We start from the raw sequence: 140,615 nt of genomic DNA, 5'->3' as shown, positions 1-140,615 counted from the left end.
ATATAGCTTTCGCTGGCCGGGTGATTCCTCCTCGTAGGATTAATCTAGGGGTGTAACGTGGTACACGATGTATGGTAGTACGGGACGGTTCATCTAGGTGTTATTATGTAGGATAGAGGATCAAATTAATGATGCATGTCACAACAAATCAATATTATACAACGTCTCAGAATGTGACGACTCTATTCTCTACACTGTTCCATCGGATCAAATTGATACAGGGAAGATAACGTAAACTTATAGAAGGGTCTGAAAAATTCCCAACGATGTTAGAACTGTCAAATTTGCGAAGCAAATTTTTGTCGTTCTCTCCGCGGGACTCGAACTCGTACCGCTGTTACATCTATGGCAACACCACCTGCAACAAGTCCAGCGCCCTAGACCACCCACGTTAAAAGTAACTAGTATTATCAAACGGAAGTTCGCTAAGCATACTTAAAATAAATGATGTTGGAGATGAAGCTCATCATGTTAAGATTTACAATTTCTATGATTCGTTGTTAAAAAATTGCTGACAAGTATATTGGATGAACGTACAGATACCATTACAACATAATTTACGTACCAATGAAAGCAGGGAGATCAAGCATTTAAAGCAACTACTCTGGGTTGCAATGAAATGTATAATAAAGTTTCTCGGAACTGGAACAAAGAAGTAGTGCTGTAGTAGTGTGGTTTTAAAGATAATTTGATCTTTTGTAAATCATTGCTTGAAGTACGTTTACAAACAAGTATATATATATATATATGAATTTGCAGTTTCTGAATTTTGTAATTTGTTTGTTCTAACGTATACATACAATGACCCATATTCCCCTTAATCCCTTGACATAACTGTTCGATGTGCAGAATTCAACATTGTATTTGTCCATACGACCTTACTTTATTGACGGATTCCCGCTTGTCAATATTCATATACTCTTTCCCAATTAATAGTTTCCCCAATCAGTGGTAATACAATACCAGACATTTATCATATTATATTTTGTTCAAAAATAATGTATTTTTGATATGTTAAAAATCAATCAAAGGAAGCAAGAAACCAGCGGAAATCGAAAGAACGCAATCAAGGGAAAAGGCCAGACAGGGAAAACAGACACATACAGCAAAAAACATAAAATAACCAAAATAATACGTCCAAAGAAACAAATTTAAAGTAAACGAGATGAAAAGTAAATGAAAGACGAGGATTCTACTAAAGATTAGGAGCATGGACAAGGTGAACCGATAGGATAATCCTCCTCAGTTTTCTTAGAAATACCCGATGAATTGCCTACCAAATATAAAGTCTGGGGTGGACAAAAAAGGAAAAAAAACTGTGAGACTTGAACAAATCGGTTCTCATGGTGCAAATGGATATACTGTAACGATCTACGAGTTCATGATGACGACTATACATCTTCTGAAGTGATAACTTCAATTTAATAGCAACATACCCCTGTTCCAAAAGCCTAATAGTAAGAAGGCTAGCGGTACAAGAAAGTCTGCGTAGTTACAACAAACTCTGGCATAACGTAAGAGTTGTGATATAAATATTCTTATATACGCAGGTGCTGAAGGGATGTTATCACATATGAAAGGAAAGCTGACAATACGGAATGAATGGTGTGTCTTCATATTCTTTTACAATGATAAATAGCTGATGGGTAATTTCAAGAGCTTATCCCGACAAAGAGAAACAAAACAAACAAACAAACAAAGGAAAAGGTTATAGAGGTAATCAAAAGAATATAATCCAGGGACAAAGACCAGACATGGAAAACAGACATACACTACAAAGAACATAAAGTAACTAAAATCATACATACAAAGTAACAAAAGCAAATGAGCAACTCGGACTCCATTAAAAACTTGGAGCATGCACCAGGTGCACCGGTAGGGTAAGCGTCCTCTGCCTTTCTAGAAACACCCGCCGATTTGCTCATAAAATGTCAAGTCCGGGGTAGACAAACGAGGAAAGGAAAACTATGACCCGTTGCAGATGGATACACCAGAACGATCCACGAGTTCGTGATGACTTCAATCTTGTAGTAACATAACCCTGTTCCAGAAGCCTATTTGTTAGAGTTCTAGCGCGATACAAAAAGTCTGCGTAGTTTCGGCAAGTTCTGGCATAACGTATGAGTTGTGATATGAACACTCCATACGCAGGTGCTGAAGGGATGTTGGAACAGTTGAAAGGAAAGTTGACAATTCTAAATAAAAAGTTACCACGTTTGTCGTAAAGTTTGGTCAAAACGTGGAATAAAGTCTTATATTCGCATGAACACTTTTTATTCTTTTTTTTTTATAAAAGAAACAAAGCTTTCAGAAAATTAACATTGATAATATTGTCAAGTGTCATTACTAAATGGCGGATGTCGATCTTTCAAAAATGCATACAATGTGTTGTAAAATTATAAATTCTATAAATGTTACAGGAATGCCAAAATATTCAAGTGAATCGCCATATCGTCTCCCATGATACAAGGAACGGATTCTAATCGCAATATCGTCTCCCATGATACAAGAAACTGATTCTAATGATGTTTTGATCAATGTCACTCATGTGTTCATTTTTACTTTTTTAAATTTCTAATTACCACGTGTAAAAATAGAATATGTTTGAAGCCAATATGTATGAAAAAAAAAAGCACAGTGAAGCATTCCGTATTTTTATTTCCGATTCCTTATTTTCAAAAACCTCAGAATTTAAGAATGGTATGCACGTTTTTTCATTAACATCAACTACATATTATAGGGTAAATACGGTTCTACTGACAATAAATTGTTTAAAAGAAAACTATATCCGCATATTTGTGTTGTCTGTCTGAGTTGAAAATATACTACGATGATAAAGCCACTTCTGTGTCCTGGAAGATTACCAAGCACAAAAACCAACACGACGTTTGTCGTAAAGTTTGATCAATAGTTTTCCCTTACCATCGATTTCTATATACATGTAATGTGACGACTCCTTTCACTACACTATTATTGATAAAAACTATATTTTTATATAGCCCGGCTGGCCGAGTGGTCTAGGGCACTGGACCTTGTGAAGGCGGTATTGCTATAGAGTCCCTCGTATGGGAAGACTAACAAAAATTTGTTTCTGAAATTTGACAGACTTAATATCTTTGGGAATTTTTCAGACTCTTTTATGCTTACGTAATCTTCCCTATATCAATTTGATCCAATGTAGCAGTGTAGCGCATAGAGCCGCCACATTCTGAGACGTTTGTATACATATATAATAGTCTGCAAATGTTGTTTTATATGAATATTTTATGTATTGTGTAATAAAATATTTTTTGACTTGTATGAATGTATATCATGTTTTACTATTTGACCGATTGACAGACGAACTTTCGGGAACTGATGATTGTATTGCAATCTAGTCGTAATCTATCTTCTATATTCTTTTTCATGCTTGATTAGTACGCACTTCTTTTCTCGTCATCTTTTGGTTTGGTAATTGTCGCGGGATAATTCCTTTTTCATTTGAATGCTCTTACCTAAATATCTGATCGGACACGTTGGTTTTTATGTTCAGCAACCTATATTCTCAACTTATATACGCATCTGATTTCGACTTAACTATTACTAAGGTTAGTTTCTTTAACATTTCTAGATTAATTGTGCATGTTAATGGTCTAGAATTTAATATTTTTACCTCGCATGAAAAGTCCGGTATGAATGATTGATTGATTGTGTAACTTTCATAATAATTTGCCTAAACACATAAATCTGTAATGATATTTTACTATGCTTGAATAACAGTGATTAATGATTGATTCAATTAACAGTTCGAATGGACCGCTCGAAAGTAAATGTGTAAGTCTTTAAATCGATCACACACTGTGGTCATGAAGTAATTGTTTTAAACATAAATACAATACGTGATTTTTGATACTTCAGGTATCACTACGGAGCACCAGGTGTTTCCGAAAACAGATCCGTCATTTATTAACTTCCGGTCAATATTCAGGAGGTTGGACAACTACTAGGAAATTTCGATGGATGTGTGATCCAAACTAGTGAAATTTAGTGTTATTCTATTGTAATAGTAAGTTGATTGATGCTTAATTATATCTATTATACATTATTATAATCTAGAATACCTGGTTACAGGGAATATTTTATAAAATTGACATAGAAATTCTTGATTTTCGAGTTTGAAAAGTTTGGCTAAAATTTATTTTGGTCAAATTTAGGTTTGAATAAGAAACATATTATTTTGAAGTAATATTTTAATTATTCAGCTCTATTACCCGGTCATTGGTGTTTAAAAATGATAGTTTTGGCACTTGTGATTGTTTAAAGATATTTTTGGACTTTTGAAATTATTTATCATTCACCTAAAATTTTACTGATACTTGACCCCTTTTCTTCCTGAATAGGGACACAAGGTCAAGGTCAACAAAAAGTAAATATTTAAAAAAAAGAATAACATACACAATATGTGTTGTTGTGCTTAGAATAGGGTGACAACTAGTTGAAACTTGTATTTATTTTGAATTTCACACATTTTATTGTGTTTGAAATAGGTTGTCACATGGAGGTGTGCTTTGTATATTCACTTATAAGCACATGCATTTTGGTAGGCCATATATGGTCTGACTTCTGTTATTTTGTATACAAGCATACATCTTTAGGGTTCATAATCATTATTTATATTCACATAGATTTTATTTGTGATATTTATATTTGTATATGTATGGTTTGTGTGTATATTTTGTTTGTGTTTTGGATGGTATGTCGTGTACATGTGAATGTATTACATTTTGATTTTAGTTGTTTGTATGTTGTGATGTTACCGTGTGATCTGTGAACATAGTTTTGTGTGTATGTTTTGAATCTTGAATATAAATAGAGTTTGAAACATTTGATTAAACTTACAAAAAAACTTTCATCATTTACGTGTAGGTTAAATTTAAAAGTTAAATCTACCTTTAAATTTAAAAAAAATAGATAAAGTTTAAACCATTTAAATAAACTTGAAGTAAACTTTGTTTAAACAGTTGTGACGTGATCGAGTGTAGTGTGCATGATACCAATATTCTGATTTAACAAATAATTACGAACTTTTGCTTGTTAATACCATTTTACTAGCTACTCCTTTCACTTTGAACTTTTTGACTATTCTTTTCATTTGATAGTGTCCTTCTTAGGTTTGGAGTTTGTGTTACAAGGTGAGTTTGGGCTTTGACATAGATAGACTTGATATTTATCCCATAGGTAACTGACTTAAGAATCACAGACACACTAGTTGTGAATCTCACTCGAAATTCCTGTGTCCTTTATTGAGTTAGTGAACATAAAAGCTTCACATGACTCTTTCCCATCCCATATTTCAGGGAGAGGCTGTCGCTGATTGTGATTGTGAATTTTGTATATTTTGTGTATTGTTTTATTGCTTGTGCATTGTAGAAAATTTTTTTCTTCCCCTCCTACATTGTTACGTACACCATGGCAGAAGGGAAGGCTGATGGGAAGGTTATTGTGGATCAACCAACCAGCCCATTAACAGAGATACCAAAAGAAGTTAAAGGAAGGATGGAAAAATTGGGAGTAACACCAAAAGCTAATACAGCTCATGACTTTACTAACTGGAGGCAAGACTATCTCAGGTCAACAGGTGTCTTACCACCCACAATGCCAACTATGTCTCAACTACCAGATGTTAAATCAAAAAGGATGATAAACCAACCAAGGTAATGATGAGCCATCCACCCAGAATCACATGGTTTTCAGGTCATGAGAAGCAACCCGGCAGGATATGTTGCCATGCGTCTTGACTCCGACACTCCAGTAGAGGAAATTATACGAAAGCTGGACTCTATATATGAGAATGTTGATGAGAAGGAAGAACAATTAGCAGAATTCTATGAGGCTACTCAGAGGGAAGACGAATCAGTCACCAGGCTGGAGGGAATAGTTGGAAAAGCAGTAGAGAGAGGACTTGTTAGAAGAGCAGATGTGGATGCAATGCTACATACTAAAATGTGGACTGGATTGAAGCCATCACTTAAAGATGTATCAGGGCACAAATATGACACCATAAAGGATTTCGATGGGTTGAGAATAGCCCTAAGGCAGATTGAGAAGGACAGATTACAACGAGCTGCACGTATCACAACCAAACCGCACACCAATAAAGCTGTGACAGAATCATCAGATGTGGAGGAGATCAAAGGAATGATTCAACAGATGACCACTAGAATGGAAGAATATGAGAAGAAGTTGGAGCAACTACCATGGCTATAAATGCAACAGTGACAGCAACAGCCAACACCATGGCAACAGCAACAGTAACCACTAACATGGCAACAACAACCTCAACCATGGCAACAACAACCAACTTGGCAACAATGATATCAGTCTAATTGGAGAGAGGTAGGAATAGAGGTAGAGGTAGAGGCCAACACTTGTTAGATCAGACAATACCAATGAGGAACCGCAATGTTGGAGATGTGGTGAAGTTGGTCATTATAAAATTAGATGTGCCAAGAAACTAAAGCCAGGTAAAGAAGATTTAAACTCCAACAGGTCACCGTGTCAACCATGAGTGAATCATTTTACCAACAGAATATCTCATTACCTTTACACAGTATTGAAACTTTGTTGAACATTGAGTGTGCTGATGACCAACCATTTCCATACTTGGGATATACTGAAATCAACATACAGATACCAGGACAACAGAGCATGCACCCTTGCATCATGCTGATTGTGCCAGACAGTTCTTATAATAGCCATGTACCTCTTCTTTTAGAAACGAACATCACCTTCAGCCTATGATGAGGTATGCAGTCACCTTCGACAGCTCTTGGACGCCAAGATCATCAGACCATCTAAAAGACCTTTTGCATACAAAGTAGTCTTGGCCAGGAAGAAGGACAATACCTTGTGTCTCTGTGTTGATTACCGCCAGCTGAATTACCAGACAATACGGGACAGCTATGCTTTACCAAGGATAGAAGACTTGTCGGATTGTATGGCAGGCAGCAGGTTCTTCAGCTGCGTGGATATGAAATCAGGGTACCATCAGGTCGAGATACTGGAAGCACACAAAGAGCGGACAGCCTTCACAGTAGGACCACTTGGTTTCTATGAGTACAATATTTTGCCGTTTGGACTGACCAACAGCCCGGCTACGTACCAGAGGCTAATGGAGGAATGTCTTGCTGACTACCATCTTAAGATATGCTGTGTGTTCATCGACGATATCATCATCTTGGGTAAGACATTTGAAGAGCATTTACACAACTTGAACCTAGTGATGGAACGAATACGCTAAGCCCACTTGAAGCTACCGCCAAAGAAGTGTTCCTTGTTCCAACGCAAGGTGAAATTTCTAGGACATGTTGTCTCGGAGGATGGAGTTGAGGTGGATCCCGATAAGACAGAGAGTCACCACCTGACTTAAGCCAACATCACCAGAAGAGGTCCGTCGCTGTCGTGGACTCGCTGGAAACTATCGTCGCTTCATTCGTAACTTCAGCCAGATCAATCAGACTTGATGCCCAGACCAACAGGCAAGAAGGGTAATAGAAAGAAGAAACCACCTAGCGACTGGCATTCGGGAGATAGAGAGGAGGCAGCATTCAATAAGTTGAAGGAGCTCTTAACGTCAGCACCAGTACTTAGCTACCAGCAACCTGAATGCCCATTTGAGGTTTATACAGATGCCAGTGGTATTAGACTTGGGTCAATCTTGAATCAGATTCAGGATGGACAAAAGAAAGTAATATGTTACGCCAGTAGAGGATTGACTAAAGCGGAGAAGAACTACCCAGTCCACAAACTGGAATGCTTGGCTTTGAAGTGGGTGGTCACGGACAAATTCAATGATTACCTCTATGGACAGCACTTCACCATTTCACTGATAACAACCCTCTGACATATGTTCTAACTACCGCCAAACTGGATGCTAAAGGTCAGCGATGTTTTGTGGACCTTGCGATCTTCAACTTTGACATCAAGTACCGGCTAGGGAAGACCAACACTGCGGCTGATGTTTTAAGCAGATGTCTGCAACAAGAGGAAGTCAACATCAGCTGCGACTCAGTTAAAGTCATATGTAATTCAACTTCTACCGCATCCTTGCTGAATGTTTAGCTGTGGCACCAGGTATACTCAGGGATGATGATGATGAACAGAATGGAACACTCACATCTGATATCATTGACTGGAAGAAAGCACAAAGACAGGATACAACGATACAACACTGGATAGAAATCATGAAAAATAACCTAGTACCAGAAAAGGGAGACAGTACACTGAAGCGAGAGTACAATCACCTCAGAATTGACGACGGAATACTATATAGGTTACAATCAACGATGAAGTTAAGCAGCAGCGCGTACTACCAGCAGCTCACGTCAAAACTATTTTGGAAGCGCTACACAACGACATGGGACATCCAGGAAAGGACCATACCTTGTCGTTGCTTAGAGACAGGTTCTATTGGTATGGTATGGCCAAGAATGCTGCTGATTGGATAGCCAGTTGTGGAAGATGTATTCGCAGAAAGACCCGCACTAACCAGGTGGCGCCACTAGATTACCTGACTTTAGACAAAATGGACAGCAACATGTGTTCGTCATTACAGACCATTTTGACAGGTATGCACAGGCCATTCTCAACAATAACCAGACAGCAAGGACAACAGCTGAGGCCTTCTACCAACATTGCATTGTTCACTACGGAATTCCTGACCACATTCACTCCGATCAAGGTGCAAACTTCGAGTCGAAGATTATCAAGGAACCTTGTGGTATGACAGGAATGACCAAGTCTCGCACTACTAAAGTATGCTCATCAACTTGCAGCAGAAGCGTCAAAGAAGTCTCAACAACATCAAAAGAAGCAGTACGACACCAAGATCAAGGAAGCATCCGTCACTACTGGAGACAAGGTACTAGTTAGGATTTTTGCATTCGAGGGAAAACATAAGCTGGCGGAAAAATGGGAACAGGACCCTTACATCGTCCTAGATCAGCCAAACCCATACACCCCAGTTTTCATAGTTCAGACGAAGAATTGAGAAGGTCGAAAGAGAAGACCGCACATGAATCAGCTGCTACCATTGGGACACTTGATTGAGCCTACTCGACTCAAGATATGTCAAGAAGCCAAAACCAAAACCTGCACCAAGGGCGACTAGATCGACAGAGCACCAAAAATCGTCTGATGAAGACTTAGTTGAAGTCGTGGTATTGGAACCAACATATGAGGATGACAGTGACTCAACACTTACTGCAGAAACAACTCAGCTGAAGGATACACCAAACCAGATTGTGAGACGGTGCTGATGGAACTGGACCGCAACCTGAAGGGGACGCCCGTTTTCAGAAGGATGAGGTTCTTGGGACAGAGTCGGATGTCAGTGATCACAGAAGTAGAGGGAGGCTTTCACAAGAGACAGACAGTGAACAACAGGAGGAACTTTCTGATGAATCTTTGAAAAATCTCTGGAAAATAATAACTTTCTAAGTTTACAGGAAGTACGGAATGGTACGAGAAAATCCAGTGTTTAACATCTTTGGCTGATACAGATTTGTATCAAGGTATGCAGGTTGAAACCGCACGTACCATCTTGAATATCATAAAGACATCGGCAGCACAGAAGAAATGACGGGTCGTCATTTCACAGCTTGGGGGGGGGGGGGAGTTTGTAATAGTCTGCAATGTTGTTTCATATGAATATTTTATGTATTGTGAAATAAAATATTATTTGACTTGTATGAATGTGTATAATGTTTTACTATTTGACTTGGACCGATTGACAGACAAGCTTTCGGGAACTGGTGATTGTATTGCAATCTAATCGTAATCTTCTATTTTCTTTTTTTATGCTTGATTAGTACGCACTTCTCTTCTCGTCATCTATTGGTTTGGTAAATGTCGCGGGTTAATTCCTTTTTCATTTGAACACTCTTACCTAAGTATCTGAACGGAACGGACATGTTGGTTTTTATATTCATCCGAATCTAGCAACCTATATTCGTATCAACTCAACTTATATACGCATCTGATTTCAACTTAACTATTACTAAGGTTAGTTTCTTTAACATTCCTAGATTAATTGTTCATGTTAATGGTCTATTACTAATATTTGTACCTCGTATAAATGTCCGGTATGAATGATTGTGTCACAACCTCTGTTTCTAGGAGGTTGATACAATTAAAACTCTAATTTCTAGGGTTCTATGCTTTATTGCCAATAAATGTTAATGCCCTGTACGATACAGTTATATTCAATACACAGCACAAGTTAAAAATAGCATCTTGCACATAAAGATAATATTAAAAATTAACCATGTTTGTGAATGTATATTTTAGTACATATACATATCATAGGAAAAATATAACATTTCAGTAAATTTAATTTACGGCTTCATCAATCTGCTTGTGAAGCATAAACCAACTAGCTACAGTTGCGATCACTTCTAACCTCTCTTCCATCCTGTCAGGATTCGCTGTCATAGAACAGTTCTTAACTGTCAGAAACTGTTCTGACCCGCGACACACCTTGTTAAGGCCTGTCAGGGCTTTGGACAAGCTCTGTCATAATCCGTCGTAGGTCCTGACACTCTCCTGTCAGGAACTGTTCTAGGTAGAACAGATACGTAGATTAGAAGAGTTCCTGACAGATTCAGGCAGTCATTAGCTCGAGAATACTTCTCTGACTGAATTACATACGGTACATATACGTGATTCCGAAAGTTCGTCTGTCAATTGGTCCAAGTCAAATAGTAAAACATGATATACATTCATACAAGTCAAATAATATTGTATTACACAATACATAAAATATTCTATTACATACACATATATATAATCAAGGAATGTTAAATCCCTGATACATGTATAGGCTAGTAATTGCCTTTACAAAAATAACTTACCAGTTGGGTTATATGTAATTTTTTGTGTTTAAATTCCGCTTTTCGCTTAAGCATTTTAATTTTAAACGCCGAAAATTGGTACGTTGTTGTGCATACTTGCGTATGTTACATTCTTTCGAGCTCCCTGCAGGTCCGGGTGTTAAAAGAATAGGCCTGCAGCAGCGCTAAGCTTGTCGTAAAAGGCGACAAAATAGTGCCCAGAAACCTAGCCGGGGTCTAGGGCGCTCTGCCCACAGAGCAACTGGGATGTGTGCCCCAGGTGGTGGAATGGGGTACCCCTGGCGTGTTACATACTGGGGTTGTCAGGCTATAATACGGAAAACCTGACCGCAAACCATAGTGGTGTACCGTGTTGGGACAGATGCCACGTTCCTCGCACGTTAAAGAACCCTACTTGGTATTCTCCCGGAGTAGGAACCATAGGGCTCCGCCACAGGAGGCTAAATTGCCCGACCCTACCCACCTCTCCCTATTTCCTGTGGCAATCAAAATTTGTCGACCCCATTGTCCTTGTGTCCCATCCGTTTTTCATTTCATCATTATTTCATGTTCATTTTATCATCAATTTCATGTTCATCGTCTGAATATAGCTGAAATATTGCTGCTCGGACGTTAAATCCCAACAAACAAACAAACAAACTTTCGAGCTTGATTGTTTACTCTGTGGGAAAATGTTCAATAAAAAAGCCGTTTTCATTTCCCTAGAAAAAGCTTTAGATACAGTACCTGAATCGATCCGTGCAACAAGAATTCTGCTCGGTCATCCATCACTGATCAGTTTTCGGTCAGTCATCGATCCGTCAAACCGATCCATTTAACTGGTGATCGCATAACGTGATCACAGAGGGATCAATGTTTTTTACGGCTTTTTGTTGTTTTCCTTGTCAATTTTACACATATTTACATAATGTTATATATTTAAACACCAGTTTATACATTCATTTTACGTTATTTTTCATTTAAAACAGATCTTACGTCATTTTACATAACAAAAATGTTAACTGCGATCAGATCGGTCACCGTTCATCGGTCATCGATCAGTCAGCGATCAATCAGTCAATGGTCATCGATCCGTCAAATCGTGGCGTGGATCGGTTCAAGGACTGTATCATTTAACCATTTCTATGATTAATTGAAACAACCACTAACTGATGAGTTGTATGTGTTTATGTAATCAAATATTTCTTTTTCGTATCTCTTTTGACTGCAGACAGTATGCAGCTGTATTAGGTGCATGCGATAGAGATCTATATAAAACTCTCTACACTATCCGCTTTCTGCCCATTGCACCGAACAATATGGTCTTAATGGTTAACTGATCTACAAAGTCATACGTCATTCAAGCATAACTCGACAGTGGAATGTATTTTCAGTAATTCTTTTTCGAGCAGCCTTAATGTTATTGGTGGTGTATTGATAAATCGAACAAAGGCCTTAACTTTCTTTAGTCTATTCACTGAGATGTTTGGAAAGTTCTCTCATTTTATGTCATTGTTGATTCGTTAAAGGTTATCTACACTTTGTACAACAGTTTGCGTCACAACAATGATTAAAGTAAAACAATGTTTTAATATGTGGGAAAGAACCGCTTTAGAAATGAATAATCCGTAAAACAAGGACGTACTGGTAGGTAGTATTTTTATGCTTAATTTTCGTTATGTTCGAAACAAAAACGAGAGCAGTTAAGTCAATTGTTACGAAAGGAAATAACAAAATTACTGAACTGATAAATCTTCCCAGTAGCCAAAAGGATAGTCTGTATAACAAAGTGATCAATTGGAAAAGACGAGAAAGATGAAAACTGATTTATTCAACGGGTCATAGTTTCCTTTCCTTGCAAATTTTCTTTAATGAAAATTTTCTTGTTCTTCTCATCCGACGTCCATTTACAAGAGCGAAAATGGTTAACGGAAGGTTCTATATCTCTCGGTACCCTTACTTTTATATCGCTTCCTTGTTCAACAATAGCGAATTCCTCTTGCTGTTTTTTTCTCTTTCAACTTCAACAAAATCAGAGGAAATGTCCTCTTCATTATTGAATTCCTTTGTGATGACAATGTCATCATCGTTTTCAAAGCTTTCGCCAGAATATGTATATATCTCTTTGTTTTCAATTTCTACAAATTCATTTAACCTCTGGCCGGGTTCTTCCTCAGGTTTATCCCTGCATACATATATATCTGCTTATTTAGAGAATGATTACCATAATCTTCAAATAATTTTTATTTTCTGCATAATGAAAACCGACTTGTTCAATGTGTCTAATTTTCCTTTCCTCTTTCGTCTACCCCGGATTTGACGTTTTATGAGCAACTCGGCGGGTGTTTCTAGAAAAGCAATAGATGTTTACCCTACCGGTGCACCTGGTCCATGCTCCCAGGTTTTTAGTGGAGTCCGAGTTGCTCATTTGCTTTTGTTACTTTTTATGTGTGATTTTAGTTACTTTATATTCTTTGTTGTGTATGTCTGTTTTCCATGTCTGGTCTTTGTCCCTGAATTTCATTCTTTTAATTACCGCTGTAACCTTGGTTCCCTTGATTATTCCTGCAAACAGTCGCAATGATCCTGACTTGTTTGAGGCATACAAAATGTAAGATGAGTTTTAATGAAAACATAACCTCCCGCTTCTATCGTAGAAATGTTGAAAATCCATCATTTTAATCAGTTTGTCAGAAACGGAATATGTTTCAAGGAGACATGGATATTGGATATTAATGTTTTAAGGCAGCGTATGAGACGTGGTTTCTAACACATTGGTCCTTAATATCAACATTTCTGCAAACTCCTGAAGGTAGTCGATATATCATATCTTTAAATAAATCTTGGGGTCAGGGTACTGGAAACTTTAAGGAATTAAGTACTGCAGCAAATCTAGTTAATATCTATAAATATAGAAACTCATATTAGATGCAAAATTTAAAAAAAAAATATGTCTACTGGTAAATAGTTAATATATTACACCATCTAAAATTTTACCTGGAAATCTAATGAAAGAAAACACTGCATAAAATTTAGTTGTTTCACATATATGCTCACTTCATTAAATTTACATAAGCGATGTTTTCATTCGGTTTGTCATTTGCGGTTTCGTTGAAGAAGGTTTAAAAACTTGACTTAGGTTTGTTAAACATCTTGGAAGTCGTGGTGTTTCATTAGGTTTGTACATAAAATCTAAATCAAACTCAGCCCTTGTCAAAGAACCTCTCGTCTGGTTGTCGGCAGAAAATTCGATGATGGCCGCAATTGAGCCACCCATTCTTCTGCTTATTTCCACAGTGAACTCGCATACATTCTCTTTAGTTGCATACATAAAGAACAAGAAGTAATTCAATCTTAAGCCGGATGGGCCTCCTATGCACCCAACTGGATGAATGCGTACTCTCTGCTGTGGAGGTAGCAAAATATCTTCGGATTCAAATATCAGACGTCGTCCATTCCTCGTGAAATTGTTCACTACTATTTCTCTATTACTTTTCAAGCAGCACACAGAAACAAAATGTACGATGTTTCCTTCTCTTTTTACATAAAATAACATAATTATACACAATTTTCTGTGCCCGAAAAATAAGTCCAATTCATTTTTTAAAGTTGTTTTGAAGTTGTCATAATCTGTATCTTTTCGAAGAGCAGCAATGAGTATTCTAGAAAATAAAACTGACATTACAATAGTTGATATATCATTTAATCTAATGTGGATCATGACAGATCATCTGGAAAACCTCAACTCAAAATTATTATCAGAATACAATAGCATTAAAATCTTAAAATCTATGATTAATCAACTCTTTATACTTCCTTTATCCATACTTAGTTAAAATCTAGACTCAAAAACATTATACATTATATCGTTGTTACTAGAGAAAAGACGGTACACCAAGATTCGGATACAATGTATGAAGTACTTCGTAGTGGTTATACATACATGTACTTTGTAAAAACCGATTCCAGATTGTCTTCCAAATTTACCGCAGAAAATGTGCTATAAATGCTGGCAATTTTGGACCCAGTGTGGTGGACGCGGTTTTCAAAAAGGTTCGGCGTTACAATGGGTACACACTTATGGGCTAATGTGATAGCTGATCTGATCCCAAGAAGGACCATCGTTTAGCCAGATCATTTTATCTTAGTTTTCCTCTATATAAATGACGTATTATCGTTAAACAATGCCAGTTTCGGGGATTTTATACATCGCATCCACCCTAAAGAAATTAAGATAAAGGAAAATACAGACACTGTGGAGTCAGCCTCATACCTGACTTCCACCTAGAGACCGTTAGTAAAAGAAAGCTATTGACCAAACTATACGACGAACATTTTCATTCCATTTGTCGACTTTCCTTTCATCTGTGGCAACATCCATCAACACTCGCGCATGGAGTTTTTATATCACAAATCTTACGTTATGCCAGAGCTTGTCGAAACTATTCAGACATTTTTGTACCGCTCTAGACTTTTTGCAATTCGGTTTCTAGAACACGGTTATGTCGCCACAAGATTGAAGTCATCACTATAGAAGTTCTATGGTCGTCATCATGATTTCATGAATCGTTATGGGGTATTCGTCTACACCATGAGAACCGATCTGTTCAACGTGTCATAGTGATCCTTTTCTCCTTCGTCAACCCCGGACTTCACTTTTTATACTGAGTTCGGGGTTGTGTCTAGAAAACAAAACAGAGGACGATATTCCAACTGGTGCATCTGGTCTATTGGTCCAGTTTTATTGGAGTCTGCGCTGCTCATTTACTTTTTTGCTTTGTACGTATTGTTTTGGGTATTTTATGTTATTTGCTGTGAGCATCTGTTTTTCATGCCTGGTCTTTGTCACATTGAGTATAAATAGCAAAAGAAACGACAATGTTAATATGCAAGGCGGTAAACAAAGGTCTAATAGAAATGACATTTTATTTTGTTATGTGGCTTACTAATCGTGTATGTGAAAAAAAAAATCACATTTACAGATTTTCAAGCGGTTTTGGCATGAGCACATGAGAAATTATATTTTAATTATTCACGGTTATCAAACGGTTATCCTATTTAACATATACATGTTCATCATTAATTATGAACGGTGGATTGATTTTCTATTCTTGTTGTAACGTTTTGACGGGAGGAAATCCGAGAGTGAAATTACATAATTTACTTTACAATGTGAATTTACGAAATTTACTACACTTGATAATCATCCAAACAAAAAATATGGTATGAAAATTATATACATTGTATTTTAACATTCATTACAAACGAGCAAGCAGTCCAAAGAAAACGGATTATACACAGGTATAGCGAAATAGTTACCCAATATACTCCAGCAGCATAAAAGTACACTGAAAGTGAAAACGAAACAATGCATGCAGAGGCCTGAAATTTTCCTTTGTAAAAATCCGAAACATTGTAATGAATACGAGCAAATCAAATCAATGTAAACACTATATGATGATGAAAAAGGAACATCATCTAAAAACGGACAGTTAAAGAGTAGTCTAGGGAACCAAGGTTATAGCAGTAATCAAAAGAATGTAATCCAGAGACAAAGACCAGACATGGAAAACAGACATACACAACAAAGAACATACAGTAACTAAAATCATACATACAAAGTAACAAAGGCAAATGAGCAACTCGGACTCCACTAAAAACTGGGAACATGGATCAAGCGCACCGTAAAGGTAAGCGTCCTCTGCTTTTCTAGAAGCACCCGCCGAGTTGCTCATAAAAGTCAAGTCGGGAGTAGACATACGAGGGAAGAAAAACTATGACCCGTTGAATAAATCAGTTTTCATGGAGCAGATGGATACACCATAACGATCCACGAGTTCATGATGACGACCATAAAACTTCTGCAGTGATGACTTCAATCTTGGAGCAACATAACCCTGTTCCAGAAGCCTATTTGTTAAGAGTTCCAGCGCGATACAAAAAGTCTGCGTATTCTGGGCAAGCTCTGGTAGTACGTTTGAGTTGTGGTATGAACACTGCATACGCAGGTGCTGAAGGGATGTAGCCACAGATGAAAGGAAAGTTGACTATTCTGAATGAAAAGTCATCATGCTTGTCGTAAAGTTTGGTCAAAATTTTTCCCTTACCATCGGTTTCTAAGTGTAAGATATGAGGCTGACTTCACAGTGTTTGTAGCATCCTTTATCTCAAGTTATATGGGGTAGATGCGAAATTAGGATTGTTTAAAGATAATATGTCATCTATATAGCGGAAACTGAGATTAAAGGATGTAGTCAAACGATAGTCTTTCTTTCTTTCGGATCAGATCAGCTTTAAAGTCTGCCTCATAAGAGTGAAGAAATAAGTAAGCAAGTACAGGAGCACGATTTGTTCCCATTGCAATGCCGACGTATTTTGAAAAATCACGTCCACCACACTTGACAAATATGCTGTCGATTCAAAATTCCAGCATTTTGTGAACATCTTCCTCTGTGTATTTGGAAGACGATTTGGAATTATTTCTTGCAAAGTATGAGGAATCTCTACCAAGAACTATATATTTTTACCTAGGTGTACCATCTTATTTGGAAAAACAACGATGTATAATGTTTTTAAGTCGGGACTTTAACTTAGTATGAGGAAGTATACAGTGTTGAAAAATCACAGGTTTTAATGCCATTATATTCAGATAATAGTTTTGAACTGATAGTCTCCAAAAGATCTTTCGAATTTTTCAGGATACACATTGAACTAATACCACTACGAGAGAAACAAGTGTTGTGGTAGGACTGCAGACCCTCTTTGACAGTTGTGAGTATAGAAGTTAAAAGTTTTGAAAGAGGTTTGGTGGTACATTTTGCAGATCCAGCTATGAAACGTTGTTTGTATGGATTCTTGTGGAGTTGTTTAGGAATCCAGTACTTAGACGGTAAATCACAATCATCGTCCTTGATAGAGGGACCAAAAGAGGTTAGCACAGATTTATGGTTTACCACAGTCTCTTCTTCGGAGATTGTGGTGGCAGTATAGGTCTTTTCACTGCCATTATTTAGAAATGAAAAAATCACCCGTTTTATTGTAAATTTTAGTATTACAACTCAGATACATGTCCTTTTCCACAAAGACGTCCGATTTCGCAAGCAGATCCTATCATATTATGACCTCAATTTTTGTCATACATATTGTAAAACATCTTACATGTATATTGTACTATGAAGCGGTCATGTTCGTAAATGTGAATTCGATTGCACAAACATGTTTGATTAACAAATATCAATAACACCATTTATTTTCGTTTGATGTTTTTTTGTAACTTAGAGAGATGATATTTTCTTGACAGTGTGTGACCACTAAAATGCAATAATCCCTTCTTTCGAAATAACCCTGCTGTGTTCATATTAATAAGGGTATCGTAACACCCTCGAATGGGCTCGTAATGAGATGCATTTTAGAATCTTCCCTATCAAGAAGGCAGTTAACAAAGTGAACAGTGGAATACCTTTGACATGTATAGAAAATATTGATTTGCATATAGTTTCGAATAAAAGAATACTTGATGTTATGATGATTTGATGCAAAATACAATGGAACGCTTTCACATGGAAATTCATGCTTTTTTCATAGTCTCGGATATGTTAAAATCGTTCACCAAAGTGATCAATCAGCTAGACAAACACAAATCAACAATTAAATCTATATTGTACATCATCTTAGGATAGAAATTGACCTATCCACGTTTGAAATAAATTAGATGCTTATCTGGACAAATACCTAGAGGTTTTATTAATAACCATTTTATATCGTTGGTCATCAGAGCTCTCGACGGTTGCATTTATAACAACTGGCTTTTCGTCTCTGTAAACAACAACCTTGACTTCAAATTCTTCAAAATCAGATCCTCTTTCTTCATTGTTACTAAGGCATGCCAACATCGATATTGGCTTTCTAAATTGGGACTCATCAAACTGAAGATATAGTTTGTCACTTACTGCCGCAACAAGGACTTCGGGTTTCTTTTTTTCTTTTACATATTCAGGATCAGGTCGTTGAATCTGGATTGAACGAATAATCTTTTGAGTGTTAGTTTTTTGTAAGAATCAGGCAAACATGTGCAAAATATATTAACATGCGTGTCAACACCACACCGATCTAACAAAACAATTTCACTCAAGGATGCTTTCTCTATTTAAAGTGACCATTATTTGATCCCTTTTTTTAGTTGTCAGAATTTCCAGGACTTCACCACCCGACCAACTGACTATGGTGTACAGGGAGTCTTTATTGACATAATTATCACTGACATACAAACATTTTTTAGATACATATAGCATATTTACAAAATACCATGAACAGTAAACACATTCTATTTCCATTCTCAGATCATTCACCTACCACTCATTCAATGTGATGTATACGTTTGGACTGCAATGTATTTAAAGTACAGAAGTTGGAATGAAAATCAAGAAAGAAAAAAAAAGAAAAACTGATAAATAAAAAAAAAATTCTTGTGAAGTAAAATTATGATTGAAACCTTAATAGTACTTAAAATATTGCTTGGATTTAGCTTGATCCTGTATAAGAAAACTTTGTAGGAATATTATGACAACAATACATCTCTCACAAAAAGGATTGTGTATAGAACGAACTCTGTCGAAGTTTTTTCTTTTGCAGAGGAAAAAAAAAGATTATTTGATCTTTGCATTACTGGATTTGTTCGGAACATATTCAATTGAATGTTAGTCAAATGAGGTTTTTGACAAAGTTATCTTCTCTTGAAATGTTCATTGTCAATGCATTTGAATGAGGTAATAACTCAATTTACCGATGTAATATGGGATTTCTTGCATTTGTTGTCTTGATTCTAATGGTGCAGAAAGTCAAGTTCAGCTTTTGAAATGGTTAATTATTTCATGCCATGTTGTACCCACTGCCTGATTGTTACAAAGACTGACACTAAAGTGGATAGAATGGTCCAGATTTATGTTATTATAAATTATTCAAAGACGGAGCAGGTTACTGTATAGGACCACATCACTATTCATCAATACCATGATGCAGGAAACAAATCTGCATTTTATAATTTAAAACGTACGTTCATATCTGTAGAAATGGAGACTGTTTGCACCTGAAGTACCAGAGTACGCCCTAGGGTGTAGCCGAGTGATATACATGGGATTTAAGAAGTTGGAAAACAAACTTACATATTTGCGGATATGGACATATGTAACGGATTTATCCCTAAGTTTTGTGCAATATTTTATATTATACAGTATAAAACCAGGTATAAGTAAAGTTTTTTTCGGCATTTGTTTGATCACTTTAACCCTACAGGTCATACCAATACAAGGTCAGACGAGAAGAGAATTATTTCTTTGAAAAAAAATTCTTTTTCTTTTTTGCTTCATTTCTCATTTTATACCGTCATAACTATATGTTAAAGTTTATTTGCATAAAGCGGGGAAAACATACAAACATTTCGGGAACAAAAACAGAACAACCACATCCTGTAACAGCACATATGAAAAGTTCTTTTATTCTTGGGGAACCAATTTTCGTCAATTTCGTGGTTGACTCGAACCACGAAATTAAATTCTCGACGAAATTCATATTTCCTAGTATTTTTATTGCGGGAAATGCCAATCACGAATTTGGGAACCCACGTACCAACGATTTGTCGGCAATCCACGAAAATTGAAATCCACGAATCGAATAAAACTATGTTCACTGTATTTGTTTTTGTTCAAACCAACCACTACAATAACCTGACGACGATAGTGCACTAATACAATAGTATTTTTAAAGTTTATTTTCCAAATTTAATTCAACATGCTGATGTGATAAGACATATAGTATGAAACCATTTGTGTAGAACAAGTGTTACTTTGTCTTGCCTCGACTTCATACAAACAAACCAAAGATAAAAGGATGCTTACTGCACGAAATAGTATATGTTATAAACATGCCTTTAGCACCTGTGTGTGGAGTTTTCATATCATACTCGGAGAGCTACATTCGGAGAAGCTAGAAAAGTAATGATATTTGTTTATTCACTGGAAAAAAAAGCAGTCCGTATCTGATTCTGCACCATTAGCATCGATCCGTTCACGGTGGTATTGCTCTTCCACCTCGGACTTGACATTTTGTAAGCAAATCACCGGGTGTTCATAGAAAAAGCAGATTACACTTACCCTACAGTTTTTCATTTACTTTTGTTTCTTTATACTTGTTGTTTTAGTTATTTCGTGCTCTTTCTTGTGTGTGTCAGTTTTCCATGTCTGGTCTTAAACCTTGGTTTGTATTCTTTTGAATTCTGCTCGAAATTATTACTCTTTCGTTAAGGGAACATATATTTGACATGTTAGTTTTTTCATCAGCTTGTTTAATGGTAATTTTGTTGTTATGTTTAGTCTGATTATACCGTTTTTTTTCTCTTATTATCGTGGTTACTTATCAAATTTAAGATCGAAGTAATCTGCTTACCGAATATTTGTATTTTTGACTTGATTCCACACATCCCTTTTCAAATTGTATATTCAATCTGCCATTTCCCGTAGAAACAGATTTCCCGAAACTGTCAACAACACCATATTGGTCCTTTGGACAAGAGACTAACCCAAAACTGTTCAGTCTGGTACATTTGAACTCAATGTATCCTTCCTGTAAGATCAAAAGAACACAAAAAATACCATTCGCGTAAAAAACAGTTTTGTTTTCTATAAATTTCGGTATTCTGCAATGATAGGCCACTCATCGGCAGCGTTTTAAGCAATACATAGGTGGACCTGAATCCTGAAATAAATAATAAGCAAGAAGTACTCAAAATTAAACAAATCGAAATACATAGCCCGTTTCAAGATCGAGAAAATCTGGTGTGTGTGACAAGGAATGTTGCTTCGATGTATTGATGGTTCGTCAATGCATTAGTCATATTTTTCCCAACATTTAGTTTATGTATTTAATGCAGTGATACTTTTACAAAATGAAACGTGTTACAAATTCTACTTAGTTTGTTAAAGGGACTGTTTGTGGGATGAAATTGCTGTTGGAAGCAAGAAACGAAGGGCAAAACAAACTTTCACCATACGAGCATTGAAATGTTTTATAGTACAAAATCAAGTCACTTTATTGTAGTCTAACCTTCAACGTAGCTGGTATGGTCTTCCATTGATTTCCACCAACTTCAATCACAGCTTGGTAACTCGTTACATCCTTATTTTGATATTGAGCAAATTTATCTTCCACCGGAACTTTGAATGATATTTTGTCTTTGAATTCATCTTGTAAAGAAAGGGCACATTGCTTTGATAAAGGTAATTTCCTTTCATTTGTATTCACAATTCCTTGTAAAGTAGAAACACATTTTTGGGTCTCACTTTTATTTGAAAGTTTGTATACGTCAGTAACAAATTTAAAGTTCTGCAATTGTTTTTCAATGAACAATTTCTTGTTCTTCTCATCCGACGTCCATTTACAAGAGCAAAAATGTTTAAAGAAAGATTCTATATCTTTCGGCACTCTTACTTTTATATCGCTTCCTAGTTCAACGATAGCGAATTCCTCTTGCTGTTTTTCTTTTTCAACTTCAACAAAATCAGTGGAATTTTCCTCTTCATTATTAAATTCCTTTGTGATGTCAAAATCATCATCGTCGTTGTCAAAGCTTTCGTCAGAATATGTATATATCTCGTTGTTGCATTCAGATATATTTTCAATTTCTACAAATTCGTTTAACGTCTGTCCGGGTTCTTCCTCAGGTTTGTCCCTATAAATATATATATATATATATATTATAGAACAATTACCTAATTTTCAAATATTTTCAATTTTCGGCATCATGAAAACCGACATGGTCAATGTATCTAGTTTTCCTTTCTACTACCCTGAACTTGCCTTATCATGAGCAACTCGGCAGGTTTTTTTAGAAAAGCAGAGGACGCTCACCCTAATGGTGCATCTGGTTCATGCTCCCATGTTTTAGTGGAGTACGAGCCTCTCGTTTACTTACTTGGTTATTAGTAGTATAAATGTGGGAAACGATTATTATTTTTCAGAGGGAGCACCCCAATGCGCATGTGGAGGACGTCACATCCGGTGGCCCTGGACTGAAAGTGACCAGTAGAGGGAGGGGACCGGAAATGGACTTATATGGGGGACGAATAAAGGGAATAATGGGACCTTTTGATGTAGGAAGGGGGTCTTAAAGGTTGGGAGGGGGAAACGACCTCCATAAGTATCCTCATTAAGTGTCCTAATTAGTGTCTTTTTCCTGCTATAGTATGTTTTCAAGTTACTTACACTTTGACCCGTGTTATGAGGCTCTGATAGTAAATATGTTTGTTATGCTGTCGCTTACAGGTGTTATCGGTTTTGAGCTACCCTGTCTTGTAAGGAGGTCTTCCTTTAGTCTAGTTTTATTATACAACATTTGTTTTGTCTTTTACATTTTTATTTACAATTCATATTCATATATTTGTCGGGTGTCGTCAAATCCGGGTCCTGTTCTCTTCCATCAAGTGTTTTTCTTCCCCTTTAAGTAATTTCACGAACCGATCATCTTATGATTCTGCTTTACTGAGTCTTCTTGCCGTCCCTGTATCGTTGACATCAAGGCTGTTTTTTTTCACTCTATTTAACCTTTACTTCTTTTTTTTTACATGACTTCTAGTGGTGTACGTTGTATTTCCTATATAGATCATCCATTTTCTTGATAAACTATCGTCTCAGATTCTGGCATCGTAGATCAATATGGTTCATCTTGTTTAACTTTAGCAACTTTCCTGATTTCTTAAGGTCGTTGTTTCTTATACAAGGATGCACGATACTACGCTCTGGTTTCCATTAGTATTTGATATTCTGATGTTGTACGTTTTACGTTCCTAATACATCTACGCGATCTTTGTCCTCTCTATACAGTTGCGTTTATAGGCGTGACATCTGTTTTATTGGCTTGCTTCTTTCCTCCATCTGGTCTACAACGATTTCTGTTTGGGGATCACTTTCTTTTGTCAGTTCATTCCTTGGTTTGCATTGTGCACGTTCTGTCGTCCATTGCACGTGTATGGCATCACGACTGGTAATCTCTTCTTAATGAATCCCTCGACAAGGGAGTATCTTGTAAACCTTTATTGCTCCAGGTGCGTCCATCTCCTTCGCCGGTCATTCAAGAACACATCCTGAATTTCCCATGGGAAAATGTTACTTCTCAATTTCAAGTTGTCGGGAGTGCCCTGTTTCATGTCGATCAATAAATATCCGTGGTGTTTGGCAGTGGCATTCTCGTACGATTTCATAGGGTAGTTTATCTTTTTGGGAATTATTTGTTGGGCCATGGTCATGCCCCGTGATACGTCTCTGGAATTTTTAAACAGAACCAAGTAATTGGCATTTAGACTGATGATCCTGTGATTTTGTTGAAAAGGTTCTGAGCCAGCAACATGACACCATTTTTATGGTGAAAATATTTCGTGAAGAGATGCGAGATAGATGCAGTGACCGAATTCATCGTATTGTCTAGAATAAGCAAGTGTTACTCTCTGGTATCCAAGGTGTGAAGGATGGGGAGTCCTTGTACAAAGTCGACATCCTCCATGGCTCCATAAATGGTCTGGTACACGTCGTAGCACCACGTTACTCGATCGGGTTTCGGCATTATCATGTGCTTCACGTTTTGAACGAATTGGCGTACAGACATCGTTGTTCCACTTCCGGTGTGTCCTGTTATGACGCTGGTGAAATTATGGACCCACGGCATGAAATGGTCGTTCAAATATCCTTTTGGTACTTTGAAAGCAAGGGGGTCGTCTGTCGGATGTATGGAAATGTTTTCGACAGTTGTGTCCTTTGACAAGCTTTCTTGAGTTTCATCCATGATCGATTGGCGTAGCCCTTTCATCGAAGTATAAGGGTCTTGGCGTAGTCCATTCATCAAAGTATCTTCGTTTTCTTTCCTCAAAGACTACTGGTTAAGTGAAGAATCATAGCCCGATACATCGGCTTGACTGCATCTTATCTGCGAGTAGGGTCTGTACCTTGTCGTATCTGAATTTTTACGGTGAACTAATCTCATATATCTGTTAAAACTATCCATTCTACTCAAAAACTTTGAACAGATGGAACAAGGGAACATGTATACTCTACGACAGTCCAAGTACAATTGTCACTTTTTCCGGGTTAAACTCGTTTTATAAGGTTTCTAGAACATTGTTTGTTTGTGTGTGTTTGTACGTGTGTTTGTACATATGTGTGTTTTTGTATGTACGTGTTTGTATGCACGTGTGTGTGTCTGTATGTTTGTTTGAACGACGTGTGATTGAGGTCAGATACAACCTAACATTAACCCTTTCCCTGACTCTTAACCTAACCTTAATCCTTTTCTGTATGTTATTCTGTTGTTTTAACACTAACTCTATCCTTAGCCATTTCCTTTCAACTAACTCTATTCGACCTCAAAGTGCATCTCCTTCTAGAACTGTAACCTAATGGATAAACAATTTCTCAAATTTATTGGCCACAGCCCTGACTCTAACCCTAGGCAAATAACATGACTTGACCCCAACCCTTAACATAAACCTAAACCTAACCTTTTGCTTAATCATACCCCTAACCCCAACCCGAACCTAGATTTAACGTTTAACTCTAACTTTCTTGGCACTGGACCTTATCTGAAACTCTAACCCTAACCCTAGTTCTTTGCCCCGTATGTTAACTTTTTAACTGGTTTCTAACACTGAACCCTGAACCTAAACAAGTAATAAGACCTTACCCTAACCCACATAACAAATTCTAGGTCTGACTTTCATAAAGTCTAAGACCTAACACAGACCTAGCTCTAGACTTAACCATAACCATAGACAAACAACAACATCTGACCTCAACCTTAAACACAACCCAAGGCCTAACTCTACGCATAACCATAAACGTAACCCATACCATACACCTGACCGAAGATCTAACGGTTGACTCGAACAACGTTCTTCACACTGGACCTTATCTGAAATTCAGAACCTAACCCTACCTCTAACTTTATCATGACAGTATCTTTCACCTTAATACAAACTCTTTAACTCTATTCCAAACACTAACCCTAAACATAACCCAGAACCGAAACAAGTACATGTATCTTACCCTTACCCCATAAGTAACTCTAGATATAACTTAAATCAAAAGCCTCAAGCTAGACAATCAAGACCAACACCATACACAAGTCCTAAGTCTAGATCTAACTTTAACCGAAACCTAACCTAGACCTATCTCTAGACCTAATCCTAACCCTAACCCTAACCCTGACTTAACCATAACCATAACCATAGACAAAAATCAACATCTGATCTCAACCTTAAGCATAACCGTAAGCCTAACCCAGAACTTAACCATAAACTTAACCCTTGTCATAGACCTGAGCCTATAGCCCTAATAATTGTCTTGACACTAGACCTTATCTGAATCTCTAACCATAACCTGACCTTAACACTACACATAACACTATGCGTAACCCTTTACTTAATCAAACACTTTACCATACACTTAATCCTAACCCTTAACCTAACCTAACCCTAACCCTTATCACTAATGCTAACCCCTAACCCTTACCCGAACTTAATCCTAACCTTGGACAAACAGCAACATCTTATCCCAACCTTAAACATAACCCTAAGTCTAACCCAACACTTTACCATAAACTAAACCCTTGCCATAGACCTAAGTATAGATCTAACTTTAACCAAGACCTATCTCTAGACCTAATCCTAACCCTGGACATAACCTTATCCCTAGACAAATGCTAAGACCTGGCCCCATTCCTACACTTAATCATAAACATAGACATAACGCTATACCGAACTATAGATTTAAATATAACCAAGTGAAGACCTAACCCTAGATCTAACCGTATTCAAGGAAAAGAATTTACCCGAGATCTAACACTAAATCTTACCCTAACCCGTCACTTACAGGGGCTGCTCTGGCTTCCAAAATTCTGTCGCCAGAAAAAGGGCGAACTGCCATTTTTTGTCGCCAGTTTTCAGAAATAAGAGCCAAAGGGTTCCAAAAAATATACTTTAAAAGTCACATGGCAAAATAGTAAACAAATGTCATCCATTTTCTGTTATCAATTATTTCATTTCGAAGTATTTTGACACTTTCTGATGGGATAATCATTGTTAATTGGATTTAATTTATTCTGTTATTACGTAATTCTGTTTCTAAATGTATTACATTGTTAAATAGGTCTCTGAAACTTGTGTGTAGCCACGTGCACATGGCCTTAATTGTGTTTACTTTTGACCAGATGATGAGAGTTTTGATTGGCTCAATAATATATTTACATTTGATTGACACCTCCCATGAGGCTATTGTCAGATAGTCAATTAACTCTGACCAGGTGTCAACATAAGTCACAATTGTTTAATTAGAGAGAATATTCGTTCTTGATAAACTTCCTGTCAATTTTAATATACAAAACCTAGGCGCCAAGACAATCGCTAACTGGCTATTTTTGTCGCCAGATAAAATTAATTTTTTTAAGTCTAGTCTTTACTTTTGTTCAGACAATTGTTTTATTGCAAACCCTGATCTTCATTAGTTATTTCTGTTCTATGTAAACACTCCTCAACCTTAACCCTAAATCATGTGATTATGTATAATGTGTTCTTTAGGTCTATTCCGTATCATTGTACTCACTGTTTTCTTTTGTGTAAATAACTCTTACCCCACGGCTTACCTTAACCCTATTCCCGACTCTTATCCTAACCTTAATCCTTTTCTCTGTTTGTTTTTCTATTATCTAATTCTAACCCTTGACCCTAACTCTAACCCTAATCTTTGCTGTGGTAATTTTTCTATTTTTTTAACACTTACCTTAACCCTGAATCTTACCCTAACTTTAACCATTGTTCTGATTGTTTTTTATTGTTCAAACACTCATTCTAACCTTTGACCTTACCTCTAACCCTAGTCCTTGTTCTGTTCGTTTCTGTATTTTGCAAGCACTTATCCTAACCCTGACCATAACCCTTGACCCTAATATTTGCTGTGGTATTTTTTCTATTATCTAATCACTATCTCTGATGCCAAGTCTCTTGTGTTTTGTTTTCGTATTGTTCTGATTTATTTTTTTATTATTCTCACCCTAACCATAACCCTGACTTTAACCCTAACCCTAACACTCTGTTCTGGTATTTTTTTTCTATTGTGTTAACACTAACCCTAATCCCAAGTCTCGGGTGTTCTGTAATTCCAATTCGTATTGATATGATTCATTTTCTATTTTTCTAACCCTAACTTAACTCTAACCTTAACCCTAATCCAAACCCTACCTCTTTCTTTCATGAATTTTTTATTCGATATTTTATCGATGCGTAACTAATACCTTTTTATCAAATGTTTATGAGAAGTAAGATAAATAACGCAGTGTACTAGATGTACCAAAAACCAAAAACAATAAAGAATAAAAGGAAAGAAATCCATGAAAGAACAAGACAGGGTAGCTCAAAACCGATAACACTTGTTAGCCACAGCATAACAAACATATTTACCATCAGAGCCTCATAACACGGGTCAAAGTGTTAGTAACTTGAAACCATACTATAGCAGGAAAAAGTTCCTTATAAAAAACCATCATACAATACTTAAAAAGGGGGGGCGATGGAAACAAACCACGAATGATATTATAGAGAAAGGTATCAAAGAAAGGATAATAAACCCCCATAACGGGTCAAATCTAGTACACGCGACATGTAAATATTGAAAGTATGAAAAAAGGAATTTATCCGATAGAGCCTCATAACACGTTCAAAGGGTGTACACGACATGCAATTATCGAAAATACTATTGCAGTAAAAAAAATCAATCTCCTTGTAATAATAAAAGAAAAAAATTAAACGAGCACACAAGTCTCAAACTTTAACAATAAAGGGCGTTAGAAACAAAGTATGAATGAAAATATGGAGAGAAAAAAATCAACAAATCAATGGTTTACCCAAATAACGGGTCAAATCAAGTACATGCGACATGTAAACATTAAAAATTTGAAAAAGAAATCGATTTAACCGTTAGAGCCCCATAACACGGATAAAATGGATGAAAAGGTTGAGTGTGTCTGTAATAGGCGATGAAATGGTCGACTATAAAAATCTGAAATGAAAGGCAATACACCATTCAAAAGCTATGAACGTTTCAAATGTAAATCGTACAATTGTCAGGATAATAATTAGTGGTTAGTCAAAATTTCAAACTGAATACAAAAAATATTGAAAAAAAATATCAAAACAATGATAAAAATTGATTTCTTTGTCGTAAACATTGCCCAACATGTCCTTACACCTGTAGTGTATTCATAAAGCAGAATAAAAACGGTTAAAAATCAATACATGGGCTATTGAAATCAGCTGTAAATTACAGAATCCATTGAACAAAAAGAAATCCAAATCAAAATTTAAAATCTATTTAAGTGCCCATTCAATTATTACACAAACACGATGAAATTACAACTTATTTGCAAAAATAATTAGAAAAAAAGAGCATTGATGAAAAAAAACATGCAAATAAAAAACAATATAAACAAGAAAGACAAGTAATAAGACACTCCCCTTTTTTAAACTTACCTGTTTATAATAATTAATGGCACTAATTAGGACACTTAATGAGGATACCTATGCAGGTCGTTTGACCCTCCCAACCTTTAATACCCCCTTCCTACATCAAAAGGTCCCCATGTTCCCTTTATTGGTCCCTTATATAAGTCCACTTCCGGTCATACATAAGGTCCACCTTCGGTCCCCTACCTCTACTGGACACTTCCGGTCAACGATCATCGGTTGTGACGTCATGCGCATGCGCATTAGGGTGCTCCCCCAAAAATAATCGTTTTAAATTGACAGATTTTGAGGCGATAATCACTGCAATTAACATCAATTTCACGTTTTAAATATAAAATATACGTTTAAGTCCTCTATAATGTTGATTAATTTCAAACTACAAAAGAAACTTTACAAAATGGAACTTATTTCAAGAAATGAATTTCCATTTATCATTGCATTTTTATCATTACAAAATTATTGATTTGAATGTAGGATTTTATAAGGAATGTTAATGGAACAACGGTTTGTCGTTTTTATAATGAAGCAGGTATATTTAACTTTCACTTTAAAATTTAAGTAGTTTTACATATTTTTTTGAGCTCAATGGATTATAGCGGTTTTGAGGAACATTATGGAAAGGTGTTACCATCCTTTTAAGTACTGTTGACATGCAACTCTTTGTGTAGTTTATAATGGTAAAATTAAATTGGATCAGTAGATTACAGTATCATCATTTTTCAGTACAGATTCCAGAAAAGCTGATGCACTTTCCTAATAAAAAATAGTATGGACACTCGTTACAAATAAATAACAATAAGATTGCAATAAAATAGCATCACGGTAACTCTGTTTTCGTAAACTGTTATGGAGTATTGTAAATGCTATTGGGAACCAAATAGTCTCGAGAGAATAAATTACAAATCAAATGATAGCTTTTTCCAAGATAGGGATGGCCAACAGTCACTATTTTTGTAATCAAATGTTTACGAAAGTAACGTTATCAGTCTAACTTTACAGATGCCGGCCAATACATTCCGGACAATGACAAATGGCATAAATTTATTCATGTTTCTTCGGGAGTGTTTCAGATTTCAATTGTCTTATATTATTTTTGTAAAGTTACATTATACAATTGTTTCATTCATATTCAAGTTCAAGATTAAGTTCATAAAATAACTTTCCGCTTGAAATAGGGAAATCAAGGGAATCAGGATTCGAGTGGTAATCAAAAAGATAAGATCCAGGCAAGGAGAGTAGACATACAATAACATGAACATATCACATGCAAAAAGTCAAAGAGAATAAACAAACGAGTCTTCACTACACCGGGAGCATGGACCAGATGCACTGTTAGAAAAAGCGTACTCTGCTTGATGTATTGGTTGTTACAACTTAATATTTATAAATGTTTGAAAGAACTTAAGATGAAGAACAATGAACGGTTTTGGTCTTGGTTGAAAGTTTATACAGTGCAAGATATGTAGCATCAGATTTCAGTGAGTGTATAGGCTATCATTTCTATAAGTACTCACGGTTTGGCGGCGTATGGTTTATCCGGCGTTAGCAGATCCAGTTCCTTTTTAATTTGGTTTTTGACCTGCCTTGTTGATTGAATACGTCTACTTGTCTCACTACCGTCCATTTTGTTGAAGCTATTTATACGAATTTATTTTTGTATGTATGTATTTCTACTTCCTTTTAAAAAATCAATAACAAAATAAATCATTTCAACTCTGCTATTCTACATGAAATTGAAAATGTAAATGACTTATTTTTTGTTTTTATATAAATCGGGTATTTTTTATCACTTTATTGTGTGTCCGGAAGCCATTTTGGTTTAAGTCGCAACATAAATCGTCTCATTATGTATTACGAAACATACCGAACAAACTTGCTTTTTTATAGTCTCAATAATGTGTATATTTATCTTCTAAAATACACAAAACACGCAATACTGTAGTCAATAAACTTATCTTTCGAATATAGGATACTTACAGGACGTTTTCATTATTCCATGTTTTAACAGTAGATATTACGTAACACATTCAACATTGAAATCAGTTGATGCATAAGATTTTATATGTTTATTTATAATTTCCTTTTATAATATTATCGGTAAAATTGTAGTTAATGTTATAACATTCATCGTTGAAAAGAAATTCTTAATATACATGATATTGAACATGAGCGCCTAGCCATTATAAACACACCCTATTTATTTTGTGTGATAATTATGTTTATCAGTTGCGTATCATGTGTAAATTTATAGCTCGAAGTAAACTTCATCAATATTCTTCTGTAAATTGTTATGATATAAAAAAAAATCCTTTACGTTTGGCTAAAATTATCATTGTATTCTTCTATAGATATAGACTAAACTGATAAAATTGATCGAATATGTAGTCACCAGACCACTCTTTTCTTTCAGGCATGAAATTTATGCACTTAGTATGCATTAGGTCACTGTATCGTATTAATTTTCCTATATACTTCCATTTATGTAGCATTTCTAAAGATATGTGAAAAAAATCCCGCAAAAAACGTAGGGTGTGTCCATAAAGATCGGACAGAAAAGTTGTCGTGAACTATAAAAAGCCATTTTCTCTACTTTCACTTTCGTTTTGCACTCATCATAACCTTTTCAGAGGAACATTTTTATATTATTATGTTAGATTTTTTCTTAAAGTTTCTCATCTTAAAGTGAATGTGATGTTTGCTCTATTCATTGTTCATATCCTTTGACAAAACTTTAGTTTGTACAGAGGCAAAAAGAAAATGCACTATATGTTTATAGCCTCCATGTTTTGACGTACAATCAGGGGAATGCAATGCCATACTGGTACCATTAGGGACTCACATGATAACGTTTGAGCTGTGGAACTTCACTTATGATACCATTTATATTCTTCATATGGTTTTATCGTTAATTTCACTTAAAAAGTGGTAAAAAAGAGTACTAGATTAACTACTTAATACATAACATTATTTTCTATCAATCCCATAAATGTTCTATGATGTTCCCGTTTACATTGTGAAATATAAGAACCCGCATGAAAACTAAACCTATTGAATGAAAAACGCGGTTACACTACGTGATCAATTTGTACAGGCATGGGCTGCAAGAGTTCAAAATTGTGCTAAGGAATTGAACTAACGCATTTACAAAAATACTTTTAACTTTTTGGGATATATTAATATTTAAAGGAAAGAGTCGCAATCACATTATGTAAGTTCAAAGTGGTCCACTACAAACTCTCAGTAGAAAATGGAAGATGAAAACGTATGGAGAGGGAAAACAGACTTTGCACCTTATGTACGGCTAATAATATGGATAATGAATATCATTTCGTCTTTGGTGTATTTTTTTGCAAACAGGAAAAGAAAACTCCTTAATGCCAAGTTTTCACGAAATTATAATATTTTGAAACTCAGTTAAACAATGAACTTGACTGAATATTTGAAAAAATAACAAAGTATGCACTTTCATTCGAGTTATTAACAGCGTAGCGGATTCTCTCTGGTGAATAAATATATACCAAACTGTCCATTGTATTAGGGATGTTTTTTTATGTTTCTGAATTAGGTTATAAAGTGAAACATTGCTTATACTTTTATGTTCTAGCGAATTTAAAATATGATATGATAGATTCATTCGAAATAGAACGCGTCTTCGTTGGAGTAAATGAATCGCAATTTCATATTATATGGGGGTGGGGGGTGGGGGTTCCAAAGGTTTTTCCATACCAGGTGTGTATGGCATCACAGTACCAAACAAGGTTTTAAAACATAATCTTATTTGCTCAAAGAGAACCATTGAACGCGAAACCTTTACTTTTGAAACCTAAAATTGTTTTGTGATATAAATTGCAGACAAAATATTATTATATGTGTTCATCTTTTCCGTTCTACATAAATCATAGTTAAGAAGATACATCAGAATAATTCATCTGTTGTTGTACTATCGAATAAGTTTTACTGGTCATCATACAATCAATTTGTGACATATACTATCAATGAGTGGCATATATTTGTGTCAGTGTTACCAATTTCAAGTATATTTGATTTTTTCATAAGTGTAGTATTTGGATCATTGGGACCTTTAGTGTCAGTCCCTGTAATAATCAGTCAATAGGTCAAACATACTATGAAAAACCCATCATTTTGCAATTTGGCTATTTGCAACATCAGAATGAGGGAAAACAGACAAGATTTTTCATACTGGACCATTGAGTTACAATTACATTGAAATGCACTGCAAATGAACATTTAAAGGGAAGATAACTGTCAATACCTCATTTTTCTACGATTCTATTGAAAAATTCAAGGCCAGTGATGCAGAAATAAAAAAACTGGTCTTTTCAAATAGAGAAAGTGATATTACATTATCATATTGGTGGGTTTTTGACATGCATATTTCTGATTTTTCCCATTTTGCCTGATTCTTACAAACACTTACACTTGAATCTTAAACCACACGTTTTTACCGGTGTAAAAAAGGTTCAAACACGTTTGAAGCACTTAAAATTGTTTATATTGAAGTTAAAGTATGTTAGCTACATTTAGGACGATATCATGTGTGCATAAAACAAAATATTTGGTCATATCAAGGTTTATTTCTATATGAATTAAAATAAAAAATGCGCACATCATAATCGTGTATGCTGGAAAAATGAATAAGGTGTTTGAACGCCGTTGTTTTATTGTTTGCTAATAATATGGTTATACGTACTTATAAAGATACAGAAAATTCCTGAAAGTATCATTTGTGTGTTCAAATAAGCAGTGTTGTGTTTTGCTTTTTCTGTGGTTCTATCAGAGTTCCGTATATGTTTCTTCGAGTCTACAATTATTTTATTTTGTTCAAAAACTTTAACATTCTCTTAAACAGTGACTTTTCTTCAATGATACTCTTGTTATTAATCTGCTGAACCATACAAAGAGTAATCAAGGGAACCAAGGTTATAGCGGTAATAAAAAAAATGTAATCCAGGGACAAAGACCAGACATGGAAAACAGACATACACAACAAAGAACATAAAGTAACTAAAATCATACATACAAAGTAACAAAAGTAAATGAGCAACTCGGACTCCACTAAAAACTGGGAGCATGGACCAGGTGCACCGGTAGGATAAGCGTCCTCTGCTTTTTTAGAAACAAGAATTGACAAAGCTATTTGAGTATTTAAACTCATAAGTTGCTATTGAAAACGTTGATAAATACACAACCATGAATCTTTTGTATAGACAGCTCCTGGTTATATAAGTAGCAGTCTTTATAAAAGACAGGAGGTCAAAAACCCAACAAAATTTCTTTCAATAGAAACAGTAACAGATCACGTTTCTTATTTTTCTTTTGATGCAATTATCATTTTTGGAAGAATTATCGTTCATGATTTACTTTGATACAGTTTATTTTGTGTGAGATGAATATATGATGTTCTCAAAAGTGCAGATCTGAATACAGAATGACAAATATTACTTAAATGTACAGCATCTGAACACCGAAAAAAACATATTTGTTCGATTGGTTTTTCTAAAACCATGAATCACCTGTACAATATGCAGTGTATGAATTGTATTTGGACTGGTACTTAAATCTAAATCAGCTACCTGGTTTATTCATTATTCGTTAGTGAGGGGAGTTCATGGTCAATTCAATTTTTTTTGTATCATGTAGACAACATGATTTATAACAGTATAACAAGATGATAAATTTTATCTTAATCCAATCAATAGAAGTCTTATATATAATATAAAAATAAGACCTCAATCAATATTTACTTCCTCATTCATAAAGCTGGAATGGTCCTACTTAAGTGCCCTTTTAATTCCTGCTATAGTTAAGTAACAAGTGTTATACAAAATGCAAACAGTTTCATGTTTGTAAGAATTACAGTTATTGAGATAATGCTATGAGTTTATTAAGTGAGTAAATGTGAAGGATTTTATTTGGAATTATATTGTTCTGGATTATTGCACTGGTTTTCAAAGTTTGGGATTAAGTGCAATTATAATAATAATAATAATAATAATAATATTCACTCATGTTATTGTTTTGGATTAAGGTCATAGGGTTCGATTGAAATCATAATTTAAGATGATACGTGCAATGATTGTCAATGCAATTTTAGATTTTTTAAGTGTAATTTACATTGAAACTTCTTTGGATAAAGTGCAATTAATTTGTAATTAGCAATTTGCATGGTGTGCCATGGTTTTCACTGAATTTATAGATTTGGATTTAAACACTGTTTCCATGAATCTTGAATTGATTGTTAAAGTGCAATGATATTCATTAACATAATAAGTAGTTGGAATGTAGTGCTATTTCTATTGGAATTGAAGTTTGTGATAAAGTGCTATGATTTTTATTTAAATGTTATGGTTTTGGATTCACTGCATTATTAAAGCCCAGTGATTTTCGTTTACATAAAATGTGGCTTTGAGGTAGTGCAATGTTTTTTTAAATACAAGATTTGGATTAAATTGTATTTTTATTGAAGTTAAATTCGGAATCGGATTAAGTGCAATGATAAAACTTGAATGATAAATAAAATATTTCATTGTTAAATTTCATTGTAATTGTGGTTCAGGAATAAGTGCTATGATTAACAGCTCTGATTTGATTGTGTTTGTTAACGATTTTCATTGGAATTATACTTTTGGTTTAAAGGTGCATTAAATCTTATCAGAACTATATACACGTGTATATTTTAATGAAAACATGTGGAAGAAATTTATACGAATCGGAACTTGTTAAAGTAGACACCTTGAAAGAGTATATTTCAATGTGTATATTTTGAAATAAAAAAGCCAATATTCAATGCATTTGAATTAAGATTTCAGATAGGACGATTAAAATAAATAGTAGCATATCAGCATTAAGTAGTTGTTCATGTGATGGTTGTGTTTCTATAAGAGGTTTATTGTAATATTTCATTTTTGCTATCCACTTTGAGACCCATGGGTTTAAAGCTTTGTTTTTCAAATCGTACAATAGCAAGTAGTCAGTTTCATTAATATACTAGTAGCTTTGTCAGTCCTTTGTAATGAAGATTGGTAACAGAAGAGTGTCATAGTTGTAGGAAAGTCACTGTAATGTGTGATTTTGCCTGAATTTAAAGCTTAATATTTAATTTGTACAAAACAGACTATTTCTTGCCCATTGACTGCTCAAGCTTTCAAACATCTGTCGTCAGCTTTCAGCTCTTGTCGAAAATCGGAGCCAACAGTGTCATTTTTCATATGCAAAATTCTGAAGTACTTCTCCGGAAATAGGTGTTTTATTTTATCAACGACTTGTTATAAGAATATTTATATCACATAGTCCCTGATTTTATACATTTTGCCTTTTTACTAATGTGATCTTATTTTGCTTAAAATTTGACTTTGATTTTCTATATATGAATTTTAAATTCTCTTTATTCTCATGTGTCAAAAGATGATATTTCTAGCAAACAACAATATTCTATTAATTGTGTCTCCTTTGTTTTCCTTCTCTCTTGTTTCCTTATACTCGTGCATCATATCAGGGTATAAAGACTTAATTTTGGTCATGTATGCTTTCAGTATTATCTTAACAAATAGCGTGCTTATTTTAAGACGGAATCCTTGTCTATTATATTACTTATTTGTCTGCCACAAGGTCTAATGACAGTTGTCATTCATTTATTTTTTATCTTATTTTCTTGATAGAACACTTGATTTAATTTATTAATTTAGAAAAAATACGTTTTTTTTTAATGTATCACTTGTTTTTACATGATTGTCAATTTGCATAAATTAACGTGCATATTGACAAGGTTGTTTATCTTTGAAAAATTGATGTGACTAAAAATTATATCAGTATCTGTATGACATTTATATAAGGGGTGTCTAATTACAAGAAATTTGAATCATTGTCAACTTACCTTAGAATAGATTTCAATTGTTAATTGGTTATAGTGAATTAGATTTTCTATTACCTCTGCACAGGTGTTATCACCACATTTCAAAATATAAACTTGTTCGATTACTCGGAATGCCCATTGAGGACAAAATTACTGTCAAATTCAAGATACAAAACAAAGGCGCAAATAAATCGACAACTATACTCGGCGTCACATAAATAACATACGGTTAAAATTTGAATAAAACTATTTTCTACGACTTTATTGACACCTACCTCGTTTAAATTGTCTTAAATGACTTGCTCATTCGTTTAGCCAAACGGCTTCTCCCTAAACAAGTCGCTTATTAGCTTAATCATGCGTAACAAATCCTTACGGGGAAATCTCATACTAATATCCGCCATGTTGGTTTCTATGAGACGAATTGTTTACAACGGAAGTTCGTAAGTTCCCGTAGATCTCCGGTGACAATCGTATTAATTCCCGCCATTTTGTATGTAAACAAAAGCTGATATGCTGGAAACTTTTACACAATGCTGTTCTGGTTTTAAGTAGTTAGACATGTCAGTTTACATTGTTTCTGTGCATCATTTTCGATTTAAGGCAATTTTAAACTGGATTTAAAGTAAGACAGCCAGGACTCCTGGGTTCAGACATTTTTCTTTTGTTACCAACTCACATACAACGTATTTTTGTCGGATTTAAAACATTGTGATCGAGTTATTACTCGATCATTAAGCACGAGAGCCGGAGAGGTTACAGTTTACAGTGCGGAATTTGTATATGACACATGGCATTCCTTGCAAAAGCTTCCACGATAGAAAAAAAAATATATAAAAACATGTTTACATGTGACAGGGACAATAAATGTATATACAATGTGCATGTACATACATGTACAATACTAATAGCAATATAGAGTCCCTGAATACTTCATAACAATCCTTATCAGGGCACTTTGAATTTGTAGAGACACAGGCACTTTGAGGGATGCTTTTCCATTTTAATCTTAAGGAGACGTTGAGTAATCTCTCGCATTATTGTCATTATCACTGTATTGTATTGTGTAATGAATTGACAACTGAAAAGATCATGAAAATGTAAATTTATTACACAGTAATCTTCCTTGGATTGGACTATATAGAAGTACAAAATGTACACCATCTCGGTACACAGGTGTGTTCCCAACAGCAACTCTATTCAAGTTAGTTAATATGTGTTTGATTCAATATAGAACTGTCGAGATATACCAAAACTCACTGCAACAGTCTGTCCATATTTTCTTTTCACTGGTGTACTTTTTAACCAAGTTTCTAACTATATTGTGATAAATCAGAATGCTTTTAAGTACTTTGATAATTCGGTAAATAGAACTTTTTGTGTTGTAAGAAACCAGATCTTGGACTTGTATGTAATTACTTCTGTCAGTATGAATTCTAAATTCACTACTCTGTGCTGTAGAGAATTGATGTGTATTAAATGGTACATTGTTAATGCATACATGTATAATTTTGCAACTCCATTAAACACAATATTGACAAATATTTGACTCCACATTTTCTACAAGTACATATAATAGTAAAATATGGCCACATTATTCTGTCAGCTTAAGTCTATTATGTATGTTACATATGTATAATGAAGATATTTGGTGGTGAAATTTGACTGTTAGTGAGAAATTCAAACATGTTTATGACGTTGCAAGACATTTATATTTAGACTTTTGTATTTCTGTGGATTGTTGCTTTACAAATTAACCATGGTTGATCAAGAAAAATGGTGTATGTTGGCTGACCTGGGGTGGGAGTCGAGTGATTTTCACCATTTTTAGTTAACATGACTTTTCTAGTATAAGGGGTCTGACATTTAAGAATTAGAATTAAAATTGAAACTAGGTACAGTTTATATTAATATCCATTGGAAATTTTATTATGCAAAGAAGAAACATAAAATGAGTGGCTACACTATCATTACGGGAGTATGTAAAGTTATAATAACTAATATAAGAACTCATATTCCAAACAAAAAGAAAGAAAGTGCCTGGCTCAATATTTGACATGAGCAGCATTTATGATATAGGGCATGCTTATCAGATTCTCTTTTAAACCTATGCTTGCTCTTAATTTATTATCTATCTGATGATTGGACAAAACATAAAGGTTAGTTATTAGAATGATATTTGCAAGCTAAGATTCAATCACTGCATAGCATTATGAGTTACAGGTATGTATCAATACTTACTTAATGGGTTATGGGGTGATCATTTGCTTCTGAGGGCGCTTGCGAATTTTGTGGACACAGAATATTTATTCTTGAAATTTTGCAGGTCATTTTCTGCCATATTGTGCAATGAATTATTTAATACCTTTTCGGTATATGAACTACCTTGACTGAGGTCATAAAATATATTTATTTTCAGCATAGGAGGTTTTAGGCCAGAATATTTATTTCCATCTAAGGGCCATAATTTTCATTTCCAAAAACTGCACCCCCCCAACTCAGAATAAAATAAAAAACTGCACACCCCCCCAACTCAGAATAAAATAGTTTTCTCCTTACTGTACTAGCTGTACTAGAAGTTGTACTTTATAGATTTAGTGACATGATACATACATGATAATGAAATATCATTTTCAGGCTATGCAATGTGTTGTAACTTGTTTGAAAAGATTTCATACAGGTCTGTCTTTTAAAATATGACAAGTTCTGCAATGTGTGTACTTGTATTGTCAATATTTAACAGTCTTATTTAAAAAGGGGGGAATTTGCATATTGATTTGATATTAATGCCTGTGATTCTTAAGACCAAGTTGTCTGATAAGGATCTCTGTTTTGATTCATTGACATTGTTTTGATTTGTGCTTGATTTGGAAACGCTGTATTGCCAGTCACTCTGTTACCGGAATAACATCAATATTGTATTAATTTGGAGATTCTCTACCTCAAAATTTCTCCTCCTATTAACCATTTTCTCACACTATGATATTCTTCTCAGTTTGGATAATCAAAACTGGAGTTCGTCTGCTTGATCAATTTCTCGGCATTGTACGTTGTTTGCGTAGACTAAATCCGAAATTTCCGAACTAACGCCGAAATGTATTCTGGGTTCTTCGGTTTTTGGACAAATCATTTAAACGTAAACAACATCTCCTAGCAATCCGATCACTGTAAACATGGCCAACTTTTTACAATGTAAATATTGGCACCGAAAATTAAAATCGGACATGAATTTAACGATTCAATGTTTAGGGAGAAGCCGTTTGGCTAAACGAATGAGCAAGTCATTTAAGACAATTTAAACGACGGTAGGTGTCAATAAAGTCGTTGAAAATATTTTTATTCAAATTTTAACCGTATGTTATTTATGTGACGCCGAGTATAGTTATTTTTATCGCAAGAAAAACGAAAATCACAAATGCGACATTTGCGCAGTAATGCGCGATCCCTGGCATACCTCTTATATATCGAATCACTTTCCAAGATAAAAAAAAAATATTGTAGGCACAAAACTCATATTACTCGACAAATCGCGCCATTAGTGTGTTGAGGTTAGAAGTACAATCTCATTTATTTATCACATAAACGAGAGGTTTAAGTTAAGAGGGATTGAGTTGAGTGATTGAAAATGATAGATATTACATTGTGTTGTACCAAACAACCCATCTTACATCAAAACACGTTAAGTAATAGTTTTTATTAATTATTAATTTTAATTTTCACAATCACAACATTAGATAATTGAAAACAATTTGTATTATTTCAAGACGAGTAACGAGCAAACCTCATAAGAGCAGACAATTTGAAAAAAATAATTGTACTAGAAAGTAGTCGAAACTGGTTATAACTTTCATTGTATACAGACCCTCGAAGAGGGTGGAAAACTGAAAGTATAAAATAAACAATCATAAATCAAATGTTCAAATTAAAGTTCACGAATACAAAGAAGTCATATGAATTCGAAACTGACATTCTAAAAAATATTATAAATCAAGCATGTTTTCTCATGTATACTACCAAACTTTATGTGAAAATACTCCAAGTGCGATAATGCATCAATAATTTAGAAATACAAACTTAACGATGGTCGGTGAAAATGTAAAATTACACGTTGCCGGTACTGTATTTTTGGAGCCGTCCGCGTAGGGGACGTAACAGTGACAATATATTACACGAGGTCGGTACTGTAGGTTTTACAAAATATTTGGAATCGACTAAGAAATCAACTTAAATTACGCATAAGGTAAAATTGGAATGAAAGGTAAGTATAAAACGACATACGTAAGGACAATTAAGGACATGAGCATATAAAGCGTTTGTTTACCTTTTCATGTGCGTACATAAAGATATGCTTTGGAACAGAAAAAAACGCAAATAACAAATAAATACTTTGTAAAAATCTATATAAACATTATGACTGAGTGTTCATAAAAGGAATATAACTTACTCCTGTGGGGGAACAAAACTCCATAACATGACATGTGACTGAACATTCGTCTCATGGAGAATATCTTAACCTGGAGAGTGAAACAAAGCAAAACAAACATGACGTTTATAGCTAAATACCAAAACGGCACACTCCCCCTATGATTTCTTAAGGAAATCACAACATTAAACACCAAACATATTGCCATGAGTTGTCAAATAAACAAGTGTTTTCTTAACACAACTGATTTATTCAACCGGTCATAGTTTTCCTTTCCTCGTTTGTCTACCCCGGACTTGACTTTTTATGAGCAACTCAGCAGGTGTTTCTAGAAAAGCAGAGGACGTTTACCCTACCGGTGCACCTGCTCCATGCTCCCAGTTTTTAGTGGAGTCCGAGTTGCTCATTTACTTTTGTTACTTTGTATGTATGATTTTAGTTACTTTATGTTCTTTGTTGTGTATGTCTGTTTTCCATGTCTGGTCTTTGTCCCTGGATTGTATTCCTTTGATTACCCTAAAACCTTGGTTCCCTTGATTACTCTATAAAACAAAAAAAAAAAAAAAACAAAAAACAAAAATAGTGACTAAATGTAATTGTCCGTTTATAAGTAATATCGAATACGCCGTAATGCAATAACATAAACAAGTCATTCAACCTCTAAAAGGGTAACTAAATTGGTAATTGGTCTGGTGAAAGTCGTTCACTTCCCATCTGTGACAACTGCTAATTCTACTTTGCGTATTCTACCATCAGAGCTCGGAAACACCTTGTTAATAAGTCCGATCGGCCGTGAATTTCGTGGCGCATCCTGATCATGCATTTGAACTAAGTCACCAGTTTGTAGATTTCTACGGTTACCTTGCCACTTTGATCGTATCTGTAGTTCATGAAGATACTCGGTTCTTCATCTCCGCCAGAATTCTTCAGCAAATCCCTGAATAAGCTTCCAATGGGATTTTAACGTATCCTTTGCACCGTACAAAGGAAAGGGTTTCACATCTGATGAGGTTTTCAAAAAATTTCTCTCCTGTTCAAGATCTGTTTTCTTACAATGAACCAACGGACGCACTTCTTTGTCATTGTCTGGATCTATCAAAGAATGGAGCTCATCATTGCGAAATTCATTTGAGGTAAGTATTTTTGGTCCTTGAATCCAAATACTATATGGTAGATCTGAGGCATCGATTGACCTGGTAGCTAGATCTGCAGGGTTCTGTACAGATGGTATGTAAAACCATTGTGATGGGGAGCTTGAGGTCCGTTTGTTTGTTTGTTGGGGTTTAACGTCCGAGCAGCAATATTTCAGCTATATTCAGACAATGAACATGAAATGGATGATAAAATGAACATGAAATGAAAAAAAAAGGATGGGTCACAAGGATAATAGGGTCGACAAATTTTGATTGCCACTGGAAAAAGGGGGATGGGTATGGTCGGGCAATTTAGCCTCCTGTGGCGGAGCGCAAAGGTTCCTACTCCTATCGAATACCACAGCAGGGTTCTTTAACGTGCGAGGAACGTGGCATCTTTCCCAACACGGTGCACCACTATGGTTTGCGGTCAGGTTTTCCGTATTATAGCCTGACAACCCCAGTATGTAACACGCCAGGGGTACCCCATTCCACCTCCTGCGGCACACATCCCAGTTGCTCTGTGGGCAGAACGCCTAGCCCCCGGTTAGGTTTCTGAGCACTATTTAGTCGCCTTTTACGACAAGCTTAGCGCTACTGCAGGCCTATTCTTTTAACACCCGGACCTGCACGGGGTGCTTGAAGTCCGAATACGACTTATACGGTTGCAGACATACACATAAAATCGACGAGTTTCATTTGTCAGATATTCAAGAACTACACTACTGTCTCTGTAATAGAAAAAGTTTTCTGGTTTGAGATTAAGTTGGTCTCGTATGATGTCTGATAACTCAACAGCTAGTACTGCGGCACAAGATCAAGCCTTGGGATTGTGTGCCCATGTGATGGTGCCACTTTCGCTTTTCACTACAGAAAGCGTATATTGTTTTAGTCAATGTCAAATAACTTTAGGTACGCCACCGAACCTTTCGCATCTGAGAAGATATGGACTTCATGCTTCAGACTATTGGAGAAAGAAATTCCATTGTATGACCTTGGTAACTTAAAACATTTGAGTTGTTCCAGTGACTGAGGGATTCTGGAAGCGGATCGTCCCAGTCAATGTTTGAGGTAGAAATCATGTCACGCATGACTAATTTGCCTTTGGTTACCACGGGTGCTGCAATTCCTAGTGGGTCATACAAACGATTTATCGTGTACAATACACCACGGTGGGTGTATTGTTTCAAGTCTGAGGATACTCGAAATGTAAATTCATCTGTCTCAGTGTCCCACGACAAGCCTTAGCTTCTCTGCATATGTAGATAAAAAATCAAGGTCTGTAAGGTTCTTGGCAAGACCCTCTGTGGTAAATACTTGTAGTACAGTTCTACTATTAGAAGTTATTGAATACAAAGTTTTGTACATCTGATTCTGCACACACTTGCGTAGCCCATAGATTGCTACGGCAGGACTAGGACTACTTTCAAAAATTGTCGACAGTCATTTGATATTCGACAAGAGGTTCATCAAAGTCGTAGTTTCTGTGCCATAGAAAACGTTAGTATCTTCGGTGTTCGTCCAAAACTTTGAAGTTATGAAACATCTGTTCAGTGTCTACGGTTTCTGCATAAGCTTCCTTCCGAAAACGCATCAGAATGCCAAGTAAACTATTATAAATGTCTGGTCCTTTCAATAGAACATCATTAAGTGAAAAGCCTTGGTGCTTTGCGGAAGAATCGAAGACCACTCGAACGCTTTCAGGTTTTCTAGGATGATAAACAGAGAACATTGGCAAGTACCAACACTGCTTATCTGGTGGTAGCTGTGGTGCATCTTCTGTGTGCCCATTTTCAAATAGTTTCTGCATAAAGTCCATACCATGCTTATGCTTTCCAACATTGTTCTGTAAGTTCCTATCGAATGATTTAGAGCGACGTTCAGCAAGGTTCTTGTTGTAAGGAAAAGCCGGTCGATTGGGCTTGAATGGCAATGGATCAATCCACTGTCCATTATTAAGTTTCTGATAGCCTGAGGCCATAATATCCAGGAAAACCCGTCTTCTACAGACAAACCTTGTTTTTCGTCCATATGAGATTTCTTGAACGCAGGATCAAGATGAATGGATATTTCATTTTCACATGGATCCAAAGAAGTTGTTCGTCCACCTCTAAGAATTACTGATTTGTTGACATTAACTATGTCCTGTTCATGAAACTTTCCAAGACAAACATTGCCGATGATAACCCATCCAAGGGGTAAACTTTGTGCATATGGTAATTCACGAGGAGCAACACGGTGCTCTAGGACGTGGTGGGCACTGATTAAGTCTCTGCCAATCAGCAATTCGATTTCGGAGTCATTGTCAATTTCAGGAATTTGAGCTGCGATATTCTTGATGTAAACGAAGCTAGCTGCTACAATTAGTGAAGGAATTTCATTGCCAATTGTCAGGAATTTCTTTCCACTCAATTACATTTGGAAGAGTTATTTGTACTGTACCATCTACCGACGAAACCACATATTCAGAAGCTCTGCTTCTACTAGTTACAAACTTTCCAGCGCAAGTTGAAAGCACATATTATGTCTCAGATTTGTTTTCTCCAAGTTGAAGACTTTTGAAACAGCCAATGTTCGGTTGCTTTGGTCGTCGATCAAACAATACACTTTTCTGAAATAATCAGGTCTGATGATACATCTTTACCAAAACGGTTTTTGCACAAGATTTACTAGTGTTACTTGTAGATTCATATATTCTGGTACAACTGTTCTTCACTTCTTCGTTGACTTTCTCCCCCTCGTTCTCCTTCGGGGTTTGAACTGAGTCCTTGTGTAAAGCGGAGGGGTGATCATTTCGACACATTACATTCGACCTTTTCATGGTACTTGTCACGGAAATGGTTCTTAGGCCGGCAACACTTAAAACAAAATCCTTTCTCTTTAAAAAATTCTAGTCTTTCTGAAATTGGCTTTGCACGGAACACACGACTGGAGTTAAGCTTGTGATTCGTACCATGATGAGGACAAACATCTTCGGGTGTCTTTTCATTGTCCTTGCTACTGTCAGAACTCCTTTGTGCAACCCCAGTTTTTAAAGACGACACTATCTGATTTTCTCGGGGTTTCGGCTTTATCTGCTTCTGTGCAACATGTTTTGATTCTTGATTCTCATACATGAATCCTGGATCATTACGAACCTTTGCTATGTTCTGCAGAAAGGTCACAAAATATGAAAATGGCGGATATGCAACATTGTTGGTTTGCTTGTAAGAATTAGCCGCAGTAGTCCACTTTTCTTGGATGTTGTATGGTAATGTATTGACCAAATGATTCACTCCAAGAGATGAGTCGAAGTATGCAAATGTTATCCCACACTATTCATCCCTTTATTGCTTTTATGTCTGCGGCTAGATCTGTGAGATCATAAAGTTCTTTTCTTTGCTGATTTGAGAGTTTTGGAAAACTGTTAACACGTGAATGTATTGATGCTTCCAGCATTTCTGGGGTACCGTATCTGTTATCTAGCCGGTCCCAAATTAAGCGCACTGTGGTTGCCGGAGAGTTGGCATTCGCAGATCTAATGTTCAAGTCTTGAGTTTTAGAAGCAGGTCCTTAGTATTTGATCGGCAAGTCGAGTTGCTCAAGCGGTGTTGTTTCCTGTTCAATCAATTTACAGGACAAATAATGTGAAGGTTGATCATCAAAAGGAATAAGTTAGGATGTTAAAAGATCCCTCTTGACCATGAATTTGGCTATTTCCTTTACTTCACTCTTTAAAGCTAGAGTAAATGGCATAGCAGATGGATTTAAGCTAGGGATTTTTATCTTATTACCTTCACTTTCGCTTGGTAAAATATTACATTGGTTTCTTATATAATCAAAAGTTCTTTGTTCTGAATTTGAGAAACAGTAGACTTACGACTAATCATGAACTTGAATATGTAAGATCATGACTTCCTGACCTGTTTTGATAACTATGAGGTTCATAACTTTCGCCTAAATTGTTACTGTCAAATTTTAGCGTTTTTCTTACTGCGGCGATAACGAATTCAGCTTCAGCAACCTCTTTTTTTTATGTCTAACAAATATCGTTGCAATTTTAAAGCAGCTTCCTTTTGTATCAGCTCTGCTTCTTCTTGGGCATATATAAGTTTAGCCTTAGCCGTCTCTAATTTTACAGTCTATCTGAGAAGTTCTGATTTGGAGCGATCACTCGCTCTTGATTTACTTCTTATGGAAACAGTTTCGAATTTTTCATCTGGCAACAAAGTGTTCAAGTGCTTCAACGCAACAGATATTCTGGTTGTGACAACGGAAACAAGTTGGAACGATGCCCGCGCACTCTCGCTCTCACTTGTGCGATGAGCTTGTAAAAAAATAATATAGTCCTCTGCTATCTGATTGAAATCTTTATTCAATTTTAGCAATTCTTGTCTATAGCGGGAAGCGGTCCCCAAGTCCAATATGGAATTCCATCTAGGTTGAAAAGTAAGTTGTTAATTTCTTTCTGGTTTCTGAGTAATTTGCGAAAGTGGCGGTCCACTGACTGATTGAAATGTTCTCCTCTAAGATATGTTAATGATCTCGACTGCCCCACAACAATCTCTCTGAATATGCCATGATGACGGAGTTGTCCAAGAACAAGGTTTTTCCACTGTAAAAGAAAGTAGTCGAAACTGGTTTTAACTTTTAGTGTATAGTGTATACAGACCCCTGGAGAGGGTGGAAAACTGAAAGTACAAAATAAACAATCATAAATCAAATGTTCAAATTAAAGTTCACGAATACAAAGTAGTCATATGAATTGAAAACTGTTATTCTACAAAAATATTATAAATCAAGCATGTTTTCTCATGTATACCACCAAACTATATGTGAAAATACTCTTAGTGCGATAATGCATCAATAATTGTTAAATTTAAGCAATATAAATACAAATACAAACTTAACGATGGTCGGTGAAAATGTAAAATTACACGTTGCCGGTACTGTATTTTTGGAGCCATCAGCGTAGGGGGACGTTACAGTGACAATATATTACACGAGGTCGGTACTGTAGGTTTTACAAAAGTATTGGCACTGGCTAAAAAGCAATTTAAATAACGCATAAGGTAAATTGGAACGAAGGGTAAGTATAAAACGACATACGTAAGGAAAATTAAGGACATATGAGCATATAAAGCGTTTGTTTACCTTTTCATGTGCGTACATAAAAATATGCTTTGGAACAGAAAAAAAACGCAAATAACAGGTTAATCATTGTAAAAACCTATATAAACATTATGACTGAGTGTTCATAAAAGGAATATAACTTACTCCTGTGGGGGAACAAAACTCCAAAACATGACATGTGACTGAACATTCGTCTCATGGAGAATATCTTAACCTGGGGAATGAAACAAAGCAAAAAATTAACATGACGTTAATAGCTAAATACTAAAACTGCACAATAATTATATATTTAATGTAAACTAATAAAGCAACTTACTAACAGAATTATAAGTGTATAGCCTTTTTTGGGGTGTATCACATATTACAGAATTTGCTCGATTCTTACAAAGACTACTACCTAAATAACATACGCACGTGTAAACACCAGAATCAGAATGGAAAAATATCAGAAAAAAGGCACAGAGCAATTAATGGTCCTTTAAATAAAAAAAAGACAAGGGCAAAACTACTAATGAGTAAAGTCTTAAAATTATGCATTTAAATAGGTCAGGAAGTGATTTTATATCTGGATGATCGTAAAAATAGAAACATGAAATGAAGAAAAAAACGAACTGTCTTTTGACAAAATGAGACTATTTGATTATTAAAACGGAGGAATCATCAAAATAACAGTTCAAACAAAAACACAAAAAGTAAAAATTCTAACTCTGAACTACTGAAAGGTACAACTGTACAGTCAGTTGGGCTATGAACACTTTACGAAAATACTTTTGTAATAAGCTATTTAAAGTTTCATATTTATATGTTTTATTTTTTCATCGAATCGCTTTCGCTTAAAAGCACATTACCAACCTTCTTTGACTTATAGACTCTGTATTTGTCTTTAATTACACAGATTTTTCTACAGATTTAAATAAAAAGTCCGGATATTTGAACAATATTTGAAATGACCATACTTGTGTTCAGACTCCTGGAGAAACTGGTCAATGTTCTTTTATTATATGGTAAAGGATAATAAGGGTTTTTAAGGTTAGCCTTTTTGAAAAAGTTTCCATAACTTTATTGGCTTTGAACGTCCAAAACATTTATCAGTTGTCTTGAAATGAAAAATAAATATCAGTGTTTGTACATTTTGCTAAATACAAATACTCAAAGGAAATGGTTGAAATAATTTTACTGTAGGTTTCTGTACTTTAGTCAAAAATAATTGTTGTATCACACTTTACCTCCTGATCTAAATTTGTCTGATATTGTTGGATATTCCTTGGAAAACTTGAATAAAAGTTTTTAAACAGCTTTTGCAGTGATCAAATCTACATTGGGAAACTAATAAGAAGTCATGCAGATTATCCATGGCACGTCTTTTTAAATACCATGAATTTTGATATTGACATAATGACATTAAACAAAATTTTTATCCTTACTTTAGTAACTATGACATAAGCACTATATAAAGAGTACAAAGAATAATATTCAATTATTTGAAGTAGTAGTAATAAAACGGTTTAATCTAATTAAGTAGTACTCCAGCTAGGAATCATGCAAAATGTGATTCATGGGTATAAAGCCTACAAATTTTTATTTTTAATATTTTGTTTGAAATGTCGTAGTAAACAGAAATAAACATGTGGGTTTTCTTATATTCCGTGCTCTTAGGAGATGAAATTATATAGAATGCACTGTAGATTTCAAAATTAAGGGAGATAACTCTGTAAAAGGCGCTCAAATATAATGGAATCTACTGTATTTTTGTATGTCGATTATTTTCTAAGAGCAGGCAGATTTGAATGAATAATTACACTTTTCATAGTATAGACCCTCAAAACAACTTAATTACAAAAATAAAAATATGTAGCCTTTTTGTGGGTGCATCACATTTGTCAGATTTTGCATGATTCTTACAAAGACAGCTACCTAAAACCTTAAAGGTTTTTGCATTGGCATTAAAAGACATTTTGTTTTAATGAAGCATGCATTGAAAATTTACAAAGGTTAGTATTCAAATGAATGTTAAGTATACGTTTTTGTAAGAATCAATCAAAACGGAAAAAAATCAGTAACAATGTCAAAAACTCGTCGACCTGAAAATAAAGCTGCTATCAAGGATGCTTTCCCTATTCAAAAGACTAGTATTTGATCTCTGCATCACTTGATTTGCTCCGAAATTTTAAAGTAAAATGAGGTTTAGACTGAATCATCTGCCTTTGAAATGTTTTCAATGTATTTCAATGATATTTTAACAAACCATATTTACCCTATGTAAATTCCTACATTTACTGACACTTAAGTCACAATTTCATGTAAAGTTATTAGAAATTTGATAAAAGTATCAAATCATACGAAAACGGTGTCGCCCAAACAAAGTTGGGTCTCATCGTTCTTTTCTGTTTGAATTATAATATTTCGCTTGGTAAATCGTTTGACTCATGTTGTACGAAAATTTGTGTCACAATTATAAACATTTATTAAACTTTAAGGCTATTCCTTTTGACTACTGCCCAGATTTTGTTAATTTGGTAATTTTGTTATGACCCTTAACAAAACGTTAATAACAATATTGAAACATGAATTAAGTTTAACAAAAATAATTTTCAAGTGACCTTGGTGGTACTTCTTTTGACACATGAAATTTATAATACATAAAGATTTATTGCGTATCTTAAACCGCCCATTCGTACAAACTCAATTTGCAAAATATTTAGATTTTTCTATTCTTCCATTCTTCATTTTTTTGTCCAAGCTTTCCGCTTCATGATGTCTTGTGTAACACACAAATACAGTTATTTTCCTAAAAATAATACCTTTTGGTTCATACTTGGTTAGACAGGATACTTTGATTTTTCCTCTAGTCTTAATGTTAAGAAATATCACACAAGAGTATGGATTGTCCAATTCCAAACGATGAACAGTCAATGCTCTAACATAGCTTATGTAGTTTATAACAGTGCGAGAGTAAAATTACCGATTTACAGATCTAGAATCTATTTAATTTGTCGAAAATATACATAGGGTGTTTTATAATCCACTGCTATCGAAATACTAAATCTACTAATCTCATTCGAAGACCATTCGAAACGCAAGGTTCTTTCTTTTGATGCATATCACATATTTATAGGAAAAAGAAAAACCTCGAAATTATAAATGAGTACATTTTCATTGTGGAGATTGCCACACTGAAACAATCAAAGATTTCATTATGTCGACTGTTTTGCAATATTCCAAATTTAAAAATAAGTAAAACACCGAGGCTTCATTCTTTGCATAGCATTTGGTAAAACCTCTCGGTGATGGATTTGGCTTCCTCTTTCGATATATTTGGTTATGAGTACTTATTGTATGCAACTAATATTTTGATTATGATCTTCCTACATATTTGATTTTAATGCTGCTGATGAGAGGTTACTCCTTGAAACACTTGTACAACATATCTAAACTTACAATATATAAAACTGTTATTATTTTGCATTTAACAATTTAGTGCTTACTGAGTCTCGTGGCAAAATAATTTGTTTGGATTGGCAAGAAAATATGCGCGGTGCACACATTCTTCTTGATTTGGAATGCACTATCATAGTGTATGAGCTTTTACACAAAGGCTTAGGAAATGGTATCATAGGTAGTAGAAATCATCGAATTTCTCGTATATTTAAGATAGTATTTTTGTTATTAAAACTGATTCGCTTATAGGATCTTTGCATAAAAAATCTAACAACCGATATTTGAAAGCAATTTTCGGCATGACATAGGTCGTGAAGGACTAACGATATACTGTGGTTCTCAATCCCGCTTCGGAAGAATAAGATTGATATTTCATACGATGAAGGCAACATTTTTTGTAGGTATAAACTGGTCTGTAACTGGCATGTCAATGACGTGCTAGTAGTTCTTTGTGTATTTGTGTAACGTACAACCAGTTTCTTCATTTACATTTTAACAAGGACAAATCTTTTTTACTGATTTTAAGGTGTGTTTAATTATGTAATATTTTTAACAAGCTTAAACAAGCGGCTCAAAGGAGCCTGAATCGCTCACCTGGTTAAATGTTGCCTTTCAAGGGCAATAAATTTAACAGGAAGTTGTCATAAGGATCATTTCAGTAATTGAGAAAGATTCTATCTATCATAGTTTTCGAAATATTGGCTGAAAACTGTAAAAAATGTCATTTTTCCCTTTTCAAGGGCAATAACTCTTACAAGGAATCGTCTGACATGTATGTAATCAATTTAACATTTTCTAGGAAAGAGGAAGCCACTTACCCTATCGATTTACCTGTGCCACAATACGCGTTCGTACTGGAATTCTGGCTGCTCATTTACTTGTGTTTCATTTGTCCTCGTTATTTTGGTTATTTCAAGTTTTTTGTGTGCTTCTATGTTCCAATGCTTCTTGAAATATGTTCTGTTGACGACAATTTGACTCATTTGCAGGCGTTTAAACTGCTTATGAAACTTAAACTGGATTGACAATCCACGGAAATTGACACTTTTACTCTTTTATTACAGTGGGGTTACACCTTTGACACACTGTATTAGTGCAAGTAAATGGAGCTAGATCATATGATTCGCAATGGTATTTTTATAACAGTTTATTATTACAGCGCCATCATATGAGGGAGTTGAAACTACGCATCATAAATACTTTGGAATTATCAAGTGAACTCTTGGTACAGTGCTACTTGTTTTTATAAGTTATTGTAATGTTCTGTCAAGTTCAAGATCGCATGTTCAATGTTTAAAAATATACAGTTTGTCCTATGCCTCTATTAATGACTATTGAATGTTTTTAGCACTTATTCAACATGTAGGCATATTTGTTTGAAACCTAGAGAGCATATCTGTCTTCATCAGCATAACAGTTGATTATTAAGACATTTTCGGCGATACAAACTGTAAAGGATTCTTTTTAGAATGAAGTATGACCTTTTTTTCTAATTTGGACGAATGAAAAATCATTCAAGGAATAAAAATGTTTCATAATAATGTTTTTGATAATCATTCCTTGTTACGCTTATTTGAAACCTATTGACAAATTCTTAATTTCACCAATAACTTAAATGCCTATGTATGATAAGATGGAATACTTCAATATAAAACTCCTTTATGTTTAACCCTCGGTTTGAACCTTCACATTACTTGATTCTAAAATTTGTAAACAAACTAAAGCTCATTATTTGTAAGCATGAATAACATAAACCGCAATAGGCCCCAAGAAAATTATGTTGACAAAATAAGATATTCAAGAGTAATCAAGAGAACCAAGGTTATAGCGGTAATCAAAATAATGTAATCCAGGGACAAAGACCAGACACACACAACAAAGAACATAAAGTAACTAAAATCATACATACAAAGTAACAAAAGTAAATGAGCAACTCGGACTCCACTAAAAACTGGGAGCATGGACCTGGTTAGTGAAAATATATTCAAGGTTAGTGAAAATATATTCCCTAAAAGACCATCATACTACACAAAAAATTTAAAATCAAGAATATTGTTCTTACATTCTTGAACCATTGGAAATGTGCTATAATTAACATTTAAGTAGCTTTCTCATTTTTATTGGGAGTATTATATCAAAGAAGAGACGTCTCCATTCTATACATTCTTGGACTATTCAGATCATCACTTGTATTACTCCTGGGAAACCTTTGGGGTGTATTCTGTCTTTTAATTCCTCTATATCGAATTCAGTCCTTGATATATTCCCTCTTTTTTGGTTGTCAGCTGAATATTCAATGATTGCATAGACAGATGCCCCCATTGCTCTGTTTAATTCTAAGACAAGTTCACAATACTTTTTCTTTGTCGCATACATACAAAAAAACAGAAAATAATTTGAAATCGCACCGGATGGTGTACCGACGCACCCATATTGACGAATGCGGACTCTTTGTTGAGGGGGCAGTAAAATGTATTCTGATTCAAAGACAAGAATTCTTCTTTTACTTTTGTGGTGCCTAACTACCTCTCTATAGTTATCTTTAGTGCTGCAGTCGGAGATAAGATGATAGGATGTTCCGCTCATTGTAAAGAATAAAGAAATTTTACACATCTTTTTGTAACCAAAAATCTGATCCAGCTCATTTTTCAAATCGTTTTCTACATGCTCAAAGTTAGTATGTCTTTGCAATGCAGCAATAAGAATTCTGTAATGAATACATATTTATTCCTCAGTATTTATATTCAATAAATGATTGAAAGTATTAAGATATGAACAAGATCAATGATTCCTATATGAAACGTAAGCTGTAACTTAAATATTAACTACAAAACCCTTTATGTGTTTGCCGTAAATGGTCGATCTGACAGCCAAGTTAGATCAATTATCAATTCATTTAAACATATCGTTCTGTTTGCATGACAAATGTGCTGTAAACACATTTTCATAGCACAGTGTGTGACCTGTTTTTTATTATCATCACAACGATGAAATCACCAACATTTTTTGCGCTGCCATACCAGAAGTAAAATAATAAGTCATGTCTACTAGGAACTCGACCTTTTTGAACTGAATTTAATTTGTGTGTAATGGTATAATATTTTTTTAACATTTGGAAGATTTAAAAAAGAGAGAGTTGTGATCACGCAAAAGTACTATAATGCCACCGCATTGTTGTGCCTGTCCCAAGTCAGGAGTGTTTGGCTTCTGTATGTCTTGTTTCGTTTTCATTTTCAGTTTACTTTTATGTTACTGGAGTATATGGGGGCAACGTTTTCGATGTACATGTATATTATGTTGTTTTGTGGCTTGATGTTGTTTGTGCTGATGTGTGAGGGTTTCTTCCAAAGGGTGTCCTTTAGCTTACATATTCATGCTTGTTGTGCTGTTATTAATTGAAAGATTTACTCTAACCATTATCTCATTATCGATATAATTTGAACATTTCCTTACGCTACGCTTTGAAATCAAAAGTGGCTAAATGCATTGATCATCTACTGATTTTTAAGCTCAAGATTTCGCATTAACACAGCCTCAATTATACGTGTAATACCTTCAGTTTTACCTATAAAACATAATATATTAAAAAAATATTCCGTACTGTGATGGTCTGTCAAGAATTATTTTGTACCGTTGACCGGATAATCGTTCTATTCTTGTGTTGATAACTTCTGGTTTGTCATCCCTGTATATTACTACTTTGATCTCGAACTCTTCAAAATCAGAGTCGGTTGTGTCATCAAAATTGAGAGGAGTAACAAAGGATATAAAATTACTTTGAAACTGTGACTTATCATACTCGATCGAGATTTTATCACTCACTGCTGAAACAAGACCTTCCGTTGTTTTTCTCTGATATGTTGTATTCTGGGTCAGGCCTTTGAACCTAAAATTAATTTAAACATGTGCCTCTTTATACATATTTGAAATTTGAATTAAATGTTACTTTATTATAATTAAAAAAAGTATCAATTGGAGAACAAACAGCGTAAAATAAAGATGTAGAGTAATGTAAAAGAAATTTGAATTTTGTTTTATTAGAATACATGTATATTTGGTGATAATTTCATTAATGTTATTGTCACTTAAGTTATAAGGAATGACTTACTTTCTTTGGTCTATTTAGTATTTGAAATAATCTTAAATCACTTTTAGTGTGCAATATGTGATTATGGTTATAATGTCATCATAGACAAAAAATAGTAATAAAAAAAAATAAATAAAGCAGTCATTCCTCACAAGATTGGAATAAAGTAAAATAAAATTCATTTGATATATTTAAGATATTTACAGAATATTGGTACTTCTGTTTTGAAGTTACACATCCTTCAATGAAGACAGTATTTGATCTGCCATCATTTCCAGTCGACAAGATTTTTCCTGAAGGATCGACCACTCCTTCTGTCATCTTTGGCGTTGATGCTAATCCAAAACTATTTAGTCGGAGGCAGTTAAATTCAACAAATCCATCATCCTTCGAAAACATTTATTGCAGTATGTATTAGATAGGCCATCGGTTTTTTGTTGTATTTTTATATGTTTTAAAATCCCTGTCAATTGTATAATTTGGACGTCAGTATGATTTGCGTGTCAATGCTACAAATATAGCGTAAGGAAAAAAGACACTTCTTCGAGAATTTTGTATTGCACAAATGAGCATAATGTCTTCAGGTGAGTAACTATGCTGATAAGGTCCCTTTGGAGTTGACATAAAAGATACAAAATATTTTCTTTTTTTCTTTTTCTAAGTGGTCTCCTTAAATATGTGCATGGTTGATAGCTTCATATTACCTTTTGTAAATTTAAATTATTATCAATGGTATGCTGAATAGATTATGTGCAAAATGTAATAGTTCTAAATTTCAATATTTCATCTATAATGTAAGGTTACCTTTAATTCTGCAGGTACTGTTTTCCATTGATTCCCCCCACTTTCAATAACGGCTTTGAAACTGGTCACATCTTTGTGTGCAGACTTCATCTAATCGGACACGAAAGAATATATTTTTGTCATTTTTTCTTGCAATGATAAGACACATTGCTTCGTCCTTGGCAATTCCCTCTCTGTTACGGTGGTTAACTTGTGTAAAGTTGATCGCATGCCCGTTCTTACAGCAATTTTAAAAATTTCAGACACGTATTTTGAAAATCATTTGGAATAACAAGCTTCTGGTTTTTCTCATTCGGGGTCCACTTGACTGCAAAAAGAGATTTAAACGGCATTTGTATTTCATTAGGAACCTTAACCATAATGCCACCACCTAGTTTAACTCCTCAAAATCACTACCTTTGTCTTCATCACTACTTAGATCAACGCCTTTGGAAGACTCCGGATAAAATTGCTCAGATGGCACAAATTTGTTTAATAGTTCTCCTACTTCTTCTTCTGATTCATCACTTAAATAAAAATACATGTGTATAGATACTCAAATAATGTTTACTCTGGGCCCACCTTCTTTAAGAAATAGCATACATGGGTTTTTCTATTCCCTATATTTAAGTGGTCAGTTAGACTCCTTGTACCTGAGGAAATCATATGCTTCAATTTAATGAAATCGGACTAAGTAAACGCAACTCAATTTATTTTATTTGTTAGTTGCAATTTGTAATAGAAATATATATTACTGTTCCAAAAAGGATTAAGTGAATAACCGGCTGGTTCAAATTTTGTGTCAAAGTTTATTTGTCAGTAAAATTTCTGATTTTTTATCTTTTACTATAGCTTGCCCTGGATATGTTCATCGTATATCCTTATATTTAATTAAATCATCCTGATATTTAATTTCGAATTTGATTCTAACCTCCCCCTACCGCCCCAAAAAAATCATATGGTTGCTCCGTTGTAGGAAGAGAAATTCTAGGCGATGTTATGAAAAGTGTAACATATTCAATGCATTACCCAACAACGCAGATGATTTTGGCTAAATGAAAGAATGATTATGTTCTACCTCTTTCTTTTTATTATTTCCATTATGGAACAAATATTGTTCAAAAAAGTATTCAGTCTTCGAAATCGCATTGCGTTTTACTCTTTTAGTGAAGAACTGTTTGTAACTTACGGTATATAAGCGTATGGCTTATGTGGTGTTTTTCGTCCCAATTCACCTGTAGACTGTATTCTAGGAGTAGAACAAGAATAGTCTATGCTCAACAATCCATTTACTGTCAGGCAAATATAAAAAGTTAGTTCAGCTTTATTCATGGAAAACAGACACACAAAACATAGAACATAAAGTAACTAAAATCATACATATAAGGTAACAAAAGCAAATGAGCAACTCGGACTCCAATAAAAACTGGGAGCATGGACCGGGTGCACCGGTAGGGTAAGCGATCTCAGCTTTTCAAGAAACAACCACCGAGTTGCTCATAAAAAGTCAAGTCCGGGGTAGGCAAAGGAAAAGAAAACTATGACCCATTGAATAAATCAGTTTTCATAGTGCAGATGGATACACCATAACGATTCACGAGTTCATGATGACGACCATAAAACTTACGTAGCGATGACTTCAATCTTGCAGCAACATAACCCTGTTCCAAAAGCATATTTGTTAGAGTTCTAACGAGATACAAAACGTCTGCGTAGTTTCGGCAAGCTCTGGCATAACGTATGAGTTGTGATATGAACACTCCATACGCAGGTGCCAAAGGGATGTTGCCACAGATGAAAGGAAAGTTGACAATTCTGAATGAAAAGTCTGCACGTTTGTCGTAAAGTTTGGTCAATAGTTTTCCTTTTTTAAAGTGTCAGACTTGTCAGACCCCGAATTACATCACATCGTATCTATCATATTTATCTAAATGTGCGGTATTACAAATTTCAAAAACCTAAATCAATGAGGCTTCATTCATTGTATTACACGTGATAAAACATCTCAGTGATGAATTTGGCTTTCAATTGCGATAGTTTCGTGTTCTTTTTGCATACGTCTTTATTTTAGATTTAGATCTTCCTATATGTTTTAGTATAATGCTGCTAATAAAAGGTTACCGCTTGAAGCACGTGTACAGCATATCGAGATTTGCAATATATTAATATTTTTATATTTTGTAAATTTAAACCAAGGATGCATAAATGCAGTACATATATTAGGGACTCTTTTGGTCCTACGATATTTCGTATATTAAGAAAACAATTATAACTTTGTTTAAAAAAGAGCAATAATGTATAACACAGAAGGTTTAAATATCAAAATAAATATTTATAAAATGTTAAAGTCAAGATTTTCGATGGCATTGCTCTATTGATTGTAATAAAAATTCTACTCTGCCATGAAGTATTATTTCATTATTAGTTAATTAAAAGACAAGTGGTTTTCAATTCGTTATCAATTCTTAAAGATTGACATCATTTTCTTCGATATTTTAAATCATATTCAATTCTTTTTAATCGTAATTATCTTTTTCCTACAAACACACGTAAAACATGTTCTTATTAAAATTATAAATAGCGTACCTATACCGGTATCATTGTAATTTCCGTCACATGATAAATAACGTATCTATCATGCTGTTATATTTTCGTTCTGTCAGACACCTTAAGAACAATGTTGTCGATTTATTAGGCAATGACAAAACAAACCTTGCGGGAATCAAACGAGAACGTGTAAAAAGAACTTGAGTACTCCGTCTAAGAATCAGGCAAAATGTGTATAAGGTGTGGCACATGAAAAAAAAATACACAGATGTTTTATCGCATAATCCAAGTTTTATATAACTTATAACCTCAAGAAATGACTGTCAAAGTGTTTGCCTTTTTAAGATATTGATAGGTCAAATTTAGTTAAAATGCACTATGGAAAAATGGCGAGAAAATTTTCCCCAACTATTTCTTTATATAAGCAGTCAAAAATATCTACATTATCAATGCTTCAGAATAAATTAAAATAGCTGTTCATTTGCTTTCCAGATGTATTGTATGTATTTGAGGTAAACAAAAAAGAATAAAATTGAGAAATATGATGTGCCAACAATTACCTGATTCTTACACAGAATGGTACTTAAATAATCAGGAAGTTAAAGCTAAAATATCTAATTGATATCAGCACAATTAGTAAGATATCTCCTTAATCGAGTACTAATGATATTGTGGAATTTAAAATTTAGACGACCATGTTTTTGTACTATTGAAGCTTGTATCAATATCATTCAATAAAATCCTATAAATGATTCATTTAATTATCTTAATAAAACAAATGCGTATTTTTATACTTAAATGGATATAGTTTACCAACAATAATTACTTTATCCATTTGAATTATCTAGATTTGATTCATTTAACAGCTTAGACAATAGTGTAATTGTAGAGGCAAAGAATTGAAATGTCTAAAATTGTATGAGAGATCATACCTGTATATCAAAGTCGCATGTTAATACCACCACAATAAACCCGTTTCTATCAGAGCGGTGCATACACCAAATACCAGTGTCAATTTTCATATCCTTGTTTATCAACCGTTAAGAGTTAAAATATAATATTGATTTTGTTTGAAAGACCATTTTACACTTATATACGAACTGAGATTATTAACTGCGAACGAATTGAAAAATAAAAAAGCCATTGATAGATCGTCTGTCAGATTGAGTGGTGATATTCCCAGTTTTTAGTGGCATTCGAGTTCCTCATTATTTTTTGCTAATTTGTATATATTATTTTAGTTACTTTATATTCTTTGTTGTGTTTGTCTGTTTTCTATGTCTGGTCTTTGTCCTTGGATTACATTTCAAGAAGAAATCTCGGTTCCCTCGAGTACTTCTTCAGTGACTGTACTGATAGATTGTGTCGTTGCATTATTAACATTTCTCAACTATCTTAGTCTTGTCGTTGGAACTTGATTGCAGGTATTTTCATTGATACTTTGGTTTTGATTTCTTAAAAGAAAATTACTGTCACAACTCTTCCATTAAAAAAAAACAATTACATACATATACATCAGTGTTCAAAAATTCAGTATCAAGACTGATTACTTTACGTTTTAACTATATAAGGTAATGGTGTGTCAACAAGAATAGCACATGACCGCTTAGTTTCTCGAGTTCCGCGATCTTTTTTCTCCCACAGTAACAAGCGTGGGTAGATATGATATATTTGCATTTAATGCAGTATTCATTATTATACTGTAGGGGTCCCCCCACATTTATTTTATTTTCAGATGTCTGTAATAAATTTTGCACTTCAACAGTTCTTGCTGTAAGAATAAAGTGAACCAATTTTGGTCATTTTTCAGTAAACGTTAAGAGGTTAAAATGTTCTTGGAACAATTTCAAAAGTAGCGAAGTTCAGTTTTTTTATTATTGTTTTGACATTTTTGGACGTTTAAGTTTCGGAAATTGAAACAAATCACATATAACAGTTTCCGGTTACGGTTCTGAAAATGTTGTAAATACGGATTCGTTATAACAAGGTATATCTGAGATAAAATAAGTTTTGCTAAGCTTTTAGTGATAGGTCTACCTTACAAGTAAAGTCTCCTGTACTGTAGTTATTATTTAAGCAATTTCGAAATTTTATTTGTTTCCGTCTTAGTAAAGTCTCCTATGTCACACATTTTTAAAAAAAGTTTCTATTTTATTAAAAGTTAATAATGTAAAGCAATCGTCTTAACACAAGTCTGTGGACTTCTGTTTCACTAAAAGTTAAGGGGAACTAGTCTTTTTAGCACAAGTAAGCGGACTTCTTTTTCACCACGTAAAGTTAAGAGGGTTTAGTCGTCTTAGCACCAGCTGGCGACTTATGTTTTGTTTTGTTTTGTTTTTCTTTTATTTATTAAACATTTAAACCTATTTTTCTTGTAAGATCATGACAGATCTGCGATAAAGATGATCAAGATGATCTTTTCCTTCAATTCTATGGTTGCTTACGATTATACAATTAAAAATACTAAACTTACAATTAAAGATATGTTGAAACATGTATTGAGGTTTGTAGATGCAAAAAGGCTTAATATGTAAGTGGAACCTGAGATAAAAAAGTTCCAACCCCTATCATCTCCACAAAGTGTTTTGATATCGAAATAAGCGTACTAAATGTAATCCGTATATTTCTGAAAGAAAAAGCCTTACATAAATGGAAAAAAATCCTTACGTGTTAAAAGTATTTTGTGAACTGGTTTAACTTTCTGATAACGATCACCTAACGAACACAACGAATAGAAAACGTTTTGATAACGTTTAAAACTTTTATGTTTTCACAAAAATTCTCCACGTTCATATCAAATTGCAACGTTCTCAAACTTATAAGAACGAATGAAAAACGGATGCTAGTCGAAGTCCAAATGAACTTGTGCGTTCCCTTGCAGTTGCTTGAGCGTTTTGCAGTTCGTTCCCAGTTCATGTCAAATTCGTTAAAGTTTGAAATATCTGAACAATTTTATCAGAATCCGTTTGAAGACTGGTAAAAGAAGTGATAATAATATCGATAGTGAATTTGAGGAGTTTTCCACCATCAAACGGCGTGCTAAGTTAAGGTTCCATATCAAATTGTTTGAATCCTTTTTGCAGTCAAATCGATCCATGATGAGAAACAACAGGAGCTTGTTACTCCTAATAAAGTCCCAAATACAAAATACTTGTCCCAAATATAAAAACAAAACTTAAACATCTACAGATTCTGTTTAAAAATGGGCACGCGTACACCATATAATTGTTTTATTGTAATTGGCAATTTTAAAAATTGAAACGAGGTTTTATTCGTATCTTCTTTGTAATAACAACCCATACCACATTAATAGTTTCTATTTTTAAATTAATCGAAGATAAAAAGTCGTACGTTGAATAAAATCCATAACATAAACATATACTATCATATTCTTCAATAAGAATTTGAGATCAGCATATAAATTATCATTTTCCTAGTCACGTTTAATGTCCTTTGACGATTTGTATTGGATTGTAAGGAAAGAATATCATCCAAGATACGTGCAACATAAAACTCTCAGCGCTTCCAGGTTAATTCAGCGTAAAACGACCCAAAGTGGTTTACATTCCATAATCTAAATAGCAATTAAAAATCCTTAAATCTGCATCTGGCTGAAAACATGTTTTATTGGACAATATTTCCTCTTAGATATTCTAGTTGTACGTAGAGGTGCTTCTAAATACAGGCGGATTCAATTTAGTCGGTTTCAACCACAAAGGTGAAATTGCATGTGGAAATAGATGTTCATACCAATACGGAAATAGATATGTAGAGCCTACAAAATCGCAAACAACAGTTGTCCTAAATTATATGAAAACCATACTTTTTTCAAACACTTAAGACATATGGAAGACATAATTAGCATATGCTTTACCTTTTTTAGTGTATTAATTTGTTAGTCGTACACATACGTGTTCATATGTTTTTCGTGACTGTCCTAAGCATATGGAAAACAGATGAGAAACACGTTTCATTTTTTTTCTGTGTACGTTGTTTCCGTTCACGGTACACTGTTCCAAGTGGAATGATGACCACTGAAAAGCTTTCGAAACTAATGAGATGTAATGTGGAGAGTTTGTAAGCTGTAAGGACTTGTACAAAGTCCTAATGATATACAGTTTATCTAATCTACTAACTTTATTTCAAACCTTTCTAAAGTTTTGATGGTTTCTATGATGAATCCTAAGCATCCTTAAAATATCTGCGTTATTCCATTAATAGAGGTTATTGGGTAATGATCATTGACCTCTTCCCTCCCCTACATTTGGCCAACCCATTTTGCCTCTATTTATTTTAGCTTTACTTTGAGTCCATCAGACATACAGAGAAGCAGTCGACGGTGTGCATATTCCTTCTAGAGTCCTAGCTTCGTAATCTTAAATAAGGACGGAGTAGTCAGTACTTTGATTCAACAGATTACCTAAACCATCTATGTAGCCAACCTTGACCTCAGGACCACGATTTAATAATAATGAACTTTGGCACTCCAAATCCAAAATAAGTAAATAAGAAGTCTCCCTGATATACCTCAATTCTGAATAATATGTAAAACAATCTGACATTTGCAAATTATTCTTTTTTTTAAAGTGCAGTATTCTCATCAACAAGATCGCTCTACCGCGTCAACAGTTTTTACATTTACTCCCTACAGATGTCCTTGGATATCCTTAAAATTGATCTTCTGAGGAAATCTGAAGAAAGGCGAACATAACAATCCTTTTATTTGACAGTACACTTTATTCTTTACTATAATTATTATGAGTTAAAATTTATAAAAAAAAAATGTGTAACTTAGATGCAACTTTAAACACGTGGACGATTTTCAGAATTGTATATGAAGTCCATATTGAATTTTGCTTTAGCGATTTTGCCTTTTGCCTGATTGTCTGCTGAAAACTCTATAATAGCATCTACAGAGGCACCCAAAGATATGTTTAACTGCACAGAAAATTCACAAAAAATTTTCTTTGACGTCCACAAGAAAAATAAAAAGTAGTTTTTGAATCTGCCCCAAGTGGTGTACGAATACACCCGTGCGGGCGAATACGAATTCTTTGCTGTGTATATAACAAAACATCAGATTCAAAAAGGAGCTTTCTGCCTCCGCTTTTTGAAGTGATCACTCCTTTTTCAATATCTCTTTCAGACGTGCATTCGGCGAAGAAATGTACACATTGGTCAACCCTTTGATGGAAGAATAATACAATTTTACACGGTTCCTTCACTTTGAAACGTCGATCAAGTTCATTTCTCAGCATTGGTTCTACGCGGTTGTAGTTTGTGTTTCTTCGCAAAAAAGCAATAAGAACCCTGTAATAGTGTTTAGATAATTAGAATAGTTCGAAAGAACCATACAGAGGTGATTGTGAAAACATGCCAGAATTTGAAAGCATTTTAATAAAACAATGTCAGCTGAATATCACAATTTGCACCAATTGTAGTATAGGTGTTATTTACACAAACTGCCAATTTGCATTTTTTGTATTACGATATTCAAATTTAAAATTGTGGCAATCATTTTTGTATATCAATATTTATTCTTATCAATCTCAGGTTTTCCTCTCCTAAATGTTTAATTTTGACTGGAAATCATTGTAATGATTCTACAATGATAACCCGTTCAACCGAGGTATCCGAGGCTACATTTTTAGTATAGAATATAATGAATCTACAATGATTACCCGTTCAACAGAGGTATCCGAGGCTATACTGTTAGTATAGATTATGATGAATCTACAATAATTACCCGTTCAACAGAGGTATCCGAGGCTACATTGTTAGTATAGAATATAATGAATCTAAAATGATTATCCGTTCAACGAAGGTATCCGAGGCTATACTGTTAGTATAGATTATGATGAATCTACAATAATTACCCGTTCAACAGAGGTATCCGAGGCTATATTGTTAGTGTACAATATGAAGAATCTACAATGATTACCCGTTCAACAGAGGTATCCGAGGCTACATTGTTAGTATAGAACATCTATAAAGTTTTAATTTAGTCTAACGCAATCAGCGGAAAGATTACGATTTCAAAACAATGTCAATAATTAGGTAAGTCAAAATCCTCAATTTTACTACCTTGAAGGTTTGTCGAGTGTCATTTTGTATTTAGTATCTGTAACTTGTTCTACTTTTGTGTTGATAACGTCTGGCTTGTCGTTTTTATATACAATTCCTTTGAGTTCAAAGCTGTCAAAATCAGAACCATTCGCTTCATCTGTGGTGAGCGTAGCAACCAATGAAATAGGTTTGTTGAATTTTTTTTTGTTAAAGTTGATCGTCAATTTGTCACTGACTGCAGCAATCAGTTTATTTGGATCCTTTAGCTTCTTTGCATAATTGGGATCTGGTCTTTGAATCTAAAAGTTTAAACATCATTATATTATTTTTATGTATAAAAATTCAAAATGAAATAATTCTTATGATGAGATTCCTCATGCTTATAGCCGTTTTTGATTGGTCGAGAACGTCGTTGCCAGAAAGTTCATACCTGAATGAACTTCGACAGATCGTTCATACATGCATAAACGCCAGTCAACTTGAAACCAATATGGCGGCCGTGTAGAGTATGGCAACGAACTGAACGGCATGATATAGCCGTATGAATAGTTTATTACATGCACATTGATTTTACCGGTCAAATTTGTTTACAGAGAATAATTTTCAGCTCGGGGAAAGAAATTTATAACTTAGTCTGACTGAACCCTTAAAAACACCTTGTTGTAATGTTCCTTCTTCCTTGTTGTATTTCCTTTATAATTATAGTCCTGCTGAATTGTTTACATCTCATATTTTTCAATGCCAACTATAACATCGTCCATGCCGCTTTCACTGTCGTTGTGCAGCCGATTATGTTTAAATATTCGTCCGTTCTCCCATACGTGTGCAAAGGAATTTGTGTATATTGAAGCGTAAAAACAGTGTATCAATATAACCGACTGAAGCTCGCAGAGGTAACTTTGACTGTCGGATAGGATTATAAGGATTGAACAGCTATTTTCGGTCGTTCATGCATGTATGAACTGATCTCGGAGCTCCCAAACACAATGAACGGCCGAAGGTCGTTCATGTACTGTTTGGGTGTGGAGAGATGAACGACCCAAAATAGCTGTTCAATCCTATAATTTTATGTTTTAGTACAAAAATAAATTGATATGCCAATTTATGTGGTAAATTAAGGCATTCCTTTATCTGGCATATTATGCACAACACACTGCATCTGCAACTAGTTCGGTTTACTTTTATTCTTTACTCAAGTTATACATAATTGTATATATCCATATTACAAATCTGTCTTCATTTAAAAAAAAATGTACTTACTGAATACTGGTATTTTTGCCTTTCAGTAACACATCCTTCCTCCAAGTGTATATCCAATCTGCCACAAATTCCTGTGGACAACACTTTTCCTGATGGATCAACCACACCGTCAATTACTTTTGGTTCGGACGCAATTCCAAAACTGTTTAGTCTGATACACTTAAACACAATAAACCCATCGTCCTAAATGAAAAGTAATAATGTCTATTTTAAATCCATTTAAAAATAGTAGAAGTGGTAGGAATGCCAATTAACGTACAATTTAACTTGTACAGTTCACCCTACGGTCTTCGAAGATGAAAAGTCATACCATAACACAAGCTGTAATAGTCCCCAAAATAAAGGATGTGAAATTATTCATACATGTGAAATACGAAAGTCGACGTTAACTATACAAAAAAAAAACAAACAAACAAAACAAAAACGTAAAACCAATAACATGACAATCCTTGGAAGAAAGGTTCCTTAGTATGGACAGACAAATAAAGTAAGTGGGGAGATAAAACATGATTGAGTGCTTTTACTTTCCCCAATAACCCGGGACATGGCGGGAAAATACAACAATAAAACAAATTATAAATATCTGTCAGACAGACTTCCAGTTATTTCCACCGGTTTCGATCAATGCTATGTACCTTGTAACATCTCTGTTTTCAAAAGGAGCAAACATTGTCTAGTAATGCCAAAACACACTGCTTAGCCCGAGGTAAATTCTTTTCCGAAGGCTTTGTAATTTTACTTTTCCTTTTCTACAGCAAATGTCCCTTCTTGGGTATAATTCTAATGTTATTAGACAAATATTTCATATTTCGAAACTGATTTTGAATAAACACTTCTCTGTTTTTTCTCAATTGAGGTCCACATGATTGACAAAAAGGATTTGAAAGACGCCTCTATATCACTTGGAATTCTAACTTTAATGCCGTCACCAAAATCTAAAAGAGTAAATGTCTCTGTTTCTTTGACTTCGACTTCAAAATCATCGTCATAGTCACTGTCGCTGGCTACTTCTTCCTCGGAATACGCTGACGAATTGTCAGTTGGTAGTGGAGTGATTTCCTCAGATGCTACGGGGTCACCTAACAATATGCCACTTTTTTCTTCCGGGTTATATATATATATATATAGGGGTGTCTGAAAAATTCCAAACGATGTTAGAACTGTCAAATTTGCGAAGCAAATTTTTGTCGTTCCCTCCGCGGGACTCGAACTCGTACCGCTGTGACATCTATGGCAATACCGCCTGCACTGAGTCCAGCGCCCTAGATCACTAGGCCAGCTAGGCTATATAAATATATTTACACAGATAAGTTGGGATGCTCATTTTCAAACAAACGCAAATTATGATGGCGTTTACTGACACTTTATTCATGTTCTAAATTTAAAGTACGATAAGAAAAAGAAACTAAAGAAGGGAATTACAAAAAGATTTATTAAAAGTCCCTGGTCGAGCCTGGGTTTTTCCTTAGGTTTACTGAGCCAAAAGCTGACAAGGGTATATCGTGAAAGGTACGCGTGGAGTTTGGTAAAGCAAAAACAGAGACATGTACACGTATTTACCAAAAACACGATAACTTGCACAGAACACAAAGTGAAACTTGACTCTGTTATATTCTTGGACTTTTATGGCACCATAATCGTATAACTCGTCTGTTTATCTTAGGTCTATATAAATATAAGAACTAAAACAAGCCTGCATTAAAAAAATATTTATAACTCGTCATTTTGAATTATTACAGTTTTTGATATGCTTTATTTCATATGTACTATGCAACAAATAAAAGAGAATTTAATTACAAATTACTCAAGTACAAAATTGTGTGTATTTTGACATACCTTTCGTGCTTTTTGATCACTTCTTTACGGAATATGCGTTGTAGGCATTGTACAGAGTAAGATTTTAAATGTGAAACAACACGTTTGTAAAAATCTAAACATATTGTGTAAACGTTGTCTATGATATAATACACAATTAAACCATGCAAAATATTTGAATGTATACTTCGTTGTAATTAATGTATACACTCTCTATTTTCTTTTCTAGTTGTAATGTGAAATTGTTTCTTTTGTAAAATTTTTCTTGCTGCAAAATACATACCACTAATGGTTTTAAGTGCTAGTAGTCTCTTTGAAAGGTATTTGAAGAGTCATATTTTGATTCATGATCTCATTTATCCTTATACTTTTCATTGATTACATTTCAAAAATAGTTCAGTTATATTTAGAAACCAATTAAGTTTCACACATTACACTATAATAATCAAATGATACACATTCAAATACATATACGCATGCGTGTAACCGATCGTATAAGGGTAAATATGTATAATCAATTCAGAGATAGTTCTTTCGGGGGTTGTTTTCACGGTTTGGAGGACTAAACCCACGTGCGGATGTAAATGACATGTTACGGAGTTTTCCACGGTTACATTTTTTTAAAAAAAATTTAGTATTGAATAACCGTTCACTCAAATTATAAAAGACTTCTTAAATATAATATCTATGCAAAGCCAAAAAGGGCCATTCAAATTTCAAAATTCAAAATTCAAAATCAGTTATCAAAAACGTCCGCCATCTCCTATTACGTGCGTCATTTGTCGTGCGGTGAAGGCATTTTTCGGAAAGATGGAAACGGGGTCAGAAGTGAGTATGTTTTAGTTTTCTATGGCTTATTTCATTTTGATTTTTTTGTAAATTTGCGGTTTTGAAAAAAAATATGCATGTAGAAAAGCGGACCTAAATATATCAGTTTTTTTCATCATCAAGACAATAGCTAGGGTGATGCATGTGTGTTTTTTGATACTTTCTAGTATATTGCACCGTTTGATTCAAACAATTTTTAAACAAATATCAAGCCTAATGATAGACTATATGTGTTTCCTTGATCAAGTCCAAAGTACGGAAAAACTTTTGTATGGGCATTATCAAATCGATCCTTCGATTGCTTAAGTCAGAAATGTATGATTTTAGGTTGGGGTTTTCGCTTCAAAGACAAATTAGGTCGACTAATCACGAGCCGATGGAATATATACGACCAGAATGAGTGTTACGAGCAGTATTTACCATGAATTTTATTACTTTGCCCAGACTGGCATCCATATTGCCCTTATTGGCATGTGTTTCATTTCTCTCATTGGGATCATTAAAGTGCCCTTTTTAGCGGGTAGACATTTCAGAAATATAGCCTAAATCATCAACTAAATCACACGTAGGGGTATGTTTCCCTAAGAACTCGGAGACAAAAGCAACTTTTGAGCATTTTAAACATGCATTCTCGAGGAGCTAAAATTGAGAGCAGTTATGACTTATCTTCGTGCTATATACATTGTACCTGTGGTCACTCGGGTGTCCATTTGTTTTTACAATCGAGTGATTCTTTAAACAGCTGATCTGGTTTATTCTCGCAATTAAGTAAATTTAAAGGTAATTGCAATGTTATATCTTAAGATTTTTCCGATGTCTTACAAAACATATTTTTATGCTGAAGAAAACATACAATTTGTTTAATCTCCATATTCTTTCAATTATATGTCCCATGCATGTACATGACACAAGTGGTCATATTTATTATTTTAAATCAATTTGTACATCATCTTTCAAAACAGATTGATAATAAAATGTGCTTCAAAATAAAATGATTACGTGGCAGGCTATTATGTTACATTTTTTTCTATCTATCTAACTACACAAGAGACGGGGATTAAGAAATAAATTCTTACAAGCGAAACGACTGTTTTCCGTCTTTGTCAAATACAAACTCCTTTTATTTTAAATGCAATCAGGTCCTGTGTATCCGAAGTGAATATTCCATTTTAATTTTAACAATAAAATATTTTGTTTCTGTTTTTTTTTCATGAAAGTTTGATTTTCATGGTAACTTTATACTAATGTTTCAGTGTTTCTCATTTATATTCCTTTGGGTAGCTTTTCACTAATCTATTTGCCCCCATTATGAACAAATTGTCCTTCGCTGACCGTTTCTTTCACTCTTATGAAGTTAAATTAATATCAGATATCATTAGAAAGAAAAAAAACGTCGTTTAACAATATCCGTGAGGTCTCCGTGTTCGCTATAATTTTGTCTTTCCCATGCCCAAATTCGGTGGTCTTATATATCATCTCTACCCATAAAACTGGGTGATACATAGTACTATGGATATTGTTTTGTCAGCCTCATATCTAGTTCTACTCTAAAAGATCGATGGATAGGGACAACTCATGACTGAATAACACGACAGACTAAATGCTATCTAGTGTTATATTGTTTTCTGTTAGTTTTCATAACACGACCCACATGTTATGCCAGAGCCTGGCAAATTTAACCGGATTTATGTATCGATTCAACGTACATGTATGCTTCTGGAGCAGGGTGATGTTGTTACAAGATAAAAGTTATTGCAACAATTTTAAAGACGACATCTCTTTGACACGTTGATCGTGATGGTGTATTCATACACATCGGCAAGAGATTACTGATGCGTTAGGAGTAGGGTATTTAAAATACGTCAAAATATTAAACCGTGGCCTTAACGAGAAAACAGGAAACAAAAACGTAATGTTACGATCCGTATACAATTAATTGGATGCAAACACTAAAGATATGGAAAACAAGACGTCAAGTAAAAAATGTAAAGCACTAGCAAGATGAACTCTCACAAAAAACGAAAGAGATATCAGTTGCTCCGGATGAGTAAGCATGCTATGTGAGTATAATCTGAAAGGATTTTAGCGACAATAACTGCAGTTGATGCACCTCACGACCGAGTTTAAAGGGGAATTGTCATTGTCATAAATTCACACTTAGGCGATAACATTCAATTCAACAAAATATTATGATGTTAATACAGTGATCAATGTAGAAATGATTGAATAATGATAAAACCACCAACAAACATAGAACAATACCGAATATAAAATCATCGCCAGGATTTGAACGCCTGGATATAACATAGCAATAAATCATACGAAACACCGTGCAACCACTTTACTTGAAGATAAATCTATGCTTTTGAGAACTGATTTGTTCACCCTTACATAGTTTGCTATTTCTTCTACCCAAGACATGACATTTATATGAGCAACCTGGTGGGTGTATTTAGAAAAAAAAACACAGATGTTTCTTACCTAACCGCTTCATCTTTGTGTAGCAGTATCTCACAGTTACCCATTTTTTTCATAAGCATGTTATGTTTGTTATTTCGTTAGCTTTGCTGTGTCATGCAGTTTTCTTTGTCTATGAATTGTTTTTTGTTGCTTTTTTTTTCATTTTGGGTGTTTTGTTTTGTGAATAAATATTACGCGGATGTACACAACAAAACCTTTTGAACATTATATGTGTCAATATACTACAAAAAACCTGCACTAATTCCATCAAATAAAGAAGGTACTGTATTGAACAGAAGTTTTTAATTAAAAAAATCTAGATGAATATAAAATACAATGATTTACCTAACGAGTACAGTTAAAATGTGTATTATTCAGTACATTACAAAATCTAGTTTGACACTGTACTCTTTTTCAGTTACAGTATCTTTTGCTCCAATTTGAATCTCTGTGTTGCCAAAAAGAAGGCTTACGTTAAGGGATCGCAACTCTTTTGTAGGGTTTACAATTGTTACTCTCATTTCACCTATTTTTCTGCATTCAGGTTCTTTGACACATAATGGGTTACTTTTTGAGGAAATGAATATATTGATCTTTGCAAACCTTTGAAACGGGTGAGTGGTGGAAAATCTATATGTAACGGTAGTATCAATTTCAACGACGGTTCCAAACTGCACAAAAATTGAGAAAGCATTGGCACAATATTCCTCACCCTCTACTGAAACCTTTTGTTTTGTATCATGCAAAGTGCTGTCAAATGGGATTATAGTTTCTATTCCATATGTGTAGCGCATGACCCTGTGAGATATGAGCCGAGGGGAATGTCCAAACAATACAGCTCCTTTAAGAACGCACAGGTCAGATGATTCAGGAACTATTACAAGTTTATCTCGAAATGCTTCTCGAATAGATTTCTGTATGTATTTTGATTCAGAGAAACCACCAACTAGGAGAATCCGGTCGACACTATGGTCCTTTTTATCAACTTCATTCATAACGACCTTCAACAACTCAACAATTCTATCTGTGGTTGGCTGAAACAGTTTATCTATCACCATCGACTGTTTGATGTAAAGAGTGCCATATTTAAGCTTTACGCCACTCCCATGGGGGCCGATTTCTATTGTCTCTAATAGATCTTCGCCTATTCTTTTCTTAAGTAAATGATCAAGAAATTGAGACGGTAACCGCATCGTCATATCATCTTCATGTATTCCATCAACAGTTTTTTTAGCTGCTTCAAATTCCCTATGGACATCAAAGTAGACTGTAGGGTGTTCATTTTTTATCTCATTCATCAAAGGGCGGCCAAAATTTTTCACCATTTCTTGTACAAGGTCTTCATTGAGTTTGTTTCCTCCACAGTCATCACCACGGGAACAATGTATTTCTTTTAAAAATCCATTAGATTGTTTTTCATGAAGAGAAATATCAGCGGTTCCCCCTTGAATTTCAAAATATATTTAGATTATTAATATAACAATAGGAAACATTTGAATTATGGGGAAGATTAAACCCGACGTTAACTCTATCCTGTTAATTTGTCAATAACTTTTATTCTAATGCATGAATTCATTTTTAAGTCAGACATGTTTTCTTGTAAATCGTGAAAAAAACCTTTTTGTTATATAGTTCAAGACAGTTTACTTGGTTCTATGTTTATGTAATTCATCTGGCGGATGGGAGTTGTTGTGTCAAGTGTCATGTATAACAATTTCATTAATTGGTAAAGACATGCTTAATGGTTAACTATACCGCCAAGATCAGCTACAAGATAGCGAGTCCCGACTTTTGATACAGTAAGTCGTAGTTCATTTGCGTCTTTTGACTTCACAAATTGACTGTAAATAGAAGCTGCCTCGGACTCCAGTGCTAAGAGAAGTTGCTCATTCTTTATCCCTGCCTACAAATATTTACACAACTGCATACTAAATTTGCGCAGTTACCAAACGGTGGTATATGTATCGTCGGAAAGAATAATATATTTGTTAACGAGTCCCATAATGACATTACATCGTGTATGATCGTTAACCGTTGAGATATTTTGTTAATCACCTTTAATGAAACTTTTTCATATTCCCGACTTTGTTTCTTTTTTTTAATTTTGAGCAAAGGGAAGTAACCTTCCAAACCGACAGACTGTTTTACGTTCCGATTGGAGCAATGGACAGCAGTGGACTTCAAATTCAAATATTTGACTTATTGTAGCTGTGGTAAGTACTTGGTTCCTTTGAATAATTAGTTTCAAACCATTTAAATGTAACTACTTACCGAAGTGTAAATAGTTAAGGTTTCCAAGATATTTAAATACTGATCTAGGTTGTCGGGTGTTAGTGGGTTACGTCCCTTTGACTAAAAATTCAACTTACTAATACTAAAATGACATTCCGTAAATATGAAAAACGACAATTGACGTAATATACACACTGAACACTGTATGCATTAACTTGTTTTGTCAACTCTGTAAAATAAACCAAGATTGTCTCTCTTTTATTGCACATTTTTATGGTGTTTTTACGTCAAACAATGGTAGTTATAAGTAGTCTAAGAATCTGGTAAAATGTGTGTTTAAGGTGTGGCACATGAAGAAAAAATACGTTGGGATTTTATTACATTATCCAAATAACCTCACGAAATTACTGTCAAAGTGTTTGTAAAGTTTGCCTTTGGTAAAATTTAGTTGAAATTCACTATGGAAAAATGCCGGAAAATTTTCCCGAACTTTTTCCTTATATAAGCAGTCAAAAAAATATCTACGTCACCAATGCGTCAAGATAAATTTAAATAGCTTTTCAGTTGTTTTCTAGATGTATTAGAATACGTTTGAGGCACACAAGACAAAATTGAGAAAATTGTGCCACTCATTACATGATTCTTACACAGAAGGGTACTTAAGTCTCGTTCATTCTAATAAAGTCAGTTCAGTCTTACATGTTCAGTACCGGTTCAGTCACGTTCAGACTATTTCAGACTTGTGCCAAAATGTTGTTTTTACGGTGTCAGGGCCGTGGTAAGATTGCTTAAGTCTCTGTTCCGATCTTAATACTATGTTATTAAAAAATACTCTTTTCAAACTAGAGTTATCTCCCTTAAATTAGTGGGTCAATGTACACTACTGACTTAAATTTTCTTTTTTTTTTACATAATTAAAAAAAAATACTTTGTTAAGATGAATAATGTGTGGGTGTGAATATTACGTTACTAATTAACAGTAGTCGGAATGTCTCGTACGGCTGCATAAATTGCTGCATAAAAACATTTCCGGGTATTTTAATAAATACTTGTTCCAAGCACTTCAAGTCGGCCTGCATGCGGAACTCACAATAGGACCAGATCGTGAAATCAACAAAATAGATGTTACAGTTTTATATCATTTTATCAATTTAAAGTGAGCACAACGCATTCACCGTAAGTTAACAGACAGATAGAGGTGGTCGAGTAGAATATATTCTATTTAATTTATTCATAAAAACCAGTTAATTAAGTCGATAGACACGGTTATTAGTTGGATATAATCAGCTAGTAGATGGATATAACCTGTTAGCTAAGTAGATATAACAAGTTAGCTACATGTAAGTGGATATAAACAGTTAGCTATGACGATATAACCAATTAATAGTTGGATAAAACCAGCCATTATTTGGATATAACCAGTTACTAGTTGGATATAAACAGTTACATGTATCTATGTGGATATTTCCAGTTAGCAAAGTGGATATAAACAGTTACATGTATCTAAGTGGATATATCCAGTTAGCAAAGTGGATATAATTAGTTAGCTAAGTCGATATAGTTAGTTCAATAAAAAAATCTCCACCTGATACTATTCGGTTTTCGTAATTATCATATTGATCATTTAGATTTTCTATACAATTTATATAATGTAGCAGTCAGTGTTTTGGCGGGGGAAATTACAAGTTTTATCTTATAGTCATGTGGAATTCAGAATTCATTACACGGGGAACATTATATAACCACAAGGATTACAATATACACGTGTTCTCGCGCTATATACAGGTCGGTGAGGTTACATCCTGCACATTTTGTCCATTTCACAGATAATACGCCCAATTATCTGCATAAATATTCAACATGTGGATTTTTCTTTTAGTCCATTTCAAGGCACAAAATGATACAATTCGTAAGGAAAATTTCATTAATCTTACATTTATTTATTTGGAAGAGACATCCTTATTATTTTTCATAATTCTGTTTTGTAAAATTGGACTGCGTATTAACGATAAATAGTATGTGAAGAAACATACAAATTCTTTATATTAGAAAATTTCTTATATTACAAAATCAGTTTTTTTGATACTAGAAAAGAATTTGTAATAATACAAATTTAATTTGTAATATTAAAAATTCATTTTCTAATATTACAAATTCCTGATTTAGTAATATTATAAAATATCACACATTTTGTAATATTACGAATTGAATTTGTAATATTAGAAAATGAATGTGTTATGTTAGAAAATGAATTTGTAATATTAGAAAATCAGTCACATTTTTTAATATTACAAAATGATTTTCTAATATTCAAACAATCGTAACAGAATACGATAAATCCATTTTCTAATATTAGAAAATCAATTTCTTATATTAGAAAATCGTTTTTTAATGTTAAAAATTCGATTGAATTTTTAGTATTAAAAAAGTGTTTTGTAATATTAGAAAATGAATTCGTAATATAAGAAAATGAATTTGTAATATTAGAAAATCAGTCACATTTTTTAATATTAAAAATGATTTTCGTATATTAAAAAATCGTCTTTGAATATGACAAATCCATTTTCTAATATTAGAAAATCAATTTCTAATATTAAAAAAAATAGTTTTTTAACATTAGAAATTCAATTCAATTCTTAATATTAAAAAATAAGATTTGTTTATTATTAAAAAAGTGTTTTGTGATATAAGAAATCCAATTTGTTACATTAGAAAACAAATTTGTAATATCAAAAAAATATTTTTTTAATATTGGAAAATGCTAATGTCTGTGCACTTTGGCTTGCCATAACATCATTCAGTTGTAGTGTTGAGCATATTATGTAGTTAAATCATACAATGGATCTCCCATCCTAAGTTTGTAAATACAGGTCTACGGTATTACTGATGTGACTTATATTATATATCACTAAAACAGTATATGGTAAATGGCTTTTATTAAAGAAACATTATTTGACATGTGACATTCGCTTTAACGTTTAAAAATTAGAAAAAAGGTGAATAAAAAACCTTACATTAAGTTGAATGACCTTCCAGGTTCGCAAGTTACCCTACTGCAAATCGCATATATGCAGAAATTAACTACGACCTAAAACTTTCAATCTATATAAATTTATATGCCCGTATATCACTTGTGTTACTTTAATTTGTCTAACCATTAAAAAATAACACAAATGACAAATCAATAGTTTTTCTAAGTTATTAAATGAAAAATGATCAATTTAGCAAGATGATAAAGATAGAAATACCATATACACTCATTTTTATTATAGTCATAATTAATTATTTTAAAACAGGCCAACTACAAGGAATGACAGTCAGAAATTTATCTGGAAAATGTTACTTTCATGAAAGTGGATATGGATAAGGAGTGCCAGACAGAGTAGGTGGTGCTCTGAAAAGACGAGCAAATGACCTGGTTCTTCATGGGAAAGATATAATTAGTGCCAAGTATTTTGCAGAGAACTTCCAGGATTCTGCCGTATCTGTGTATGAAGTAGGACAGCAAGAAATAGACTATAAGGAAATAATTTTATCAAAGGAAACACTCAAACCCGTTCCAGGAACGTTAAAACGCCATCAAATATGTTACTCTGGATATGGAAATATACTGTACATACAGAGATGTGAGCTGCACTTGCGTGAAAGGCTCATTTCATGCAGGACACGATATGAAAGTACATTCCCTTATTAACAGAAAAACGAAAACTAAAACAAAGGGAAGTCGGTCAAGTGAACAATCAGAAACAGAACACCAAGGAGCACGCAATGATGAAGAAGGACACCAGACACTGCAATCACCAGCAATACTGGTACCTAAAGATAGGGCACTGGCCAGAAAGTATTATTTCTGGCGCACATCAACCGAACTTGGAAAATGTCATACATACGAGGAAATACTAAAATATCTATCGAATCATAGATTAGAAGTTACAGAATTAACTATAATTACTCGCCAAGTATCACAAATACTGGGATCGAACACATTCAATTCTACCATCTGACATACCACATGATGTAACGCTTCATCCTGTCAAAGTCACTGCATATGGTAATTGTTTACCATACCCGGGAAGTATACTTGTCTCTGGAAAGGAGGGTGAGAGTGAGGAAATTAGAGTTCGAATTATTCTCAAATCCTGTATTTTCCAGGATGGATACTTGGATCATGGCTACTTGGAAAGGGGATTTGGGAAAAAGAAATATTATCTTGCGAAAACTTTTGCGTTTTACTTGGATGAATATGCAAATGAAGCATTGTCAAATGGAGAATTTGGAAGGTTATATGAGAGAGAGGTCCTGAAAATTTCCAAGAATAAAACTTATATGGGTATTTAGCAAGCATTTGCCCTAGCTAGTGTGCTTTGTCGTCCCATATATTCGATATATCTAAACCTGGGTAACCCTAACGTCAGAATAGACCTTTACCGCATGATAAAACCCAGAGAAATAAAATGCAAAGAAACGAGTTTTATAATGTGGACGACAACTAGGCAAGACATGAGAAGGCAGAATTGGGTATCCAATCACTTCATTGTTTTACTACCAATGGAACAAACCAGACAGAACGACTACAATGAAAATAGTACAAAAGAACACATTGACAATGGCGATAATCCAGACGGAAACAAACAAAACTATCTCAATGTCACAGATTTAAATCCTCAAGATTTACTTGAACAGTATGTACCAGTGGATTATGACAAAAAACCGTACCTTGGAATCGTAACAGATTGTGATGAAACCTAGTTGTTTGTAAGTTGTATGCACATAATAGGAAGCCTAGAAAATCCATCTTTTTATTGGCCTCTTGCATTAAGAGATGAATGCTGGTACGGCATGGAGAACATTTTGGGAACAATACCAGAACTTAAATTTGTTGGACAAAAGTACATCGTGGATGCCAGTCTTTGGAAACAGCCCTTAAAATGATCAGATTTACTGATAGACCTCAAATATTTTTTTTAAAAAGTCACATAAATTACAATGTGTCACTAGTGTTACTGTTTTTATTTTCATTTTTCGCACGTAAAAGCAAAACTGACTCTGTTTCAATTGCAAGTAATCAATACAATATCTTAGGATGAAAATGATAGGATAGGATAATAATTGTTTGAAAGAAGAAATTGGAAAAATATCCTTGATTCCTTTTGTCTTAGAAAAAATATCACTTTTGTTACTTTTATTATTCAAACCAATGAGGAGCATTTCTAGGTGTCTAGATCAATACAGGTTTAGGATATGAATAAACGACAGGCAAAAATATCATATTAAATGCTTCAAAGACATTGACATTTTTTACTGTATCAAATATATTGTTATTTTGTATTTTTGTCACTAGTGTTACTTTTTTCATTTTTGTGTTCCTAAATTGTCACTTGCGTTACTGATAGAATAAATACATGCTAAAGATGGACCCCTGATTTTAATTGATATTTGTTTCGCTTTTGGACAATGCATTGGTTGTTCATTTAATTCGAAAGAGAACGAATATTTTCATTCAGCTTGTTTTCACCTGTTTATCGTACCGTCAGTATCGGTGGCCACAGTAGGAAAGAAAATGTAATGTAAAAATCACGTCGTATAAAAATATAACGATTAAAAATGACAAGGAATGCAGTATAATGGCAGTAACTGCATATTGACTAAAATAAATAAAAATACGATATACGAATTCTGCACCAATGAAAAAAGCTCGGCGAGCCTCGACTTGTACACTGATTTTAATTTTCATCTGTATATTGTTTTGGATTTCTGGTCAATATACAGTTATTGTATATATATAACATTTTCAAAGGTCTCTTTATCGAGTTGATTTCGTACAATTCATTTTCAGCTAATCTTAATAAAATATAAACTAATAAAATTTGTTAAAAAAACTGCTCTCACACTATGCCGAAGATCCTTGCGAATGAAAAATTTTGGCGTTCGCAGACAATTCGTAGAAATTAATAAAATTGGGTTTTTAAAGTATTGAAAATCATCAAGGCGTTACAACTGTCTTACGAATTCTATACGAACCTTATGATGTTACGACCCTAACGAATGCTTGCGATAATCGTTGCGAATCTAACGATTTCTTGAGAGTGTCAATTAAAATAAAACGAATAAAAACGCATGCGTTGCAATTTTTTCACTAAAAAAGTTTTATGGCCGTCATCATGAACTAGTGGATCGTTACGGTGTATCCATCTGCCTGCACAATGCAAGAAAAATTTGTTCAACGTGTCATAGTTTTCCTTTTCTCTTTCGTCTACCCCTGACTTGACGTTTTATGAGGAACTCAGCGGGTGTTTCTAGAAAAGCAAAGGAGAGGACGCTTACCCTACCGGTGCACCTGGTCCATGCTCCCAGTTTTTAGTGGAGTCCGAGTTGCTCATTTGCTTGTGTTACTTTGTATGTATGATTTTAGTTACTCTAAGTTCTTTGTTGTGAATATCTGTTTTCCATGTCTGATCTTTGTCCTTGGATTACATTCTTTTGATTACCGCTATAACCTTGGTTTCCATGATTACTCTTTAACAATTCTTCTCGAATACATTCATTTTGAATTTAGTTTTTGAACTAACAATTCATGCCGAGAGGTGGACAAAAACGCTGGAAGGGGTCGAGGCAGAAAGAAATCGGACAGACTTACATGTACTCCTTCCGAAGATTAATAAATGGACAGAAAAGCAATAAAACTCAAGCGGAAATAATAAATGCCGATTATTACAGTGATAGATTTAACAATTATATTCCATCAATTGATACTCCGCCACGTTCTCTAACACCACCTCCATCTGAAACACCAAAAAAGAAGACAGAGAGGCGACATGCAAAGTTGACAGCGGCTCTGCAGGACATGTTTGAGTGACTAGAACCATTAGAACAAACTCTTTAAATTGATGACACCAAATACGAGGCTATTTCTTTCCACTTTATCTTTTGAGCTTGGTGCTGGAACAATTTCATCTAAATACTCGTCAATTATAGCTTTGCACACTAAAGGTGCAAACATACGGATCTCTTATCTACAACACGGTAACTATACGGCAGATCTACATATAAATTCCCAGTTGCTAAATTATGAAGGGTCACTGCTAACCTTAATCCAGGCCCTATAGCGTCTCGGTATCTCGTGTTCTGTTTTGTGATTATATGTCTAATACGACTCAACAGCCCATCAAACAATTCCGGTGGTATTCTGGTAAAGTGTTTGAACCTATCCGGGTCGCTATGACAAAGGTTCTCCATTAACTTGTAGTAATGTGAATGTTGTATCATTTGCTCTCTGGACAGTCGTCAGTTTCTCAGCATGACTTCTCCTTTCTTTGTCGACGTCTTCTTCGCCTTCTCTTTTGCTCTTGTTTTAGAGCAATAACAGCACGATGAATATCTGCGTACTGTGAAACTAGCACTGATAGAGTAGCAACTTGTTACATAGACTCAGCCATTATCAACTTACCTTGATTTTTTTTAGAGGAAAAAGAGTACTTTGATATTGCAAGATGTTTGTAATATTATCTCAATGTTCGTATTTTATTCGCATGCATTTGTAACCACTCGCTAGCGTTGGTAAGCCATTCATAGGCATTTGTAAGACATTTTTTTGAATATCGTTTAACAGTTGTAAGCTATTTGCTTCATTCTTGAATGACTCGTAAGCATTGATAACAATATCTTATCAGTCTTAAATGGAAAAAGAAAACAATCTTGCGAACATATATAATGTATGTATTACGTTAAATGCAAATGGCTTGCCATCAATACGATTGGCTAAGGATGCATATGAATTATTTAGCATTGGATTGAGAATTTCAATTCCTTGCGAATTTTAGGAGCATATTTCTAATATTCGTTAAAACTCACGAACGACCACGATTACTTGAGAGTGAGTACGAAATGTCTAGCGATAGCTATACGATCATTACAGTTGAGCGGCGAATGATATTCTCATGTCAATCGCAAGGATATTCGGCATGGTGTGAGTGCAGCATAACTAACTGAACGATAATTATATCTTTGCCCTCTTCATACGGACTTTACAGTAAAATGAAAAAAGAAGAATGCATCAATATATATGTCATCCGGCGGAGGCGAATGGCAACTATTAAAATTCCACTTACTAAGAACTCATTGCAAAAAATGAAGACGAAGTTCAGTTTTGTATTAGTTGTCAACAGCATATTTCGAGATATTCGTTGCTTAATCAATAAAACCATTTCCCTAGATGTTCGGATAGACACATATAACGACAACAAAAAAGTATATCTATTAAATAAAACTGCTTATCTTTTTTTCTTATTGTTGTTGAACATTTTGATTTATTGACCTCTTTTGAACCCATCGTTGGAACTGAGAACAAACGTATTATAACGACATGTTTAACATTAGTTATTTGGTTGTGTCCAAATGTTCTGTCATAACATTACTAATGTACCTCTATATTTAATGTGTAGTTGCATTCTGGTAATTACGCACACCTGATTGAGTGTAACATGAATTAATAACTTCGCTCCTGATCTGGAATAAACTACTCACGGCCGGGTATACAATACACACGAGTGTCAAGCAAATTCACAAGGGCCTATGGATATGGCTTTGTAAAATAAATAAACACACCGTGATAGAAGTAACGGTCTAATGGTACATTTGATAAGAGGTGACTGTCGTGTAAGAGTATGGTTTTCAGGAAAAAGTTTGTGAACCCCCCTCTCCCCACCTATTGCAAAAAGATATCTATCCCAGCATTTTCGTTTGTTGTATCGTGCTTTTTGTACGATTTCAAAAAGATCCGTTTAGTTAAAAGACCAACTCAGTAAAACTCAGTATTGGTGATTACATTATATGTTCAACAGATTCATGAACAAAACGAATGCTTACATTTTATTTATATTGAAATAATTATATTATGTTAAACTGTTAATTCTATAGAAGGAAATAATGATAGATTAGTTACCTGATTAGCCGCCTGCCTCATAAATTGTTTGGCTGCATCGCTCCATATGGCGGGTACTGTGATAACAAAACGAACTTCTTCATCCTTAAGTTGAACGCCTTTTATACACATTGATTCGAAGAAATCCGCCATAAGTGCAGAGATGCACTTCCCGAAGACAAAAACGGCGGGCAATGTTTTTCCAAATTCATCGGTCAAATGAAGGTCTGACAAGATTTCCTGTATAGAAGTTAGACGTACAATATGATGATTAAGTGTCTTGTAAGTAAAGTGTTTTAAGCAAGCGTAAAGAGTGTGAAAGGGTCTAGAACTTTTAATATACATTATCAAGTGTATCAAGTATTATGAAATTCATAAGATCCAAATGATAACGTTCGAATAGGGTCGGGATTAGTTAATTCCAAATAATTCAAAAATTGATGACAAATATATATCCAACAAATATACTGTGATATTGACATGAACTGCGAAAGACGGCAATCAAAATAAACAAAAGATCTATAGCAATTAAAAACTACGAAAGAAACAGAACAAATAAATTTATAAATTACAACTGTAATATGTATTCGATTAGTTCTTGCTCCCGCAGAATATTTGTTCGACAACCGACGAAAAATAAGCCTACCATGCATTTATTCCATAGCCATAAAATTAAACAGTTCTAATACAAGCATGAGAGATACCTTTTTGTACAAAACCATTTTGAATCTCCTGAAAAAGTAATAGTCCTTCTCCTTTTTATCATTAACAATTTGGCAATACTTATTCTCTGCGTCAAATCCAAATGCAACGAGATTCTTTTGATGGTCCAGTAATATACAAGTTGGTGTTTTCGATGAGATCAAGTTTGGCTTGCCAGAGTTCCAAGCTTGCGAACAGTCTACTTTGACATTTCCCTTTGTCATATCTATATCATCTCTGTTTGCAAATGCATATCCGGAGTAAATGGTGCCGATATCAATTGCCAGTATATACTGGAAGTCATCCCTGAGCATTCCAACTGGTTTATGAGAAGACAATTCTTGACGCGCCATCTGTAATTACTAGTTGTTTAAAAAAAAGTTACGGCTTATTGATAACGTGAATATCTGAAATAAAGGCAGCATTCGTCAGATATGTTTTTGCGCTCTTCTACTTGATAGCATATTCCTTTAGTCATATTAGGCTGACTTTATAGCTGTTCTGATTCAAAAAGATGGAACATCGTTAAGCTAGATCCTTTAACCTCAGTTGTCGCTATATATATATCGTTAAACTATTCAGTTTCGGGGTTTTGTAACATCACATCTGCCCAAAAGATATTGAGATAAGAGATAAAGGATACTACAGGATTAAAGTCATCACTACAGAAAATTTATGGTCGTCATCGTGAACTCATGGGTCATTACGGTGTATATATCTGCACAATGCATGAAAACTTATTTGTTCAACGAGTCATAGTTTTCCTTTCTCTTTCGTCTACCCCGGACTTGACTTTTAATGAGCAAATTGGCGGGTATTTCTAGAAAAGCAGAGGACACTTAGCCTACCGGTGCACCTGGTCCATGCTTCTAGTTTTAAATGAGTCCGAATATATATATATATATATTAATAGAACTTGTAAGTTTACATTATCTTCCCTGTATCAATAGGATCGGATGGAGCAGTGTGGCATTCCGAATCGCAAACTTAGTATTTTCTACTCATGCACATGTACTTTGCACAAAATTAGCATCTTTTCTTTGCTTGTACGATACATACGGTTGAGCTGCATATGGTTTCTCTGAAGGCAGTTGACCCAATTCACCACACGTAGGAAGTCTGAGATTTCTTCGAGGAGTAACGAGAGCTATCGTGTTTTTTTCTTTCCTCCATTTCCACTTAAAATACACATTTGTATACCCCTATGCATAACTTACTATGATTTGGAGTTGTTTGTTTTCGATTTCAACTTGAACATAACCATAAAAAAAGTATGCTCTACTTTTAGTAACAATATAGTAACAAGTATGCTGTACTTATAGTAACAATATAATAAAAATGAAGACGTTCAAGTCAAGTCGATGTAAAATCTTATGTCAGATACGATATTTTGCTATACAAATTCTTGAACAAGGCATTGAACCTTAACTACATAAATTACTGTGTAAACACAAATTCAATATATCAAAGGGAATATGAACCCTTTTCAACATTTGGGGTATACTGATAGTCTTTACATTATACAAGTAGAATCTGAAGTTCATTTTCCTATATTGTACTTAATTATTTATTTAGAGAGAATAATTGCTATAATTCTGGTAGCAAGGGTGCAACCATCTTCATAGCTATAAGATAATCTCCCTTACTCCACAACTACCAACTGGCAGCACTAATTTTGATGTAAATGTGGCACTTTATTAAGTAAACAACCCTTAAACTGTGAAACATAAAGAGTTTGTCACAAGTATAAAATGATGAATATGGTTGTAAAAAACTATTTTACTTACAAGTGAAGTTTACATTTATGTTAAATGGAATATACACAAGATACATTTCCCATTTAAGCGTTCGTGCTTCGGTTATCGTGATACTATTAAATAAGAGTAAAAGTCTTTTTTTTGGTTCTTATTCCATTTAAAACACTAAACACAGAAATAAATAAATCACTCGAAGCTTAGATCTACGATATGAATATCTTAATTCATTGTAAACACCATTATGTCAGTTATACAATCCCGTTAACAGCTTAAGCTTGTATGGTATTTTAATAGCTTTTAGTAAAGCTTATTTGATTTGATTTAATTTGGAAAAAATCAGTTAAAATTATTTTCATTATTGATCTTTTTTCTTACACCACTAGATATGGTGGAAATCATTGATCCAATATGAATCTAAGTCGTCTCTTTCTAAGTTCCCCTTCAACATATTCAGTTCTCTTATTAAAGACTCATTGCTCGTCCAATTCATCACACAAAACAAAAGTGTATGGATTGCTGTTTGACGTTTGTATAATTAATCTGATTAAAAAAAAGTTCAATCTTATATAATAGATTTTATTCCTTTTTGAGATTATGAAAATCAATTACTGTATCATACTGGTATCTACTTTCATTTTTCCTTTCATTTTTTAAGAAAGGAACCCGTATTTATAACTAAAGTTTAGATGATCTCAATCATCAATTCAGTATTTTTTAATGAATATATAGCCTCTTTAGAATTAGTACCCCAACCAGAAACCATAATAGTCAAATATATAAATGATTGGTGTAATGAAATTAAAAGATGTAAAATGAATAATGAACAATGAACAATGAACAATCACCATATGATGTCAGTGGTAGTCTATTACTGTTTGATTTAACACTTACCTGCAGTGTATGACGTGCCGAAGGGTTAGCTATAATTCTGTATTACAAACTTTGATATTATTATTTTATAAAAGACAACAAACAATATAAAGAGCAAATCAGTATTAAGCAATTGAAAAAATCTTAAGGTATATTATATATTTTTCAATGCTGTCTTTGTATGTAAATAATAATACACTGAATCAGTTGATACATCCATTGACTGGATATTTAAATTTTGTTTGTGTTTAATAAAACGGAACGCATGTTTTGATAATTTTATGAAACGTCATTAACATATATTTTAAAGATGCATTCGTTACACAAATTAGAATCAGACAATTTGGAAATTCCTAATGTGATGGCGGCCATTTTGAACTTGGAAGTCGATACTTATTTCAAATTATTAATTGAGCCGTATATTATTAATAGGAACGGTCTAAACCTGGGTATCAATTTTCAATGACTCATAGGCGGCCATTTTGAAATGGCGACCGAGACGCGCGCGATTTTTTCCGGACTTTTATTGGACCTCTTAGATGAATATATCAACCAAATTCAGTAAAAATCTCATTTGCAGTTGTCGAGATATTTGACGTCAATGTTTTCGATGTATAAATCGGTACCAATGTTCTCCTCTTCCCAAGTCATTACCTCGTGTTTTTGTTTACGATTCTACTGACATTATATGTTAAATCGACTTTTATTGGTGCTCCTTACCCGGAAAAGTAACCAATTGGAATTGGCTGGACGATACCCGCTAAATATGAATGAGTATGTCAGGGGTTTGAGGGAGCGAAAGTGGACTCAAAACCCTGTCTTGGAAGTATGGTACTCTCGGGGTTTTGCATTCTTTGAAGAGTAGTTTCAAAAGGAGTCACTTTCGAGAAAACATGCTGGGACTTTTACAAATGTTATGATAGGAGAATTGAAATGATAACTTCGAACAAGATCATGGTCGGCGACTTAACTATGTAAATCCAAGCAACGAATTTCAAAATAACTAGCGATGGCGAAAAAAAGTATGCAAGTACAAACAAATTAATTTTAGATAACTTATATGATAATCCATCATCTTTAATCTGTTTGTCAGAAACAAAATATTTTTCAAGATGATATGGATATCGGGATTAAACTTTTGGGGCAGCGTATGAGACATAATTTTAATAATCTTGGTCCAAAAGCCCGTCTCGAAGGCTATGGTGGCATCTTAAGAAATCAGAAAAGTCGGTACTAGCAATGACATATCAACAGCCCAAAATGCTGGAAAAATTCTGTATTACTGCACAAGAAAAGGAACTTAATTTTATGATCACACTTGTCTCGTTTGTCATATAGTTTTGTACTGAAACGAGTTCGATGCGGCCTATACAATACAATACTGGAATAAAAAATATAAAAAAAATTTTAATTGGATATTTTTTCTTACAAAATGGGAATGAAAATTTAGTTTAATTTTATATAATACTTTTTCTTACAAACCATAAACCTTATTTAACATTTATAATTTGTTACACGTAAATTTCTGTCCTTTTTACAAAAAAATTACAATAACAAAAATAGTTGCTGATTCTGCAGAATATATAGTTTTTTTCCGGAACAGGATTTGGTCTTCTATAAAGTTCAGTTTAAACATAATTCATAATTGGATTTGTCACTGCATCACCACTGGAGGTCACAGTTCATTAACAGGCATATACTTCACTCTGTTTTTATAATTATCATCACTGATAAGAACGTATGTTATGATTATGCGAAAGTCCAGTTATCAGTCTGTGTATATATCTAACATCTCTTAATATTTTGGTTACTTCACTGTTCTGCAGTTCAACAAGCCCGTATCCTTATTGAAAACAAAATAAACACTAGAGAAAGTTTTGTCCAATTTTCAGTTCAAACATAATTCTTAAGTACCTCTTAAATGAGTAATATCATGCTGATCATAAAAAAACAATGGTTAATTTCTTTCATATAGAAAAAGGAACAGAAACGCAACAAATGAACCATCGTATAAGCCCTATAAAAATAATAAATACTAACATAAATCATCAAAAAATCTTGTATTAGTGTAAACACCTTCACGTAAGCTGTTGTAGACCCCGACAACAAAGATAACAAAACCAACGGAAACAGAACGATGACACTTCAAAAATTACAACATTGAAATAACGACACGAAGTCACATAAATAACCAACATTGACATTAGGGCGATATCATATTCGATATACATACGATATAATTTTATTACCTGAAATATGGAAGGGGGTCAATAATTCAACATACGTTTGAAGCTAAAAGCTGCATTTATACATCAGCAAACATGTAGGATTTTGCTCCATTAAAACTGGGCTTTAAGATCTTGCTTGCTGGTAAAAAGTTTTTTAAGGAATTGCTAAACTCCGAACAGCGGCTGACGTTCGAAATTTCCTCTTGATGCAGCAGCCAGCCCTCTAAAAAATGCAAGAATCTTGCGAAGTCGGGGGAAAACTAAATGATTTTGTGCTACGTTATCCGATTGTCAAACAACGCTTGAATTAAATAATGTCCGAGAATTTTGAAAGGCTTGTCTGCAGCAGGAGAGAAAAGGGACGTCTGCCGCTGCATGGAGCTTTAGAGATTACCAATCTATACTGTTCCATTCTGATCTCCGAATTCGATGTTAGTGGAGGGTATTATTTTTTTCTCACTTTTTTGGCTATAATTTTATAATAAAACTATGAAACAAACAGTCAATGAAAGCTTTAAAACTAGGCTTTTAATGGTATCGAACAATGTGTTGTTTCTGTTTCAAATCAATAAGAAAACCCTCTAGGGGAGAAAGGTTATGCTGTTCCATGTTTGATTTCCTAGGTGTCCTTTTAAAATTTTATGTTTCACTTTTTTGTCAACTTACGGTTATTTCGCGTCTTCCTGTATTAGCAAGGTTTTGTTATTGCAGTTTTGTTTTGTATTTTTACACATATTAAATTCTGTGATTATATCACTGTCATATGTCTCCGTTTTTCAATAATTTAATCAAAATAGTTTTTTGTGTGATATCAAATTGACGTTTTGAATGTGATTACCAATGAATAAAAAAGATATTCTCGTATACATAGAAGAGCTTTTTTATACAGGCGGATGGATAAGGTTCATATAATTTAGTACGTTTCCAATACGTTGTTTTCTTTGATGGTGAACTAGTCCACGTGGTATTCTGACGACTGTAAAGCTTTCAAGATTAGCGGAATATGATTTAGAGGGCTTTGTAAAGGACCTGTACCAAAATTGGAAGGGCCAGTCCTAATGATGTATTTCATCTGATCAACATTATTTATTAGTTTTCGAGCGTTTTGTTGGTTTCTATAATGAATCCCTAGCATCATTGAAGTTTTGGTTTTATTCCATTAAAAGAGTTTATTCGGTAATGAATATAGAGCTCTCCCCTCCCCTTTTTGTTGGGGCCAACCCTTATTGCTTCTACATTTTATGTTTACTTAAAGTCCGGCATACACAGAGAGAGAGAGAGCAGTAATGTGAAAAAGTTTTTTTTCTAGAGTCTTAGTACTCTCATCTAAAACTAAGGTTAAGTACTTTGACAACAGATACTATCAACCTTCTACATAGACAAGATTGACCGGGACCATGGTTTAATAATGATGAAATTTGACACTCCAAATCTCTTGAGGAATTTCTATTCTAAATTACACGTAAAACGAATCTGACATGTGCCAATTCTTTATCAAAAGAGTGAAAGTTTCTCAACAACATGACCACCCTATCGCGTCAACTGCTTCTATATCATCTACTTATTGAAGTCCTGGGATATCTATCTCTTTGCATTTATCTCCTATGGAGGCCTGAAAAGTATTTTGTTGATCGTACACTTTATTCTTTAGTAATTATTATTATGAGTTAAATTCATCAAACATTTGTAGCTTAGATGCAACTTTAAACACTTGGACAAAGATCAGAATTGTATATGAAGTCCATATTGAATTCTGCTTTAGCGATATTTCCTCTTGCCTGGTTGTCTGCTGAAAACTCTATGATAGCATCTACAGAGGCACCCAAGGATCTTTTTAACTGCACAGAAAATTCACAAAAATTTTTCTTTGACGTCCACAAGAAAAATAAAAAGTAGTTTGATTCTGCCCCAAGTGGCGCACAGATACATCCATGCGGGCGAATCCGAATTCTTTGCTGTGTAGAAAGCAAAATATCCGACTCATAAATTAGCTTTTTCCTCTACGTTTTGACGTAATCACTCCTTTGTCTATATCTCTTTCAGACGTGCATTCGGCTAAGAAATGTATAGATTGGTCGACCCTTCTATTAAAGAATAAAGCAATTTTACACGGTTCTTTCACTTTGAAACGTCGATCAAGTTCATTTCTCAGCATTGGTTCCACGTGGTCGTAGTTTATGTTTCTTCGTACGAAAGCCATAAGTACCCTGTAATAATTTAAGTTTGGATATGAGAAAAATTACCAAGAAACATACAGAAGTGATTATAATAAAAATGTCAAGATTTAAAGCATTAAAAAAAAAAAAAAACAAATTCAGGTGAATATCACAGTTCGCACCAAATGTAGTATCAATGATCCATAAGAACGAACAAGCTCTGCCACTTTGAATTTTCATGTTAAAACTGTGTAAATTTGAAATTGTGGCAGTCACTTTTGTTTTTATCAGAAGTATTTTCGTTCAAACAAAATTCTAATTCTCTGACCGAAATGTTTAATTTTACTGCAAATCATCGTAATGAATCTACAATGAATATCTATTAGAGTCTAAGTAATTAAGGCTATAATGATAGCATAGAATAATTCTAAAGTCTAAATTAAGTTTTACACATTCGAACGAACTATATATGCTGATTATACACCATGTATATAATTAGGTTAAAGAAAACCCTTAATTTTAGTACCTTGAAGGTTTGTTCAGTGTCATTTTGTATTTGATAACTTTGGTATTATCAGTAACTTGTTCTACGTTTGTGTTGATAACTTCTGGTTTGTCTTTTTTATATACAATTCCTTTGAGTTCAAAGCTATCAAAATCAGAACCGTTCTCCTCATCAGTGGTGAGCGTAGCAACCAGAGAAATAGGTTTGTTGAATTTTTTTTTGTCATAGGTGATCGTCAATTTGTCACTGACTGCAGCAATCAGTTTATTTGGATCCTTTAGCTCCTTTGCATAATTGGTGTCTGGTCTCTGAATCTAAACGGTTAAACATCATTGTATTATTTCTATGTATTAAGATATTCAAATTTAAAAAGAAATAAATGTTTTTAATACAAAAAGAAATTGATATGCTAAATATTTGTTACATTAAGGCTTTCAATTATCTTGTCAATTTTAAGCTTTTAGTCTTAGTTTACTACATATATTCATAGTAATAAACTGTCTTTATTATTATGAAAAAAATAATTACTGAATATTGGTATTTTTGTCTTTCAGTGACACATCCTTCCTCAAAGTATACATCCAACCTACCACCACCTCCGGTGGACAACACTTTTCCTGATGGATCAACCACACCATCAATTACTTTTGGTTCGGACGCGATTCCGAAACTGTTTAGTCTGATACACTTAAACTCAATAAAGCCGTCGTCCTAAATAATAAGTAATAATGACTATTTTAAAACAAACATTCGCTGGATACATTGTGCCCATTGTCTTTTTGTCAAAACGACTTACCTGGCCCCCGTCTTCATAGTACCTTTCGTGCAACATTACTATAAGCAGGCGTAAGAAAAACGTACAATGTAGGGACAGTTTACCAGACTGATTCAATGTGTTAAATTAATTACGTTTAGATATTCTCCTTTAAGTTTGGAAGAATTATTACTAGTCTTAATTGGTTTTGTCTCGTTTTTGTTTTTTTTTTTGTTTTTGTTTTTTACTTTTTTTGTTTTTTTATCTTCCTCATTTATTTTGAAGTGTGAGACACTGGCGATGTGGACGAATGGTTCTGATGAATGCAAGACGTGGTAAGAAATAAAACAATCTTCACATAGACTTAAGACTCTGAAACGAGCTTTTGGCGTTCGTCGTAAATCATCATGGACATAGTTTGAAAACATGTACATTTTAGGTAGCTAAAATGCATATTAGTCAAAACTAAACTTAAGAATGATTTGAATGCGCTGTCTTGAAATAATGTGCATCCGGGGCGTTTCTGTTTCGTCTGTTTACGAGTGTCAGTCGCTTGATAGTTCGCCTTCTTACTGTCAATGAATTTGTGATCATACTAGTGTGTAAGTAGACAAAATTAAAGTTTGACTTATACAGATATACTGATATAATTTTAATGTATGAATTCAACTTGGTTAGAGTGTGTGTGTATATAGCCTGCGTGTATGCTACATGTATTAGTTTAGATACACCCTTGAATGCATAAATCGTTGAGCACTAACAAGATATATAAGTTATAAGGCAACGCATGCCAAGTATTTGTCACGTTTTAGTCAAGTTTCTGAACTAATTTCGGACGTTCATCTTGTTTTTGTGTTTTACTAAATGCCCGGATTTTGGAGTGTTAGACTAAACGCTGTGTCATACGGCATATCCAAACCTCATTAGAAGCTGGAACAGATTTCCAGTCATTCCCACCAGTTTCGATCAGAGCTCTGTAGCTTGTTACATCTCTGTTTTCGATTGGGGCAAACCTATTATCTATAGGAACTCGAAATAAAATCTTCTCATCAAATGTATGCAGCAGTGCCAAAACACACTGCTTAGCCCGAGGAAAATTCTTTTCCGAAGGCTTTGTATTTTGTTCTAAGTCATTGTCTACAACAAAAGTCCCTCATTGTGGTATAATTCTAAAAATATTAGACAAATATTTCATATTTCGAAACTGATTTGGAATATACAGTTCTTTGTTTTTCTCTATTGAGGTCCACATGATTGTCAAAAGGGATTTGAAAGACGTCTCTATATTGCTTGGAATCCTAACTTTAATGCCGTCACCAAAATCTAAAATAGTAAATGTCTCTGTTTCGTCCACTTCATCTTCAAAATCGTCGTCATAGTCATGAGCATTTGACCAATGTTCGTCAGAGTCACTGTCACTATGTACTCCTCCCTCAGGATACGCTGACGAATCGACAATTAATGGTGGAGTGATTTTCTCAGATTCTACGAAGTCACTTGACACTATACCACTTTCTTCTTCCGGACTGTCACTGCAAATATAATCTTAAGATCATTGTTTCTTATGTAATTGTATGTCTTCCTGAATGAATCTTAATAAAATTCCCTAAGCTCTAGTATTCAATGGAAAAAGTCAATATGTAAACAGTGTGTACCTTCGCAGAATCCATTCCCTTCAAGATTTTCCTTATCGGTAGACATTCCAAGTTTGCGATAGATGTGAAATGATTTTTTTTTCAATTTTCTGAATGATTGTTCTGTACATGTATTATAATCTTAAGATATATGTTTGTTATCTCAAATTCGATCCTGTGAAACAATTAGACGTTTGATACTCAGATGATGTACCTCTCGCCATATTTTGCTTTTACACAGGCAAAACTGTAACATATGTTTTCATATGGAAACATATGTTTAGTACCAATATGGAAATAATGCGTATTGTGTTTTTAGAAATACAAAAAAGCATTGTTTCAAAACACTCATTTAAAAACTTTAGTGTTCTCTTATATGAATTACTATTGAAAACATAAAAAAATACTATATGATTTTCTTACTTCCTTTGTCATTTATTGATTCGTACGGAGGCGTAATAGGGCCACATAAACATTTCACTTTTTGTTTATTTTGCATACATTTTTCAGTAAATTTCATACTTTTTTCTGTAACATATACACTTTTTTTACAAAAAGTGAAGTGTGTATGTGTTTCTAATACGCTTCCGTAGATTTGTTGAATAGAAACATATGTTTTAAATGTTTTAATTGGCGGTCTAAAACACCTGAAACATATATGACAAACATATGTTTTTCGTGTGTTTTCAAAACATATGAAAAGATAATCAAGGGGACCAAGATTCTAGCGGATATCAATAGAATGAAATACACGGACACAGACCAGACAGGGAAATCAGACACACACAACAAAGAACATGAGAAAAAAAATACGCACAAAGCAACAAAAGTAAATGAGCATCTTGGACTGCACTAAAAAATGGGAGCATTGATCAAGTACATCGGTAGGGCAAGTGTCCTCTGCTTTGCTAGAAACACCGCCCAAGCTGCTCATAAAAAGTCAAGTCCAGGGTAGACGAAAGAGGAAAGGAAAATTAAAATATATAATACAGTTCTTTCTTGTGTAGTCATTTATTTTTGTACGAGAGAATATCCCCTTTTTGTGATTTTGTGTTCTATGTGGTACATCTATTTTAACATGATTCTTTACATGCATACTGAATTTGAATACTTTTTTTCTACTAGTATTAACTTTTCTTCTTTATTTCACCAAACAGTCATGTTTAGTGTGTACGGTTGAGCTGCATATGGTATATCCGGCGAAAGTCGATCTAATTCACCACGAAAAGGCGTTCTGACATTTCTTCTAGGAGTACCGGGTGGAATCATTAGGGTATTTCTGTTCTCCATATCATTCTACAATACATGCAACGCATTTACATTGCCCGATTGATAAAGACAATAATTCGGGTTTTTGTTTTTCGAATTTAATTTGTACATTACTTGAAAAAGTCTTCTTCACTTTATTAACAAAATGCCATGAATTAGGACGTTCAAGCCATGTCCATAAAAAATATAAATATGCACAATCTTCTGCAGTTCACCTCCTTAAAAAAACTCGACATCATGTAGACTTAAGGAATCCTACGAACAAACGCGTGTTTTTAACGTTGATTAACAAACCACAGGTCATTCATGCCTTCCTTACACTATGCCAGAGGAATTACTGTATATGTATTGGAAACCTTAACTTCATAAAACCCCACACAAACAATGTGACATTCTGGATGTTCGGCAACTTAATTTTCACTTTATTTGACAAAATATAAAGGCGACGAAATAGAGATACTGCTAAACCGTTTACTTGCACAGTGAAATCAATTATATGTGAGTTCTAAAAATTTCCAACGATACATATACTTACATGTAACAATTGATGAGATCTTGGTGATTGAATGATATCATATATATATTGAATCCTTTGGTTATTTTAATAACAATATACAATCATACATATTTTCCCATCATTTAACCTTTAAATGAAACGTGCTACACAGAAAAAGAGGTAGATCCGTATACATAATATATGTGTCTCCTTCTGAATTAAATGTTTTCAGGTTGTTACCATTGCAAGGTGTACCAATAACACCAAAATCATTGTCGATTAATTCCTCTACTATTTCGAGAAAGTCATTCAAAAGACGAAAACACAAAAACAAAACACATACACAATCAATCCAAACAAAAAATCGTGAAGCTTTGTCTTTTAATTTAAGATTGAATGGAATCGTTTAGTATATCCTCCAGGCCTGCAAATCAAACAGCACTACGGTACAAAAAAAAAAAAAAACGACTGTCAGTGTCATGTTTAGACTGATTCAGTCCATATATCACCGATAATGACTGTCAAAAGGACTGAAGTAGACTGATAAAGTTGGTACAGTCTTTTGTAGTAACTGTTTAAGTTAAAATATGACTGAGTAAGTCACTTTTCAACTGTCTAAACTTATTTTGCGTTTAATCAGACATATCTTGACCGATTGACCGTGTTTTGCGTTTAAGCAGACGTTTTTGGACTGACTAAACCCGATTTGCGTTCAATCAGACATTTAAAGCGTTTTCGAACATACTTGTATATAAATGAATAGATTCATATTGCGTGCATTCGTTTTCTTTTTATACTGGTTTACCTCGTGTCTCATGTTTTGTTGTTTACTTAACAATACATCAAGTATTTTCGGTCTAAATTAAGATTTTCTTATCATTACAATTCATCATTCATCTGTCCTTTAAACTCTCTTTCGATATCATACATGTAATATAACCTTATTTTAGAACAATGTAAAGCTATATTCACGCCGGTGAGGCATATCGCCTAAAGGCGTCGGTACAATATAGCTAAATAGTAAACTTTCTAGAACCTCTCGCAAAATACATGCACATGCATGTAGACCAAAGTCAGATACATGTGGAGGTAGTCAGTCAAATCCCACCCTAAAAATATTGAAATTCTCTGTTAATCCCGGACTGCTCCTCCCTCCCGCTCCATATGTTAGATCCGCCATTGTACACGCATAAAAGGTAAAATTCATTATAGTAGCATTAATTCAATATTGCTTTATTACATCAGCGATCCCTGTGGGATGACACTAATATTTAATACATCACTCTGTATACCTATATGCTGGCAGTAAAGACTTCAAATGTACAAAAATCTACAAATGTAATTCGAATATCTTTAAAAATGGCAATATATGTATTTTTAGAAAAGAAAATCCAACCCAACCAAAACCATTGTCAGTTTACATTGAACGCCTCTGTTCGATAACCAGTTTAAATGAACTACTGGCGTTAGTCTTTCCGTGCAAGCTGTCAGATAATGAGCCAGATTATATAACTTAAGATATGTACAATCTTTGATCTTCATGTACCTCTCAACTAATCACATATATTTCTTCGAAATATATATATACAGACAACAGACACAGTTTCCTCATCTCATTTTTAATAACCTTAGTCAAGACTTTATTATGTCCAAATTATTAACTTTCCTCGATCATGTATGCAGCAATATAATAGACATCACACGGTAATTAAAGAAATGATTGAGTCTGCATTAAATATTATACATTTTCAAAGAGACACCGTGATTTTTTCTTTTCATCCGATTAATTAACCAAGGATACAAGAAAAATGCGCCTTATCCGTTCTCTTGATAGCGTATTTTTCGATATCAAGATCTTTATAGCAGATTACCCTGTAAGAACGAAAAAGAAAATCCTAACAGATGTGTTATTCACTACACCAGTCGTTTAGTCTAACGTATTTTCGATATCCAGATCTTTTTCGCAGATTGCCCTGTAAGAACAGAATAAATCAAAACAGAAGTTGTTTAGTCTAACGCTAAATTGACTAACTACAGTTTTACCAGTTATGACTTTTGTGTGGACAACAAAAACATGTATGGCCAATGTGGAAGTGGGAGGTTTGAGAGTCTTTAAAATGGATTTATATGAACCTGTAGTTATCTTTATACATCTGAAGTACTGTCATTATTGCCCAAGCACATTTGGTTTAGCAGTAATAAAAACTGTTTTTCGGTGTGACCTACCTCTCCAGTATCTGGTACTGAAAGCATGTTGATGGCTCTGGATTACAGCCGTGGTGACTTCCAATATTACACTTCTGGTTTTACAGTAAAAGAACCGAAATTGTTACATGTCGAACATCCGAACATTTCGTAGTAAATAAATCTGCAAAATAAATATTTGTTACCCGCCATTTCTTTTTTTTTTTTTTTTTTTTTGTCTTTCGGAGTTACAGGCTCTTATATTATATTTTATCATTGGTATTTACAGGGGTACTTAAATTAAATTTTACCATTGACAATGATTAAGTGCATTACATAAAGCATAATAAATACATTTATGAAGAACAATGTGAAGAGCCTTTGGTAATCCCAAGTTTTATTTATTTAAATCAAAGTAGTGAAACACTCAGTAATATAAGACCTTCTATGTACAAAATTAATCACGAAAATATGAAGTCATTTTTAGGGCATTCTTTATACGTAATACATGTATTTTTGATTTCTTTGATTTTGTTTGTTTGTTATATTTTTTTTCTCCGCTCATTTTCTCTTTGTGTCCTTTCCCCCACTACATTAGTCGTAGACTTGCTGCAAATCTCTCTGCAATATATATTTTATTTGATTAAATGTCATTACTATCAAATACTCATTCACTATCCAGCTGCTCTACAGAGATCGTCAGATCAAAGTCACTGGCATATATATATATAACAAGAACTCCTCTACAGGATTTAAGGTTGCCAAGGGCTTGGGCAAATTTTCCCGGTATCTTGTTCATTGAAACGTACTAACAAGTAAATATGATTAGGCATTTAAATACGTCACGAATCGGTGATATATTTGGTTGATTGGGAAACACTTGGAAAATAGGTGTAACAGCATGAACTTTTAAATATATCAACTTTCTTGTGATAAAATATGACAGTCAGTGGCATTCTAATGATAACATTATTACCAAAAAAACAAAAAAAAAAATCAAAACATAAGCAAATTTGGCGGGTCAGACTGGAACCAAAAACCCTCCGCTTTTATACAAAGTACGACTGTTAATCCAGTTAAGCTACGGACACTACATAATAATTGTATCGTAATAAGCTACATAACGTTTACTGTTTTACTGTTTTATATTTTAGCGGAATAGTTCATTTTTTACCTAAATGCATATTACAAGCCATCTTCTTCTAATAGAGGCGGTTGACCTTATAAAGTACAACACATGAAACGTAACCATGCTCCAGAAAAAAAAAATAGCGAGGTCCAAACTCTTTTTATAACACCCCACTTGCATTTGATTTCTGTGATAAGTGTTTCAAAGCATAAATTCTTTCATGAAAATGTATGTATCCCTAAACGTAAATCCTTTGTTTTTATCTCAGATGAGCGTCCATAGGCGTTGGAAAGTCCCGACTATTTGATATATTTTGAATATATTCATTTGCAAAGGAAATAGGCATATCTAAAATCTTGATGTTTATGCTGAATCCAGGAGTCTCCAGCCCGCTTCCAGACACAGCGCGTAAATGTACTACATTGATTTTTTTACCACTTGTAGAAATGCACAGAGGTAAACCTCAAAGGAATCTCAACAAAAGCTTGTGTGTTATAAGTTCGATTTGAATTAGCGAAGTACAAAGATTATTGTGAAAAACAATATTACCAGACCACATATTGACACCATTCCTGAGAAAAGTGAGAAAATCAAAACTTCTATGCAACCTTCCAAGCAAATTTCTTTTATTTGTAATCATTGTGCTTTCTAGTATCATTAGCAAATAATTTAATGATAGACTTGATTTCGGTAACGCTGTCATTTATTAAGATAAGTTACAATAAAGGACCAAGTATTGATCCTTAAGGAACACCCGCTCTTATCAACTACCATTCATATCTTACTGTTGACAACCCAGAATCAGCTGCTCTTACTCTTAGTGATGACTTAAACAAAATCCATTTGTGGTCTGAGCGATGGCTTGTCACATTCAATTCCCGTAAATAGAAAGCATGACAGTCTGTAGAAAGACCAACAAACCTTATCACCCAGAATTGTACCTTAATAATGACATCATAGCCCAAGTTAAGCAGCATAAACACTTGGGTCTTCGAATATCTGATGATGGTGGGTGGAATAGTCATATTGATATGATTACGAAAATTTAAAGTAATTTTGGATAGACAGACCCTTGAAAAACTTTACATAACATTTATTAGACCGATTCTTGAATATGCCGATGTAACATGTGATACAAACACTGCTATTCTAAAACTCAAAGTTGAAAAGATTCATTTTATGCAGCAAGAATAGTTAGAGGGGTACTAAATTAACATCAATTAACAATTTATGTATATAGAAACTGGAAGGCAGAAATTATGTGTTCGGCGAAAAAATCACAAATTAACACTAATATACAAGATTTTGAACAATATGACACCGCCTTATCTTCAAACTCTGATTCCTAACAGAATAAACCAAATCCATAACTACTCAAATCGGAATTCTAAACTAATCCAATCAGCTTATTATACAACATACCAATATTCTAATTATTTTCTACCTTCCACTCGATTATGGAACACATTACCATATGATATTTAGACCTCGCCATCAGTAAAAAATTTCAAAACTCATCTCGCAAATAAGGTAGTCAAAAAACCAATATATTACTACTGCGGATCACGCAAAGGTCAAATCCTACATGGCAGACTTTGTCTTCAGTGTAGCGAGCTAAATGAAGATCTATTCAACAAAAACATTATTCCATCCCCATTATACCGGCGAAATAGAATCTGCGAATCACTTCTTACTCTTTTGTCCATTATACCAATCGCTTAGGAGACAACATATCTCAGCACTCCAACTTCCTGATCAAATATTCTCCTATTTGGATCAGATGAGATGTCTGATGAGTATAATGTTGAAATGTTTACCAAGGTTCAAAACTTTTTGATACAGAGCAAACGCTTCAAACTAACAACCTATATTACACAGTTACTTCTTTTGAATAATTCCTTATGACTTGAGTTAATTCATAGAGCATTAAACATCAACCTCTTCGCTTCGCACCAAACTCACCAAATACATGTTATAGACACTAAAGAACTACTTCCTTGAGCAATGCTATATGATATAATTATTATTCATGATTTCAGGAGACAGATTGATATAAGTCTTGTTTCTGAATCCTGTGATTAATTTGTTATTGTTCGTTTCATTCTATTATTTTGGTTTGATGTTAAAATATCCAAATTACTTAACAAATATGTTTAAACTAATTGTGCTTTCTATGTCACGATGCAGTGACCGTATTTATAATCTGTTAAGATTAGAATTAGCACACAGTTTGTTTTCAACTTAACTGCAGATTGTATTTTTTTTATATACGGTGTTTTTTGCGTATACAGGGTATGCAAAAAATGTCTTCAGTGGCCGCTTATAATTGAACGTTCTGTATAAAGCAAGTGAAGCCTGAATTTGTATAAATGGACGAAGCAATGATTGTTGGGCCAACCTTTTACAAATATGATGAGCGGCATATACACATGTAATAATCCTAGAACCTCCTCTCTTTATACAAGTTTCTTTGTCGGAACCACTGGGTCCTTTTCGTAAATATTTGGATCCGCCCGTGTATGAAATATCTGAAGGCAATTCTTTCTATGGGTTCTCAATTTCCTCCTTATACAGTGTATATGTGTGATAGAAGACTATGTTCTTATAGAGTTTTTTCCTAGTTAAACATCGCATGGTTTATTATGCATCTTGGAATAGAGCTTTTGATGTTTATAGCTAGGCTGCTTGAATATCGACAGGGAACGAATGGTTTATTCAGGTAAATGTACAGAAATGAGCAACAAGTACTAATAAGAGGTTAGAGGTCAACTATTTCTAATTGTATTGTTGTAAATTCAAACTAAATTAATCAGCTTTTTAGACAGTATAAGTTCTTTATTAGGTTTGTTTATTGTCGTAAATAACATATAATTCATGTTGATATATTAAAAACACCTAGAAAGGGGACCTAACCACCTCTATTTAAACCTTAACGCGGTATATATGCCAACTGATTTTTTTCTCTGGGGCGTAAGAGATAATTGCAGATGCTAACAGGCTTTTCAACTGCTATATCAATTCCAATCTTCGATCTTAATTGATAAAAGATGTTGAAACGCTGTTTACGGTGTTATTGTTTCATTATTTTACAGTTTGATGAGTTTTGTTGAAGTTCAGTCTTAGAAACATCTACAGTTTCAATTAACATGAATCTTAGCTACATGTATATAGATGACGTATTATCTTTAAACAATCCTAATTTCAAGGATTTGATACGTTGCATCTATCTCAAAGAACTTGAGATAAAGAATATTACAGACACTGTGAGGTCAGCCTCATATCTTGACCTACACTTAGAAATCGATGTTAAAAGAAAACTATTGACCACATTTTACGACAAACTTGATGACTTTTCATTCAGAATTGTCAACTTTCCTTTCATCTGTGGCAACATCCTGCACGTATCACAACTCATACGTTATGCCAGAGCTTGACAAAACTACGCAGACTTTTTGTATCGTGCTAGAATTCTAACAAATAGGCTTCTCTAACAGGGTTATGTTGCTACAAGATTGAAGTAATCACTACAGAAGTTTTATGGTCGTCACCATGAACTCGTGGATCGCTACGGTGTATCCATCTGCGCCACGAGAACTGATTTGTTCAATATGTCATATGTTTTCTTTTCTATTTCATATACCACGTACTTGACTTTATGAGCAACTCGGCCGGTGTTTCTAGAAAAGCAGAGGACGCTTACCCTACCGGTGCACCTGGTCCATGCTCCCAGTTTTTAGTGGAGTCCAAGTTGCTTATTTGCTTTTGTTCTTTGTTGTGTATGTCTGTTGTCCCTGGATAACATTCGTTTGATTACCGATATAACCTTGGTTTCCTTGATTACAGGAGAACCATAAGATTTTTTTCAAATGAAGCCACATAAAACTGCTTCACTTGATTATGTTTGTTTGTTGAGTTTTGCTGCTCGGACGTTAAACCCCAACAAACAAACAAAATTAAATGAAGCAGTTTTATGTGGTATCATGAGTCAATACGTTCGATACATTGTGAATCTAATACAGTTCGAAGCGAATTGATTTGAAACTTGAAGTTGTAATTTCAATGTAAGTGATAAGTACAATGAATCATTGAAGAGAACCATAGAAACAAGGGATAAATAGGAATTCACTTAGTAACCCGATCGATATTACATGTACGTGTTATAATTCTTATGCTACACTGGGCGTACAATACTAGGTACAAAGAAATATAAATCCCTTCGAACATACAAGTACAAAACTTATCTCAATTTCAAAATTAGAATCTACCTACATGTACTTTCTGTCAAGGTATTGCATCATGGTTACTTGTCATTAATTTTTTTGTCATACATTCAAAGTTATTACCCTGATAACAAATGGTAAATTTTTCCATAACTATCTAATCTTTACTTACATTTTCCAGTATGGCATAAAGTAATAGCTCAGTTCTGTTCTTAACAATCTGATATTACTACATGTTTTAATAACAAGATTCGATTAACATAAATCACAAAGCTACCACAATTATTCCGGCCGTTAACGAGTGTAATTTTCAGCGTTCGATAAGCTTTCTTTCATTTACTCAAAAGTAGCTTGTTTATTCTGTCTTAAATATTACAAATTTCGTGAGTTGTGTCCATTATGGTTTCCTCCAAATATACATGTGCAATGAATCTCCTCTCTTTATTTAAGTTACTCGCTGTAGTTCATTATTACATAACAAAAATTTAATAAAGATTTATCATTGATTAAGGTCTACCTACCTTTTACCGAATAATCTTTAATATTGACAGATAAGCATTTACAGTTCATTTCGGATTGCAATATTCTAATTTCTGCATTATCAAGCGTCGAACCACCGAGTCAACATAAAAATGTTTGAACTTTGTTGACAGGAGATTTTATTAACATACCGACTGTAATTAATTAATTTGTTACATGATTACAAAACACTTGTTACTGTCTATTTTTTGAGAAGGCAATCTGTGCACATAATCAATTCGAAGAACATGCTCTTGAAAGTTGATTGATTATTCACTGTGTTTAACATCTAATGGCAGATGTCGTTGAAGTTTAGAACGACAATGTTTTTTGATCAATCAAGTTGAATCCCCACTCTTTCGACACTCTCAGCAACTTATTTTCGGTGTGCTAGCACACGGACATAATTAACGCTCTGAAAGATAGGACTGTCACTCAATTCAGACAAATTATTTTAACTCTAAGTCAACAATTTGTACTCTAATTTACAAATATTGCCTACCCATAGGAGATTTAGTGACTTCAAAGGATGACTACAGTTTCTTATTGGCGATAGGGAAAAAACTGCTGATCGAATGTTACCCGAGGAGAAAACATCTGTTGAATCTTTTTGTTTAGTTTTCTTTTTTTTTCAAGATAAATGTCCATTTTACCAGCGTTTTATCTTGGTTACACTGGTTTGTTCGTGTGTTATATACAGTGACGGTTTTAGTTTTGACAAGTATTTTTATTATGAAAGGTATTTTTATAAGACTACATATACAATGTATGTATTAAGTTAAGCTTGCTTTTTTTTTTAAATATCAGACTTTTAGTGCTGTGTATAGTTAGACGCAGTCATTGAGACCCTGGCAATGACTGCCCCGATGTAAATATCCCTATGTCAGTCTGATGTTCATTTATATGCACTTCATTAAAGTATAAACATTGTATATGTTGACTAGTAGATAAGTTAATTTGTATTACAATTGGGGCAATACGTACAGTGCACTTTTGGCAAAAGTCAGGATGCACACATATAAAATTCTGCTAACTGCATTCGTTTCACTAGTGCCTCTGTTTATAAACATCTTTATTTCTTTTCGGTAAACGTAAGGGAAATGAATCTTAATTCACCAAAACAAATTATTTCCTGCGAATGTGTGTGGAACATGATGCACAGGTTTACTTGAGAATCATGCAACTAAAGAATATAATATTGTGAAAAATTTCGTCAACTTCCTTAACAATCTAACATCTTTCGTCAGGTCACGTTTATTATAAACTACTAAAAATTGTGTTTTAAATTTGTAAACGTTATTAAAAAGTATAATTTGTTGAGCTAAATTATTTTGATAATATTTCTCGACATGACTTTTTCGCTAAAGATTCCTATAAAACAAGTCAATGTCCCCCCCCCCCAACTCTCTTCATTAGTTATGTTCCCTAAACGTAATGAGGACCTTTTTTTTTTATTTCAACTTTTATAAATCTTCTTTCCGTATATCTTTGTCAGGCTATCTTCTCAAGAACAGTCGAACGGATTGGAACCAAACTTGCCACAAAAACAGGTCACCATATACAGATGTGCAATCGCTATCTGAATTTTCAAAAAGGCCGCCATTTCAAAATGGCCACCGTTTATAGACAAAAAATCACAAAAATATGGAAAAAATCGTAAGGACTTGATATTTAGATAAAAATAGGTAATTACAGGGGCTTCTAGTCGGCAATTTTGAAATTCAAAATAAGCCCCCAATTCAAAGATGGCCGCAGGTCGAAAATTAAAAAAAATCGAAAAAAATCATGGAGCCATGGAAACTGATTTTCGAGCCTCTCGTGACAATGTGAACATTTGAAAAAAAAACATCTGTGTTGGTGTCCAACACAATTAGCACATGTACTAGTTTTTCTCGGTCTCAAATCATTAATAGGATATGCACGTTATAATACTCTGCATTACCCTTAGGGAAACCTATGCTTAAATTGTGTGCTTACACTAAAATTTGAACTTTTTAGAAACAAATGATCGATTCAAACGTGTCATTTACTACATATACACGCATAATATATTAGTTTCGTACATTCAGTTAGTAGCTGGTCTATACATAATTATGTACATTTTGTATGTGAACAATATACCTACACGTACTAAGTATATAATCAATAAATCCTATTATTTCTACATGTAAAATGTTATTTAAAATGTAATCTTCAGTCTTCTGTCATCCAAAGGCTAATTGGACTACTTTAGCTATGCCAAAACCTACCTCATTTATCAAGCAACACAAACACCATATCATATATGACGATTTTGATGCAAGGTTTAAAAATTTCGTCATATTGTTTAATTTCATGATTATAATTGTACAGTCTTAACACGACAACGGAGAATGTTAGTACGGTAGATATTTTATCTCGAATTCTGAGATTCGTGTCGTATATCTAGCCTTTCTTCTTTTAAATTACTAATAATACCTTTCAAGAGTTACCTGAAGCAAACTTTCCCTTGGAGTAACTACTTACATTGGCGAAGATAGAAATCACTTAAACTTAATATCATTTATATCACCGTCCCCTTTAATGTTTCACAGGTGAACATATATTGCTCTGCGATAATTGACAATATATGAATTTATGATATGTGTATATGTACCACAGTATGAAAGGCGCTAATCGTAACTCTGATTAGAACAAAATGTTGAAAGACATTCTAGAATCTTCACGTCTGACATACAAAGTGAATAAAAGTAGTCCTGGATAGGAAATTCGAACGACCAAAAATTTGTTTTAACATCGTTGGGAATTTTTCAGACCCTTCTATACTGACAATATCTTCCCTGTATAAATATGATCCGACGGAGCAGTGCATCTAATAGAGTCGTCACTTTCTGAGCCGTTTGCATTAAATATTGATTTGTTGGTACATGATCCTCTATCCTACATAATAACACCTACATGTAGATGAACTGTCCCGTACTAACATACCTCGTGTACTAAGTTACAGCCCTAGATTAATCCTACGAGAAGGAATGACACGGCCAGCGAGAGCTGTATCCTTATGTAGCCTAGCTGATCAATCGAGTGTTCTAGGGCACTGGAATATGTACAAATAGTATTGCCGTAGATGTCACAGCGGTACGAGTTCGAGTCCCGCGGAGGGAACAACAAAACATTTGCTGTTCTTACATCGTTGGGAATTTCCCTGTGTCAATTTGATCCGGATCATATTGATACAGGGAAGATAACGTAAGCACAGAAGGGTCTGAAAAATTCCCAACGATGGTCATCACTAAGATAGACCAAAGCTTGGGTCTCTGAAACCACTGTATGGTGCCATGATTTGTATCTATATATTGTCGTACCTACATGTAAGTTCAGCTAGTATGGATCAGTTTCGAGCGTCTTTCCGGAGTAATTCAGTATACATTTTTAATCTACATGTATATTGTTTTTTTCCAGAAGTATAAAAAGTTGACCTTCGCTAAAATGACGTGTATTGAATGTGAAACCTCGCCAAACGTATAACGTTCTTGAAACGCATTAGTTCGTGCGATTGTAGTGATTATACTGAAATGTGAAAGAAATAGACTACATGTACTCCACTTCAGATTTAATTTCTTGAATACACAGGACTAGATATTTGAAGAAGCGGTATTTTTTACCGATGTTTTTCTGACAGTTTGGTGCTATCATTTATATTAGTAGTAAAAAAGCATTCATCACCCCTACATGAAATAAAGCAATATGATTTTTTCCTAGCACGTTTATAACAAAGGTTTTTCATCTTAGGCGTACTTCTACTCTAAGTCATTGCATGTCTCATGCATTGCCAAGCAACTCGTTTACATGTATGACGCAATGTTTTGCAACATCCAATGGACTTAATGCCACGTACATGGTAGGACATAATCAGTGATATAAGTTGTCATACATGAACAACACATCAAAATAATTCAAAAGGAATTCTTTTTAATACGTGCAGAATGTGACATGCAGTACAAGTTGGATGTAACTTCGCATACCGTTTGGTTCGTGTTCAAGATTTTATCGTTTGTTAATTGTTGATTTACGCTAACGTTTAGGTAGTAGACCTAGGGTACCCCAAAATGTTCCCATAATTCAATTTTCTTTAAATTTGTACTTGATATTACATTAACTGTGGCGCATCATTTGTCAAATTTTTAAGAAAATTCACCGTGCAGATTATGAACAATGAAGACTAAAATACTGCTATTTTTTTTAAATCTGAATCAATGGCCAAACTGTACCATATCTGGTATTTTAGGGTCATTTTGACAATATATTTAAATAAATAACTGAATAGTAAGTCAAATACACTTTAAAAGAATTAATATATCAGATTTAATATCGAATTTTATTCTTTCCATTTTGTAGAAGAGATACTAGCCTTTTGATTTACCAAAATAACAAAAGGGGGGATAGTTTTCAGCTATTGGCTTATATAAAAACCTCTATTTTGCAAAAAAAAAATCTTAATTCAATTTTCGTAAAACTGATATAATATGGACTTTTTATATGTGAATAAATAAACAAATTTGCAGAAAAGTGCACCGTGTATTTTTTTACGCGTTAATGATAGTAGGGTAAGGCATTAAAATATTCTTTTGATAATTAATCATTACGGCTAAAATCATGATAATAATCAATAAGGTTATCAAGTATCAAATTATGATTACTGAAGGAAGAGCATTGCAAGGTACAGCTTGAGTCAACTAATGTTGCAAATTAATGTCACACAAATATCTATACGTCTGTACGACGGGACAAACTTATATGCTAAACGTAGTTCAATGGCAATGATGGATGGAGTCATATGCTGAACAAAGCAACAAAATGAAAACAGAAAAATTAAAGTCTTATAAGGAATTATAGAAAAGGTATATTTATTCTAACTCTAATAGGTTAAGGAGTTATAAAACTGGCAATGCTATTGGTTAGCCGTACTGTCTCATGACAGAGATCATTTCATATTTAAATTTTAATATTATATCTAAAGAAATCTTGGTACGTTTGCCGTGAAAAGGTATCATTTCCAACGTTTTCACATTTATAGAATATATTCCTCAATTTACCCATTTGAAACATTTAATCAATACTTCAAAAGAGCAGAGTTACTGGGGCTGGCATCTTTATTATAGAAGTTGAACCCTTTCTTGGAGTTTTTTCCCTTTAAAATCAGTATCACTTTGAAGCTTGCATGTCAGGAGTCATTCCAACGCTCTAATGACTAAAATCCTTTCAATTTGTATTACTTCCCTTACCCCAGGTCTACTACCTTAAAATACACTAACTAAATATTCTCGTATTTTGAATGAAAGCAGTTTTTGAGTAATAACTGTATTGTAATTGGCTTTGTCATTCGTATCACCTTATGTTTAGATATATGTACCATGACAAAATTATTCATACGATTCGCGCACACATACCCCAATTAACATCAGGGCCCCTCAACTGGTGAATGTAAACCGTTTACTATGTAAACATCTTAGATATAGTCCACTGAACAGATATTTATTTTATCCAGAACTCTCCTTGTTTACGAACATCATAGCCCTTCCTGTTTCAAAATATGGCGATCGAATTGAAAAGCGTGAAACTCGATGTATCAGGTGCAGTTAATGGGACGAATGGAAAAAGAGGTGAGGTAAGGGTCATTAAGTTATCATTTGACATTGTTTTACGACGTGTTATTTTCATGATAATGAAAGAATGTCAATGTACATTAATCTTATCCGTGATGTTTTTTGTCTGTACGAATGCATCAATTTTTATTTATACATTGTATACACTGGACAATGTAGAAATTGTGTACATTTTTTGTTATTCTGTAATTATAAGTTCGAAATGAATGAAAGACTACAATTTGCAACACAATGGTCCTGCCAGTTACATAGTCAACGCCCGTAAAAAATCGATTTCCTCATGTGTTATTTGCTTATATTTTTCTATCTTTTCTTCATGCGCTTGTAGTTCATAATTTTGTGTTACCGTATGTATATCTAAATATCAATTATCTTTCTCATTTATAGCTATCTTTTCATTTTATGGAATGTCTGTGCATCTTGGGTTTTAGGTAGAAAAAGAGTTACACAGCCATACAGGAAAACCCGTGGAATTTGATATACCTGTGGACATTGACGATGAAAACTGCTGTGCCAGACACGCACAATCAGTACAAACAATCGTTTATGAAGCTTTTAAATCCAGAACATGCGCACTTATTATAACTTTAATTAAAGTTCTCATGTTACTTGCATATATTGGTTATGTTGCATATGCAATGCACTACAGCTTTGGTGGAGAGCCTGAATGGCGGCTGCTTATCTGTTCTATATTTGGTTTGGTTATGATTGTCGGTTTTTGGTTTTGCGGTCATTTTGGAGACAAAATACGTAATTGGAAAGTGTCAAGACTTCAGCCTTTTTGTCATGGGCGAAAAGTTTTAAATTTCAAGCATCATTTGCGATGGTAAGAATATTTGTCGTGACGTTAACAGTATGAATATTTTTGTCACATTATTTCTTAATTCATCTAACGAACCGTTGCTCTTAAACGTGAAATTATCACATTTAGGTCATTGCAAATTAAAAAAAACCGTTAAAACAAAATAAATAGTCATGGTCCGTGTTCTTATTTCTTAAAATTACATTCCCAAAAGGAGTGTACTAAATCACATGCATTAAACGAAAATTCATGTATAACGCAGTAGACAAAACGGTTACCTGCATTTCCATTGCTACGACTAATACATGTACATCTTGAAGCACATTGCCACGACTAATACATGTACATCTGGAAGCACATTGAACCCGAAATATATCAGCTAGTCAAAACGTCATACGAACATGAATAAACAAAACTAATTGGTGCGTTATTAACCATTTTTTACAGGATCTTAAAGGTGGTAATTATTATTTTCATCATTGTTTACATTATCGTCAAAATAGTTCTTGTCAATCCAGAAAATCTCGTGTCCCTAGCTGGAGTCGTCATTTACGTATTCCTGTTCTACATCACGTCTGTTAACCCTGCCAAGGTAAGATGAAATATAGCTTTGATTAAATTATAGTGGTGGAGCAGGAAAGAAGGGGTTGCGTATTTTTTCTGGAGTTAGAAACCGAAATGAAATGCATTTTTTTTGTGCATTGTACTAGCATAAATGAAGAAACGGTGGCATGGCATCTCTTCTATGAATGTCAACCTTCTCTGTTAACTGCAAGTCGGAATAGAAATTAAACTTGAAACATAATCAAACATGATAGATATAATTACATCTTTCATTTCGTTTACTACATTGCATTCAATAATATTTTGATTGTTGGCCGACCAGTTCTTTTCTTTACCACATTCAATTCGGTAGTAGAAAGTGTTTTTTGTTCGAATTGAGTTTATTGCATTTTCTGTCTGGTAGTCATTGTTTCAAATGTTTTCTGTTTCGCCATTTTCCCATTCTCTATGGTCAATCTTAAACATTACTCCCACACACTTTTTTTATTTTGATTCAGGTAGATTGGCATCCAGTATTTTGGGGTCTAGCACTGCAGTTCATATTTGCTCTAATCACACTGGAGACGACCTGGGGATACAACGCCTTCAAATGGGTGGGAGACAGAGTAACGGAATTTCTCCAGTACAGTGACATTGGAGCCATATTTGTATTCGGGTCTGTTTTTAAAGAGCACGAGTTTGCATTTCGGGTAAATACGGAACATTCAATTTATGGATTACTGAAAATTGCCGTATATTTTCGGTATATATTTGATGCTTTCTTTTTTATTTTATTTTGCCGTTTCGTTTTAAATACCCAAACGTCCGATTTCCTATCAATATAATGGCATTTTGTCATTATGAATTCAATTACATGTAATACGTAAGAAAAATGTAATAGGATATTCAACGAAGCGGTAACTATACATGTAAATACTTGTACGTGTAAAAAATATCACCTATGTAAAAGCATTATGCTCGTGCATTTGTATCATTCACAATACGTTGCATCTCAGGTAAACGTACCGTTAAGTAAAAAAACAGTGAAAAAACTTAATTGAATTTGAAGTGATCCTTACTAATAAAATATGATATGAATATTCATGTGGTATTCAGGGGCGGAACCAGGATTAGGGGCGCACAGTTAAAGGCGAACAATTTATTGAAGTTAAATTTTTGAAATACTCTTCTAGAGTGAGTGCGATGTAGATATCTTTTGTGGTAAAATTAGCGAGAAATTAAAGTTTCAACCTAAAAACGCCTAAATCTACCCCTGACAACCCAGATTTTAGCGGGGGGGGGGGGCGCACGCCCGCCACATGCCACATCCCCGCCTAAATCCGCCCCTGGTATTCATTGATGTGTTATTACAATATACTGCATGAAAATACCCGGGGCATTAGTAAGGAGCGCTATAGATTCGCTAATGTTATAGATACAATATGTGTCTATTTAGACATTATCGATACATTGACTGTTCTAGGAAAGATATCTTGCCTTCATTATTTATAATGCCCTAGACAGTAACTCGAGACCGGTTCAATATAAAATGATAAAGCGCTCTCTGTTTAAAAAAATGTAATTGTGTTATTAAAATGATACAACTATCATTAAATCATATATCCTTTAATTTTTTTAGGTTATGCCTATTGTTATTTTTATGTCAACAATGATATCTGTTCTGTACTACCTCGGTGTGATCCCTTTTATTGTGAAACACCTCGGGCGTTTTATAGGATTTTGTATGGGAACTAGGCCAGCTGAATCTCTTAGTGCCGTCGGGAATATTTTTCTCGGAATGGTAAGAAAAAAGCATAACAATTCCGCATATCATTGTAGTGGGCGAACATGCCATTGGTTATACAGATACATGTATAATACATCATATGTAGACTTGCATGTATGTTGGATTTGCATTATCTGCCCTTGTCGGATCTACTCGCTATTTAGCCATTTTGAAATCCAAAAACGTTATCGGATGAAAATATTCTCGATTATCTCAATACAAATATGAACAAATTTGACATTGTTTAAAAAAAAACACCAAACGTGTTTCTACAAAAGTGGAAATGGATATTCGAAATATTCTATTTTTATTGACAAATAAAATAAAGCAGCTTTTTTTCTTATTTTTTTTTCTAAACTCAAAATGCGTCAATATAATTTTATTCAACTCATGTAATTATCATGTTAAATAAATCCTCGTTATTATAAGATTTTCACGAATTGCAGACAGACCTTCCGTTGATGTTACGACCATTCCTGAAAGACATGACGAATTCAGAACTCCACGCAATCATGACTGGAGGATTCGCTACCATCGCTGGGTCTGTGCTAGGTGCCTACATTCTCATGGGCGTAAGTAAATATACCACTATAGACATGTCTTTCCTGATACACAACCAAAGACACTTGACTATATAAATTACCATATTTAGGCACAGTTGCGCGTAGGATTTGTTTTAGTGCGATCCGATCTTGGCCAAATGCAGGCCAACGACAGTCGCTCGACTTTTCTCTTATTAATTTAGAAAGTAAGACTTTGTTTCGGAGCTTGGACAATAATACGTGAGTTTTTTTAAAGATAACTTGTTTCAGATGTTCTCAGGTAATGTAACAATACGTATACATGTAAGTCATACATTTGAATATTTGGCCAAATCCTTTATGTTCAAGCAGCGCAATTATATTCAAAATTGTTTCCTTGTTAACTCATTACCAAACTTCCCTATTTACAGGAAACAAGTTTATTTTTCCCTAACAAAGTATTCGATATACGTTTATGACTGGTAATCATGTACACATGGTTATCGACTAGTTAGTGGAAAACGTTTTGTAACAATAAAACTACGTTATAAGACCACTATTGAAACAAAGATTATTCTTAGTTCATGAACTGCTTCGCATTTTAAAAAATCTGGAAGATATACAATATACGAGTCGTTTCCTAAATATTTGTAGGTTCCTGCCAACCATCTGCTAACTGCTTCTGTTATGTCAGCGCCAGCCGCTTTAGCTATGTCAAAACTTACTTACCCAGAACTGGAAAAGTGTAAGAAGTCAGACAAAAGCTTTTCTCACATAGAAAAATCGTAAGTAAAAATCCAATGATTTTATGTGGAAATGTATGCTTTGAACAATCTGCTTTCATTTCGATTTTTGTTTTCTGTGCAGCCAACAGCATTTGTTTTGTAACGATAGTTGAATGTTTTTAATTAAAACAAATTAAAATTGAAAAAGTTATTCCCGGGAAGTTATGTCTGCAATCCTTCGTAAAAACATGATTACCGGATTTAATTGTATTTTTATTATTATTTCAGCAGTGACAATAACATATTTGATGCAGCCACTAGTGGCGCTACTGTATCAGCCAAATTGGTAGGGGCCATAGTTGTCAATGTAATAGCTTTCCTCAGTTTGTTAGAGTTTGTCAATGTAACATTGACCTGGTTCGGTGACCGAGTAGGAATCGAGAATTTGACACTAGAGGTAACAAACATTTGAAGACGTATGAGGTTTGCTAAACCTTGTAATCTTCATGATGTATTGTTTTTTTTTTTTGTTTTTTGTTTTTTGTTTGTTTTTTTTTGTTTTTTTGTTTTTTTTTACGTTTTTGTTTGAGCTGACACAACTTACTCCGAGAATGAGATCCAATTAAAATTAATTTTGCGAAACAAATACATATATTTATAACATTTTTCGCAAAATTCTGTACTTGATTACTTCAATGTATATATGTAAGGGTACATTTTGCAGAATTTATATATTCAAAATAGATCTACATTTATTCAACCGTCTTAAAAAGTTAACATTTAGTCACATGACAATTTTGTTCCTCGATAGTCAATAAATACGCATAAGAGGGGTGATGATACATATGGTTTAATGACCATAATGAATTATTATATATCAGTTCATGCTTAGCTCGTTGATAATAATACTTATCTTGTTTTAGAGTCAGCGCAAAAAAAAATGCTGACAAAAGGAAAGTCAGAAATAATCAGTTTCATTTTATTTTGTTAATTAGACATTTTTTGTGTGAATTAACAATCCTTAGCTAATAAAGCCGTTGTCTAAAAACAAAACAAAACAAAACAAAACAAAAAACAAAAAAACAAAACAAAAAAACAACAAAAAACAAAACAAAACAAAAAAACAATAAAAAAAAAACAAACAAACCCCCCCCCAAAAAAAAAACAAAAAAAACCCACGTGAAATAGGGCTTAGAAGACGAGTATAAAAAGTTTGCCCATCGTTTGCGAACACTGTCGGTGTAAATAATCTACAGGTCAGTTTATTTATATTATGAACTTGTTGGTTGTGCATGTAACTTAATTTGAAATGTCTTGAACATTATTTAAAATAGTGATGTAGAAAAATATGAGAACAGTTATTCTATAGGTCTAACTGTCTGTAATCCTACAATGCCTTCATTCACAAGATTTGAAAGCTCTGAAGCTTCATTTTGTGTATAATGGTACACACATGACTACAATGATGAAGGTCCCTTTGTTGTACTTATCGGTGCTGGATTCGTAATGGTGAACAAATAAATGAATTATTTTTACTGCCAATTTTTCTTCTTTAAAACTTCAGCATTCAAATATACTGTCAACAACAGAAAACCTATTTCGATATTTTTAGTTTTTAATACTATAATTTACTTATAGATCTTAAATTACCTAAGTTTAAATGCTGCTCATGAGAGGCTACTCTTTCAAATACATGTACAGCATACCGAAATTTATATTGTAATATTTATATTGATCATATTTTTGTATTTTGATAACTAACATCTGCGCCATATTGTGCTATTCAGTTAGACAGCAATGTCAAATAACATATATATTGCAAGAATAAGATGAAACTAATTGTCAAATCAGTAACCCGAGACCAATAACGTTTATAATCTTTTTTACATGTATGTTTCTCTCTGCAGATGATTATCAAATGAACAGGAATTGAATACACACATCTGACAACAGAAAAAAAAAAAGAAATGTGAAATGCACTTTAACGAAATAATACTTCGTAAATTGAAATATAATAGAAATATTTTTAAAACCTCATTTGAGGTCATTAGCTATCAATACAAAGTAAATATAACTGTTTCTCCCAGATCGTAACTGTCACTTTTTTGGTATTTACAGCTTCTTTGTTCATACGTGTTTTTCCCAATCGCCTACTTCCTGGGATCTGATGTTGACGATTGCCGAAAAGTCGCAACTTTAGTTGCTAAGAAGACATTTACTAATGAGTATATTGCATTTGCTGACCTTGCAAAAATAATCAAGAATAGGATAACACTTGATGATGTGATTTCCAGTGTAAATTCTACCAGCATGTGGTGGCACCATAATAATGATGTTATTTATAATAACGGAACGCACAATATAACACTTACTATGGGAATCATGACAGTGAGTACATGTATGTCTATAAGTTGTTTTTTTTCCCTAAATGTTCCTGTTAAAATTTTATTGTTTCTAGATGATATATTGTTAAACGATTCATGAATTCCAAATCCATTTAAGTATTGTTTCTAATTTTTGACAATGTTATTGGATATAACCAACTTTGAGACAGTTTTCGCATTATGAATAAACGTAAAGTGCCTCAAAGTTGGTTATGCAAGCATAACTTGGTCAAAAATTGAAAACAGTTCTTATAATTCAATTTCTAATCGATTTAAGTCAAAATTAAGTTATGTCCCTTCACCAAAGCCTTGGTTTTGAAGTATTCGAATTGCTGACCGCGGACCAGTCGATGTTTATGACGACACATTACCAAGTTAGTTTATGGAAAATAACATATCTTGCCCAGATGGTAAATAAACAAACAATTTAAATTAATGATATTTATTGTTACAACATTTCAGAACTTTATATTTTCTTTTCTCTGTGGAGAGAAATGATGGAGAATTATGTGCGTTGAATGGATCAATTTAAGATGATGTAACTTTTGTGATGTAATTACGATACGTCAAGAAAAGGGTATTTGTAGTTACTTTCTCTAACGTCATGGAATTTATTTCAATTTAACGCCAAATTTTCAGCGTAAGATATTTTTAAAGGCCACTGTTTCTACCAAATATAACGAGAATAGGTATGGAAAATATGCCGAAGAGACAACAACCCCGCCGGGTTGAAAATGTCAGCCCAAGTCCATCCATTAGTCTTCAATGAACGACAAGGGACCCCTCACACCACAAGACAGACTACACCCGGCCCCAAATATCATTATATACAGGTACAGCGAAAGAGCTGTCTCTAAATACTCAAGTTACATAAACATGTACTAAAGATGAAAACGAAGCAAGACATGCAGAGGTCAGGAATAGGTGCAAAACATAGGGCGGGGTTAAAGTATTTTGGCGTGATCACAACAAATATTACACAATTACATGTAAACACACCTAAAAATCATTTAAAAAGGTCTGAGTCCCTTGTTACAAAGGAAATAAAGAAATTGAATATAAATTACACAAATGTACAAACTAAGGACTACTAGCAGTTAACAGATATGTCAGCCCGAGACCAGTTTAAACCTACAAAAAATTAGGTCCCCGTCCTTTTTTTTTTAAAAAATCAATCCCAATTCTTCCCATGCGGGGTTGAGAACCCCGTATATCATAAGTCATACTATAAGGACACAGCCCATGTCATGCCAAAAAATGCTTTTAAATATGATATATTAATTCCTATGTTCATTTGTAAAGAGTAAAGACCCTAAGAACGAATCAATTTGTAAATGCTATCCTTTAAGATTTGACAACAATATCATAACTTTATTTCTTACGAATTAGCCTATTCAGTGGTTAAGTTAATTTTTGGGCGAGTTACGAGCTTTCCGTGCTTTGTGTAGAAATACCCGCACGTATTTATCCTTTACAAGTTTAACTGTATATCTGGGAATGAGTTTCTAGTATCGTTTTAAAATGTTATGAATGTTTTAACGAGCTTGTGATATCGAAAACCCCGAAGTAGATATATCTCGGTTATAAAAAGATTCCTTTTGTTAAAATACGAAATATTGTTACAGGTACGAGCAAATAGAACCCATTTTCACCATCTAATATCGGGGAATTGACAATAGGGAATGTAAAATACATGTAATCCCTTTTATCGTGAATTATTTAGTTTTAGGTTTACCATTATCGATAAGAATACCAAGATCTATAAACGGACATTCTTTGTTATCAATATTAACTTTATTCATAGACATTTCTACGTGATATATATTTGTTTTTTTACAACTTTGTTTACATAGATTTAAGACATCCAATGATCAGTAAATTTGCCAACACTTCTCGTTGTGGAATTAAAAAAAAATTAGCAGCTGGTGGTTGGTCTTTGAAAGAAGAGAAACTTTAGAAATTATGGTTGGTCGTTAAATTAAAAAGATAAACGTATAACACATTAAAAGAAATACAATAGAGCCATTGGAAACAAACAAATAAAATGGTTAAAATGACTCTGTTCTGTTCTGTTCTGTTCTGTTTTTTTTTTTCCAAAATTGTGAATAGGTAAAATGATGAAGCGGTAAAAACAGAAAAGTCATGATTTGAAATGTCATTGAGTCATATTTTGAAAAAAAGAATTCGGCTAAGAAATTTTTCACTTCTTATTTTGCATTGTCAGTGAAAAGGAGGACCCAATCAAAAAGTTTTATTCTTAACTGATACAGGTTTAGTATCAAGAAATTCTATATATTGAATAATGTAGATAGTCTGTATTGTTTCAGGAGAAATCAGAAGTAGTAGCAACGTATGCCCTGTGTGGATTTGCGAATTTTGGGTCGATGGGTATATTACTAGGTGCCCTCAGTGCACTGGCGCCATCTCGTAAAACTGACGTTACGAATATGATTCTTAGAGCAATGGTTGCTGGTAACGCTGCGTGTTTTTTAACTGGGAGTATTGCAGGTAACATAGGTTTCTCTAATTTTGCTTCAATTTTCATACCGATTGACCGGTGTGGAAAAAAATGTTCTCATTATTTGTGACTTTTTTGTTCTCAGAGTTCGATTGGCTTAGACATCGATTGTCTTGGACTTCATCTTGAACCTCCTCGATTGCCATTCTAGTTATATTTCAGTTAAATGAGATAATGTTGGTGTTTTCTTACCATAAATAAGAATTATGAAGAGACTCGAGAGAGAAGATTTGAAGTGAAAAAAAACCTTGAAATCGTCTGCTTTCTTTTGTTTGGAATGTTTGCGTTTGTGTGACGTCAACATGTTTCCTTCGAATCGGAATCATAACGTTTCGCGTGCTTTTCATTTTTGACGTTTTTAGGGCATTAGAGAAACAGTATCTTCACTCAAAGCTTGTTGATTATGAATTTCTCACATCTCGTGAAATAAATTTTATAGTTACAATAGCTCGGCAAGCCTTGCGATCGAAACTGTAAAATTTATTTCACTCGATGTGAGAAATTCCATAATCAACTCGTTATCGTTGTAGATTCTACATTTGTATATTTTATAAAGTAGATTGAAAGCAAATTTTTGGATGATTTTGAAATGATGTAGCATTATTCATTACTTATTATGCGCTAAAAGATCTAGTTTTGAATATGCCGTTTTGTCTTTTAAATAAGTCGATGCCTGTGTAAAAGCGGTTTTTTTTAACTTTGCAAGAAAATGGCTGTTCTATTCTACCAAAAATACTTACTGTTAATATCAGCTAAAATATCAGAATTGATATTAATCACGAAATTATACTGTGGTGAGGTTGACATTTGTGAAGAATTATCTCCTTTTTTAATGGAGTGTTCATATCACAACTCATACATGCACGTTATGCCAGAGCTTACCGAAACTACGCAGACTTTTTTTATCGCACTAGAATAAACCCCAACAAACAAACAAGAATTCAAACAAGTAGGCTTCTGGAACAGGGTATGTTGCTACAAGCTTAAGTTTGATGTCATCACTACAGAAGTCTTATGGTCGTCATCATGAACTCATGGATCGTTATGGTGTATCCATCTGCGCCATGAAAACTGATTTTTATTCAAAATGTCTTAGTTTTCCTGAGTTTAGAAGCTGAGAATCTGTTACGAAAATTTCCAAAATGCACCACCTAAAAAAATAACTATTAATTTTTTGTAATACCACTATAACCTTTATTCCCTTGATTATTTTTTAATATAAAAATCCATACGTTTTTTTTTGTCTGCTGTAAAATGTTGTCCTAATCAAATTCATTTCATTTTGTCTTAGGACAGTTTCTAATGCAAAACAAATAACTTATATTGTTACAAGCTTGGGATAATGGTATTTGTTTCATAGTTTGACAGGTAAAGTTCTAAAATAAAGAAGCTTCATTTAGTATTTAATTGATTTATTTTTTTTTATTTTTTAAAGGCTTGCTTTACTCGGGATGAATATCGAACACCCACCAAAGTACCCAGTGCAATAGTACTTTTATGCAATAGACAAGACAAAAGATTACCAAAAGTTAATTGCAGAAGAATGGCACAATTTAACTAATGTACTGATCTTTTTCAGCGCTCGAGTTTAATCTGCAATCGTTCTCGGCATAAATAATTATATTTTTGTTATTAATTAAGGATATTTATCAGAAAGATTTTCCCAGTGATTTTGTGTTATTTTCGTTTAAACTTTCCAAAGAGATAGTGACAAAAACCCCGATAAATCCGATTTATCCTCATTTGGTCGTCTCGTTACTAAAGACGATAAATGTGATATTTCGAACGTGTATTGGATTTCAATACTATACATATAACAACTCTTAATAGCTTGATCTTCAATGTGTAATACCAAGCCTCTTTCGAACCTTTACTTTCAATACTTACAGCTGTCAAAGAGGAGTCTTTACTCTTACCACGCTTACCATGAGACTAGCTACTACCACAGTGGTATCAATTCAATATTGATCCTGAATAAATTCGAAAGATCTGCTGGAAACACTCAATGTTAGATAATTAACGGAATTTAATAGCATCAAGACCTATGAATTTTCGAATCTGTATACTACTGTTCCCAATACTCCGTTGAAATTTCGGCTCTTAAGCATGGTTACACGGGACACCTAGATAAAAATACGTAATACTTTATAGAAAGTGTCCTTACTTTGTACATAGGATTCAAAATCATCTTCTTAGCAAACTGAAGAAGATTCTGTCAAAATCCTGGAATCTTTGATCGACATCATATTTGTCAAGTGAGGTGGACGCGTTCAACAGACGGTCGGCATTCCAATTGGAACAAATTGTGCTCTGCTACTCGGCTACCTTTTACTTTACTCTTATGAGGCTGACTTTATCGCTGATGGGATAAAGAAAGGAACATCGTTCAGCCAAATTGATTTATATCTGTTTCGCTTTATATGACGTAGTGTGTTTAAATAATCTTAGTTTCGGGGATTTTATACATTGCAAATACCTAAGAGAACTAGAGATCAAAGACATTACGACAAAGATGAAGACAGTCTCATATCTTGATTATCACTTATAGATCTATTGAAAAGGACAATTCGTGATCAAACTGTACGATAAACGCTATAAATTCTCTTTCGGTATCACCAGTCTTTCTCACATCTGTTGCAACACCCTTTTGCACCTGCAGCACGACAATAGGTTCAACTTCATATCTAATTACAGCAATCCCAATCGCCCATAATGTGTACCAAATTTTCAATTATAGCAACCCCATATCTAACTTCGGCATTCCAAACCCACAACTTCAACAACACTTGTCATTCATGACAGCATTCTTTATCTCCTATAACAGCAAGTCCTATACCTCATTATATAGGCGGTTTCACCAAAAAAGCAACTCCAGTCATTCCAAAAAATATTTCACATTTCCAGTTGCTGTTCTATACATATATAAACATTTGCTTTACATATTGCAAATCCCGTGTTGCAGCAATCAAGAAATTCCCATTTCAGCATTACAAAAGTTATAAAAAATTATTGCATGTAGAATTATTCAATTAGTTTTCTTATTTATATAATCAGGGAAACTCAGGTTTTAATTTGTATATGTACTTTATACGTTCATTATTTAATGTATTCATCTCTCCTTATGTTAAGAGACACATTCTCCATACAAGTTGTTGATTGTTTTTCATTTCCATTATCATAGAGTGATTTTTGATAAGATAGTGTGTTTACAGATATTGTATGTTGAAATGTTTTTTTGCTACCTTATGCATGATGTTACATGACACAATATCTGAATGTCACAATCAGTAACAGGTCGGTGGAAAACCATAAAATGAATTGCTAAGAGAAAACATCCTACACGTCATTTAATAAAGGCATATTTTGTATTCAAATCGTGTATTTATGTACTTTTTTCTATATGGAAGTACCGGCATTTATGGTTTATTATTATTTAAGTGTAACAAATTAATTTCTTCAAAATGGCATTTTTTTTCGACGCACATGGTACAGTTTTGTTGTTTACCCTTTGACCCAAAGACACTCTTCCATGGATACGAAATTTCCTGATCGCAATTCTGTTTCTCGTTTGGCCAAATACTGATACCTTAGTGTCTTTAAAAAAACTGTATCGAAAATTGAAAATTTATTTCCTGAATGAAATGTAGAAAATTATAAGTAAAAAGATCAAGTTTTACCGCGTCACTACTTTTTTTTAAAGTTATTACATGTTTACTGTTAATTTGTCATCATTTTTATATTGGTTAATAGGAATAACGGTTGATTTGATTTACGTGTACATTAGTTAACCAACGTTCAGTAGTTCTTGTAGAATTTAGTTGAACAACGTTCGATTAATTTAAACCCGATGAAGAAGATCCGACCACAACCTGCAGTCATGTCCTTGGAATTCGCTCTATCGAAGAGACTGATTATAATTACAGTATAATGGATTATACCCCTTTGTGCGAGATGTTTGCCTGTTTTATGTTTTGTTTTGTTTTACTACTGGTGACACACCTTATCAAGCAGTTGATAATTCTAACCTACTACGCTCCATTAATTGGAATTACAACTTTAAAGGTCTTATGGTTGCCGTCGAGGACTATGCAAGAAATAAATAAAACGAGAACAAGAAGGCATTGATTCTCTGTCAGAGTGGTTAAAGGCCGTGAGGTATTCAATTTTGAAACGAATGAAAATTTTAAGTAGGTCAATGAGTGCCCAGGCTACATCGTATTTCAAAGAACCCGATGTAGCAAAAACATTGTCTACTATACATGACAAATATGTTGTTGTACCAGCAGACAAAGCCCAAAACAACATTGTTTTTGTATGCAAAACGTTTTACATCCAATGTTTATTTTCAGAGGTAGACGTAGAAAATAATTGCAGTGATAAGACCTATACTGCTACCACACTATCCAAAGAAGAGATTGTGGAAAAAAACATAAATCTGTGCTATCCTCTTTTGGTCTCTCTACCAAGGACGATGATTGTGATTTACCGTCTATGTACTGGATTCCTAAACTCCACAAGAATCCATACAAACAACGTTTCATAGCTGGATCTGCAAAATTTACCACCAAACCTCTTTCAAAACTTTTAACTTCTATACTCACAACTGTCAAAAAGGGTCCACAGTCCTACCACAATAATTGTTACTCCCGTAGTAGTATTAATTCAATGTGGATCCTGAAAAATTCGAAAGATCTTTTGGAGACAATCAGTTCAAGACTATTATCTGAATATGATAGCATTAAAACCTATAATTTTTCAACACTGTATTTTTTTATTCCCCATAAAATCCCGACTTGAAAACATTATACATTTACATCGTTGTTTTTCCAAAAAAGATGGTACACTTAGATACAAATACATAGTTCTTGGTAGAGATTCCTCACACTTTGTAAGAAATAATTCGAAATCATCTTCCAAATATACAGAGGAAGATGTTTACAAAATGCTGGAATTTTTAATCGACAACATATTTATCCAGTGTGGTGGACTTGTTTTCAACAAACGGTCGTCATTCCAATGGGAACAAATTGAACTCCTTTATTTGCTGACCTTTTCCTTCACTCTTATGAGGCTGACTTTATAGCTGATCTGATCCGAAAGAAAGAATATCGTTTAGTTAGATCCTTTAATCTCAGTTTCCGCTATATAGATGACGTATTATCTTTAAACAATCCTAATTTCGGGGATATGATACATCGCATCTACCCAAAAGAACTTGAGATAAAGGATACTACAGACACTGTGATGTCAGTCTCATATCGTGACTTACACTTAGAAATCGATGTTAAAGGAAAACTATTGACCAAACTTTACGACAAACGTGATTACTTTTCATTCAAAATTGTCCTTTCCTTTCATCTGTGGCAACATTCCTTCAGCACCTGCGTATGGAGTGTTCATATCACAACTCATACGTTATGCCAGACCTGGCGGAAACTACGAAGACCTTTTGTATCGCGCTAGAACTCTAAAAATAGGCTTCTGAAACAGGGTTATGTTGCTACAAGACTGAAGTCATCACTTCAGAAGTTTTATGGTCGTCATCACGAACTCGTGGATCGTTATGGTGTATCCATCTGCACCATGAAAACTGATTTATTCAACGGGTCATAGTTTTCCTTTCCTCATTTGTCTACCCCGGACTTGACTTTTTATGAGCAACTCGGCGGGTGTTTCTAGGAAAGCAGAGGACGCTTACTCTACCGGTGCATCGGGTCCATACTCCCATTTTTTAGTGGAGTCCGAGTTGTTCATTTGTTTTTGTTACTTTATATGTATGATTTTAGTTACTTTATGTTCTTTGTTGTGTATGTCTGTTTTCCATGTCTGGTTTTTGTCCCTGGATTACTTTCTTTTGATTACCGCTATAACCTTGGTTCCCTTGATTACTCTTCTACTCTTAAACAGTTTTAAAATAAAATGATTCTAATTAATTGTGAAATAATATGAATAAAATGAAATAGTAATACAGAAAATAAAACATTCAGGCAATCAGGTTTATTCATTATCATTGTTTGAACGATGAATAATGTAGTGCCAAACTATTTCCCGAAAGGCATGTTATAAGGTTGTCGATTATATGGGTTTCTGTTTGATTTTGCTAGGTCTTCATTCCGGTCATCCAAATAGTCATCTCTACTGCGTTTATTACTGGGCGAAGGATATCCTTGAATCTTCACACCAGCTAAGACTAGAGTAATGCACATCATCAGACATTTCAAAAAGTGCATTTTTATACTTCCGTAACTAATTTATTATATCAGCTGAAAGCAAATTATTTTATTGATTAAACAGAAGATTATTATGACTTAAAATAAAAAAGCAATAGTACACGCGTAAAACTGTTTAAACCATGACAAAAATTTTTACAAAAATAAAAGTTTAGTTTCTCATCAAGCATGTAGGTATCATCTGCAAGGAAAACCATACCTGTCATGCTATGAATACATAATTCTATTTACACACCTGATACTTAAAGATATAGCTGGCTTGTCCCTTTCAAGTTGCAAATTGCATGACATTTTTTACATACAGCAGTCACAACAAAACCTTATTCAACAAAACATTAAAAAGTACGGTATATATAGGCTGTTATCAGTTACTGTAACTGGCATCATCTACGTGATAAAAGTCAAATATTTTATCTAAATTAACTGACTTGTAACGAAGTACGTAAAATCATTCTTACCACACTGTAAAAGATCCAATCAAGTTAAATAACAGTACGTATTTAGACAACTTATATACATTATTGTGATGATGTTTTTTTTGTAATTTTGACAACTTTATCTAAACGACTTTTGTTAAAATTTCATTTGTATGCAGTAATTTTCTCCAATTTTAAGTTTGAAACAATTTATCATGAACAGAGTTTAATCAGTCCTGTATATATGACCCTACAACATTGATTTATGTCAATGGTGCTTCTCCGTGTCAATGGGATAGTGGTGAAGTTTTAAGAATAGAATTAGACCTGATCAGGGATCCCATCACCGTTATTGAGTGTTCCATACATGAGCCAAAAATCGTACAGATTATATAAATCTTTGCATTTTATCATCTTATAGAAACTTTCTTCATCAAAAGCTTGAAAACAACTAAGTGGTTACCATTCTTGCAAAAATGAAGTGAAGCGATAGTTATAAACAAAACTGACTGTGTTGAAGAAGCTGCACGCCATAGCAAGACTCATAAATTGAAATCAGCTCGTAAATCCCAAATAATAGACATGATCTGCTATGCAAGCGTCAAACCTCTTCCACAAATAAGACCTTAGTTTATGGAGTGTCACCCCTCTTTATACAAATATTTCCTGTATTTCCATAGAACAAACATTATTGTTGATTTTTTTGACAATTTGTTTTTGATTTTTTTATTGTGTTCATAAGGACACTTGAATATTTTAGAAATGAGCAGGGACATTTTGTCATTGTTTTGCCCTAGAACTTTAGTGTAAAATCTCATGAATTATGAAAAACTAAAATAGAGTCATGGTTAAAAGTTTAAATCAAAACTAAATAAAAACTAAATCAGGTAAGCCTTGGTGCGGAAAAATGGGTGGTAAAACTTTTTCAAGTTAACGGGGCTTTTAGGGGCGAATGACAATGGATGACGGAAATGGTTGTACCGGAAAAGAAAAGTCGACAGACCTTGACAGTGAATTAATAATTGTGAACTTGGGTATTTGGAACAATTTTTAACCGTCAGGCAGTTTTATGAAACTGGTAATCAATTGTTCATGAAACTGATATTCAATTGTTTTCACACATGAGCAAGTTTCTAATATAATATCTTATATGTGTGTCTAGGACACTGAAGGTAGCTGTCAAAAATGTTCACAGACTGGGCAATCGTTTTATTAGTGGTTTGGTGATCACCAGAGTGATTAGTTTAATTGCCACATATGATAATTATATGGTGCTCGATTCATATGATAATCATATGTTAATCATATGACAATCATATGATTATCATATGATTCTCATATGTTAATTTTGGCTTAAAACATATGACTATCATATGTTTCTGAAAAACATGATTACATATGATAATCATGCGACAATCATATGTATACCGAAACATATGATTATCATATGGTACTCGATTTATAAGATAATTATATGGTACAAATCATGATAATCATGTGTGGCACATTTGCCTGTGTATAAATGACATTTTTTGACGTTTAGATGAAATCTTTTCTTTAAATTTAAAACTGACCTCTGACCTTCCAAGTAAGAATAAATATCAAATAATGAGGTCGCTTGCAATGTCATGTGCCTATAAAGCTGGTAGGAAGATACCAATAAACTCTTATAAAGAAGCTTGTCAAAGGGTGCACTTTCAGACTCTCTTCTTTTCTGAAGGCAGTCAAAAAAAACAAATCTTTGAACACTCGGGGCTTGATTTGTGTTTGTAAACTATGGATTTATTCTGGATTGCAATGTTTTGAGGATGTAATGTCAACATGAATGGAGTGCAGTCACATGTGTTTTCTCCCTCTTTCTTCATAGCTTCAGATTTGTTAACCTAGATGAAAACAGATTTCTTTGGGGTACCCATTCTGTGTTAAGACAGAAAACAAATTTCGCAAATTCGAAAGCTGGAATTAGTGATGTAAAGTGATAGATGGCTTCTTAAAAAAAACAAAACAAAACAAAACAAAATTGTTTACCTGCCATCTATTGTCGTTGTATTTATAAGCTATGTAGGCCACTGATAGTACACAGGCAAATGTGCCACACATGAGAATCATATGGTTTTCATCTTATTATTATCATATAAATCGAGCACCATATGCAAATCATATGTTTCGGTATACATACGATTATCGCATGATTATCATATGATAATGATATGTTTTTGAAAAACATATGATTGTAATATTTTTTTAAGCCAAAATTACCATATGATTGTCATATGATTACCATATGATTATCATATGATTACCATATGATTATCATATGATTACCATATGATTATCATATGAATCGAGCACCATATGATTATCATATGTGGCACATTTGGCTGTGATCATACATACTTAAAATATAAGTTATTGAAATGAGTTAAGGCATTTGTATCTATTCACATCTGTACATCTGTAGGTATAGAACATGTAATTTTCCAAAACCCTCAAATTTTATATGATGGATTGTTGAATAGTATAACATGATTTAAAAGGTTAGACAACATACCATTCTGTCTTTCGGGAATGGTGCACCGAAAGATCAGCTCGAAAGATTCGTATGACAATCAAGAGTCATGTAAAATTGGTTGTAATTAGCTGCCAATCGTTTCTGTAGATAACATTTTTTTACTTCCGTGACCTATGTTTTCCAATTTTTGTATTGAGCTTTGAATTTTTATATTTAGGTTTACTGCACTTCTGTACATAGAAACGAACGTACAGTGTATCTGATAACAACAACAACATTTGGCAAGATGCTCATAAAAAAGTCCGGGATAGACGAGAGAGGAAAGGAATACTTTGACACGTTGAACAAATTGGTTCTCATGGTGCAGATGGATACATCGTAATGATCCACTAGTTCATGATGACGACTATAAAACTTCTGTAGTGATGACTTCAGTCTTGTATAAAAAGTCTGCGTAGTTACGGCAAGCTCTGGCATAACGTATGAGTTATGATATTAAAACTCCATACGCGGGTGATGAAGGGCTATTTCAACAGAAAAGTAAAATCATCGTATAGTTAGGTCTATTGTTTTTCTTTTCCATCGATTTCTTAGTGTAGGGATATGAGGCTGACTACAGTGTCTGTAGTATCCTTTATCTCAGTTCTTTGTGGTATATACGGTATATAAAATCCACGAAACTAAGATTGTGTAACGATAATATATCCTCTTTACAGAGGAAACTGAGATAAAAAAAAGTCTAGTTGAATGACACCCCTTCTTTTAGATCAGATCAGATATAAAGTCAGCATAATAAAAGTGGAAGAATAGGTCAGCGAGAAGAAGAATTAATATGTTTCCTTTGTAATGCCGACCATTTGTTGACAAAGGCGTCCACCACACTAAACAAATATGTTGTCGATCAAAATTCCAGCATTTTGAAAACATCTTCTTCAGTATATTTGCAAGGTGATTTGGAACTTGGAGTCCGTGGAAGCCAATATCCAAAATGAAGCCCACAATTGCAAGCCTGTATAACAAGGATGTTGGTTCAGAAACAGGAGTGTCAAGACTTGTTTTGTAAAATTAAGAGGTATAGAATAGTTTAGTTCGAATGTGATGAAGTCTAAGAGGTTTTAGTATGAAGAGTAGGGGACCATTTATGGAGACATCGGGCATCTCAGGGGATGTGAAGTGGCGATGGCCATGACTTCTTATCCGTCTTGAATTTTTATTTATATATTCATCTAATTTATATTATCAGATATTGGCTTAAAAGGTTTCCTTTACTTTTTATGTTGTCATTGCGCCCGCAATGTATTGAAGTACGTAGTCTGCGTATTCAGTATCCCTTTCTTTCTTTCTCTCGTTAACTTTTAAGGACAAGACTGTTCGGTGGGTGGTTATATTTTTTTTCAAGGACACTAACTTTCCTCAGGTGTTTGTGGAGTCTGAGTTGCTTTGTATATTTGTTTTTGGTTATTTTAGGTTACAGACCACCAATTCAACCAATGAGCATTTGGAACGTACGCAAACATAGTCCTACGCAGAAATTACCCCTGTTCCTCATAGTGCTGTGAAAAAAGTTCTCATCTTATTTAAAAAAATTTAAACAGTTTCTGAAAGGAAAAACATTTCTGTACATTTTATAGGTGCATTTTGCTTCTTGTGATGTGAAGCCTAATCTCCATAATGATTTTTAAATATACCCCTATCTTGTGAAAACACTGGGATTTCCCATGCTATTTATAGACCCTTCACTTCCGGTGACCAGTACTGCACTGCAAGTCTGCTAACCCCACATGCCATTCTGAGGATTGTGAGCTGACATATGTAGAATCATGCTGATATATAGTCCTCTGCAGGTTAAAGTTAAGGTAAAGTCCAGAGAAGACATTGAATATTGTGAAATTAGTATAGAAGCCTATGGAAAGTGGAATTAGTGGTTTTTAGCCTTAAGCTGAAGCCATGTCAAAATGAAAAGTTTCTTGAAATAGCTTTAAACTACTTGAAGATCTTGTTAACTTTGCCATGAGAGGAATACACTACAAACATCCTTCAAAATGTGCATTTTTTTAAGTTATAGGTCCAAATTATGGAAAATTGGTCTTTTTGGCTGATTTTTATGTCCTATCTTGTAAAAAGTGTAGAAAATTTAGTAAAAATATCAAATATTAAACTTTGAGGGCTATATTTACCTACATTTGGTGGTAATAAGCACTTGAAATTAAGTTTTGTGTAGATTTGAGCAAAAATTAGGTTAGAAATGAGGAAAAACTCACTTTCATTACTGCGGTTAAGGCCATATCAGCATTCCCCTATGGCAACATGGACAATCCATTATTGAGTACTTTTTTTGCTTTAGGTGCCCTTTACTGGTCATGTTTTAATGTGAAAACACTGTATTTACAAATTTAAAGCCAAATATATCACCTTTTGTGAAAATTTAAAGATTTAGGATTTTTGACATGTGATCAAGAAAAAGGGGGAGGCATGTTAGAAATAAATTTTTAAAAATAGACCAATTTCTCAGAAAATGATTACTTTTAAAACTATTTCTTCATTAATATTGTTAAAAAACAAGTTGTGATTGATATTTTTTATTTGAAAAGTCAGAAAAAGTTCTTTGCAAATATTTAATGCATTTAAGTATGGTAGAATATTGTCACTTTTTTGCTCGCACAACTTGGTTACCCTATATTTAAAAATCAAATATTTAAAAAAGTGCTTGTCACATTTCACTGAAACTTTGCAAATGCATTCAGTATGTGTGTAGGAAGATACCTGTATAGTTATTTATTTTTTCTAAGACAAAAAGTGACTCTTTAGGTTACAGACCACCAATTCAACCAATGAGCATTTGGAACGTACGCAAAAATAGTCCTACGCAGAAATTACCCCTGTTCCTCATAGTGCTGTGAAAAAGTTCTCATCTTATTTAAAAAATTTAAACAGTTTCTGAAAGGAAACACATTTTTGTACATTTTATAGGTGCATTTTGCTTCTTGTGATGTGAAGCCTAATCTCCATAATGATTTTTAAATATACCCCTATCTTGTGAAAACACTGGGATTTCCCATGCTATTTATAGACCCTTCACTTCCGGTGACCAGTACTGCACTGCAAGTCTGCTAACCCCACATGCCATTCTGAGGATTGTGAGCTGACATATGTAGAATCATGCTGATATATAGTCCTCTGCAGGTTAAAGTTAAGGTAAAGTCCAGAGAAGCCATTGAATATTGTGAAATTAGCATAGAAGCCTATTGAAAGTAGAATTAGTGGTTTTTAGCCTTTATGTTCTTTGTTATGTGTGTCCGTTTCCTCCTCTGGTATTGGTCCGTGGATTACATTTGTTTGATTTCCGCTAGAATCCTTGTTCCCTTGATTATTCTTTCATAGAGAGGATTGGATAATTCTATTGATTAAAATGTTTATAAACTGTCTGGAATTTGTTGGTATTTAATTCCAAGCGATGATCGCATATTCGTTTGTTTAATTCTTGTTTTGTTTCAATACCGGATATATTTCATTCTAATCCGTAGATTAGGTTTGTTGATCTGCAGTTGAAGTCATTATGACGTCATGTGTGAACGGTTTTGTTCGTGAAGGGTACTAGTTAAGAAAGACTCGGTTAGTATGTGGCATATTTTGCAATTTTTGTTGCTCAATTAAGGAACATCAAAATCATAAATCATAAAAATAGGAAACAGAGACGATATACGTACACAATGTAGATAAGATAAAATAAAAAAAAAATATTTATGACATAACTAAAGGTAAAGAATGCACCAACGCACAGTGAAACAAGCAATTGAAAGATAAACCCGCACAAACACCAGGAGTATCATTAGGAACTCCTGAACGAAATGCGCGCATATCTCCGTCTGCGACAACCATATAACCTGTATCGACGGGGCATACAAGCTGCGCAGGAATAAATACGTAGACTTGCACTCTCATGAACGGACACTAATAATTATACGTACATACGACTTTTTTCGCATGAGGGTAACAAAAATTTATTCAAGAGACTTTAGTTTTAAATTTGTTCAATAGTTTGTGGAACATAAAGATAATAATGGATTAATTTTGAATTTTTAAACTGAGTAGAAGTAGTATAAGTTACTGCTGGGTAAATATTTAAAAGTAAAATATCCCTGGAATTTTTAATTTGTTTAGTACATTTTTGTTTTCAAAACTGTAAACATGTAAATAATTGACTGAAATGACGCCATGTATGTAGGATATATTTATTAAAAGATATGTCAGGTAAAAGAAATAGAAATAAATGTTAATGTGACACAGGTCCTCGGTAGCATACAAGTACGTTGAATAAATGATCATCCTTTTGTTAAAATAGATCAAAATCGTAAATCTAAAAGAAAATATAAACAAGAAAGGAATTACTCTGCAGATACGCATTTATAATTATATGGTGGTAGCAATTTCGTCCCGAATTCAAAATAAATCTCTTACAGCGTATCAAAATACATTTCCCATAACGTAGCTCAAAAGTTTACCTGTGCATATATTCGAACATATTAGAACCCACCCATCCCTCATACACACAGTTTACTACCTTCATAATGGAACGTTAATTCTTATCAATTGCTGATGTAAAAATATCCAAATTGCTCTTTGTTAGTGTATGTCAAAATGCTGAGAGTGGGTAGTATATTGATGAAGATTAGACGTTAATAAGAAAGGTAAGAATGGGATGTAGTTAGGTTTAATGCATAATATTCGTACAGCGCCTTTTAAATCCGTATATTATTGATATTTTGTATTGGATTATCATATTCTGTCTCATGAAGTTACACTGCTGAATCAAAATTATAGAAATGACTTATGCATTAGTTAATGAGCGACGATTGTTGTTGTTGTTGTTATTGTTGCCATTCCCATTATCACCGTTGTCGTCATCGTTATTGTAGCCATTGTTGCCGTTACCATTGCCATTGTTGCCATTGTTGCCATTCCACCCATTATTACCATTGTTCCTTTCGTTGTTATCATCATTATTATTATCTCCTTGAATTGCAACACTTGCTAGGACCAGAACCAGACAAATCATCAACCATTTGAAAAGATTCATCTTGAAAAATGGAACGTGACTGGCGAGAACGGAATTACTCTACACAATAGTAAGATGAGCTGAAACAAAGTTATTTGTAGTGAGCTTTAATTCAAATGCGTTTGAGGTTTACATATTCTGTGGTAAGCAAACACACAGACAGACTAGAATTGCTACATGCCGTTTTGGTTAGAAACCGTGTAAAAACCAGTTTGTTCATATGTTTTGTTGTTATTACAATTCAGTAGTCAATTAATATAAAATTCCACATGGTTTATGCTTCATTTGTAATAATGCATGGGAATAAGATGAATACAAACCTGTCCGACATCGATTGTAGTGCTCAATTGCAGTTGTTAACTTTTTTGTGACTTTAAGATTTTTTCCGAGACACCCTTTTTAATACCCATATCGTCTGATTAGGTTTGTATATAATTTATTTCATTTGTTGTCGTTGTGCGACAGATGCATGTTTGCCTATCTTAAGTTTCCTGATGTATTAATGACTAACACATTTGAAATATATATACATATCAATTGACATCAAGAAATATATTTTAGAATGTTTACAACAATAAATAAATCCTTATTTAACCAACTTTGCTGTGACACTAAATACGAATCCCCTAAAGCACCAAGGTTTATTTCTTGGGTTCAACATTGGGCAGCCTTGGTTTTGGTCCTTTAATATACTTTGGTAGCACTAATCGGTGTTAGGTTCGGCTTCGTATTTCCATAAAATTGGTTATGAGTGTATATATCCCGATACCATCAGGGGTTGTCCTACTCAGTTACATTATGTGCTAATGTTCGCGCTCTAGATTTACTTACTAGGAAGTATCGCTCGGTTAACAAAAGTTATATTGTATACAGACTAGATGACCGAGTGGTATAGAGCGTTGAATTTACACAGGCAAAATTATTTCACGTGATTTTCACACGAATTTCACTTGATTTTCACCTGAATTGAGGATATAAACTAAGTGACAGAGTTCACATAAAATTTGGGTGAAAGGAGCCTTCACGTGAAATGGATACGAAATAATCACATGAAATTCGTGTTTATTGAATTTCTCATTAAAATAATGTTACTTTCATGTAAATTGTACATGCATTTCATGTGAAGCTCGATTAACATGAAATTCACGAGAAAAATATTTGCCTGTGTAGTAGAGGCGGTGTTGAAGTAGATGTCAGAGAAGAGAAAGCCGCTGAGGGAGCGACCAAATTTTCATCGCAAATTTGGAAACTTGCATCGATTCTAGAGTTGTGGTGTAGCTTAGACTTGATTATAAATGTTGCCATCTTGATCTTTCTAAAATAATTGCATTTGTGCTAGTGCACCAGGTAAGAAATCACTCATTGAAACATGTGAACCAAATTTGCAAAATAGACATCATTTTGTTTACAGATAAAAAATTTGAAATTCAAACAGAAGTTGTTTCCCACAAAATCATCATTAACAGCATTAAATAAAGAGTCGTATATTCATCGCAAAATGTATTCAGAAAATAAAGATTAACAGTAAGATATATCTGTTGTAATATCTAATAATGTATACCATTACTTTAAATCAAGCTAATTCTGCATGGAAAACAGCATTATACTTACAGCAGTGTGATAAACTCCTTTCCTGTCCCGTCGAACACAATCAGCATAAATACATCTTATATACATTGTCACAAACTTCATTTTTGTTACTTTTTTGACAACCAAATGAAAATGATACTTTTTATATTTCATTTGTATGCTGTACTTTCCTCTGACTTTAAATTCGAGACAATTTATCATGACAAGGGCTGATCTAGCCCGCCCTGTTTATGTAACTATTTTCATAGTGAAATTTTCCCTTGTGCGACGAGTGCCTCTAGAGGGGAGACAGAGGAACTGAATGCAATTTGTTTAACTACAGAATTGAGGTTTTAGCATATATAAATTGTCTTTATTAATAAGTTAGCATATATAATGCATTTTCAGCTGCATATTATTTATGTAAAAAATGATAACATTTTAAAAGATAGTTAAAGTATAATATGAAGCTACACCAACATAGTTACTTAATCTATACTCTGCAAATATCTTGTGTTGTTTAATCAATTGTATTTGCAATACTCGTGAAACATGTTCCTTCCTCACAAAATTTTTTTATATAAGTTTCAAAATTTAGAACGTTTTGTTTTTTATCCGAGCAGAGTTTATTGAGATTAGGTTAGGTGCTACATTTAATTGACTTGCATATATATATATATGGTTTCAATCCAAGAATCATGCAGAGTATGGTACATTTACGTACAGTTTGTGTATATTGGTAGAACGCTAGCATATTTCTATTTTTACACTAAATAAAGATGTGATGATTTTTTAACAAATACATTAAATACCGCAAGAAAACAACATGGAAAATGAATCATTAATACTAAATGTGGAATTTTCTCATTATAGCAATTATTGTTTTGCGCAATTACAATAAGATGTATGTTATGTTGTTTGTTTGTTTGTTTTTTTTGTTATTTTTTTTTAAATCAGATTATACAGGTTTAAATATTGTTTTGCCTTTTAATGGGATTTGATTTAATCTTATTAATCTTAACACTTAAATATCAATCATCTTCTAAAAGAGTTTGTAAGACAATTATAATCTATTTCAAAATTAATATTGACCTAAAAAAAAACAAAAAAAAAACAAAAAAAAACGTGTGATTTCTTTTGTGTACGAATCCATTCTAAACTTGCGAGATTTTTATGCGGACAGTAATATTTCATGTATAGGAGAATCCTTGAAAAAAAAAACAGAGCGACACAGTCTTCATGTGACATGCTAATTGTTCTTTAATGTCAACCAGAACAAAAATGAAAGACTTATTTACATTTCATATTATGCCAAATCTTTTTTCTAAAAGTACATTTGAGCAAATCTGACTAAATGTTTAACTGAAATAAGGAGATGAATACTATTGAGTACACCTACACTTGACCTGTTGTTTGCAATTTATACACTAACTTTCCTAATAGAGTGAAGATAGCGTCATTTATGCTTCCTATCATAACTTTCATTGTCGTCATCGATCACGTTTTGATGATAATTAAAATCTAACATGTGCGGAAATATATCTCCAGTCAGATTCACCTCTTACCGCATCGATAAGACATCGAACTAACTGGATGATAATGTTACTATAAGACTGCCACTGGCGCGGGAGGACATAGTTACCCTTCCAGATCACCTAGCGTAACTTCGTGTTGTTCGGAGACCTTTGTCAGGGCTTGTTTTTGTATGTACTGTTTATTCTTTTTATATTTATTTTTGATATGCAATTGTATTATTATTATGGTGTTTGCAATGTATAAGTGAGCAGTTTATGTTTATTCTTAAACGTCTTGGTCATGTCTTTGGATTCTGATGACTCTGAATCGTGCCTCCGTTTTTATTCTTCAGAAATTAAGTTTAGCAAGAAAATAATAAATCTTTGACGTTGGCATGAAACATTAAAATATCATAAAGTTGAAAAGTATTCCTATGTCACATGTGTTCAGATTTGCAATCATAAATATTCTTAGATTCAATAATTTTTTTTTGATGTGTGAGGCCGGTATCTATAACATGATATCTATACTCAAGTTAAACGTTCGTTCATGGATTTATTGCGACATGTTAAGAGAAAAGTAACTTCTACAAGAGTAGGTGACTGATTTAGTTCAGAAACTTTGTCATTTGATGTTCGGTGGCAATAATTTGGGCTACTTGTGGCTTTTCCTTATATACCACGCTTTTAAATTATAGACTGAGATTCATATTGTCTGTGTTGATATGTCTGTCTTTCCTTCTGTAAGATTATTCTCATACTATATAATTAGACTTTCATCATGAAATCGATAAATCATTGCCAGTTAAATCAACCGGTTAAAAATTAGTGAAGAAGTGTATATAACATTTACAGCATCTATTTTTTGTCGATTTTTGATTGTGCGACCCTATCTTTATATCTATCACTTGAATTACTACGCTAAATATGATTTCCTTTTTGTGTGATTTGAAATATGCTGTCTTTATATTGAATCATAGCACTATACAGTGCTTGGTTAAGTTTCTTTCCTTCGCCAGCTAAGATTCTAGATAACACAGTGCTTGGTTAAGTTTCTTTGCTTCGTCAGCCATCATTCTAGATAACACAGTGCTTGGTTAAGTTTCTTTCCTTCGCCAGCCAAGATTCTAGATAACACAGGGCTTGGTTAAGTTTATTTCCTTCGTCAGCCAGCATTCTAGATAACACAGTGCTTGGTTAAGTTTCTTTCCTTCGCCAGCCAAGATTCTAGATAACACAGGGATTGGTTAAGTTTCTTTCCTTCGTCAGCCAGCATTCTAGATAACACAGTGCTTGGTTAAGTTTCTTTCCTTCGCCAGCCAAGATTCTAGATAACACAGGGATTGGTTAAGTTTCTTTCCTTCGTCAGTCAGGATTCTAGATAACACAGTGCTTGGTTAAGTTTCTTTCCTTCGTCAGTCAGGATTCTAGATAACACAGTGCTTGGTTAAGTTTCTTTCCTTCGCCAGCCAAGATTCTAGATAACACAGGGCTTGGTTAAGTTTCTTTCCTTCGTCAGTCAGGATTCTAGATAACACAGTGCTTGGTTAAGTTTCTTTCCTCTGTTAGATTCTAGATAACATAATCAGTAATGTAGAACTTGATTTTGCTTGTTCTTATTGTTTGCTGTTGCTGTGTGAATTTATCATATTTCAGGACATTTTTGGATGGTTTTATGTAAAAAGAGACGGATAGTTCCTGTTGTATATTACAACAGTGATAATCAACACATGCGCACTTTACGAGAAATGCGTGAATGTAGGCGTGGTAAACTTTTTTACATTTTGGAAATGACATGTCTATTCTGATATCTCTTGTAAAAGACCCTATTAGTGAAACTAACCTTATTATCTTGTAGATGTCCAATGGATTTCTCAAATTAACCGATAAGTAAACACACACCACTATTTGCCAAACCTTTCGTTTGTTGTTTTTACCCAAATCACGGACTTCTACTTCTATGAAATTCAAAGGTATTGAATATAGTAAAATAGTGTTGAAAGTTTCCATTTAAAATCGAAATAAATCTCGTAACTATTTCATTTTAATGTTGTTTCGTTTATCTATCTAGATGGGAAAACTCATTATTTGAAATATTTCTTACTTGAAAACTAATTATGTTGTCATGTAAAAACAAAAGTAATTTCTATTTAAGCGAAGCGTCACTTATTCTTCATAGAGGGTTGTAATTGCTACCTGTTCAAATTGTATTTTCCAGAAATGATTAACCGAAACGGAGGTGGGTTGTTAATCGCACTATAAAGTGTGCTAAACCCAGTACTTCTATCTATGCCTGCACCAAGTCAAAACTCTTGCGGTTTATTTCACGGTGCCATGAAAAAATATGGACTATTGCTTATATGGTAATAGGTTTAGACACTAAATTCGAAAATGTCAGGTGTATTGACTTTCGTTTCATTGCACATGGTAGAATGTCTCGGTGCTGGATTTAGTTACTTTTCTGAATTTATTATTTTGAGTACTTCATGTATATACTTTGTTTGTGACTATTGAAGTTCCCGTGCATGATGCAGAGAGGCCACGCCTTGAAACACATGTAAAGTATAACTAAATTTGCAGTATTTAAATTTTATATTAAGAACTACTTGGTCGATACCAATGATAGCTGACTAAAGGTCCGGTTTCTGTTCTATATTTAACCACTTATCAAATTCCCAGACATGACTTGTATGAAAACAACTTCTATTAATATAAAGTGTACTTTTACTATGACTTTTTAAGATTTAAAAATTATGCATTTTATAAAAAGTCAAAACATAGCAAGTAAACGTTTAAAGTTAAGTTCTTTCTGAGGATTATGCAAAAATACACAATAGATGATGTGTGCATGGCGGTTGAACATTTAACCCTTCAGCAGACATATAGTATCCTGTAAGACTGAGATAATTGATGAAAAGTGCGTTGATAAATATTTGCAGTTAAAGTCTTTTTAGTCTTTTCTTTGCCCACGAAACTATTATCACAAATCTTTAGTACAAACTTTCAAAGTAAAAATCATTTCAGAAAATACAAAATTCCTTTTTAAATAAAACAGTCACTGCCAATAATGTTTCAAGGTTAATATTTCATGTACATTCAGACTATTTTGGACTACAAAATCCGACATGTGATGTAATACATGATTTAAAAAAAACTATGCATTAGTTTTATAATTCATTATATACAACGTACTTGTATGAGTGAACGAATTCCAAATTTAAAAAGAAACTAACACGTGTCTATAACATGTGATTCAAAACAACCTTGCAAAGTAAGTAAAAAATAGCAATGATACTCAAACAAGTCTTTGTCTTAGAGTTTCATTACATATACCATATTTTTTCTGCCTTCACGCCCATTACAATCAAATAATATCTCGCCCCTGAAACGCAAAATCAAATCACTGCCTTATATTAATACTGCATTTTTTAAAGAAGACGCGTAAATTTGACATTTGCAAAATGAACAAAATGATTCAAAGTAAAGTAACAAGTGTAATCAATTAAAAACTGAAAAACAAATAATTTCCATCTGTTGATGCCTGTAAAACGTGTATTTCTCTAACCATCGCTTGACTTGTAACTCTAATATGTAAGTGTTTTGTTCATGGTAGAAGTTTGTTTTGAATGTTATTATAACGTTATTTAAACAAGGTGCTTGCAAAGGTACATTCAAGATTCAGAGCATTGCTTTTCCATTATTTTAAGAAATTAGAGACAGTGAAACGCTTAAGCTCGTGTTTAGAATACTTTCGTTTACGTATTGCAATGGAGGAAATCTGATAATCATTTCCTTATAATTTACGACGTTGTATGTATATAACCTACATAGAAACATCGACTGATATCTTCTTTAAAACTTACAAAATAAGATCAAATTGTCTTTAGTAAAAAAATTACGAATCTACATGTATAGACACAGAATAGATTATCCATATGGTGAGTATCTCTGCCTGTAGTATGCGTTGTAGGGATTACTGTTGTAATATCCATATCCATAATCATTATCATAACCATTATCAATATCATATCCGTTGTCATAGCCGTCGTAATCCCGGTCATACATATAATATCCTTGAACACTGGCTATTACCAGAATGATACACATCATCATCAACCATTTCAGACACAGCATGTTTATACCTTTTTTATTATGGTTGTTGGAATGTTTTGCTAAAAAGAAATAATGAATGAAAACAAATTGGTATTGTAAAAGACATTATGCTCAAAGGATCAAATTACTTTTTTGTCATCACACAATATCTTTAAACTCACTCGTAAAAGCCTTGGGGTTTGTATTCAATAAGGGACAGTTGCACTTCCACTGTCAGTTAATTCATTAGCGGTAATCAAAGGAATGTAATCCACGGACAAAGACCAGACACGGAAAATACACATAAACAACAAAGAACATAGAATAACTAAAATCATACATACAAAGTCACAAAAGCAAATGAGCAACTCGGACTTCACTAAAAACTGGGAGCATGGACCAGATGCACCGGGAAAATGATAATTAAATTAATTTCCAATCACCATACCAAAGTGTTATTCTTGGTTACATATGCTGATATTTCTGTCTTTGTTGGTTGGAGTTATGGTAGTTGGTTTGTTAGAATTTGTCACTTTCTTAAGACACCAAATTAGATTTTACCCAAAATGGGGCTCAAACTTTGGTCGGGAAGTAGAGGCTTTGCTTACTTTAAAAATATTTTAAGACCTTGAATACGTAAGTGTTAGACTCGTGAATACATAATTTTGGTTTATTCACAAACAATGCTAAATTATATATGCTGTTCAGAACAAATATCATCATTATTTAGTTCAGTCACGTGACATTGCTTTAAAGAATTAGTTGCTTTATGTTACATGTTACATGCTCTTATTTAGAAAGTGAAAATAAATCTTTACAATTCATTCAAATTCAAAATGGAGAAACGTTAATGTGTTATCTTTGTTTGAGTACGATCGATAAACATGTGAATAGTTCCATATTGGTCGTTATAGATATACAGTAAAATATTTGTTTTCTTTTTTCTTTTTTTCTTCGCTTATTTGTTATTTGTAAGAGTAACACATTAATATGATTTGCTATTGATTTTTCAACATATATACACAAACACACACACGCACATATCATAACAAACTCATAAATAAACACGTACAAAGTTAGAAAGAAAAGATGACAAACTTGATACTTACGATGTCAAGATTATTCCCGGTACGTTTTCTGGACAAAATAAATACCACAGCTGCACAGCTTAATGGAAGAAATGATATGAAGAGAAAAGGGAAAGGAGAAATTTATATGCTTTCTTGATGAGAAAATAAAAATCTTAACTTTGAAGAGATGTTTCCAGTACAAAATATATCTTATAAACGACGTATTATAATGACCTTTTGGAATTTCTTGACAAGTTGATCAAAGACGTTTGTCATATTTTCAGAGATTTCCCCATTATTAAGTTGAAAACAATAAATTACCAATTCAGTTCAAACATTCCTTGTTATATGACCCCTACATCAATAAAACAAAATTGTCCCGATTCGATCGTAACCTCTATGTATCGTCA

The 140,615-nt window shown here is 33.8% G+C and overlaps 7 protein-coding genes, 1 long non-coding RNA gene and 2 pseudogenes across 22 annotated transcripts; 2 read left to right on the top strand and 8 right to left on the bottom strand.

Moving 5' to 3' along the window:
* Positions 1–10,180: 10,180 nt before the first annotated feature.
* Positions 10,181–31,619, bottom strand: LOC148603639 (uncharacterized). 4 transcript variants are annotated; one of them, XM_088553083.1, is made up of 6 exons: positions 31,400–31,617; positions 30,937–31,056; positions 21,966–22,590; positions 21,309–21,485; positions 18,600–18,880; positions 10,181–14,530 (listed from the first exon to the last, which is right to left on the bottom strand). In XM_088553083.1, the coding sequence occupies exons 1-6, from the start codon at positions 31,447–31,449 to the stop codon at positions 13,936–13,938; spliced, it is 1,848 nt and encodes a 615-aa protein (XP_088409209.1). In that variant the 5' UTR covers positions 31,450–31,617; the 3' UTR covers positions 10,181–13,935. The 4 variants fall into 4 exon arrangements, with proteins under 4 accessions (XP_088409209.1, XP_088409210.1, XP_088409212.1 ...); XM_088553084.1 differs by having other exon boundaries at positions 30,937–31,099; positions 31,400–31,616; XM_088553087.1 differs by having other exon boundaries at positions 14,349–14,530; positions 18,818–18,880.
* A 12,733-nt stretch (positions 31,620–44,352) lies between these two features.
* LOC148603638 (uncharacterized) lies at positions 44,353–44,832 on the bottom strand. Its single transcript, XM_088551457.1, has one exon. It carries the CDS (start codon positions 44,830–44,832, stop codon positions 44,353–44,355), a length of 480 nt encoding a protein of 159 aa, XP_088407583.1.
* Positions 44,833–53,511: 8,679 nt separating this feature from the next.
* Positions 53,512–55,283, bottom strand: LOC148603637 (uncharacterized). Its single transcript, XM_088551427.1, has 2 exons — positions 55,003–55,283; positions 53,512–54,108 (listed from the first exon to the last, which is right to left on the bottom strand). Exon 2 carries the CDS (start codon positions 54,012–54,014, stop codon positions 53,577–53,579), a length of 438 nt encoding a protein of 145 aa, XP_088407553.1. The 5' UTR covers positions 54,015–54,108; positions 55,003–55,283; the 3' UTR covers positions 53,512–53,576.
* On the bottom strand, positions 55,178–60,003 carry LOC148603636 (uncharacterized). The gene is made up of 5 exons (XM_088551426.1): positions 59,751–60,003; positions 57,461–57,563; positions 56,293–56,798; positions 55,693–55,875; positions 55,178–55,287 (listed from the first exon to the last, which is right to left on the bottom strand). The coding sequence occupies exons 3-5, from the start codon at positions 56,380–56,382 to the stop codon at positions 55,216–55,218; spliced, it is 345 nt and encodes a 114-aa protein (XP_088407552.1). The 5' UTR covers positions 56,383–56,798; positions 57,461–57,563; positions 59,751–60,003; the 3' UTR covers positions 55,178–55,215.
* Positions 60,004–63,535: 3,532 nt separating this feature from the next.
* On the bottom strand, positions 63,536–85,848 carry LOC148603634 (heat shock 70 kDa protein 12A-like). 5 transcript variants are annotated; one of them, XM_088551425.1, is made up of 6 exons: positions 85,750–85,840; positions 83,104–83,707; positions 82,421–82,639; positions 66,145–66,327; positions 64,903–65,183; positions 63,536–64,128 (listed from the first exon to the last, which is right to left on the bottom strand). In XM_088551425.1, the coding sequence occupies exons 2-6, from the start codon at positions 83,452–83,454 to the stop codon at positions 63,753–63,755; spliced, it is 1,410 nt and encodes a 469-aa protein (XP_088407551.1). In that variant the 5' UTR covers positions 83,455–83,707; positions 85,750–85,840; the 3' UTR covers positions 63,536–63,752. The 5 variants fall into 5 exon arrangements, with proteins under 5 accessions (XP_088407551.1, XP_088407549.1, XP_088407547.1 ...); XM_088551423.1 differs by lacking the exons at positions 63,536–64,128; positions 64,903–65,183; positions 66,145–66,327 and adding exons at positions 71,536–72,691; positions 73,003–73,150 and having other exon boundaries at positions 83,104–83,508; positions 85,750–85,848; XM_088551421.1 differs by lacking the exons at positions 63,536–64,128; positions 64,903–65,183; positions 66,145–66,327 and adding exons at positions 71,536–72,691; positions 73,003–73,150.
* LOC148603635 (uncharacterized) lies at positions 76,790–78,731 on the top strand (annotated as a pseudogene).
* Positions 85,849–89,358: 3,510 nt separating the features above from the next.
* Positions 89,359–92,518, bottom strand: LOC148603633 (uncharacterized; annotated as a pseudogene). The gene is made up of 4 exons (XR_015916304.1): positions 92,291–92,518; positions 91,146–91,328; positions 90,639–90,931; positions 89,359–90,163 (listed from the first exon to the last, which is right to left on the bottom strand). The product of XR_015916304.1 is annotated as an uncharacterized LOC148603633 (transcript).
* On the bottom strand, positions 91,590–105,406 carry LOC148603632 (uncharacterized). 3 transcript variants are annotated; one of them, XM_088552763.1, is made up of 4 exons: positions 105,328–105,406; positions 96,997–97,138; positions 94,180–94,301; positions 91,590–92,903 (listed from the first exon to the last, which is right to left on the bottom strand). In XM_088552763.1, exons 2-4 carry the CDS (start codon positions 97,021–97,023, stop codon positions 92,525–92,527), a joined length of 528 nt encoding a protein of 175 aa, XP_088408889.1. In that variant the 5' UTR covers positions 97,024–97,138; positions 105,328–105,406; the 3' UTR covers positions 91,590–92,524. The 3 variants fall into 3 exon arrangements, with proteins under 3 accessions (XP_088408889.1, XP_088408890.1, XP_088408888.1); XM_088552764.1 differs by lacking the exon at positions 105,328–105,406 and adding an exon at positions 102,476–102,784 and having other exon boundaries at positions 94,810–97,138; XM_088552762.1 differs by lacking the exon at positions 105,328–105,406 and adding an exon at positions 102,476–102,784.
* A 606-nt stretch (positions 105,407–106,012) lies between these two features.
* LOC148603631 (solute carrier family 28 member 3-like) lies at positions 106,013–122,458 on the top strand. 5 transcript variants are annotated; one of them, XM_088552204.1, is made up of 12 exons: positions 106,013–106,172; positions 108,350–108,469; positions 108,899–109,293; positions 109,717–109,861; positions 110,331–110,522; positions 111,452–111,613; positions 112,045–112,170; positions 112,774–112,904; positions 113,133–113,301; positions 114,963–115,232; positions 117,556–117,736; positions 122,096–122,458. In XM_088552204.1, the coding sequence occupies exons 2-12, from the start codon at positions 108,395–108,397 to the stop codon at positions 122,287–122,289; spliced, it is 2,040 nt and encodes a 679-aa protein (XP_088408330.1). In that variant the 5' UTR covers positions 106,013–106,172; positions 108,350–108,394; the 3' UTR covers positions 122,290–122,458. The 5 variants fall into 5 exon arrangements, 4 of the variants coding, with proteins under 4 accessions (XP_088408330.1, XP_088408329.1, XP_088408332.1 ...); XR_015916462.1 differs by lacking the exons at positions 106,013–106,172; positions 122,096–122,458 and adding exons at positions 106,179–106,832; positions 117,082–117,193 and having other exon boundaries at positions 117,556–117,690; XM_088552203.1 differs by lacking the exon at positions 106,013–106,172 and adding an exon at positions 106,179–106,832.
* An 8,664-nt stretch (positions 122,459–131,122) lies between these two features.
* On the bottom strand, positions 131,123–133,651 carry LOC148603630 (uncharacterized). The gene is made up of 2 exons (XR_015916805.1): positions 133,572–133,651; positions 131,123–132,040 (listed from the first exon to the last, which is right to left on the bottom strand). It is a non-coding gene; the product is annotated as an uncharacterized LOC148603630 (long non-coding RNA).
* Positions 133,652–140,615: the final 6,964 nt, after the last annotated feature.

This window comes from Perna viridis, chromosome 11 (genome assembly GCF_037379345.1).
Source record: "Perna viridis isolate PV_CMFRI_1.1 ecotype Kerala chromosome 11, ASM3737934v1, whole genome shotgun sequence".
NCBI classification, from domain to species: domain Eukaryota; kingdom Metazoa; phylum Mollusca; class Bivalvia; order Mytilida; family Mytilidae; genus Perna; species Perna viridis.
The sequence above is the reverse complement of the archived record's forward strand: the minus strand, read 5'-3'. Positions and strand labels throughout refer to the sequence as shown.

Bases quoted from the DNA above. Each gene is read 5' to 3' on its own strand.
- LOC148603636 (XM_088551426.1), bottom strand. From the start codon at position 56,382: ATGAAGTCTGCACACAAAGATGTGACCAGTTTCAAAGCCGTTATTGAA. The intron at 55,876-56,292 runs GTAACCTTACAT...ATGTTTTCGAAG, and splicing joins CAGTACCTGCAGAATTAAAG to GATGATGGATTTGTTGAATT. The intron at 55,288-55,692 runs GTAAATATCTTA...AATTAATTTTAG, and splicing joins AACAGAAGTACCAATATTCT to GTTCAAAGGCCTGACCCAGA.
- LOC148603631 (XM_088552204.1), top strand. From the start codon at position 108,395: ATGGCGATCGAATTGAAAAGCGTGAAACTCGATGTATCAGGTGCAGTT. The intron at 109,294-109,716 runs GTAAGAATATTT...CATTTTTTACAG, and splicing joins TTCAAGCATCATTTGCGATG to GATCTTAAAGGTGGTAATTA. The intron at 112,171-112,773 runs GTAAGTAAATAT...AAATATTTGTAG, and splicing joins GTGCCTACATTCTCATGGGC to GTTCCTGCCAACCATCTGCT.
- LOC148603639 (XM_088553083.1), bottom strand. From the start codon at position 31,449: ATGTGTTACGTAATATCTACTGTTAAAACATGGAATAATGAAAACGTC. The intron at 22,591-30,936 runs GTGAGTACTTAT...ATATATTTATAG, and splicing joins AAACCATACGCCGCCAAACC to GGACAAACCTGAGGAAGAAC. The intron at 21,486-21,965 runs GTTAGACTACAA...TTGATCTTACAG, and splicing joins CCATACCAGCTACGTTGAAG to GAAGGATACATTGAGTTCAA.
- LOC148603637 (XM_088551427.1), bottom strand. From the start codon at position 54,014: ATGTGTAAAATTTCTTTATTCTTTACAATGAGCGGAACATCCTATCAT.
- LOC148603634 (XM_088551423.1), bottom strand. From the start codon at position 83,454: ATGGCGCGTCAAGAATTGTCTTCTCATAAACCAGTTGGAATGCTCAGG. The intron at 82,640-83,103 runs GTATCTCTCATG...ACTTCTATACAG, and splicing joins AAATGGTTTTGTACAAAAAG to GAAATCTTGTCAGACCTTCA. The intron at 72,692-73,002 runs GTATAGTTAACC...TTGAAATTCAAG, and splicing joins TCTTGTAGCTGATCTTGGCG to GGGGAACCGCTGATATTTCT.
- LOC148603638 (XM_088551457.1), bottom strand. From the start codon at position 44,832: ATGGCCTCAGGCTATCAGAAACTTAATAATGGACAGTGGATTGATCCA.
- LOC148603632 (XM_088552763.1), bottom strand. From the start codon at position 97,023: ATGCTTTCAGTACCAGATACTGGAGAG. The intron at 94,302-96,996 runs GTAGGTCACACC...CATGTATTGTAG, and splicing joins CAGTACCAGATACTGGAGAG to AATGATATGGAGAACAGAAA. The intron at 92,904-94,179 runs GTACACACTAAA...TTATATTTGCAG, and splicing joins ATACCATATGCAGCTCAACC to TGACAGTCCGGAAGAAGAAA.